We start from the raw sequence: 122,767 nt of genomic DNA, 5'->3' as shown, positions 1-122,767 counted from the left end.
GTCGCGTCCGCGCTTTGTGTTTAGGTCTTAGTGCAGAATCTGTTTGCTGTTTTAGCTGTTTGGTAGTTGTTGAAATAGTTTTGTGAGCTTTAACCTGATATTCTGCTGTTTCTGGCAAAATGCATTTATATTCATTGTGAAACCTTGTTAGTTACTAACAATTCCCACAATCAGACTTTTGTTGCACACACACTAACACAATCAGCATGGCTGCGCAGTGGCACTGCTGCCTCACAGCAGGTGCGAATGCTTGTCTGTCCCTCTGTGTAGCACCCCGCCTCTCGCCTTATGGCAGCTGGAAAAGCATTTGGGCAGAACGTCCTTTCTGTCCAGGGTGGCCATCTGTGGAACAGTCTTCCTCAACCCATCAGAGAATGCTCTACATTCAGTTTGTTTAAGCCACAGGTTAAAAACTGGTTATGGACAAATCAAGTGTGTGATCATGTATAAGTTGTATAGTTTTAATGTTTTATTTGGGAACAGAATGGTATCTATGTGTGAGTTTGGTGATGGAGTTTTTATTATGAATGAATTATGAATTTTCTATGAATTATTATGTCTATTTTTTTATGTTTATGGACAACAGATGGAAATTAGCCCTTGGCTATAATCTGGTATGTTTACATTCATGTAATTTTTTTACATTTATGTTCATTAACATACACTGTCCTAAATAAATAAATTAAATTAAATTAAAAGCAGAGGATGGATGGACACTGAAACACTTTTAAATTACTATTTCTTACTTCAGTTTCATGTGATCAATGCTCAAATAAAGGTTGTTGTATATTGTACTATGTGCTTTAATTCATTTAGTGTAAATGCTTTGTCTTGGTTTAATATAAGAAAATCCTTTAATAAAATTCTTGCTCAGTTTAACTTGAATTTTTCATATTTTCTTTTAATTGTTTTTCTGCTGTTCAGTTTTTGGTCCTGTTGCTGTGTCCATGTATCATCTTGACATAATTGTAGTCGGAGCAGATTTCCATTGAAATTGCTGACTGACAAGATTTTTTTTTATCCGTGCCTGGTTTTTATCTGGAGGAAAAGTGTTCCCTGATTGTTCCTATTTTGCTCTGTCAGCATGACTCAGCCTCCTTCCCTTTCAGTCAGAGGTTAGCCACTTTCAGTGAAATGTGGAAAACACAGATAAAACAGGAAAGACAATAAAATGGAAGAAGGGAAATATTTGTGGTTCTCATCTCCGTCTACAAGGACTAGATTGATTATAATGTAGAGGACAGAGTGTGTACAGTGACACAGTCATAAAGATAAATGGAACGACTTGTTCTGCAAGTCTTTTATATGTCAGCCCTTCATAACTCCTGTTGACTGCAGGCTGTTTACCAGTATAAGTAAAGATATTAGGCATAAAAACACAGAAACCAGCAACACATCATTATTGTGTTATTGTACACAAACAGGAATCCATATACAACACTGAACACAAGCACGAACAACATTGTATTAACCACAAAATTACTGAGATTTTTACTTCTGATTCACAGCTGTAAAGTAACTCTACACAACGCTCCTCTTTCTCTTTTCGTTTCTTCTGCGCAGATATAATTATACAGGCTACAGGTCGTCTAACTACCAGGGTCCAACAAAACAATGGGTACCCATCATATTCGTACTTGTATTCAGAAGTTTTATTTTTCTCTCTTTGTCAGACTTCAGAAACTGTGAAAACTAAAGAAAACAACAGAGGTTAACCACGCACTGACACGTCTGTGTCCGTAAACTCCACTAAAGAATGTCAACCAGGCCACAGCAATTGTTTCTGCTCAGTCAGCATTAACCCCACCCCTGGGTGGGGTTAATGCTGGGGTTAATGAACACACATGTTATGTGTGTTCAACCTAACCTCTGGCGCCGTTGCCCACCTCTTAATTTTAAATACATTAGACACCGAGGGTTCTCATAATGCACCATGAACATAAGAAAACATAATGACAAAAGACATAATAATAAAGACAAGAATAAAGCAAACTATAACAAGGGCGGCAGACAGACATATCAAGTCAACTCTTCAAGTAATTAATTGTAATTAATTAAACCTGGAAATAAATAAATAATTTATTGCATATTTTCAATGAAATTAATCAGCATTTAACTGTCTATCTATTCATCTAATTAATTAATTAATTTCAATTTCAATTAATTATGTCATATTTAATTTTGAAACTCCTGGTCATTTTTTTTTTTTACCTTTCTTAAAACTATTTTCACTTCAGTGAAGAAGTTGAATCCGTACTTAAGCTTTTACTTGAGTATTTTTTTTTTTTACACTAGTATTTCTACTATCTCAGAAGAATGTCTGTACTTTTGCCACCTCTGTTAGTAGTAGTATCTGTATTATTTCTGGTGGTTTTCAGAAACCAGAAAGTTGCTGTGAAGCTAATGTGGACTCACGTCATGTTACAAGAAAGAGCCCCTCTCTTCCTCAGTGTACACACCGATGAAGATGAAGAAGCGATTACGCGACCGATCAGTGAGAAACCCTGAACTCAGATCTATCATTTACAGATCAATGGCTGATCAGTGATCTGTGGAGACGCTCTCAGCTGAGATGCAGAAGCGAAACTTAACGTCCCCTCGTGGTGCCTTCAAAGACCCCTCCTGAGGTCAGGTGAAACAGAAAGCCCAGCCTTCTCGTCGGTACGCTTTCCTCCTGTCTCAATATGTGCCTCCCGTCTCCTAACATACTTTATATTTATGGCCATTAAAATCTCTCTTTTACTTGTTTTCAGCGGGGCCCTGAAGGCACCACGACAACAGATAGGTGTGTGTGTGGTTTGTGTGACAAAGGTGACAGCTTCACAGATCGGTCCACTCACTCTTCGTGTTCAGTCATCAGTTTGCTGTGTCTAAGGAGGAGGTCTCTGTTTGCTCCAACATGAGGTCAGTCTGCAAACCTCTGATCAATAATCGATCATTTATCACAAATTGAACCACCTGAGTGGAGTTTAAATCCAGCAGTAGTTTAGTTCACCTGGCGCTCAGGTGCACGCAGAGGGATACAAAGTAACAGTCCAGAGTCCGTGGACCTGTGCATCTAACAGGTGACTGATATCAGTGGAAGAGGAAAAAGTGGAGATTAAATAATTATAAAACCTTTATGTGAAAATACTTATTTGTGCTACAGTTATCAATTACTTTAGTAATCAAATATTCTATCAGTTATTTAATTGATAAATCAAATAACAAATACTTTTGTATTATTAATGAGTAATACACATTTATAATAAATATTTAAAAGCGAAAAACAAAAATGTGTTTTTATAATGAGCTGCTCTCTTGTTTCATTTTTTAAAATGTTAATGTTTGATTAGTTGAACTGGATACTGGATATGACATCACTGTTTTTACAGCCACAATAATATGGTCTGTTATCACACACACACACACACACACACACACACACACACACACACACACACACACACACAGAGAGAGAGGGAGAGACATTCACATTATATGTGTTGTTTACAGATAATGTTCTGATCAGTATTGATCATAGTTAACTATCAGTAAATTCACACATGAATCAAGCTGCTATTATTGTTCAAAAGTATAATGATGAGTTAGAGACGCCCATCGTTATCTTCTCTACACACACAAAGTCTAAACATTAGAATAAATATTCTCACTACTCAGACTACATGTCTCTGCTAATCTATTGATCAGACTTATATCTTTATCTTTTATTAATATTAAATTTGATCTACTTACCTCTTCTGGTTTACCACTCTGACCATCAACACATTGTTAACACATAAGGCTGAGTGTCTAGCTCAGCTGTGATGGAGCAGTCAGGGGGATTTCAGTTATTCTTTACTCCACGTTACACGACACACAAGAATGTATTCATAGCTTTACACAGATGCCAGAAGATGCCAGATGCCTTTCACTTCATGAGGCTCTCAAAGTTGTTAATTAGAACATTTTCAAAGTCTCTGCATATTGGGCAAAAGAAACCTTAATCATATTTAGAGTCTTTTCTCTGCCTAATTAGCCAAATTTCCTTTATTCTGCTCAACTAAAGAAGTGGACGGTACACTTCTGAGAGGATGAGGTGACTTTTGTTTGTGTTACATGGTCTCATTGGTCCCTTCAGTCCCAGCTGACACTTGTCCCTTCTTACTTGTCACAGGTTGCACTAACACTTTAACCTCAGGACTCTCACCCTTCAGTTCTTGTGCAGTCGACCTTTAATTTGTTGTTTCACAATCATGCATAGAGTCTCTGTACAGTGACTGAACAGTGTCAAGCAAACAAGCTCAGTTCCTGGAGAGCAATGCATGGCACTGCACTGAGGAGTGCACAGAGTGCTGCACACTTAGTGGAAAGCTTGGAATGCACTTCATTCATTCTACTACTGATCCAGCCTAAACTTCCCATCCTTGGGTATCAAAATCCACACAATTTAGCCCTGATTGCTCACAACTACTTTGCATGCATGTTCGAATCCGTGCTCGTGCTTGCCTTCTTCAGTGCTCACCTCTTCAACAATATTAATTCCAGATCATGAACACTGGTAACTGAAAAACGCGGGCAACTGAGGCATCTAACATCAATAACTAGACATTTTAACACTGGCGTGTGATCGAATGAATTAAACAAAAACAAATTGTGTGGTCTCATATCCAAAAATATTTAACAGAACAATATCAAAAATATTCCACAAGTACAAACCTGTGTATCACAACATTAGCTGTCCCCCTGTGTTTGTGTCTCACTCCACATCTAAGGTTTCTTCTGGTTCCTCAGTGTGAGATTCAAACCACAGATCTACTTCACATCATTGATTTCATTGATTGATCACATAAACTGAATTTTTGTCAAGGAGAGGAGCTGGGAGGTCTGACATGTGCTGGTCTTAGAAACAGGATCCTCAGGTGTGTCAGAGCACTGAGTGAGCCTCAGTTCAGCCAGTCCAGGTTTGATGCTCTCCCTCTGATGGTCCTCACAGCTTTTTCTTTGTGACTCTCTTACAGTGAAGATAGCAGCGCTCTGCTCAGCAGGCTGCAGCAGTTGCAGTGTCACTTCACCTGGGATCTGAAGATCGACGTGGACCTGGAAAAACTGAGCACTCGACTACACATTGACATAGATTTTCATCAGAGTCAGTGTGAGGGAGGGAGTTGCTCCTACAGCCTCTTGGCTTATTGCAGGTACAGTTTCTGGAGCTGTCTGATGAAAGAAAAGCTAAAGTGGATTTATTCTGCTCATTCAAATCTCAACACTTTTATTTCTGGGACTCTGCTACAGAAGAGAAGAGCTAACATTAGCCAGAAGAAAGACAGTTTTTCTCACTGAAGTCCGTCTGACCAAAGAGAAATTTGACTGTCAAAGGAAACTGTGGTCAGCATCAGCAGGATTTATATTTGAATGATAGAGAGATTGTCTTGTTGTCAGGATCAGATCCAACTCTGAGCTGTCTTTCTTCTGCTAATGTTACCTACCAGCAGTGTTCCTGCTGCTAACCAGTGTTGGGACTAACGCGTTATTAAGTAACGCGTTACAGTAACTACGTTATTATTGTGGTAACGAGCACGGTAACTAGTTCTTATGCCAAAACCAGGAACGCGTTACTCGTTACTGGGATTTAGATAGGCTCGTTACTCGTTACTTCATGTGGTGGATATGGCGGAGCTTCCACAGATTCAATAACATTAGCAAGTGGTGGAAGCCAGCAGGTGGATGAAGGAAAAGGGAGGCAAGAGGAGAGACCCGAAGCGGCCGCCGGTCCGAGTGTCAGGTGAACTGAACTTCAGGTAAGAAGTTATGACCTGCAGTCTATCGGAGTCAGATATAAACCAAGTTTAGGTGGAGTTTATTTTCGGTATGCTGACATTTTCGTACTGCGTGCTAGCTAGCATGACGGAGTTTCTATACAGCTGGGTGGGTGCTATGTTACTGATGTTGAACTTTATTTTGTTCATACGGTTAATTATTAGAGTTCCCAACCGTCCCGTAAAAAACAGAATCGTCTGGTATTCAGAGAAAATATTACGCGTTTCGTATTGAGGTGAAAAGGAACACAGTTTGTCCCGGACTTCAGCTACAATGAAAAAGACACAAAGCTGAAGCTGCACAGCTGCCTCTTCTTCTCTCATTCTCTCCCGTTTCTACTTCAATCACGAAACTGATCAATGATCAGCTGATCGGCTTTTCTCTCTTGTTTATTTATCGCCCACTTTGCGCCAGAAAGAGGAAACCAGCGGATGTCGCGTTAAACAACAGCAGCACGTTTAAGCTTGATCAGCTGTTGTTAGAATTTATTTAATATTAATTTCTAGTATCAGCTGATGTTTGCTGGAGCCACAGCTGTAAAGCTGCTGGTCATGATATCGGTTTGGTTATCTGGTGAGAGGGAAACATGAAGATGAAACCAGGAGATGTCCTTACTGAATCATCAGAGCTGAACAGCTGATGGAGAAACAGGTTTACCTTTTAGGTGACATGAATGAGTTGAAGGGAAGTTGTGAGCTTCTTTCTGACCGACAAATAACACCAGGATCCTTTTCTAAGTAGCTGACAGCTGGTAACTGTGCAGGGGCGGGTCTAGCAAAGTGTTGCCAGGGGGCCAGGTAGGGCATTAACAGGGAAAGGGGGGGACAAGGAAATACTTTTCTTTATTATTCTCATTTAAAATGTCTCGCTTTTAAAAAAATAATTATCTGAGTCTTACGACAAACAATTGATAGATCGATACATATATACCATCAGAACAGTGTACATCACTGTCACAACAGTGTTTATTTTCATTCAAAGGCTTTATGATTTTTCCTATAATGGTTGGCGGTCTCTAGTCAAAATGCCCGGGGACGATTTTTTTTTGGCCCAGTCCAGCCCTGGATGCAGCTCATCTGCAGTCTGGTGTTACCTACATCTTCCTATTCAGAAGGCAGAATTTCCAAGTTCTGAGTACAATCAAAAGCACCACGACTGCAGTTTTGTGTTGGATGTAAAAAGCAGGCTAGAATCATGGCGGGCGGTCAATGACGGTCCAGGCGTGGGATTTCTCTCGTGGAAATGTGCACATTATTTTTCCTTTCTATTGGTAGGTGGCACAGTGCACTTGTGGCAAGTAAGCAAGCTAGAAGACTGGCAATCTTGCTGGGTATCCAGTTACGGAAGCAACACATTAACAAGAGAATTCTGAGTAAAACCAAAGTTACTTTCCCTAGTAACTAGTTACTCTGAAAGTAACGAGTAACTTGAAGTAACTGAGTTACTTTTTTAGAGAAGTAACTAGTAATGTAACTAAGTTACTAATTTAAAGTAACTTACCCAACACTGCTGCTAACACAGATGAATTTTAAATTATTTCATGTAACAACATTTTGTCTGGAGTAGATAAGGCTGGCTCATTTTCAACTGACTCAGTTAATATTATGAATAAACAATCACCAGATTTATCCAGCATAGCAAAGCTACACCTAGAAGAAAAACTTCAGCTTGCTTTATGTTTACCTCATTATTTTAACCTTAATAGATACACGTGATAGGAAGAGAAAAATTATTTGAGTATTGGACTAAAGTTTCTGATTCTTTACAAAGCTGGTACTATCTTGATATAATCTGCCTCCTGAAGCTTGTTTGGACTCTTATTTTTCTGGTTGAAATGCAGTAATTAACCCTGGAGTCAAGAACCTCAGATAAAAACCTTAATGAATCATCAACAAGTGTTAGTTGAACTCTCAAGTAATTTTCTCATCAGGTGTTGTAAACACCAGATGTGGAACATCTGTTGATGACCTGTTGGTCCTCAGGTATCTTCAGGATCAACGAGAGGAAGCGCTGTCACTTTTAAACCAATCAGAGGAGACCATCAGGGAGAGTTACGGTGATGAGAGTGAGAAGCGGCTGATTGTGACGTATGGAGACATGGCCTGGCTGAAATACCATAATGGAGACTTTGCACAGTCACAAAGCTACTGTCAGAGAGTCGAGGACATACTGGTATGTACACCAATCAGATCAAACATGATGATCACTGCTGTTGAACCTCTGACGCTTCCTTCTCCATCTGCAGGTGAAGTATCCCACTGGTTCATCAGGAAGTTTCCTTCCAGAGGTGTACGGCGATCAAGCCTGGACCTATTTCAAGGTGTCATGGTCTTCTCTCTCCAAAGCCATCGACTGTTTTCATAAAGCACTTGAGGTACAGCGTCATGACGCAGAGTGGAACGCCGGCTACGCCATCGCCCTCTTTCACAGAGAACAGGTCAGTTTTATGTTAAGAATGAAGAGTATTAACTTATATGGATATTTCCCTATAAAGCACCAAATGATGAGAGTAAACCTTAAGGCTCCTTCAGTGTCAGTATGATTCTTAGAAGTTTCACTGGCTAATTCTTTTATTCAAGGGAAATAAACTGCAGACTAACCAGTTTCTCATCTGCAGTGGTTTTTAGGAAATAAACAGGAAGATGAGGAATCCCAAGCCACCACACAGCTTCGCTTTGCGTTAGAGATCAACCCAAATAACGCTGTTCTGCAGTGCATGCTGGCCTTGAAGCTGACGGCTTATAAGAAATACGAAGAGGCTGACGGTTTGGTGAAGAAAGCACTAGAAAATGATCCCGATAACCCTCACGTCATCCGGCACTCCGGAAATTACTTATATAATCGGGTAAGTCTGCAGCCTTGGCCTTATAAATGCTATTTCTTCCTACTGGGTCTTTGGCTTAGTAACAGCAGATCAAAGCAAAAGTGAAGAAATCCATCTGTAGAGACTCTTCGGTTTAATTTTTCATTTTCTTCATAGAAAATATTGTAACAATATTTACAGTATATCAAGGTGCCTGCAGTGTTATACTTAGAAATTCATTCAATGTTAACAACTTGGTGACAGTGAGGAGACGAGAACGCCAACAGACTCCAACGCTAGGAGAATGGCTGCCTGACCTGAGGGTAAAGGTACCAGATAATTGAAGTCCAAGATTGTAGTCTGGAAATCTATCTGGAAACATCCTTTGTGCCATTAGCTTCTGTTTTGACATATAAAAAACAGAGTAACTGAAGGCACATGACCCAGTACTGTGACAGTAGTAAATAAACAAGCTTTCATTGTAGCTGCTCTCTCTGGTAGAACAACAAAACAAGCTGTTACCACAGCAGCAGGAGACATGTTGAGTACATTTCAGATTTGTTCTGTAAACACTGTGTGCAGGAATACCTGCCTTTGCTTCAAGAACAGCAAAAATGGAAAATGAAAAGAGAAGTTTGAATCCATGAGTTAATTTTCTAGTACTGGAATCTGCTGCTCCTATTGGCTCTCGGTTGTTGAGTGGGATACGTGAGTGGTCTTGTATAGTCTTTGTTTGTTGTAATACACAGTACAATCAGACAGAAAGACCTATGACAAAACTTTACTTTCCAGCAATCATATTACGTTAACATTTAGATTTCTGTGCTGGTCAGCCTGATTTTCACTGCACATTGGACCTAGTTACCTTGTCTCTAAATCTCACTCCTTGACACTGCTTTCAGTTTGTTGACTTTCACACCTGGTTCTTTGAGGTGTGCTGCTTGCATTTGTAAGATTTTGCTGTGAACAGACAACATGCAGTGAAAGGAGCTCCCCACGCAGGTGAAGCAAGCCATCCTTAAGACAGTGCTGGAAATTAATCGTACCCACTCAAAAAAATGAGACTTTGGGCACAATTTGGATATTTTCACTTACGGGTAAACTCGCTTTTGTTTCCAACGGTTTAAACATTAATGTCTGTGTGTTGAGTTATGTAGAGCAGAAATCAAATTTATGTTGTTATTAGAGGTGGGACTCGATTAAGAAAATTAATATAATTAATTTGAGGCTTTGTAATTAATTAATTGTGATTAATCGCATTTAATCGCACAAGAAAACACCTTATTCAACCTTGCTTTTCCTTCTAGTTAACATTTCACTTGTGATTTTACATTATGTACTTTTGTGCTTATTTTAGTTCTTTGTTTTATATGTATCTGCTGCTTCTCCTACGTATCAGTGACAGCGATCTGTTTGCATACCTAGTACTTGCTTTGGTCCTATTTCTATTTACCTCTCTTTTATTCTCTATGTTTACTTGTTAAGCACATTGGTATACCCCTGGTTTTTAAGTTTGCTTTATAATTAAAGTTTATTATTATTATAAGAAAATTTGCCCCAAAGTGCAAAAGTATTTTTTAATTTATAGGGTTTTAGTGAGCGACAGAATCAAATAATAGACATGGACATGAATATTGTAAACTCAATCTCTTTTAATTTATGGGGGGAAAAGCATTTAAACTACATTTCAGTTCAAAATAGAGAAGCAAAAATAATACCCCTGGCCAAAATTGGGCAGACTCAAAAATAAAGTGCTATTTTAAGAACTTTAAGCACATTTTCAAAATGGTATTGTCTTTAAATAATAATAAAATAAATTCAACATATTTATGATATCATCTTCTTAAAAAAATAAGGCAGAAACATAGAAGGCAGAAATACAAGAAGGCCTATGACTCAATGCCCCACACCTGGATCCTGGAATGCCTGGAACTATACAAGATCAATAGGACCCTTAGAGCTTTCATCAGGAACTCAATGGGAATGTGCCAAACAACACTAGAGGCCAACCTCAAGCCCATAGAACAAGTCACCATCAAGTGCGGGATCTACCAAGGAGATGCTCTGTCCCCACTGCTGTTCTGCATAGGCCTGAACCCCCTCAGTGAGATCATTGACTACTGAACGGAGCAGTTGTCAGCCACCTCCTGTACATGGATGACATCAAGCTGTATGCCAAGAGTGAACGAGACATTAAATTAACTGATCCACACTACCAGGATATACAGCAATGACATCGGGATGTCATTCGGGCTGGAGAAGTGTATTTGGATGATAACACGAGGGACGATAGTCTGAACTGAGGGGATTGAACTACCAGAAGGCAACATTGCAGACATAGAGGACAGTTACAAGTACCTGGGGATCGCGCAGGCGAATGGGAACCATGAAGAGACCACTAGAAAAGCTGCAACCACCAAGTACCTGCAGAGGGTCAGGCAAGTCCTGAGGAGTCAGCTGAACAGTAAGAACAAGGTCTGGGCCATCAACACCTACAGCCTGCCCGTGATCAGGTACCCTGCTGGCATAATAGGCTGGCCAAAGGAGGAGATAGAAGCCACTGACATCAAGACAAGGAAGCTCCTGACCATGCATGGAGGGTTTCACCCCAAGTCCAGCACCCTGAGGCTAAACGCTAAGCGGAAGGGAGGAGGCCGGGAACTGGTGAGTGTCAGCACCACAGTCCAGGATGAGACAACGAACATCTATGAAAACATTGTGAAGATGGCCCCAACTGACCGCGTGCTCAGTGAATACCTCAGACATGTGGGGTTTTTTTGGTATGGTGAATGTGTTCAAGGTAGACACACGTAATTAATGCCAGGTGTTGTTGTTTGGAAGGAAGCAAACAGTTTGTGATCGCTACACTGTTATGTTAAATGGCTTTGGAATAAGAATTCTAAAAAACAAGATAGGTGCGGCTGGAGTTATTGAACTGTAGCAAGTTTAATAAGTTCATTCATACCAGTCACCCCGCCAACAGACACCTCCGTGGCTTCAAGCGTGGGCGTAGCCTCTCTCTCTACATATATTTGTATCTGATTAGTGTTTTTAAATGTGTTTCAGAAACGACTGGATGAGGCTATTGATGTGATTAAGCGAGGCCTGAAAAGGGGTGATCAATTACCTTCCTTCAACCACCAGCTGGCTATGTGCTACAAGCAGAAGAAAATTGCTGAACAGTGCCGCAGGCCCTTCAGCAACAGAGGTACACAGAAGTATACTGCATGTTATCCTTTAATAAACACCACTCAAAACATATTTTAATGCTCCACAGAAGAGGTGCGTAAGTGGAGGCGTTGCTGTATCAGTCACCTTGAAGATGCTGTGAAGATGAAGCCATCCTTTGACCAGGCGTGGGCTGAACTGGCACTGCTGTATGCAGAAGAAGGGGATATGAGCAGGTACCCGTCTAAACAAAGCAGCAGGGCTTCCTCCTTTCTTTCCTCTGGCTGTAAATTCCTCATCATCTCTTTGTTTCTCAGGGCTGAGGAGACTTTCAAGCAGTGCTTGGAGAAGTTACCAGAGTTGAAGGAGAAAAGGGTTTGTCAGATTATCCATCAGCGCTACGGTGACTTTCATCTTTATCACAAAAAAAATGAGGCTCAAGCCATCGCTCACTATACCAAGGTAAGTTTCTAGGTGCCAGACTCTGATTGGTCCTCACTGACGAAAAAATGAAGGTGACAGGTAGCTGATTCATCAGAGGGCAAATTACACCAAGGTGAGGCAGCTGCATGTACAGTGTTAGACATGCAGCTGCCTCTTAATGTTCCACGGTTCAACTAGGGATGGACGGATCCAAAATACAGTATTGGTATCAGTGCGATGCTGACCTAAATTACTGGACCGGATATTGGGTAGAAATTAAAAATGTAACCCAATCCATTAAATATCACAAACATTGCGACATGGTGTAACCCAGGTGGTCACCTTACCACGTTGGAGCAGTATGTGTCATGTGATAGAGCGGCTGTTGTGTACAAGACCTGTTGGCGGTCTGGAGTCACTTCACGCTGAAAGCATTTGGAGCCTTGTTACGTGCCACCAAACCGGCATTTCATCTCCAAGCAAGCTATCCTAGAAAAGTAAAGCAAGTGTGTAAGTTAATCTCTGAATGTTTGTAAAGCATTCCTACGTTAAGCTTAACAACTGATATATGAAGCTGGGACATCTGTCATTGCTAAGTCTGACCGTACAATGAATAGACTCAAGTTTTAGTTTGAAAAGAACTGTGTTGCAGGCTAAACAGTTCTGTGGTTCGAAAAAAACAAAACCCCCAAAAATAATGAAAAAAACTTTTTTTCATACGTGTTAAGTTTTGTATAGAAATTACACAAAAGTCAATCTCAGGTTAAATGTGATAGAAACAGGTTACACATCATGAAGGATGGATGTGTATTTATGTTCAGCTTTAAGTATAAAAGGGTCCATTCTACAACCTCTTTTTCTTTTTAAGTTGTTGAATATAAACATTATTTTGTGCTGATATTGTACTTCTTTTTTTCAGAACCAAAGAGTTGTTGAAATCTGCATAAAATTGCATTTTAAATTACTTTTCAATATTACTTTAAAGTTCTGCTAAAAGTTTAAGTAAAAAGATCAGTATTGCTGAACTGAAGTATTTTGGGTGCAGTGTTTTTTTGCATCCAAGTAGAATAGAATAGCTTTAGTGTTTTGTCTTTTAAAACTTGAGTAGGAACTTGTGCAAAGTTCGCAGCAAATATTAAAAAAACAACTTTCTTGATTATAAAATAGACAATATCGGATTCATATCGGTTTCAGCAGATTTTCAAATTTATGATATCGGTATCGGACATAAACAAGAGGTATTGTGCCATCTCTAGTTTCAACCCAAGAATAACAATGAAAGAAGATAAACTAACAGGCCTTGTTTGGAGGGTGGAGGTGTCGGGGCAGTAATGTGAAACATTTCACCGCTCACATCTACCACATGACCTTGGTATGGATGGATTTATCTTAATGATAGTTTTCTGCTGTTTTCTCTCTGCAGGTGCTGCTGATACCACTGAAAAAATCTGAGTGGAGACAGTGTGCTAAGGTGAGCACTAGAGACATAACAAAGGTTACATGTTATACAAACAGTGTTGTTACTAACTCATGGGGTGTGAGCAAAACCTCATATCAAAGCTCACTTGATTTAAATGATTTGTTCAATACCACCTACTTGTGCTCCTGAGGACTGTTTTCAACTTCAACTTGAAAACTACTGGTGACTGCCAGTGGTACTGTCTTTCACTAGGTCATGTGAGGAGATGTGGCATCAGTCCCACTTTGGATGGTGCACCTGTAAAAATCTTGTAAAATTGTAAAACATCGTTTTGTTTTTTTTATTAAAGCATAAAGGCCATAATATTTTCTCCCACTGAAAACGTTACGTCCAGATGAACAGAATCTACTTCTTTGGAACAGAAATTAATATTTCATTGTTCCTTTATTTTCTCCTGCAGAAACTGAAGCAGATCGCTGAGAGACGTCGGTCAAGGAATCCAGGTGATGGTGAAGCTCTCGCTCTGCTGGGTCAGGTGGCCAGAGCTGAGGGCAACAACAAGAAAGCTGCTGAGTTTTATGAAGAAGCTCTGAACTATGACAAGGACAATGAAGAGTACCTGTCTGCTCTGTGTGAGCTGCGTCTGGAGCTGCAGGGATCATCCTCTGATTAATCAGGATCAATGCAAAAACTGGCTATAACTAACTCTTAAAATCTTATATCAAGCCAAAAATAATTTGTTATCTTGTTTGGAGAGTGATACACTCAGAGAGAGCAGGATGCAATTAATCTTTTACAATATGTATTTTATCTCTTAGTTTCTTAGTTAGTTCATCTTCTTTTGCAGTTTCATGTGATCAGTGGTTAAATAAAGGTTGTTGTATATATGCTTTAATTCATATAGTGTAAATGCTTTGTCTTGGTTTAATATAAGAAAATCCTTCAATAACATTCTTGCTCAGTTGCTCTTGTTTTAAGATATTTTCCCTTAAAGTGAGAAAGAAGTAGAGACATTTTGAGTTTATTTGACATAATAAAGTACTTGGATCAAGTGTTTCAACACTCATTTCAATTGATTTCTCACTTCATTAAATGCAAGACGTTGGAAGTAATGATGTACAAATACTGTCACAGTGTTTATGCATATTAAACAGTAACATGTGTACTTCCATTCTCTGTCACACAGTTTTCCTCCTACTGATTAAAAAATGTCAGTAATCTGTATTTTCCCATGGTGCAACTTTGATATGTTTATATGATCACAGAACAAAACATTTCTGGGGGGTTTTGGATGATGTGTGGAGCTGTAAAGTTGTGGATTCTGCTGTGATTTTGAGCTACAGATTTAATTAAAAACATGTCAGTATAACAGACAGTGAGTTGTCTGTATGAACCTTATAACTGATGTTAGATTTAAATAAGTAAAAAAAAAGCATGATAGCTAAAACATGATCAGCTGGTGCTCATTCAGTGTGCTGTTAGGGGCTGGTTGAACTTCTCCAACATTTCTACTTCAGACTTTGTTGTTTTTCTGCTCTCCAGTTTGAGCTGAACCACTTTGACCCTGTTGCTGTGTCCATGTATCATCTGGATAAATTTGTAGTTGGCACAGATTTCCATTCAAAGTGCTGACTGCCAAACTTTTATCCGTGCCTGGTTTTTATCTGGAGGAAAAGTGTTCCCAACTCTTCCTACCGTCCTCTGTCAGCATGACTCCTTCACTTTCAGTCAGAGGTTAGCCACTTTCAGTGGAATGTGGAAACACAGATAAGACAGGAAAGACAATAAAATGGAAGAAATCAAATATGGAGTGAAACATTTGTGGCTCTGTTACACCAAACAAAGAATTTCCTCTTTAAGACTTAACGTGTTATGAAGAGGATCAAGGTGAACTCCATATAATGCAGCTGCTGACTGTTTACTGACCAACAGGAACAGTGCCTCACTTCACTTGTGCTTGCCTTCACCTCTATATGCAGTAAAAGGTTATTTTGGTTAAATATCTTGGGTTTTGTTTTTGGTTAAAATACCAAGTGTTGCACAGTTTTTAATAAAACTGTATTTAAAAAACAAAAACGACATGTTCTGATATCACACAGGTAGAACTGGGCACATCAGGGGGTAAAAACAGCTGGTGATAATTTACTGTTAAAGTTCAAAAGGATGCACATAAGAAAAAGGAAAGTTAGGGAAACTCAAATTAAAGTTTAAGTGTAGAAATTAATACACAGCATTTTCTTTTTATATTCTAAACATGTTTTTGCTGTAGAATATAATTAATGTGGATTAATTTATGAGAATAAGAGAATAAAATGTCCACATTTCAACTACAGCCAGGAGGTGGCAGCACATCTCCTTTATCCTCACTTTCTACTACATGTACCACTGCTCTTATCTCAGTCTACAAGGACTGGAGTGATTATAATGTAGAGGACAGAGTGTGTACAGTGACACAGTCATAAAGATAAATGGAACAACTTGTTCTGCAAGTCTTTTATATGTCAGTCCTTCATAACTCCTGTTGACTGCAGGCTATTTACCAATAAAAGTAAAGATATTAGGCTTAAAAACACACAGAAAACTGCAACACATCATTATTGTGCTATTGTACACAAACAGGAATCCATATACAACACTGAACACAAGCAAGAACAACATTCAAATAACCACAAAATTACTGAGACTTTTACTTTTCACTCACAGCTGTAAAGTCACTCTACACAATGCTCCTCTTTCTCTTTTTCTTTTTCTATGCTGATATTATTATACAGGCTATACTAACAAAACAATGGCTACACATCATACTTGTACTTGTATTCAGAAGTTTTATTTTTCTCTCTCTGTCACTCCTCAACACTGTGAAAACTAAAGAAAACACAAAACTTAACAACGTGTGGACATGTTAGTGTCGGTGTCAGGCCACAGCAATGGTTTCTGCTCAAGCAGCATTAACACCGCCCCCTGGGTGGACATTGAGGGGTCGTGCTGACACCCGCTGCTCTCTGGCAGAAAGCACCATGCCCCCTCCCGTGTTCTAAATGCACTCAGAACAGCATGCAGCAACACCACATATGAGTGGGTGGAGAGAGGTATAGGGTATAGTTCTCTTCTCACCATTGGAGTGGGCAGAGAAGGAGTTGGCCTCTGCTGGCCTCTCTGCTACTGCGGGACAGGGGGCAACCTGCTTGTCTCCATTGCGGGGCAAAGGGCAACATCTCCTGGGTCTGGGGCAGATTGTCCCTCTGGGGATGATGGTTCCTGGCCTGGGGGTATATAGTACAGATCCTTCTCAAAAAATTAGCATATTGTGATAAAGTTCATTATTTCCTGTAATGTTCTGATAAACATTAGAATTTTATGTATTTTAGATTCATTACAATTTTTTGAGATAGGAATTTTGGGTTTTCATGAGTTATGTATGCCAAAATCATCAATATTAAAACAATGAAAGGCTTGAACTACTTCAGTTGTGTGTAATGAATCTAAAATATATAAAAGTCTAATGTTTCTCAGTACATTACAGGAAATAATGAACTTTATCACAATATGCTAATTTTTTGAGAAGGACCTGTATGTTTTGGGAGTGTTCGTGTGTGTACAGTGTTTATTTCTGTTTGTCTCCATGTTGGGCAAGTGTAACTGCGTGTGTGTGCATGAGGATGGGAGTGATGGCATCAGCCACACATGGGTAAAATCAGTCCATACCCCCGCCATGCCTCCACTGCTGTCCCGAATGACTGGCAGTTCAGACAGGTGAAACGTTGTGATCTGACCACCATCCATAGAGCTTTGTGGTCTTTGCATACCAGGTTGTGATACAGACACACAGAATAACATCAATAGAAGTGAGTATACCAAACCACCTCAGCTGCTGCAGAAAGAAGAGCTGCTGTCTTGTTGTTTCTGTGATCACATCTCAAATTTACATAGTGGACAAGGGTTAATTTACATTTAAACACTATAACTAAATTACTTGTGAAATCAGTACCTCAGATCTGAGTAAAGAGTCTGTTCTTCCACCTCACTTGACTTTCAAATGTGGATGCAAAGTTTCTGCTCTCTTGTTACTTGTGTACACTTTCCTCTGTGTTTCCTGTTTAATTTACTCTCTGATTCAGGATTCTGTGCCAAGATGAGATCACAGCAAACAAGTACAAAATAAGCTGTTTGGGATTCAGAAGTTTTTATTGGTTATTATAAGTTCTAATGAATTTTTGAAAAAAGAAAAATGCGAGAAATAGAAAGTAAAACATTAAGTTTTGTTTTATAAGAACAAAGTTCATGTGTGTGTGTGTGTGTGTGGGAGGGGGGGTGCTTTCAGTTGGGAAAATATTTGTGATTGTAATCACTGAAGATAATTTAATTACTTATAATGAAGATTTAATGATGATTTAATAATGTAATCCATCTGAACCACACAATGTACACAATGTATGTGTGTATCTGAAGGAATAATAAGAAGCTGCAATCTAACACACATGTGTGTCGTGAGGGTAGATTTCATGGGGGATTCTGCTGCATTTGTTCATGTGACTGGAATGCAGTTCAACCATTTCTTAGAAACCTTTGAGAGTTCATGATTTTTCATAACAAAACATGTTGACAATGACTGACTTGTAGTTTGATTGTCTTGTTTAGATCTAATCTCTCCTTTCACTGCATCTCTCCTCCTCTCTGTATAAATGTATGAGCTTCATTTGTCAGAGCAGATATAGAACAAAAGCTTTAAACATGTTCCTAGATAAATATACAGCAGGAGCTGAAGCTGGGCAAGCTGTTACTGTGGGAGTGTTTAGGTGAAATTCAAATAATTCAAATAATCGCTGCGTTACACACACGTGCTCTAATGCAGTGTCTGCTTTCATTCATCCTGCAGGGAGTTTCCCTTCTACACTGTTGCTCAGTTTATGTTGGAACAACTTGAACATATACAGGACAATTACTTCTGTTGTTCAGTTCATTCACATCTCTATTGTCTCTACAAAGAAAATGTTTCATTTAGTTAATGGATAAGAAATGGAAATCCAGTCTTCATAATAACACAGTTGGTGTGCAAACAGACTCACATTCAAACTGCTGTCACTTTGTTTCTGAATGACATGAAAAAAAATGCTGCATTTGTGTTTATTCTCAGTCATTGCAAAACTACATTTGGCTCGTAATATGACACAACAAACAAACCCATGAACAATTGTACTCTGATCCACTTCATATGCTTCATAAGCAGGTGTGATGCAGCAGTGTCATGAAGGTTTATTTATTTACAGTGTTTGAATGTTGAGTCATCTCTTGCTGAATCACTGAATTTGTAGTATTATTAATTCATATTCGGGATACAGGAGTTATTATAAGTCATTCTGAAAAAGGCTCTAAGAGAGAAAAATAAAGTAAAGCTGTAATGTAGCGGCTAAGCCTGGGTTTGAAGTCAGTGAGGCGTTCGATGGGCTGACGTGATGCTACTGTTGTGAATGAAAGTTGTTGTATGGGGAAAGTCCAATAACTCCATCCATACTGATCTTATGAGCTCAAGCATTTATTGCTTACCATGGATTCCATGTCACAGTTCATGATCCAATATAAATCACTGCAGCAGAGCCGTCACAAACAGGACCAACATCAGCCTAATTTAATGTTCCTACCTTAAATACAATTATTTACAAAGAAAAAAGAAAGAAAGTCACACATAAGTTGATAAACAAAGGACGAAAATGGAGAAAGTAAGTTTCGTTTTACAAGAAATGGGGGAGCGTTGGGCTCCACCTACTCTGTAGCAGTTTGTCAGAACTGATTCACTTTTTTTTCAGTCACAAAAGAAAAAATAAGTAAACAAGTGAGCTCATAACAAACGAAAAAGCTGGAAGCCAGAGGTCAGATTTAAACATTTGGGGACTTTTCTTATCAACAGGAGAAACGGACATTTTGAAAAGATGATGTCATTGTGGTTATTTACCTAGTTATCTATGAGCTCTACTAACTGGAGCACACACTCATGTAGGTCACACCTAAACTTGATGAGCCAGATTTACACTGATGCTGTCAATGAACTTCAAAACTATATCTAGACAGCCTGACGAGGAAACGGTACATATACTGTCAAAGAACATTAAAATAAGACTGTTTGACTCACAGCCCTGATCCCACATTTAGTTTTTTAAACCATCTTATCGAGTTACTGAGTTAATGAGTTAATGAGTTGCTGCTTGTAAAACAAATTACAGGAAAAGAAAAGAACAGGTTCAAACTGATAACACAAACCATTGTTAAAACTGATCTGACCACATTTTAACATCAACAGTTTGCCTTCAGACAGTTAAATGTTCTTTGGATTCTTAAAGACTTGAATAATGAGTTTGTTTTAAAACAGAAAAAAGAAAACGATTACACTTGCAGTGATGTCTGTTCTGTCTTAAAACTGCTTCCTCAAACTGAACAGTGGGTCTGATGAACCTGAACACAAACCACAACACAGGCTTGTTAGCAGTTGTGCAGGATACATTTTAATTGTATAATTTCTTTGTATCGTGGTTAAAGGTAATATTCAGGTTTATTAGCAGGTTTGAACGGATGTAATCATCCTGTGATGCAAAGTTATGGCTTCATGTAGGACAGCGGTCCCCAACCTTTTTTGCGCCACGAACCGGTTTATGCCCGACAATATTTTCACGGACCGGCAATAAGGTGTCGCGGATAAATACAACAAAATAAAACAAGTACCGGTACTGAAAAAAACAAGATTTATTCATAACACACGTGAAAAGACCCAGGAAAACCGAGTTAACGATAAAAATGATAACAAAATAACGCTGAAAACCGATAAAAACCCTGAAAACCACACATTTCACACCTGAACCTCAACTCTCGCGGCCCGGTACCAAACGACCCACGGACCGGTACCGGTCCGTGGCCTGGGAGTTGGGGACCGCTGATGTAGGACACACGTCTAACCTGCGTGAGAGCTGAAATATATTATTAATACATAATTTATTCTCACCAGAAAACTATAATATGACAAAAAGTTATATTTTTCATATTAATAAAATTTTTTGTATAAATATTTTTATATGTGCATTTAGACTATTTGAGGAATATTCTGATTTTCTGTGTCATAATCACAGACTCATTATGTTGATCAATAGTGAGACAGATACTTTATCGTCCTTGCCATTGTTGAGCAAGTTTGAATAGTGTGATCACTGATGCTGTTCCAGGCAGAAATTGTGTGGGCCCAGCTGTCATTTCTGTGTAGTGTGCACACTGAGTACGATCCTCTTTCTCTGTAGAAACCTATACACTTAGCATGTGAGAGATCAGTTATATATGATATCACTTCCCTTATAAAAGACCAGAAAAACATGAAAACAGGCATTTTGTTGGGGATGAGCTGAAATAAAAATTCCGTCTCTTTAAATCAAAAGATCTTTACTTTTTTTTTTAAAGAACATGAAAGTTTTGAAAAGCAGAGCTTACAAAGTTTTAACACCTGGACATTGTTAGTAACACACATGACACACTGAGAATTAACTTTGACATCATTTATTTCCTCATTATTTGAGCATTTCTGATCAATTACAGAATATTAAACATTATGATCTTTTCAGATTTGCTTCTGGCAGCTGAGGATCCCTGAAAAATGTATCATGGTCTGTTTGTATTCTGCTCTTAGGTTTTGGTATAATTACTGAGAATTATGTGTAATAATTTATCAATACAATAAAGAAACAGAAAGAAACTAATGAGAACATTTAATAACAATGAACGTCTAATTTTACTGATCACAGTGTTGCCTCTGTGATGAAGAGGCACCTGTCAGACTATTTGATCTGTTTTCTATTAGTGTGAAGTTTGTTCTTTGACACTCAGCAGGACAACAAGCATAAAAACAATGAAATGACAGTAAATAGATTTTCATGTATCCAGCGCTAAAGCTGAAATAGACTGATTCTATTTTCTACTAAAGCTTCACTAACTGATAGCAGAAGGAACATTAGTTGGACATTTTGTAATGAGGGAAATAAATAGGTTATAAAGCATGAGGTAGATTAAATAGTACTGCAGTAATCTGAAAGCTCAACTGTCAGATTTTACTTATGAAACATTTCATTAGCTTATAATATAAATGTAGTTTAAGACCAGCTTTTGTTCAGTACAAGGAGGAGTTAAAAAATAGTTTCAGGTTAAAAAAAAAAAGACACACCAAAAAACTGACAGACCAGCTTCCAGCCTCTGTGTCTCCTCCTGTCTGACCTGCAGGTGAGAAACAGGTGTGAGGTGTCAGCTGTCAGGTAGGTGATGAGTGAAGAACAGAACAGAATCCATTTCCTCTTCAAACTGCTGTCAGACATTATCTACTGCACTCTGATGTTTCTCTCTGGAAGTAGTCCTACTGTTTCCTGAGGAGGAGGATGAAGTAGTTCATTCTCAAGTGTCAGAGTGACATCAGGGACCCTTGTGGATTGATCGTGGCAGTTGTTTGCTTCCAGGTGATTTCTGTCATTGTATTCAGCAGCAGGAGATTCAGAGTTTAGAAAACTCTCAGACATTTCGATCTGTGGTTCAGCAGGAGGAGGATGTGAGTCCTGATTACATTGTTTATGTTTTCTATAGATCAAAATAAGAACAACAGCAGCAGAAAACACCACAGCAACAATTGAAAGGCCAATGACGAGTCCAACAGATCCATCCTCCTTCCCTCCATCCTCTGTGTGTTCTCCTGTCTGACCTGCAGGTGAGAAACAGGTGTGAGGTGTCAGCTGTCAGGTAGGTGATGAGTGAAGAACAGAACAGAATCCATTTCCTCTTCAAACTGCTGTCAGACATTATCTACTGCACTCTGATCACATCACTCAGACCAGCTGCTTTCTACAAAGTCTCATCAACAACATCTTTAGAAACAAACATCAACAACCAGGAAGCAGCTTCACCTCTGATCACACACACACTCAACTCTACTCACTCACCTGGAGGATCAACTCTCAGGGTGATGATGCTGATGGGGGGAGTCTTCAGATTAGCTCTCTTCCTGCGGTTTGTTCCTCTCCTGAAGACATGACACTCGTATGTTCCAGCGTCATTAATCGTCACATTCTTCAGAATCACAGACACGTTTCCATCCTTCATTTCTTTGTCCTGCAGATCCACCCGGTTCTTAAAAGATGGATGCTGGTGATCTGGATCCAACTGCTTATCCCGGTACATTAGGACACTTTCTTTGCCCAGGTCAGCTCTGCTCCACTCTACCACTATGATGGGGATGTTGTTGTCTCGAGCTCGACACGGCAGAGTGACACTCTGTCCACACTCAGCTGTGATGTTTTTCTGGTCTGAAAGAGAGAAAGTGACACAAAGCAGAGAGGTTAAAGGGATCAAAGTATGATTACTAACTTCTGGAGCTTTGAAATCACAATCATAGAAACAATTAGGTTCAAAACTAAAGTGACCACTTTGCGTTTTTCTTTGGGTGAAAAAAAAACAAACACTTATTCACACTTTTACTAAATAGTAGTTGGTAAGTAAACTAGAAGTAACTACAACACAAATATCACAAAATAGAAGTGTTGTAAACATAGCACAGTCAAACTCCTGCTTTAACAAATGAAGGATGGGCTCCTCTCTGCTTTGCTGTCAGCCTGGGAGATAACTACATCAGTCAGCTATGTGCAAGGTCTGCTGGGTAATGTAGTTCCAATAAGATAACAGGGCCTTTGCTACCCAACACGGTTCGATGGCACAAACCTTCTGCAGCCAAATATGGATAAGACTGAGGTAGTTGTCATTGGCCACTGTGTATGTAGCGCACTCACAAACACACCTGAGCTCCTGATCTATAAAACTGGACCAATAATGTAAAATCCTCACAATCATTTCTGATAACAACCTCGACTTAAGTAAGCATGAACAAATCTAGTAATCTTCTCTAGATTAGATCACTGTAATGGCTGAGTGCATAGCAAAGTCATAGGCCCCAAGTGAGGGGGAAGGTTTGAAGGTATAGTGTCACGGCCAGGAGGATCACCTGAAAGCTGATCAGCGGTTTCTATCTTTCTCTCTCACCTCCTTTCTGTCACCGGGGCAGAACTCATTCTGGGTTCACGCCCTTGGAGAAAGGAAACACCTGAGCCTCATCAAGGTGATCAGCATATAAGCCAGAAGGTGACTGCTGTTCTTCACTGGATCGTTGTCTGCCACGAGTTAGTGAACGTCAAGCCACAGCAAGTTAAGTGGAGTGTTTCTTTGTATTTACCAACGTCTCCCTGTCTACACATTTCCTGGATTCTTCCCTGTGTCATTCCCGAGTGGCGAGTGTTGGAGAGAGAGCCTGCTGTCGTGTGTGTGTGTGTGGATTGTTTGGATAGCGCATGCCTTTCCTCTGGATTTCCCTGGAGCCCCGTCCCCACCCTGTTGTACATAACACTTCACCTGCACCTTCTGTATATACACCTGGTGGACTTGTAAATAAAACTCTCTTGTGTGCATCTGATCCTGGAGTCCTGCGATTGAGTCCTTCATGTCAAAACCGTAACATACTGTATAGGCTCATGTGATGTGTTGAGGAATTTTCTTTGTGAGTTTGGTCAAGGTATAAAAGGATCAGGGCGGTGGCCCATCAGGGAAAGAGACCTTATCTTCCCTCAGCCTGATTTCTATGAATCACTTCCTTTTTCTGTCACCTCTCTTCGTTCGTCTCTCCTCGGCTTTCTGCCCAGAAATTACTTCTAGTCTGTGTGCAACCTGTTGCCTGCCTTTCGCTTTCTCGCTTAAATAAATAAATAAATAAAACCTACACATAAAAGGAACTGATGTGTTTCTGTAACTCATTATTCACATGCCTTTCAACAACAAAGTTCACACAAACTACGGTGCAAGAAAACCATACAGAAACATAAAAGTCCACAGATTACACAACTCCAACTTTGTGTTTCATCGCACCTAGTGTTGTGTGACGTTTCATATCGACACTGCTCTTGATAAGGAAGCCACACAAAACGGCGCCATCTTAAATCACTCGAAATGTGTCACATGACCACCATCTTACAGGTGGTTTAAGATGGCGCCGCTTTGTGAACGATGAACCCTCGATTGTAATATAAAATGTATATCAACATAATAATTTAATCAATTTCAATTAATCAATTTACCTAATTGACCTTTTTTCTACTTGATGTTTTTCCGTTAGATGATGTTGATGTGTTGTTGCTTCTCTGTTTTGTGAAGCATTTTGCTTTTGAACAACGATATCGTTAACAATGATATTATTAATAATATTGTTAACATCATCAACAATAGCAATAATAATAATAGTAATGATAATAATAACAAAAACAATTTAATTTAAAAAGGTAGCCCTAGAAGTATGTATACAGTTACAATCACATTTCATCATCACTGGTTAAACGGCACAAGCAAAGTGCTCAATTTACATAAACCTGAACATTTGCTAAGTTTACCGTTATGGACGGACGCCTGCAGTTCTCCGACAAACAGCAGAGCCCAGAGCAGTTCAATACGAAGAAAATTCATCATACTTTCTCTGCCTCGATAAACCATCAAAGATCTGTGTGTCACGGAGAATGATAATCAGTGTTGTCTGTAAAGCCAAACTTGTCCTTAATGTGCACGCCTCACAAACCACTGTTTACAAACCAAACAGGCCTCGTGTGATATATGTAGCTTTGATCAGGACCAATTGGATTGGCCCATTGTTTTCATGGGACTGCCCATCTGTCGTCAGCTGTGTTGTCATAGAGTGTGAATATGCATTAACCGATCAGGTCTAGTCTGTCCTGTTGTTCCTCTGTAAGCAGCCACGGAGAAGAGGGAAGTTGAAGTGAAGTAACACAGAGCAGTGAAGAAAAAATGAGTCTTAGGAACAATGAAGCGTCCACTGCAGCTGCTGCCTCTGCTTTTCATAAATATTGATCTATGAAGTTGTTTTTTTGTTTTTTCCTGATTGTCTTTAGATGACATAGTAGGTCGGTAGCTACTACCTGTGACTGTCAGGTCCCAGCTAAACTCACAGCAGAGCACAGTTGAAGGTTCAACGTTCAGGTTTACCAGCTTTAACCAGGCGTCCCTGTTTGCCTCACATTAGCTGGGAAGCTCGCACTGTGAACTAAGCAGGTAAAAATAAAAGGAAAAAAGTGACCATGAAAACAATTTAAACACGACCTCACCATTAATCTCCCTCCATCGTCCGTGGAGGGACACAGTTGTTCCACTGTCTCCTTTAGCTCCATTTAAAGATCTTCAGTATATTTCAAATATATAATCTCCAAATCTAAAGGTATGAAAAAGCACTGAGGGTGCTTATTGAGCCACTGCGGAAAGTCCCTAAAGTGAAAGCAACAGCTGTGTTACAGCTTATATGTTCTGGAGGAGTGGTTCTCGCTGCCACACCCAGTCTTCCTGGAACGAAGCATCTAAGCAGAGCACATAAAACAACAACCACAGGTGTAGATCATGAGCTCGATATGACAGATTTGTTGAAATAAACAAGACTTTAAAATAAAACCAAGTTTTCCTTTTCTATGAACATAAAACAAAATATTAACATCACACTGAGGTCACTGAGTGAGTTTCATTTTGAATGTTTTACAAAGGAAGGACAGAGAAGGTCCCACCCAGCAAGCAGTTTGTTGATCAGCGGCAAATTCCAATAGTTATTCTGTGATATTAATTTTTAAATTAAATGCAGAGAAAAGGCTCGAACTTTGGACGAAGGTCAAAGGTCTGTTTTAAAACACTCAAACTGCTCGTATAAACAGGACACGGTGGGTTTAAAAACACACGCGGTGGCGAGTAAGAAGAAACACGCAAACATTTGTTCTTAGTCCTGATACACATACACAGTAAACATATCTGTACTTGACTGGAATGCAGTTCAGCTGCTGGGTGGAGAGAATGATCACAGTCAGTGTTTCATGGAATAGACTGGTTAGAGCTTCACTTCCATTCAACCTACATCAGATCTCTATGTATACGTCCTCCCTCTGTTTGTACAAACACATTCACATATTTTTGCATATAATCTGGATTTTCTGATCCAGAAATCCAGTCTTCATAATGAGACAGCTGCCGTGCGAGCAGACTCACATTGAAACTGCTGTCACTTTGTTACTGAATGATATGAAAAAATGCTGCAATCCACATAGGCATAAAATACAGTATTTGTCTGATACAATTTATCCACAATTTGGGCTGGATTTGATGTGCTGGTTCATTCAGGATAGGGCATTGTTAAAGGTTCAATGTGGGCTGTGGCTTATGAGCAGTCTTAATGTTCCTCTAAAGGATTATAATCTGAGTGGAATATTGACCATGTTGTCATTAAATTTAATTTAACACCCTTCGGAGCTTCCTCCGAAGGGTGGCTGGCCTCTCCCTTAGAGATAGGGTGAGAAGTTCGGCCATCCGGGAGGGGCTCAGAGTAGAGCCGCTGCTCCTCCACATCGAAAGGAGCCAGTTGAGGTGGTTCGGGCATCTGACAAGGATGCCTCCTGGGCGCCTCCTGGGTGAGGTGTTCCGGGCATGTCCCACCGGGAGGAGGCCCCGGGGCAGACCCAGGACACGCTGGAGAGATTATATCTCAAATCTCATTCTATTTCATGTATTTGATTATTTCAGATGTAATTCATATTTTAGGGTAGTAATAGTAAATTACTTCGTGTAATCAAGATGAGAGACCACGGCTATAAAAGCGAAGGTGGATTTGGGAAGTCTGTCGCAGCCATGTCCTGTCCGTTTGTACGCGAGGTGCAAGATTGATAAGGAGAGTTTTCAGAATTCAGCGGATATTGCGGGATAGACAGGATCCTTTAGCTCAGCGCGACAGTGTGCTCATAGAGAGATATCGATTCTCCCGTGAGGGTATTATTTACTTAACACACTCTCTCTCTCTCTCTCTCTCTCTCTCTCTCTCTCTCTCTCTCTCTATATATATATATATATATATATATATATATATATATATATATATATATATACTTACTGTACTGTATATACTTACTCCCAACTTACTGTGCATGCTTCAGTCACCCCTTGCATGGGAACAGGTAAAAGTGATGGAGTGTTATGTCAAACTACACACAAAAAACCCACAATGTCAATAAATGTCACAGTACAAAAGGGGTGTGACGAGGGGTGCAGGACCACCACCTATCTTTATTTGCTCTGCCCTTTTCTTGGTTGCTGTTATAAACAAACAAACAGATTATTTCAGGGTCTCTTGTCATAGACTAAAAGCAATATAAGTGATAAATATTACCATTCTGTAGAATATTCTTATATTTCACTTTTACTTGTTCCCATGTTCTAGTGGGTCCTGTTGTGGCTCTAATGTGAAAGAGGATATGATGTAATATAATATAATGTGGTATAATATAATATCACATGATATAATGTAATATCATGGATCACTTACGAGTTTGATTTGTCAGCAACTTTCTGCCAGCCCTCTCTCCTTGCTTTTGCAGCCTTTGCAGTGTTCCCCTGCATTTTAATTAAACTCTGAAACTCCTGAAATCCCTCAATCAAGAGTTCTTGGTCTGCTGCCGTGAAATACTGTGCGCGCTCCTTCCACATCTTCGCCGACCAATCACAGGGTTGCCGATCAATGTTTCTACTATCGATGCGTAGCCCCTTTTAAGCCACCCAGTGATCTCAGATTACTTCATCCAGCTGTACTAATCGTCAACAACAGGTGTGTTCGGAGAACCGGATTAGCGAGCTCAAAGTTAGCGCGATGATTTGATCTTGGATGTGTCATTTGATCTTGGATGTAGTAAGCGAGGTACGAAGAACGGACCCCTGCTGTTGCCATTACAAAAATAACATATAAATATTATGATCTTAAATACTTGGAGGCTAAGTGTAAGAGGAGAGTGGACTCAGCAGGCAGTGGATCAGCACCACAGATCTCTGAATAAAACAGACCCTGTACTGTGGCCTGATTTGAATTTCAAATGTGCAAACAAAGTTTCTCCTCTGCTGTTATCTCTCATCTTATCTGTGTACTCTCTCCTTTGTGTGATGGCTCAGTCAGAGCAAATAAAGTTTAACTGAGGCTGTTTCAGATTGAGGGGATTGGTGATTGTCAGTTATCTCTAGCTCTTTTTTGAAGAGGAGAGATGTTTATTTATGGACTTCTACTAATTATGTGAGAAACGCTCTTCAATCATATTTAACAAAAGCAGAGTGGTGAATGAGAGGAGGAGCATCTCTCAGCATTCATCAGCACTACCACACACACACACACACACACACACACACACACACACACACACACACACACACACACACACACACAGACTATGTAATCCTGTCTCATCATGTCTGGAATGCAGTTCAACCATTTCTTATAAAACCATGAGAGAGTTTATGATGTTTCAATAACAACACATGTTGGCACTGACTGACTTGTAGTTGGAGTGTCCTGTTTTTTTCTCAGTCATTACAAACATTTTAAACAAAGTTGCTGATAACAAGCACCTCAACTAGTTCTGAGTTTTCAGCATGATGCTGTTTATTTAGAAGCACTGCCAACCATTATTGTTCTCAGATAAATGTCTAACTGCATAACAAATTAAAGAATACTGTTTTATATAAATTACTGTTCATTAAAACAAAAAACAATGTCTTCTTTTTTGTAAATAACCATGTATTTGTATGGTTCTTTGTCACGATCCGCAGTGGCAGACCGAGTGGAGAGTGTGTGGAGGACTCAGGTGCAGACACAGGCGAAGACACGAAACTGAGTTCAAACGAAAAGCAAGCCTTTATTTTGGCTGATGACATGGGGGTCAAACAAGGCAGAAGCACAGTGACAAAACTAAACTATAACTAAACTGGGAAACTGGTACTATGATGCCACAGAAAACTATGAATACAAACATGGTGGGTGAGAACACAGACGACGCAACACAGACTGCCTGAAACACAGAGACTAAATACACATGAGGGATGATCTGGGGAAGTGGCCACACATGGGAGCACAGCTGACACACATGAACCTAAAGACAGGACAGGAGAAGTGAAACTACATATACTGACATTACATGCAGACTTTCAAAGTACACTATTTAACGTTGAAACCAGGTGAAACAGTAGCAAAGGTTAAAATGCTGTAAAATGCAAGAACAGAAATGTCACAGCAACAATAAAACAACATATTTAATTAATAAAAGTAAGACTAAACAAAGAAATCATGGAGGAAACTTCAGAATATGTACTGTGATCAACATCATATGCTTTATAAGCAGGTGTGATGCAGCAGTGTCCTGAAGGTTTATTTATTTAACATGTTTTAATATTCAGTCTCTTTTCTACAAAACTCAACAAAAAGGAATCAAAGCTGAATGTGGAATATGACTCTCTCTCTCTCACTGCAAACCTGCTGCTGCAGTCTCAGAGACACAAACAAACTGCCTGAGCTCAGCTCCAGACACAAAAAGATAAACTGTCAAGGATTAACATTATTTGTTTAAGTATGTAAAGATTTAGAAATCATTTGAACAATGAAAGACCTAAAAGATCTATGACTCGAGGTATAAACAAAATGGAGGAAAGCTGTAATGAGTATTTTTCACAGGCTGCCAGGAAACAGTTTACTTTTTGCTTTTTCTTACTTTAAACACAGTCATGTGTGAAATCTGTATGAGTGTGGACTGTTTATGCTAATGTGGTTTGAAATGGCATTTTTTTCTTTCACTGATCCGTTGTTAGTTCAAACCAGTGCACAGAAAAGGAAACACATAGTTGCTCTTTACCCTCTTAGGCTGTTGTGTAATCCCATTGACTGTGTGTAAGAAAGCAGACGCTCTCACTCTCTCCTCACTCTTTCTGACAGCAACAAATATGTGAAAGCTCTGACACAAAAACATGAGCTTTGCTGCAGGATTTCTTTTTTATTAATACTTGTATAAAAGTGAGTTGATTGAAAAGTGAATGATTGAATCTGCAGACTAACAGAGCAGAAAAAAATAAATGTGTAAATGTGTAACTGAGTAGCTGAGGATCAGAAAGGAAATGTTTGTGCCTGAATGACTTGTCAGCACCTCATTCAAGCTGGAAAGACTTTGTGTTATTGGCGTGACTCTATTTTTATTTTTGTATGATACCTGATTTATATGGAATATGGCTGAAGTAAACTAAAGCCTAAAATACTTAATTTACAAAAATTTAACATTATATAATTCACATATAAAACTGTGAATTGTAATTTTAAATAGTTTAAAAGCATGTAGAATAGCATATGTAGGCAAGTATATTTCTCCTTTTTTTAATCAAGAAGCAAAGACAAAAAGGGGGGGGGACAGGGCAGGGTCCGGTGGTTGAATCATCCATCCCCACCAATGCCAAAACCAAATCTACGTCCTTCCATATAACAAACATTACAGACACTTTAAAAACACAGAAAATATAATCAAACAACATTTCCGTGAACCTGAAAACTAATCTGAGAATTTATGTTACTCTACATATAAAAGTAATAAATCCATTTGATCCGCTTACTCAAGTTTGAACCCTGTTAGATTCATTTTTTCAGAAATGGTTTTCTTTGTAATGATTTTAATTAAGGTCAGGGCAATATGGCCAACAATATTTATCACAATATATATCACCGGTCCCCAACCCCCGGGCCTCGAACCGGTACCGATCCATGAGTCATTTGGTACTGGTCCGAGAGTTGAGGCTCAGGTGTGAAATGTATGGTTTTCAGGGTTTTTATCGGTTTTCAACGTTATTTTGTTATCGTTTTTATCGTTAACTCGGTTTTCCTGGGTCTTTTCACGTGTGTTATGAATAAATCTTCTTTTTTTCGGTACCGGTACTAGTTTTATTTTGTTGTATTTATCCGCGACACCTTTTGCCGGGCATGAACCGGTCCGTGGCGCGAAAAAGGTTGGGGACAGCTGATATATATGACAATATAATTTATGTGAGACAAAATACTTTACTTCACAACTCCACGACTTTACTAGTGCAAAAACAACAACAACACTTAAACAAGCAGCAGTTCTTTATGTGCGTTAAAGCTATATATAATTTTAAAACTGCAAATTCCTGGCTAACAGTTTAACCAAAAGGAATTTCCAGTGGAAGTGGGCAGACATGTCCTGAGCGTAACCATGTATAATATCCACAGAACTTAAAAAAAGGTTATATTCACATGATACGGTAACATTATGTTGAAGCACAGTATGTATTACTACGCGAGGCTCCAGCCGTAATGCTACAACAATCCATCAAGCGGTGTGGCTTTATAGCTTACCAAAGTCGCACCGAAGGATTTTTGAGCTGACTGATTTTAACTACATAAAACCAGTCTGAGCACAACCAGAATTCATACATAAGGCACACCAGATTATAAGGGGCACTGTCGATTTTTCAGAAAATCAAAGGATTTTAAGAGTGCCTTATTTTCCAAAAAAACACGGTAATAACGGTAACGAAAGCCTGCTTGCATGTTATGCTTTGTTGGGTATCTGATGGACAAAAGCCAAACTATTTCCACATCACTGAAGTTGCAGCATGTTTACAGACCAATTCTGGTTCATCTGTTTCATTCAATGATCCGCTTCATCCCTCTCATTCTCCGTTGGCGCCGCGCTTTTTCCGCCATGTGCGAATGAAAACAAAGGCACTGCCCATGCGCGTTTTACCCATATTCTATCGCGATATTTCATTTTCTTATCGTTGCCTAACATTATACCTGTATTACCATGAGCAGAATGATATGGCCCAGCACTAGTCAGAATTAGTCTTCAGCATAAGCGTGACTTTAATTAATGGAATTCACTAAAAACCATTTTTAAACTCAGTTTTTTCGGGTGCTGGTGACAGAGCTCCACCCAGCACCGCACATGCCTGAAACATCCAATAAAAGTGGCCCTGATGTGTGTAATGCTTCGTTGTTTATAATTTAATACCTATCAGAAAGGTGGGAATGAAAGGCTCCATTTGTTAGACTTGTGCAGACCTTGAAGCACATGGATCAAGTCCACATTCAGCGGGCTGAAGTATGATGCAACAGGAGTGCAGTGATTGTGATTAATCAGAGGATGATCACTGCAGCTCCAGGCGCAGCTCACACAGAGCAGACAGGTACTCTTCATTGTCCTTGTCACAGTTCAGAGCTTTCTCATAAAACTCAGCAGCTTCCTTCCTGTTGCCCTCAGCTCTGGCCACCTGACCCACCAGAGCGAGAGCCTCGCCATCACCTGGATGCTTTGCCAGACGTCTCTCAGCAATCTGCTTCAGTTTCTGCAGGAAAGATGGAGGAACAAAGACAGATGAATTTCTGTGGATTTAAAGTAACCGACTTTCATTTTCAGAGACTTTCTCAGACCAGGATTTAAAAAATATTTAATGTCTAACTGAAGACATATGAGTACAGCAGCTCCCAGCCTTAAACCACAGAACAGGACTGATTCATGCTGGTTGGCAGGTGAGAGAAAGGACAGCTGTGGGAACGATCCAGACCCCACTCCCTCAGTACTGTGTTGAGACGATGTGTGGAAACAGTGTACACTGAGTCTGCTTTATCAGATTACAGCCAGGGTCTATATGAAGGTCATGGAGAGCCAGTCCCTGTTCAGCAGGTGGGGGTTTCTGCTCAAGTACTCAAAATACGCGCAACTAGCCGGACCTTGTTTGTGTTAGTGAATTTTGGCCCTACACAGAGATAAAGGAGTAATCCTTTTATGGACAAACCAAAGATCACATACAAAGTTTTCTGCAAAGGAAGGAGTCTAAAATCATCTTCCACCACCTGGACTGCTGAAAGCTTCCACCTGACAGATTAGCCTCCCTCTGACTTCACGTCCTGCTAATGAAAATGGTCCAGAGGTGCAGCAGACAGGAGACTTGGTCTCAGCACATTTTGACCATAAACCACTGATTAGACTTTAATCACATAAACTTTAGTGCTCACCTTAGCACAGACTTTCTTCTCATATTTCTTCAGTGGTATCAGGAGACCCTGCAGACAGGACACAGCAGGAGGCAGATTAATAACACAGATATAACTGATTGGTCATTAATAACATTCAAGTGTGAGGGTGTATGTTCTGATTGTTTACTGCCATGTGACCCTCTGGATTTGGGCTCATTTAGCCTGAATTGTTATTGTACAACAGGGGTGTCAGACTCATTTTACATGGTGGGCGAGATGCAGCCCACTTTAATCGTAAGTGGGCCGGATCAGTGAAACATATTTAACTGTTTTCCTACATTATGAAAGAAAAGGACCTGTGACAAAGAGGCAAATCTGTAATAGGAGATTTCATTGTTTATTACCTAAATGCTTTGTGTGAATGGCCATAAGGGAGGTTTTTATCAGTACTAAAAACTGTAACACTTATGAAAACACAGTTAAAAGTCCAGAATTTCTGCTTGTGCTTGTTTGTGGTGATCAGCAGATCAAACAAGTTAAGAATTATAAATGGCGTCAAGCACACATTCAGGCCTGTGAGACTCATTTAGGCAACGTCCACACTAGCCCGGATAGATTTGAAAATGGTGCTTTCTTCTGAAAACGCTCTGCGTCCACACTAGCGTTTTCAGTCATTTTCACAGATTGTGCGTCCACAATGAAATGGCCAAAAACACTTATGTTCCTGTACTGTACATGCGTGAAACGCAAGACGATTCGACCTGCCTCATTTCTGTCTGCTGTTTATTTACATTCCAGCTCTTTGAAACATCGTGAAAATGTTGAGGCAAAGCACAAAGTCTTTTAAATGGACTAACAATGAGGTGGAGTTGTTGCTGCGAGAAACACAAAAGCACAAACTTGCAAAAATGAGTGAGAATTAAAGAATTTGAAGAAAAGCCATCTGGAAAAAAGAAAAAAAAAGCTTACAGTGAAGACGGATGACCAAAACAGAGAGAAAAAGATGTGTTTTTAAAAGAAAACGTATTAGTGTGGACATGGTCTTAGACACTCAGACACTGAGTTGTGGTCCATGCTTTAAACATGAGATTTAAGGCATGGATTCTTTTCCATGCCTGGCAGCTTCACCTCCATCATCCATTGTCCAGTGCTTCCATTAAGACGAGCTACTGCAGGGACTTACTTGTTTTTACTCATTTAGTTATGTGGATTTCGGATGTCGATTTTTTTCAACTTAGTGCATACATCTACTGCCTTTTAGCAAAAAGACAGCAGACAGATTTTACTATTTCTGAATCAGGAGAATTCAGGAAGGCGATTAGAGAATGGGAAACCCAGCCCAACCAGCACGCCTCATTTAAGAAAAGGCAGCGTTAGTTTTTAACAACGATCACAGATAATCTAAAAACTCTGTGGAAGCTAAAATGTACGGAGCTGCCATCTTTCACAGCCTTCTTTGGAGCTGATTAAGGGTCAGGGTGCATGCTTTACCATTTTTAAATAAAGGATCTTCATGGACCTGTGCACTTACGATTACATGACCCTGGAAGAATCACATTATCTGTGGCTGCATGAGTAGTAAGCATTTACAATATCCTACATTCAGACCTACATGATTACGAAAGTATTTTCCTACGTAGCGGCTGACATGAGGGTTATCAGGATCAGTTTTCAGTGCTTTCTTCAGCAGACCCTCAGCCTCTTCGTATTTCTTATAGGCTCCAAGCTTCACGGCCAGCATGGACTGCAGAACAGCATCATCGGGGTTGAGCTCCAGGGCAGAGTGAAGCTGTTTGATGGATGGAGGCTCCTCATTTTCCTCTAAGTTTTCTAAAACCCACTGCAGATGAGAAACGCGTTAGTCTACTGTGAACTGCTGAGAACCACACCCAAATTAGTTGCTGGATTTTTTTAGACACTGGTGCATCAGCTGTTTTCTAAAACAATATAAACATAATAAATTAATTAACTGATATCAGACTTATTATAAAACTGACCTCTTCTGTGCGAAAGAGGGCGATGGCGTAGCCGGCATTCCACTCAGTGTCATCAGTCTGTATCTCAAGTGCTTTACGAAAACTGTCAACGGCTTTTAAGTAGTAAGATTTTGACAACTTGAGGTAGGTCCAGGCTTGTTCTCCATACACCTCTGGAAGGAGACTTCCTGATGAACCAGTGGGATACTTCACCTGCAGACAGAGAAGGTTCAGCTGCAGTCAGAGGTTCAGAGGCATGTGATCTATAACATTTGATCTGATTGGTGTACATACCAGTATGTCCTCGACTCTCTGACAGTAGCTTTGTGACTGTGCAAAGTCTCCGTCATGATATTTCAGCCAGGCCATGTCTCCATACGTCACAATGAGCCGCCTCTCACTCTCATCACCGTAACTCTCCCTGATGGTCTCCTCTGATTGGTTTAAAAGTGACAGTGCTTCCTCTTGTTGATCCTGAAGATACCTGAGGACCAACAGGTCATCAACACATGCTTATAATTAAATCACATTTTTCTGGAATCATAATTCAGATGTTTACACCTGTCAGGAAATTCAGGAACACCAGCCTAGTACTCAGCTGTTTCTCTGCATATGTTTCTATTAAAGACAACCAAAGTTTGAAATAATGACGTAATTGTAGGCCTGCCACGATTAGTTGACTAGTCACGATTAGGTGGACTATCAAAGTCGTCGACGACTAATTTAACAGTCAGCACGTCATTTGAAGCTTTGTAAGATCCTGAAAGACGCAGGAATAAGTAGTAGGATTTAAGAGTGTAATAACAGACAGAAAAAAAAAAGATGGAAGCAATGCATCTACAAGGATGCCAGCTGCCATTAAACGCCAAAGAACAAGAAGAAGCTGTCTTCGGCTGTGCCCAATTTTGGGGCCACATCGTTCAGAAGCCGCATTTGTAGGCTGGTTATGTTACAGCGACATGACGAAGGCTGTCCAAATTCGAATACTCCTCCAAATGCGTCCTCCTTTTTCCGCAAATTTGAAGGATGGGTCGGGTGTGTCCTTCGTGGCCCAACCTATCCCAGAATTCATAGCACGGCCCAGCCAATTCCAATTATCAACAATGGCGGAAGCTACTTAGTTTTAATATTACTCTTATTACTCTTTCTGGGTCACAAAATAAACTTTTAACATATTTTCAGGCGAGAATGTAGCTGTGTAAACTTCTTAAAACTGCTCGATTTATCAAGACATCACATTTCAGAAACGTCTTTTACCCACCAGCTCGATAGCTACCTGGGGGTTCAAGGCTCACTAGAGCCAGGGGGAACAGCGAACTCCTGGGACATTGTTTTCAAACCCCCGTGGTCTTTCACTACTCAGGTTAAACATGACATATAAGTCACTTAAATCAGTGGTTCTCAAACTTTTCACAATGAGTACCACCTCAAAAAATAGATAGCTCTTGAAATAACAACCTTATGACCAATGTTCCCTCTAAGCTGTGCACGTGCGCAATTGCGCACTGCTGGCACGGTCTCTGCACACAGAAAATCTGCGTTGCGCACAAAGAAAAAATCTAACCTGAATTGAAATTAAAATTAAAACTTTAACAATTCTGTTTTGCAGTGTTAGTCAGTAAGTGACTGGCTGCTCCCGTATGGGATTAGAACGATGCCACCTTATCCTATAGTCCAGCCAATAATGCGATTCACATTTGTATATATGCAGCCAATCAACGTCGTTGACAGGCTATGACAGCGTCCTTATGTGCCTACACCGGTGTTTTAGCTGGCAAAGCGGCGTGGCTGATGTGGAGTGAAGCCACATTAATGACAACGTGTACAACCATTGGAGATGTGAGCAGGAGAGATGGAACAATTGACGGAAAAAGTGTGGACTTTATACCAGTTTTTAAATTGTGTTGATCGGCCACGTAAAACCAGAGTTATGATAAAAATATCTGCAATGTTTGGTTTTCTTCCTGAATACTATCGTTGTTTATATTTACTGCGGGAAGAAACGGTAAAAACGGCGTTTTATAAGGAAAAAGCTCGAAAGCCTGTGAGCAAAGACGAAACCAAAACACCCCCCACCCTTTCCCATTGGTCGAAAAATGTACCATGTCGACCAATCAAAACATGGCATTTAGTTGTTAAGAAACGGGAGGAAGTTTAGGAGTGACGGCGGTGTTTTGAGATGTGAGAGATTTGCGACGTTTAGCGCAAATGTTGTGTAGTTAGTGTGTAGTGTAGTCAATAGTTTTGTTGTGTGTGTCAGAACAATGAGGCGACTGCTGAATGTTACAGGTGTTACAGCAGTGATACATCTCCTGTTGTCAGGCCTGCAGGTATCAGGCTGTTGCTCTCCTTTATCTCATAGCGGACAGAAATTATCTTTTGGAGTGGCACAAATAATTTCTGTGGCATCAGATTTGATGCAGAACAGCTGATTGTTCTGTAAATAGTTTGAAATGTTTGTTTAAAAAAACGCCTTGGCTGCATTTTTAGGTAAACAGCTGCAAAAAACTTTGTTGTTTGCAAAACTCAGTTACTTTTTTGAAGAAGTAACTATATAATTAATTGCCCAACATTGGTCATTATATACTGTATTTGGCAGACAGAGAGTTACAGACTCTCTCCCAGACCACAGACTCATACTCATAATACAAGTCAGAGCTTTATTTAAAAAAAAAAAAAAAAGAAAGTTGTGTTTTCAAAATTGGAGTTCAAGTTATTTTTACTTCCAATAGTGTTAACATACTACACAGGTCAATGACTAGATTTTTTTTTTTTAACTTTCATTGTAACTGGGCTAAAGCAGTTAATTAAAAGTAGTCTAACAGAAATGTAAATGCTGTAATTTTATTTCATTTTTTTTAATTTTAATTTTAATAAACCATGTAACTTGGATGGATTCGATGCTGGCGTGACCACAGTGCACACGTCTGATGTCGCTCACAGTGGTCCAAAGGATCGCTCAGGGAGTTTGTGTGTTCGCTCAGACACGTAAGTAAGTAAGTAAGTAAAATTTTATTTATATAGCACATTTCTAGATAGAAATCACAAAGTGCTTTACAAGATATAACAGATTAAAAAGACAAAATACAAACAAAGTTAGCAAAAAGCAATTTTAAAAGATGTGTTTTCAGCTGTTTTTAAAAGTAATCAATGAATCAGCGGATCGTAAGTCCTGAGGAAAGGAATTCCAGAGTCTGGCGGCCACAGTAGCAAAAGCTCTATCACCCCTAGTTTTCAGTCTCGTATACGGAGTGACAAGTAGGCCCTGACTACTCGACCTCAGAGACCTACTAGGGGCATAGGGCTGTAAAAGCTCAATAATATAAGGTGGCGCTTGTTGTTGAAGAGCCTTAAAAGTTAAAACCAAAATCTTAAAATGGACTCTAAATTCGACGGGAAGCCAATGTAACTGCATAAGCAACGGTGTTATATGTGAATATTTTGAGGCTTTTGTCAAAAGTCTTGCTGCAGCATTCTGAACGATCTGCAGGCGCTCCAAAGAACCTTTGTTTAGACAAGTAAACAGGGAATTGCAATAGTCCAGTCGTGAAGAGATAAAAGCATGAATAACAATCTCCAGTTCGGTATAGGATATTATAGCGCTCAATTTAGAAATATTTCTTAAATGATAAAAGCAAGACCGAACAAGAGATTTAACATGACTATCTAACGTAAAAGCAGGATCAAGGATAATCCCTAAGTTCCTGACAGATGGTTTTACAAACGTTGAAAGAGGACCAAGAGCATTTATTATACTGGGTATATGTCTATCTGGGGCACATAAGAGGACTTGGTTTTATTTTCATTTAGTTGGAGGAAGTTTTCAGCCATCCAGCCTTTAATGGTTTCCAAGCACACATTTAAAAGCTGCAGCTTAGAAGCCTCTTCCGGTTTAAAAGATATATAGAGTTGGATATCGTCTGCATAACAATGGTAACAGATATCCTCAAAAGGGCTCAAAATGTGCTGGAGAGGAAGTAAATAAACTAGAAACAGTAATGGCCCTAGCACAGAGCCTTGTGGCACACCAAAAGACAGGGACGCAGAAGATGATCTATACTTAGAAACTGCCACAGTAGAATATCGTTCAGAGAGATACGAGGAGAACCATTTCAATGCAGTCCCAGAGACACCGACCCAGTATTTCAGCCTGTTAAGCAAAATATAGTGGTCAACAGTATCAAAGGCCGACGAAGATCCAACATTAAGAGAACAGAACATTTACCTGCATCGCTTTGTAACAAAATGTCATTAGAAACTCTAAGAAGGGCTGTTTCAGTGGAATGAACTTTACGAAAGCCAGATTGAAATTTATCAAAAATACTATATTTATCTAAAACTGCTGTAAGTTGCTTAGCCACAATCTTCTCTAGAATCTTAGCAATTAACGGAATTTTTGAGATCGGTCTATAATTGCTAGTGAGAGATGGGTCCAGCATAGGCTTTTTAACAAGGGATGTATAACAGCAGTTTTAAAATAGGCAGGGACTATGCCCGAGGCCAAGGAGGTATCAATTATAGTAAGAATACAGGGACCAGTAGAGTAAAAGACATTTTGAATAATGATGCGGGTAAAAATCAAGAGAGCAAGAGGATAATTTTGTTGCACTAACTATTTTTCCCAGCTCTGGTAGTGAGACAGGTGAAAAACCTTCTAAAACAACAGGCCGAGCTGGCGTGGGAACTGACAGCGCAGACGCTGAAAAAGACAGGTTTTTCCTTATGTTGCTAATTTTTTCTAAAAAGAAAGCAAGAAAAGTTTCACAATCTTCGACGGAAGAAATAATAGCAGCAGGTGGAGCAGGAGTAATAATATTAGTAATAGTATCAAATAAAACTTTAGGATTACCTCTGCTCTTTGCAACCAACTGAGAAAAGTAAGCAGCCCTCGCAACTCTAATAGCATTGTTAAAAGAGGCTAAAAGATCCTTTAAATAAAGGAGATGAACATTTAAGTGGGTTTTCCTCCCACTTAAATGTGAAACATTAGAGGGAACATTGGTCCCCAGATCACACAAAATGGATTAATAGACTCTACAATTAAATATGTTTTTTAAAAAGAGCTTCAAGCATTTGCTGACCTTGTCCAAAAACAAAATTTTCTGTTCCACACAGAAGTATGGTGAAATGAGGCAGAGTCAAACATGAACAAGTGTACAAATATGAACAGTCTGAAGTCAATGAGATATTCATTTTCATCCAGTTGTCCAGTTCAAGTTAGTGAGGGTGATGGAGGAACCTATACAATCCCCCATAACTGGGGCACAATTTTGTTTAACTGCAGCTTTAAAAAGAGTAAAGGGGTGAAAAGGTTCAGCAAAACCTTCAGCAGGCTCCATGGATCAATTATTGTATTGCTATTATTGTGTCACACTACAGTGAAGAATGAAAAAAGAACTGGGCACTTAGAAAGTTGTAGTTCACTTCAACAGCCTTCACTTATTAGGCAAATGTGAACCACAACACTCAAGAGACAGAAGTCCTGTGGGGGTTGTGTCAAAGGGCATCTAGCATGAAAAAAAAGTGGAAGTTTCCACTGTGGTGAAATAGTGAGCAGCTGAAAGTAACTGTGACGGCAGAAGGTTTGTGTTGCTGAGCAGTGAGATAAGAACTAAAGGGAAATAACACTCAGGTTTGAGTTGGAAAAGACATCAGAGGGGCAAATTGGGGTGATCAACCACAGGTGCGTTTGATGCTGATGCAGAACTGTGGAGAGGTAAAGGTGGAAGAGCCAAAGACAAAGAACAAAGGAGGAACACGAAGAAAGGAAAGTGATGAAAACAGACAACAGACAAGTGAAACTGTATAAACGCCCGTCCTCACTTTCCTCCCTCAGGTCTGTTAGGGACACGACCCTGACCTAGAATAGAAAAGAATAGAATAGAATAGAATAGAATAGCATAGAATAGAATAGAATAGAATAGAATAGAATAGAATAGAATAATCCTTTAATTGTCCCACAAGGGGAAATTTGGTTGTAACAGCAGCCAGAAAGACACATATACAACAAACAGTACACAGGACACAGAACAGAAACATACACAATTTTTTTTCTTACATATTCACATCAAGAACAATGGTTACTATAAACAGGGTACTATACCATTATTAAATTAAATAAAATTAACAACAGAAAAGAGGCAAACCAGGTTGTAGTGCGAATCGGTTAATTAACTTATTGCAGTTACAGCGCTGATGTAAACATCTATGATTGTTGGGAGCAGTTCTGATTGTACAGTCTGACAGCTGCAGGGAGGAAGGACCTGCGGAAACGCTCCTTCATGCATCTAGGATGCAGCAGTCTGTCACTGAAGCAGCTCTGCAGTTCAGCAACATTTACATGCATGGGGTGGGAGACTCTGTCCATCAGAGATGTTATTTTGGCCAGAGTCCTTCTGTCTCCCACCACCTGCGCTGGGTCCGGAGTGCATCCCAGAACAGAGCTGGCCTTCCTGATGAGTTTATCCAACCTCTTCCTCTCAGCTGCCGATAAACTGCTGCTCCAACATACAACACTGTAAAAAATGACAGATGCCACCACAGAGTCATAGAAGGTCTTTAAAAGCGCTCCCTGTACTCCAAATGACCTCAGCCGCCTCAGCAGGTAGAGTCTGCTCTGACCCTTCCTGTAAAGAGCCTCAGTGTTGTGGCTCCAGTCCAATTTATTATTCAGGTGAACACCCAGGTACCTATAAGAGTCCACTATCTCAATGTCCACTCCCTGGATGTTCACCGGTGTCAGTGTGGTGGGTCTGCGTCTCCGGAAGTCCACCACCAACTCCTTGGTTTTCCCGGCGTTGATCAGCAGGTGGTTCTGCTGACACCAGTCTACAAAGTCCAGAGTCCACTGTCTGTACTCTGAGTCGTCCTCACCTGTGATGAGGCCGACTATGGCAGAGTCGTCAGAGAACTTCTGTAGGAGGCAGTGTGGGGAGTTGATGGAGAAGTCTGCAGTGTAGAGGGTGAAGAGGAACGGTGCCAGCACAGTTCCCTGTGGGGCCCCCGTACTGCAGACCAGTGTATCAGAGACACAGCCCTGTGACCTCACATACTGTGGACGTTCTGTGAGGTAGTCCAGTATCCACTGGGACATGTGGTGGTCCACTCCCGATAGCTCCAGCTTGTCTCTCAGAAGTCGTGGCTGGATGGTGTTGAAAGCACTGGAGAAATCAAAGAACATGATCCTCACAGTGCTTCCAGGCTTCTCCAGGTGAGTCAGAGCTCGGTGCAGGAGGTAGATGATGGCGTCCTCCACCCCAATGCCAGGCTGGTAAGCAAACTGCAGCGGATCCAATGAAGACCTCACCAGGGGGCGCAGATGGTTTAGAACCAACCTCTCGAGGGTCTTCATCAGATGGGATGTCAGGGCTACTGGCCTGTAGCTGCTGAGGTCCTTGGGATGGGAGGTCTTTGGTACCAGTACCACACAGGAGGTCTTCCACAGCTGTGGTACTTTCCCCAGTGACAGGCTCAGGTTGAACAGATAACCTAGGATGCCACACAGTTCATCTGCGCAGCATCTCAGGAGCCTGGAGCTGATGCCATCTGGACCTGCAGCCTTCCGCACCTTGATCTTGCGAAGCTCATTCCTCACTTGAAGTGCTGAGATAGAAACAATGGATTTTGGGGGAGGGGTGTGTATGTTGGAGTCCACAGAAGCCGGGGGTGGGTGTGATGACTGGGAGCTGGGAGGTGTGAAGCTGAGAGGTGTGAAGTCCTGAGATGAAGGACAGGCAGTCCTTGAAGATGAAGGAGATTGCAGCAGGGGGGACGATGCTGTGGGAGGGGTGGGTGGTTGATCAAACCTATTAAAATATTTATTTAGGTCATTCACCCACCCCAAGTCTCCTGCAGCCTGGGGGGTTGTTTTTGTCCTGAGATTGTCTTCAGGCTGTTCCAAACCCCTCTGATGTTGTCCTGTTGCAGCTGCTCTTCCATCTTCCTCCTGTAGTTTTCCTTTCCCTGCCTTATCTTCCATTTCAGCTTCTTCTGAGCAACTCTCAGCTCCTGTTTGTCTCCAGATCTAAAGACTCTCTTCTTCTCATTGAGGAGAGCCTTAATTTCTGGATTTATCCATGGCTTGTTGTTAGAAAAACACCGTACCTTTTTGATGGGTACGGTGTTGTCCACACAGAACTTCATGTAATCCGTAATGCAGTCTGTGATGCTGTTGAGGTCATCCTCCAGGGGGCTGCAGAGGTTGTCCCACACAGTAGAACAGAAACAGTCCCTCAGGGCCTCTTCAGTCTCTGCCGACCATTTCCTTACTGTGCGTTTCACTACTGGTTCTCTGTGTACTGGGGTTTATACACAGGCTGGAGATGAACCAGGTTGTGATCTGAGCCCCCCAGGGGAGGGAGAGGTGATGAGCTGTATGCCTCCTTGGTGTTGGCATACAATAAGTCCAATGTTTTATTGTCTCTGGTGTAGCAGGTAACATACTGGGTGAAGGTGGGGAAAGCGGAGGACAGGGAGATGTGATTAAAGTCCCCAGAGATCAGGAAAAGGGCCTGAGGGTGCTGTGTTTGGAGTCTGCTGGTTACAGTGTGCAGGACCTCACAGGCTGCTGCAGCATTAGCAGAGGGCGGGACATACACAGCTATCATAATCACGTGTGTAAACTCTCGCGGTAGATAGTACGGTCTCATGCTAACTGCTAGCAGCTCAATGTCCTTACAGCATACCGTCTCTTTGATCGATAAATGCCAAGAGTTACACCATCTATCGTTCACAAACACAGCCAGACCCCCTCCTCTCTTCTTACCACTCTCTGTTGTTCTGTCGGCCCGGATCAGATGAAAACCATCCATGTTTATGTGTGAGTCTGGAGTTAGCGCAGTTAGCCACGACTCTGTGAAGCACATCAGGCTGCACTCCCTGTAGCTCCTCTGATGTCACCTCTCAGTGGCATCACAGCCAAACCGAGAAGGCACCATCAGTTACAAAAGCATCGGCACTGTTCTTCCTCATTTTTAGATAAAGCTACAGGTGGTTAAAAAAAAATAAAACACAACAAGATCCATCATCCTCCTCCTGAGGAATTTCTATTTTTCATATTTTGTGCCATTTTTAAAAATACAGCAAGCCCAACACTGGGAATAAGACCTGAGCCATCAGGACAGCATCCATGAATAATCAGGAAGATGTTACTCCAAGATGAGGTGACAGAGTGACTCTGACAGCTGGAGACAGAAGATGAGACCAAACAGGAGCATCCAAAATCATGCAGTCTACCACTGACACCCAGGCAGAGGACAAAACATGAAGAAATCCTACCAGTGCCTAGAAAAGGGCCATCTTAAAGCACAGCACAGAGGCCCTGAGCAGCAGATCTATAGATGCCAACGTGACCCTGCTGCCTTTGCTCAAAAGCAGCTCGAATTCCTGTAAAAAGCCTGAGATGAGTGACATCATCTAAACTGTATGTCATATTCCTAATGTTTTGCAGTTTTTATATCATATCATGTTCATCACTGTGAGCAGCTTTGTCTTTGTGTTTTTCTTACTATAGAGCATTAAATAAGTGTGATCTCACTTTGGCTTAAACACTACTTTCCTTTGAACCTCCCACACTTTGTGCCCCCTCTGATTCATGTAAAAGCTTAATGCTTCCTATATTCCCTCCACTGTCTACAGCCTCCTGTCAGAGATGAACACTCTCCAAGTCCTCCAGCTCCTCCTAATTTTTCCGTCCACATGTGAATGAAAGAGCATGTTTACATTGTTATTATTTAATGGGTTTTCTGTGGAAAAGGGTTCATGTTTTTTAAATGGTAATGTTACATTTAAAAAACATGCTCAGGTCTAGATCCCAACAACTTTAATAATTTTCGCCCTATCTCCAATCTACCATTCCTTTCAAAAATTCTGGAAAAAATTGTTGCTTCACAAATCCATCTACACCTAACTGATAATAACCTTTACGAACAGTTCCAGTCTGGTTTCCGTCCTCTGCATAGCACCAAAACTGCTCTTATAAAAATAACAAACGATCTTCTTATGGCAGCTGATTCTGGTCTCCTCTCCATACTTATTCTCCTTGATCTGAGTGCAGCCTTTGGCACCATCTCTCACCCCATTCTTCTTAGCAGATTAGCTTCTATTGGCCTCTCTCATACTCCATTAGCCTGGTTTAAATCATACCTGTCTGACCGCACTCAGTTCATTCAGTTAAAATCCTTCACTTCTCAGCCTTCTTCTCTATCTACTGGGGTGCCCCAGGGATCTGTCCTCGGGCCCCTCCTTTTCATCATTTACCTTCTTCCACTCGGACACATTTTTCGTAAATATAACATTCAGTTCCACTGCTATGCCGATGACACCCAGCTTTACCTCTCTACCAAACCCGATTCTACTCTTCCTCCACCCTCCCTCACCCTCTGCTTGGCTGAACTCAATTCCTGGTTCTCCTCCAACTTCCTTAAACTCAACAGCAATAAATCAGAACTTCTCCTGGTCGGCACTAAACGATTACTATCCAGAATTAACGATTTCTCTCTCATTATCAATAACTCATTGGTCCCTATCTCTCCCTCTGTGAAAAGCTTGGGTGTCATTCTCGATAGCACATTATCCTTTAATTCACATATCAATAATGTCACATGTGCAGCATATTTTCAACTCCGTAACATTAATCGCATCCGCCCTTTCCTCACTCCTCATGCCACTGCCATTCTCGTCCATAATCTTGTCATCTCTCGGCTTGATTACTGTAATTCATTATTATTTGGTCTCACACAAAAATCTATTAACAAGCTCCAACGTGTCCAGAACTCTGTTGCTCGTATTATTACTAGGACTTCTTCTACCCACCACATCTCCCCAATCCTGAAGCAGCTACACTGGCTCCCGGTTAAATTTCGCATCCATTTTAAAATAATCCTTTATACATTTAAGGCTATTCATTCTCTCTCTCCACCATACCGCTCCGCTTTAGTACAGATGAACTTCCCATCCCGGTGCCTCAGATATTCATCTTCTCTTTCTCTCTCTGTTCCTTCCGCTCGTCTGATTACAATGGGGGGCAGGGCTTTTAGTTGCTCTGCCCCTCAGCTTTGGAATTCCTTACCCCCTGACCTCAGAAATATTAGTTCATTCCCTCTTTTTAAGTCCACTCTCAAAACTCATCTGTTTAAAATTGCTTATGTCTAAACCTCTGTAACTTTGATCTGTTATTCTTATTTCTGTGTATATTTCCAGTTTTTGTGTTTTTATTCATTGTACAGTGTCCTTGGGTGCTTTGAAAGGCGCTATTTTTTAAATAAAATGTATTATTATTATTATTATTATGATTTGTACATTTCAGTTGGTTACCAGTGGATCCACATGTTTCTGTGCTGCAGAGAAATCGTGCAGTATGTGCTGCTAACATGATAATATGAGACAGTGACTCACAGGCAATCAGAGGAATGTGGGGTTTTTAATTTTAGGCACACTGACTCTTTGATGTTGCCAAGGTTTTTATTTATTTATTTATTTCTACTTTAACTTTCCTTCACTAGAAAATGTTGTTACAATAACCTTCATTTTTATTTGAAGTTTAATTTTTATTGTGTACTTAAAGCAACAGCTTGATAAAGTTAATATTGTTACAAAAAGGCTTTTGTTTGGAATGTTTTACAGCATAGTAACAATGGATTCATTAAAGTGATTTCCTCTGACACAGTGAGGCCCGTGACCTCAAACTATTTAAAGTATTTTTCTCGTCAGTGCTTTGCCACTTTCCTCGAAAAATAACAGCTGTGGGGGGTTTCTTCCCTTTCTAGTCGGCCTACTGTTAATATAGATTCACTCTCTGGTCACAGCTAATGTTATCTGATTTGCATTTGGATTGTGCTCACACATTTGCATTTGTGGGCAGAATTTGAAGATTTCTAAGCAAAGACACACACAAGCTGTGTGTGTGTGTGTGTGTGTGTGTGTGTGTGTGTATTTTCAGCAGCAACAGTTAGCTGATACTATTTTGTTTTTTAATTCTCTACAGCACACATCCAATAATATCATTATAGTCTCCTTTTAGCCACACAGACAAAACCTGATTTAGTGACAGCCCTAAATCACAGATACTCAGTGCTCATGATTGTTTTAGTTTGCATCATCACTTTAACTTTTCCTCAGGTGAGACATTTAAATTTAAGTATTTTTCTCGTCAGTGCTTTGCCAACTTCCCCGAAAAATAACAGCTGTGGGGGGTTTCTTCCCTTTCTAGTCGGCCTACTGTTAATATAGATTCACTCTGTGGTCACAGCTAATGTTATCTGATTTGGATTTGGATTGTGGTCACACATTTGCATTTGTGGGCAGATTTTGGAGATTTCTAAGCAAAGGCACACACAAGCTGTGTGTGTGTGTGTGTGTGTGTGTGTGTGTACTTTCAGCTGCAAGCAGTGCATCAGTGGTAGATGGATAATTAATTTACTAAAAAGAGACAACAGTTAGCTGATACTATTTATGTTTTTAATTCTCTACAGCACACATCCAATAATATCATTATAGTCTCCTTTTAGCCACACAGACAAAACCAGGTTTAGTGACAGCCCTAAATCACACCTGCATGTGAGGTTGCCAGAGTTCCCAGGGGGAACCCGTGCAGGCACAGAGAGGATATGCAAACTGCACATGCAAAGACCTCAGCTAGTGGGTTCAAACCCAGGACCTTCCTTCTGTTTGACAACAGACTAACCACTCCACCACCAAGCCACCTCAAACATCCTTTAAACTTTTCTACTGGCAGATTTCCAAAATCTTCCCAAAGTTTTACTTAAATGAGGTTTGGGATTATTGAAAAACTGGACTGTGCCAGTGTGCTGGTTGTAGGTAGTGAATATGAGCCTGTCCAGAATGATGCACTAACCAACAACACTAATCCAACTTTAATTTGGGGCGTGCAGTATTTCTGGATTCTTTTCTTTTCTTTTTCTTTTAGTCCAAGACGAGAAAGAAGTGGAGGTTGGAGAGGATGCAACTCTTGATTGTCAGGGTCCCCATGAAGGCAACATCTTACGGGTAGCATGGACCAAGAGTGACCTGAAAGCAGACGATTACGTCTTTTTCTTCCGGGAAGATCGTCTTTACAAAACATACCAGCATGAATCTTTCAAAGGTCGAGTGGAGCTGGAAGACCCAAACATGAAAAGTGGAAAAATGTCCATCATTCTGCAGAACACCACCGTTAACGACACTGGAACATATGAGTGCCACATCTCGTATCAAACAGATCACAGCCAGAGATCTGAGATGAAGCAGGAAACCAAGCTGAAAGTTACACCTGCAGGTGAGGTGAAGCCTCGAGTGTGTCCTCTGTATCAGTTTGTCCCTCGATGAGCAAGACTAGTCGGTTAAATCAAGAGTAAGAATTCACCCATCCTGCTTTCATCCATTTTATTAGTCATGTCCTTGCTTCAGGTATATATTGTTATGATTATAAATTTATTGAACTGGTTTATTAGTAAAATATCAATTTCCAACAATGCCAAGATACATGCATCTATCCACTTTCCTCCTGTTCTGCTACTACTGTGTGAATCACAGCTAAGCAGACAGACAGCTCTTTGACCAGTGACAGGTGTGTTGTCTACTTTATTAAGACAGCCCTTCAAAATGCAAGCAGAGTAAAACTAACAGACATCAGCAAACATATACTTCAGTCTCAGGGTCGACGCACTTGTGGTATCAATTTCAATATCCTACGTCACCTGACAGGATTTTTTTTTTTGAAAATGTAACCTCTGACCTTGAGGTTGATATCTCTGAGATTTATACTTGTCTGAGATTTTTAGTAGCTACACCTATGGTATCAGCTATAGTACCGAGGAGACTTCCTTCTCAAGTTAGTGCATTCACAAAGTTGTCAGAAAACTTGACCTCTGACCTTGCCCTTGAGGTCAAGGTCACTGACATTCAAACGTATCATAGATTTTTAGTATCTGCACCTATGGTATTGATTTTTAATTCCACTTCCTTCTCAAGTTATCACATTCACAAACTTGAGTGTCCACAACAATCCCCCATGAACATTTTACAGCTGAGTGATAAAAATTAAACAAGGTGCAATGAGACCTGAAGTTACATAGTAGCCTGTTTCTTAAAATTAACTTCCATAAAAATCACAATTGTTTGTGAAGTACCAAAAAATAATAATTGCTAATACGTCAACTGTTCAAAATACTCACGGGCAGTGTTTTCCACAAAGTCATAAATAAGGATGGAGCTGGGTTCATTCATGACTCTTCAACCATCACGAGCGCACATGTGAGAAGTATTTCCTGCTTCTGACTCTGCTAAGCCCTGATTGGTTATCGCAGTGCAACCTATGAACAGACAAAGCAATAGTGCCACCTGCTGGTGAGATTTAAACCCAGCACACTTCCACTCATCAAATTCAAGGTCAAGGTTGGGGTTGAGTTTATCCCAGAGGGCTAGAGACAGGTACACCCTGGACACAAAACCACCAACACCAGTTTAGACTCACCAGTTAACATAACCTGTACATGTTTTCAACTGTCGGAGGAAGCTGCCAAGAACCCACGGCCCCAGCCGGCTGGCCACCACTGTGTTACCCTGAGTGCTTTAAAACAAGTGTTACACTGAAAGTAATGACAGCGAGAGTGAAAGAGAGAAGCTGACAGAGTCAGGATCGTCAGAGCTTTACAGTCACTTTGTGGTCACTCTGACAATCCGTGTGTGGCAGACTACATACAGAACATCATTAAACCAGTTCAGGCCACAGTAGATTCATTTATTTGAGTGTTGATGAGGTTTTCAGTGAGAATCAGGAAACAGGTTCACAGTGAAGCTGGTTCCTGTTCTGTTCTTCACTCATCAACTACCTGACATACCTGACACCTCACATCTGGGTCAGGGGTGGTATTATCAAGATGTTACGATAGCTAAGGTGGCAAGCAGGTGACACTGCTGAGATGTCAGGTTGTTTCAAACTCGGTACATTTCAGACATACATGCTTCCAACCTTTCACTGTTTCACAAATCCTCGCGTTGCCCATCACCAGTTCTGCTGGTTTTATTAAATTTGATTAAAACTTGCGTCATTAAAAAGTAAAATCTACCCTTCGTGTGGAGGAGGAGAAGGAGGAGAGGGGGGGCATGTGACCCCGCCCCTCCTTCGGCCAACAGAGTTTTGCCGTAAAACAAAATCTGTACTCTGTGGTCGCAGATGGAGTCTCTAGGAGTTGTGTTACTTTTGACCGTAATTCCTGGGCAGACAGGTGAGTGAGAAAGAGCACAATTTACACGAACTAAAAAATAAATAAAAGTTATCAGCAAACGTGTTAAAAACAGTCAGGGTCTTCCGACGCTTAACCGTGGCGTACATGTTTTCGGAAACGCGCATACACAGGAGAGCTGAGGACGGCGACCGTTTTAAGTGCTCGTTAAACTTCTCCGTGTTGTGAGAAAGAGTTTATGTTTAACGATTGTTTCCTGCTAACTCTTTATCGATCATAATGGAGCAAAATAAAAAAAAATTTCCGATGGAAAGAATGAAAATGGGGAGGGACCGAAACTTATCTCTGTAAATGATGTACGCGCTAACATGTCCCACCATTTAGAAAAACAGAGGGGTCTCATTCAACACAGATGCTCTCACAACCCGATTCCCGACGTCGGTTTTGAATAAATGTTTTTTTAGTTAAATTATGTATGCTGTATGCATTTTGTTTGTAACGTGAAAAAACAAAGAGAGGAGGAGGGAAATATCTCACACACACAGAGTCCCAGCACAGAGATCAAAGGTCACTGGCAGAGGCATTACAGAGAGGCAAAGAGTAACCTCACACAGTGGTGAAACTGATGTAACAAAGTGTGAACAACTGAAAAATGTTTGAAATTGAATTTTTTGAATTATACGCATTTGTCTAAATAAATCCATTCTCCTGTGACTTTATTCTGTTATGGTAAATCTTAATGAGATAATTTAACTAGACATGAAATGTAAACAGAGACAGTTTCTTCTCCTCATGGTGAGCCTGGGGAGGTGGATTAACCCTGAGCTGGTTAAGTACTTGCAAAACAGTTTCATAGGATTTATGAGCTGTGATGGTGGCTCGAGGCAGGCCAAATAATGCTAGCTATTAAACTCCTCTGGTGAAGGAATTAAAATCACTATAAATATCACAATTAAAATCACAATAAATAAAGCAAGGTGACATAAAATGTAACAAAACCCCTACCGGAGTACAATATTTTAGTAATCAAGTGGCCTTTTAAATGCATCCCTTTGAGAGGCTAAAAACTACATTTTACTTGGTGGTTGAACACCTCTTTTCTTTCCGTCATGGACCAGTTGCACAATTTTGCTGAACTTGATCTAGACAGGCAGCGAGAGAGCCTGAAGGCAACAAATGAAATCACTGCAAACTGTACAGTGGAGTACCAGGACCATATTAAGAAAAATATATATTCCTTTTCATTCTGAGAATAAAGTGAAATTTAGAGATTAAACTCTACATCCCATTTTGAGAATAAAGTTGAGAGATGAAAGTTGTCATTTCAAATCAAACAACTGCCACTGCTGCTCTGCTCTCTACAAAATGCCTTCTGTAGATGAATTTGTGAAACAAGAGTTGTTTGACTCTAAACAACAACTTTAATCTCCACATTTTTTACTTCATCCTTTAAACAAATAATGTGGCCCTAATACTCCTTTGTAGAACTGCAGTGTGTATATCTGAAGAAAATGCTTTACTGTGACGTCACCAGAAATGTATACAGAAACGTGAAAAAGTCCCAGCACAGAGATCAAAGGTCACTGCCAGAGGCATTACAGAGAGGCAAAGAGTAACCTCACACAGTGGTGAAACTGATGTTTCAATCATTAGCCATGTCGGCTCTTCACCATGTTAATTTGAACGTTATTATTGCTTATTGAATAAGAAATAATTACTCTTCGCCAGTCTTGACCGAGGTGCTTAAATCCTGACTTTTAATACTACTTTAAAGAGATTTAATCCAAAAATCAAAGATGCATGCATTTAATTTCTTTACCACAATAAAGGTAGATAAATAAATATATTTCTTGTGTTCAGTAAAGATATTTATGTTCTAAGACACAGCTCTGGTTGGAAGAAACTGGATTTTTAGTGCCATACAAGTTTTTTTTTTTTTTTTAAGAAGAAGGGCCTCACACAATACTAACATTCTTCATGCTTTCTCTGGATTGTGTTTTCCTCCTTCCTTCAGGTCAAGATGAGGTTCAAGTGGAGGCTGGAGTTGATGCAACTCTTGACTGCCAGGGTCCCACTGAAGGGACTGTCACAGTGTTAGCGTGGAACAAGAGGGGCATGAAATCGGATGATTATGTCTTCTTCTACCGGGAAGATCGTCCTTACAAAGCCTACCAGCATCCCTCTTTCAAAGGTCGAGTGGAGCTGGGAGATCCACAATTGAAAGGTGGAAATATGTCCATCATTCTGCACAACACCACCGATAACGACACTGGGACATATGAGTGCCACATCTCATATCAGAGTGGCTCAGGACGCGACAAGAGAGTGACCCCTGAGATCAAGCACGAGACCAGGCTGACAGTTGTTCCTGCAGGTGACTCTGAAGCCTCGAGTGTGTCCTCTTTACGTTTTTGTATCTTGATGAAGAAGAATTAGTGGGTTAAGTCAGACCTAAGGCCCCAGTCGTCCATCTTTTTCCACTTACTGATATCTTTGCTGCAGGTATATCTGCTAATACAGAGTACTGATCCAGTACCAGGCTTTAATAAGCCTCACTGTGAGCAAGAAGCTTGGAATCTTTCTTTGTGTGAGACATCAGACTGAACTTAACCGCTGCTTTCAAAAGGATGGAAAATAAAATACAGTGGTCCCTCGTTTATCGCGGGAGTTACATTCTAAAAATAACCCACGATAGGTGAAATCCACGAAGTAGCCAACTTTATTTTTTACAATTATTATAGATGTCTCTTGTTTAAACACTCTCAAAGTTCAAATCTTCGTAGAAAAGTAAGTCCAGTATTATAGAATGAAAACAAAGATCAAACCCTGTTTTCAGGTCCAGAACATAGGAATAGAGCAGCTGTGAGAGAATTCAACATTAATGAATCAATGGTACGGAAGTGGAGGAAGCAAGAAGAATGAGTTGAGTAAAGTTTGACTTATCTGTTTTGTTTTGTTTCGCTTAATGCGCCTTATAATCAGAAAAATACGGTAACTTCTACCTTCCTTTAGCATGTCCAGAAGTCCAACTTTTTGTGCGATGGTTAGTATCTTCCTCTGCCTTTTGGGTGCTACCGCAGGTGCCTTTGATGGTGCAAAACGTTTCGTCGATATTGTTGTGTTTGTTGGGGAGAAAACTTACAAACATGCAGTACAGCACTTCAGAGTCACACTGTCAGTGATCGAAGATTTATGTAAATTTGACAAGCTGAACGCATTCTGTACTGTACAGGAGACGTGGCATGGAGGAGATTGGTTGACAACTGACAATGGTCTACAACCTATCAGGACGCAGAACACAATGCGCTGTAAAAATAAATAAATAAAAAAAGCATGCAAACTTGTACAGAAAAAATCTGCTAAACAGCGAGGCAGCGAAAGGTGAACCGCGTTATAGCAAGGGACCACTGTACACCCAATAAACTTCTAGACTTTGTAGAAAGCAGCTGGTCTGAGTGATGTGATCAGAGTGCAGTAGATAATGTCTGACAGCAGCTTGAAGAGGAAATGGATTCTGTTCTGTTCTTCACTCATCACCTACCTGACAGCTGACACCTCACACCTGTTTCTCACCTGCAGGTCAGACAGGAGGACAAAAGAAGAATGAAGACAACAAAGATGGAGGAAAGGAAGACACAGGGAAGGAGGATGGATCTGTTGGACTGATAGTTGGTCTGGTAGTTTCTTCTGTGTTTCTGGTTGCTGCTGCTGCTGGTTTTTTGATCTACATGAAACTTCAAGCTTATCCGTGTTAGAATTCATACCAGCCTTCTGGTGAACTGCAGCAAGTTTAAAACACTGCTATTCCAAGCTTGATGTTTTTCACGCGGCATGGGTCAAGACATTATCTGACGACGTACAGAAATAAATGATACTTCATATTGTTACCATAAAACATTTCTGGAATTTGAGAAGTTGACCAGCAATTGGCTAAAACAAGCTCAAAGCCAGAGTATAATTGTAGCATCATTCACTGCCATGGTCTTTAAAGATTTTGGAGCTTTGAGCTGCTGATAAACAGATTCCCAGCGATGAACCAGACTGAGAACAAAAACCAGAAACCGTTTTCTGTTTGTTCCCATACTGGTTAAAAATTTTTAATCAGATCCATGGATTAAATGGTAAATGGCCTGTATTTATATAGCGCTTTAATAGTCCCTAAGGACCCCAAAGCGCTTTACATATCCAGTCATCCACCCATTCACACACTGGTGATGGTAAGCTACATAGTAGCCATAGCCACCCTGGGGTGCACTGACAGAGGCGAGGCTGCCGGACACTGGCGCCACCGGGCCCTCTGACCACCACCAGTAGGCAACGGGTGAAGTGTCTTGCCCAAGGACACAACGACCGAGACTGTCCAAGCCAGGGCTCAAACCGGCAACCTTCCGATTATAAGGCGAACTCCCAACTCTTGAGCCACGATCGCCCACAATTAAGTTGTACGGAACGTGGGATTTCTTCACTCAGAGGGTGACAAGCTGTTTGACACGACTGGTGTGTTCGTGGATCAAAGGATGTGAACTCTCATACATGACCACATTACCTCAAATAGTCCAATGCAGTCTCACAGCATTTCATGAAACCGTCACAACTTCTAATCGTGGTTCATGTCCCTGAACACTTAATTAATATTTTTCCCTTTTAGAGAGTAAAAAAAGTCCACATCCTGAGGTTGGAGGGGCTGGTGGTGGAACGAATCATTTCACCGCTCACACCAGATAATAAAACAGGTCAGAACTTCTCATACGCACCAGTTTTTAATGTTAAATAAAAAGGTGTTCCTTTAGGCAAGCTGCTGGGTCAGAGTTGGAAGAAGATGCGAGTTGGCACTCTTTCAAAGTCAGGGTTTTACGTCTTTATTCTCGCCAAAGAGTTTGGCAAAAAGATGTGTCACTGAACACAAACACTGTTTTGTGACTGTTTCATATTTCCTATGAGACTGGGCTGACTGTTTAATATGCACCACAGTGTTGTTTAGTGCTAAAGGCAGGATTCGTTTTCTGCTTTAAATCTGTGCCCTGACTTTTATCTGTGAAGTGTTTTTACACAGTGATCAAAGCTTTACATTTTCTAAGCTGATGATTTATTTTGTACATAATAACTGAAGTTAATGTAACACTGGCATCAAAATGACTCTTTCCACAGAATGGGCCATCTCAGAAAAGTTGACTTTAGTTAACTATTTATTTATTTCACTACAAAAGCACCAGCTAATGTTTGTTATTTTCTGTCAGTGATGTGCTGCCAACTCCAAGTCCAAAGGGTCTGATGAAAATGCTAATTTTAAAATTTATATTTGGTTAATTTGTTTGTCACCTCTCCTCCAAACTGCACTGGAACACATTCAAGGAACTGCCAAAACAGTCCAGTTCAGTTTCATGGAGGAAGGTGCCAAGTGTAGTAGGAAGGAGGAGAAGTTTGTCTGATTTTTTTTAAAAGTATGTGTTGATTTTATTTACAGAGCAGGTTCTCTTAAATATTATTTTCTTTGTTAACTTATTTCCATTGTCTTGAATGATACACTGATCACCTCGTCCACGGTGTGTCTTTTATCACATCTTCATCACTTCTTCAACTGGTCATGGCAGATGGCCCCGCCCCTCCCTGAGCCTGGTTCTGCTGGAGGTTTCTTCCTGTTAAAAAGAAGCTTTTCCTTCCCACTGTTGCCAACTGCTTGCTTATAGGGGATGTTTGATTATTGGGGTTTTCTCTGTATTATTGTAAGATATTTACATTACAAAATATTGTAAAACACTTTGAGGCAACGGCTGTTGTGATTTGGTGCTATATAAATAAAACTGAATTGAACTGAATTGCTGCTGTAAGTGCATTTTGTATTTAATTCATGATTAATTGTTATTTCCTGCTTCTGTGGCCACCGTGTCTGAACTCACAGGACTTGACTGAAATGGGGTCAGTGCAGAACTGTTCCCCCATCTGTTAGATTTAGTTTTGGATTGTTATCTGTAAGTTAGTCATGCCTGGTTGTTTTTCTTTTGTTCTTTTGTTTCATTCTTTTTCCTAGTATCATACACTAATCCACTGCTGTGAAAAAAAGAGAATTTAAAAAAGAAGAACTGTTTTAAGAACAACAGGAAAATAAAAAAAAAAAAAAAATCAAAGACTGCTTAACAGCTTTTGATCTGTACCTTCACTGCTCGGCTATTAGATGTGTCTTCTCAGAGTAACCCAGCTGAATCAGTGCCAAAGAGCACACAGCACACCCTCTGAGCTTACACAATGCCCGAATATATACTTATATGGACCATGGTTCTAATCCAGAGGAAGGACCAGACAAGTAACAAGAGGATCTAGAGCAGGGGTGGGCAAACTTTTTGGCTCAGGGGCCACACTGAAGTTTAAAATTTTCAAAACGGGCCAGGTCAGCCCCAGATGCATACATATCAAACAAAAACATTAAGAAGGCATTATAGTGTTAATACTTACATTCACTTTTAGTGGGAACAGTTTTGTTGATCACCCTTTTTTGTCAGTACATCGAAATCTGGTGTTAGATTTGTTGTGGCAATTCTCAGAACAGATCTTAGGTGTTTATCACTCAACTGGGATCTGTGGGATGCTTTGTTGTTGTTCATCACACTGAAAGTCTGTTCACATACATACGTAGAGCCAAACAACACCAGCATCCTCTGTGACATCTTCTGGATCTTTGGAAATTTGGCTGCGTTTAATGCTGCATAAAACTCATCCAGTTTAAGAGAGTTGAACTTCTCCTTTAAGACAGTGTCACACTGGAGATCAATCAGTTCCAACTGCAACTCCTGTGGCGCTGTTTCGAGCCTGCTCGATTGGAGCTGGCAAGCGAAGTGTGCGCCAAGCTTGAGATCGGCATCTGACATCTGCCCACCCGCCTGTGAGCTGGGGCTCACGACTGTGCCAGTGTTGTGCCAAACTAGGTATCCCCGACAGAATTTGTTTCCCCTGCGTCGGGACCTTGGTACAACATAGGACAGGATTATGTCAACAAACCAATGACATTTTGACTGATCATTATTTGTATCTTTCTATCTGTAACTGTACAGAACTGTACTGAGCTACAGCCTCCAAAATTTCAGGAGCAATAAGTCTTTGGACAGGGGAAACAAATTGTGGCGGGATCAGCCTGATATTATTTGTATCCCACTGTAACTTCACTGTATAAAGAGCTTACATCTCCAAAATTTCTGGAGTACTTAGTCATTATAAGAAGTGTTGGTGAACTAAAAATCATGAATGTGGGATACTGTTTGTCCATGATTTCGAAAGGCCAGTGCATGCTCCCGACGCAGGGGAAACAAATTCTGTTGGGGATACCTAGTTTGGCACAGCACCGGCCTCAGTCAGACGATGGGAGTATGTGGCGGGGCGGGGCTTGCGGTGTTGTGCAGGGAAGGCAGACACACCAGCACGGCATTCGGCTGCTCGAGCTGGGAGCGGCAGCGACAGTGACAGAGGAGCCGCACAAGGGGCTGCTCCAGCCGGGAGCGGCGGTGGTGAAGGAGGAGCCGCGCGAGGGGCTGCTCCAGCTGGGAGCAGCGGTGGTGAAGGAGGAGCCACGCGAGGAGACAGAGGTCCCCATGCCAGGGGAGCCTGCTCTATTGGAGCTGCACGACATTCGCAATCATGCCCCGCCAACTTAAATATGGTACTGGGTCCTGCATTGTGGTTGTTGTTGGTTGTGTTGTTATGTTGAGCTGGCAGCAGGAGAGCTGCAGCTCTGTGTGTCCAAATAAAGAGATGCTTAAAAGCATGACTGTGTCATCGGGTCTGTCGTGGTCATTCACAGCGTGCTTAATTAGCGTAACTTCACACTGCGTGCCCCGCGACTTCATGGCTCGAGACATGGATGAGACACACCAATCTTCGGCGGGCCGGAATAAAAAGCCCAATGGGCCGGAGGTGGCCCGCGGGCCGTAGTTTGCCCACCCCTGATCTAGAGTCAAATAAACTGCTTTCATAATCATTTATGCAGAGAACAAATAAACCATGGCTCACACACACAAATCATTACACGCATTTGTGAATTTCAGCTTACTCTTGGGGCTCAAATCATATTATAGCAGAGCCTGTTAATAATCTGGAAAGTTTTAAACATTCCACAGTTTGTGAAACTCAGAGGTGTTACTTTCAAAACTCCTTCACATTATAATGACTTTCTCTTTAAAGCAGTTTGTGGTGTGAATTTAACAAAGATCATGAGCTAAATGAGATAAAATGGTTAAAGTGGAGAGCATAGCAGTGTAACTCCATCGGTTCTCAGCTCTGGTGTTGTTATACTTGTCTAAAGGTTCTCAGTCATCCAGGTCATCATAGTCTACGGAGCTTGAAAAGAAAAGCGTTTGAAGAGTCCCACCAAATCTGGGACTCTCCACCAGTTGCTCTTAGAACTGAAGAAGTTTCTCAGATGAGAGGTGAAACATCTTCAGGAAACAAGTCCAGAAGTGTTTTTGTATTGCGGTAGATATTAAGGTGGATTAGCATGACGAGAAAACATGAGTGTTTATTTTTTAATCTCTGTAATGGCTTTTTTCTTTTAAAAAAAAATTGGAAAAGTTAATATGAGCTGCAGGAAACAACAAGGTAAGAACTCATGGTTTGAATTATCTAAGAGGAGCCTTTCGTGGTCCACCTTCAGATAGTTTGTAGATGTTTTACCGGCATCAACCAACATCCAACAGCACTTCACATCACATAAGCAGACCACTATCAAGTAGATTGATACTCTGCAGTAGGAAAATCCCACATCCTTCCTTCATCTCATGATGTTTTTATTCAAACTCAGAGAAAAACGATTAGCTGAAGTCAGAGGAGAGAATTTATAAACTATTTTGAACATGCAAATTTTCTCATGTCCTGGTCTGTCATGAAATTACTTCTAATCATGCTGTAAGTTTAAACTGTTTAGTTTTTTCCTGTCATTCAGCAGAACAGACTCAAGAAAGGGGGAACCACCTGCTGCTGTTAAAGGAGCATAGTCATATGAGTACCATGTCTGCAGCTACTACGGCTAAAAATCTGAGTGCAAGTCAAATCAGTACTGAAGGACCATCACAGAGCACTGATTAAAACAGGCCCTGTACGTCTGACTGATTTGTATTTTTAAGTGTGGGCACAAATTTTCGTTTTCATTCTAGCTTTAGTGTTACAATTAGGTCATTGTTAGGCTTAGGCATTCATTTCTGATGATTACGGTTAGGGTAAGTGGCTAGGGAAAGCATTATGTAACTTTATTGGCCTCACTAAGATATAAAAAAGTGTGTGTACGTGTGTGTACCGGCTGGCTGATGAAGTGAACCTTTTATCTTGATATTTTGTTACTTTAAAGAAAGATGAAACATCTCAGCCTGGTCTCTTCCTGTAATCTTGCTGGTGTTACCAAGTGACAGTTTATGGTTTGAAGCTTGAAACTCTGCCACACTTCGCTCACTCTGTTCTCTGTTGAAACCACATGCGTGAGCTTGCGTTTTATGAAGACAAAATTTAAAAGTAGTAAGATTTTAATCCTGTGTATGTAGGGAAACAATAAGGGGAAATTCTCATTGTCTGTGTCTGCAGGTCTGGTTGGTATTTTGGTAGGTTTTCTTACTCTTTGTGTACTGAGTGGTAACAGTTGAACATAATTTCTCAGATAGGTTCACATCCACACACTCACAAAGGCAGACGTTTTACAAAACACTTTGCAACAAAGGAGTAAAACCTGTGCGTTTATGTGCAATTTATTCATGTTTACAGCAGAGTTTAGAGGAACACTGAGACATGTCTGTACAGACTGATGCTACAGGAAACTCTGGTTAGTCTGTAGTCACTGAAAACATTGCAAAGTGTTTTGTTTCAGACTGGTTTTTAGTGTTATAAAGATCACCAAAGCGACCATCACACCAAAAACTATCACACCAACTATCAGTCCAGGATGTCCACTACTGACTCCATCCTCCTTCCCTCTATCCTTCTTCCCTCCATCCTCTGTGTGTCCTCCTGTCTGACCTGCAGGTGAGAAACAGGTGTGAGGTGTCAGCTGTCAGGTAGGTGATGAGTGAAGAACAGAACAGAATCCATTTCCTCTTCAAACTGCTGTCAGACATTATCTACTGCACGCTGATCACATCACTCAGACCAGCTGCTTTCTACAAAGTCTCATCAACAACATCTTTAGAAACAAATATCAACAACCAGGAAGCAGCTTCACCTCTGATCACACACACACTCAACTCTACTCACTCACCTGGAGGATCAACAACTCTCAGGTAGATGGTCTTGATGAGCCTCATAGGTTCTCTGACTCTCTGGATGACGCGACACTCGTATGTTCCAGTGTCATTAATCGTCACATCCTTCAGAATCAAAGACACGTCTCCATCCTTCATCTGTCTGTCCTGCAGATCCACCCGGTTCTTAAAAGATGGATGCTGTTCATCTGGCACAAACACTTCATCTCGGTACAAAAAGACATATTCTGATTTCATGTCAGCTCTGGTCCACTTCACAACTATGTTGTTGTTGTTTGGAGCTCGACATGTCAGAGTGACATTCTTCTGTCCAGCCTCAGCTGTGATGATTTTATGATCTGAAAGAGGCAAAAAAAACAGGAGCAGAGAGGTTAAAAAGGTCACCATGCAATTACTAATTTCTACAGCACTGATCAACAGGATTGCACTACAAATAGAGACCACGAGAGAAACTCGTGGTCTTTGCTGAATCAGAGGAAGTGCTTCACACACCGGATGCTGAAATTTGCTAAGATGATTTTTAATGAGTCATGAAGAAAAACAAAAGAATAATAATAAACACGAGTATAGAATATTTATCACTTATTTTATATAATTATCAACTTTTAGGCCTGCTTTGGCCTTGCACTAAAGCAGGGGTTGGGAACTCCAGGCCTCGAGAGCCGGTGTCCTGCAGGTTTTAGATCTCACCCTGGGTCAACACACCTGAATCAAATGATTAGTTCGTTACCAGGCCTCTGGAGAACTTCAAGACATGTTGAGGAGGTAATTTAGCCTTTAAATCAGCTGTGTTGGATCAAGGACACATCTAAAACCTGCAGGGACACCGGCTCTCGAGGCCTGGAGTTCCCTACCCCTGCACTAAAGCATGTCTCAGATCTTCTGACACGTGAACGGAATATATATGAAAAATTAAAAAGTCGTTATCTGTATGTTTAATACATTAAACAACCTGGTATTGTGTAATGGTATTCTTATTTATATTTGGTTTTAATTTTTAAATTTACCTTCCTAACCTAACCTTTCTATATTTAATGTTTTACTGTTTTCACTTCTTAAATGTCTGTTTGTTTGTTTTTTGCCACATGTCTATTTGATTTTAAGAGATGATAGCATTATTAGTATTATTATTATTGTTATTATTGCTACAGGACGTGTTGTGATGAACCAGAATCAGAAATTTGTTTCCTTTTAATCCTTAAATCTACACAGTTATCACCAGGTAACATTATAACTCTTAAAGTGGAACACTGAATCTATCACATATGCAAACATGTGAATATTTTCACAGCTTACCTTCATGGCCAAAAACTAGCAGTAGACAAGCAAACAACAGAGTCCAGAGCAGTTTAATGCTAAACACATTCTTCATGGTCATTCTTTGTCTGCCTTAATAAAACATTAAAGCCCTTTCTGAGCATGGCTGTTAAACCAGAGATTATTCCTTGCTTTGGACAGCTCAAGTACCCACTGCCAGATTATTATAAACGACACACAATAAAAGGCCAGCTGTGAGCGGTGAGGGTGAAGGATGGGAGAAAGGGTGGGTTTTACTTGAGAAACTTATAAATGAGTAATGTGTCGAGCCACGTGTTGGCAGCATAGTGCAATCGAGGTTTCCTCGTTTAGTTTTTAATCAGGTTTCACTTCGTGTGTCTTAAAGCCCCGTGGTCTAAGCAGGTAAACATAAAATATAAAAAATGTGACACTGAAAACAGTTTAAACTCAACATATCTCAAAATTAACCCTCCTCCATCATCCGTGGTGGGACGCAGGTGGTGCACTTGTTCCTTCAGTACATTCCAAATATAACCAAATCTAAAAATATAAAGGAGTGCTTAAACTGCTTGGATCCTGCAAAATTACCAGGGAATTCCCTACTGATAAAAAAGTCTAGTCTGACTGCACTTGGAGGAGTTGGAGTGAGATGGTGCAGTCCAATGACTGTTTAATCGTTTTCTACACTCAATGGGCCTGCTTTTTTTACTCAAACTAGTTTCTGATGTGAAGTGGAAATATGCACGTGGCAGTCAATATGACCTATTACACAGCAGGGTAAGTTAAAAGAACAACAACATGTGTAAACTATGATGTAAATATGATTCATCAGAAATAAACAAGCCTTTAAAATAAAATCCAAGTTGGTAAAGTAGTGCTTTTTTTATTTTCTGTGCATGAAACAAAACATTAGCATGTTTTTAAGTATCTAAGATGATCTTTTTGTAGTCCATCTTGAGGATTTTGCAGTTTGACCACACCAGGCACACATCTACAGCATCCAGCATCACATTATTAAGCAGCTCAGTCAGAGCAGTAAGAAAACCTCTTATCTTTTCTTCACTCCATGATGTTTCTTTTTAAAGTCAGGGAAAATGGCCTGGTGACCTCGGAGGAGGAAGACTCGTGGACTATTTGAATGTGCGGACTGTCTTGATCTGTTTAATGAAATTAAATGACTTCTTATGATACTTTAAGCATGTTTAAGAAAGAAATAATTCCTAAAGGTGGAGGCTAATCAAATCAGTACCACATCTTTCTGAGTAAAACAACCTGTGATCTGAATTTCAAATGTGGATACACAGTGTACTCTCTCCTTTGTGTGGCAGCACTCTTATTTTCTTATTGCCTCAGGATTCATCATAAGCTCAGAGCAAAAAAAACTAAGCATAAATGAAGCTGTAATAGCATGAAAAAGGGAGAAAAACAAAGTAAAGCAATAAGTTTAGTACATCAGAGGTCAGATAGACTCCTCTTATAAACAGGACAGGCATTTATTTATGTGATTCTAACATGCTCTTTAATTGTATTTAATAAACCTTCAGTGCTTTATCACAGGAGGAGTGTCTGAGTAGTTTTCTTTACTCAGAATAAATAAGTTGCCCTAATTTAGCCAACTTAAATAAACGTTACTTTGTTTTTTTTGAGGCAACGAGTTTGTATCATTTTTTTAAGTTCTGGGAACCAATGAGGTTTCACAATGTGAGGAGATTAAACAGAAACATGCAAATATTCACCACACCCACACAGACGCACGCACACAGTAAACTTGGTGAGTCAGCTTCTATGTCCCTGTGCTTCCTTCCTCCTGTTTCTGAACAAATGCGTGTGAAAACTGCACCTTCACCTCACTTCACTTGGCATGGCTCTTAATGACCCTGTGACTGTAAGTATGAACAAGCAGGAAGCTTTTTGCTCAATCATGGTCACAGTCATAAGTCACATTTTAAGAATCCATAGAGCATTAAACTGCATGAGGGCTGACTGTGCATATGAACAATGATCAGATACGTTTTTGTTTATTCTTCAAACTGTTTTCTTCTCTTTTGTTGTTGTTTTGCTTAAATCTGGATCAGCTCACAGAAGCGGAGGCAGTGTAACAAAGAGTATAAGGGCTGCATATGAGGCAAAATGATAAAAATTGTGGCCCCAACACTCCCTCAGGGGAAACAACTGAACTGAAGTGAAAAAAGCAGATATGATTCAGATTGAGTTTTTACATGTCTCTTCTCACTAAAATCCTGCTGAATCAGTGCAAACAAACACACAGCAATCCCTCTCAGTTTTTTCTTCAGGCAACGGCAAGTGGAGAACACAGACACATAGTGATAAAATAATCTAATGTGTTTCTTTGACCTGACTAAAAAAGGCTTATAAGTCCGGTTTTTATTAGTTATGTGGCAACAAAATGAAAGTTAACAAAATGCAGAGTTAAGTGTTTGTGATTGGAAGATATTTGAGCTCTGCTACACTTTCCTATTCAATCAACAGAGAGCAGAGAACTTCTTCTTTATTTGGTGAAAATGAGGTGTTTCGCTTTCACTGCAATGCAGTGTTGGGACGTTCACATTCATAGATCTGTCCGCCGACATTTTAAGTAACAGAGAAATTCGAGAGTTTGGATTTTCAAATGTAACTGCTGACAGCAAAAGGCAATGCTCTCACAGTACAAATCCATGAATGGCTGTCTACCTTCGTGTTGTAAAAGTTAGCAAAGTGTTTTTTCCAATTTTTCATTTTCCCAATTTTGAGAAAAGGGATACATATGTGTATTGTAATAAAACTTGAGCTTTATTAGTTTTTTTTAAATTTGTATTTGTCTTTTGAACAGGTACTGCTGCTACCACCTTTGTTAAACTGGTCTGGTTTGGTATTCCAAAAATAAAGAGATTTTTGAAAATATAAAGACCTGGATGGCCTCTAACTTTCTGTTTCTAAATTCAGATAAAACTGAGGTTATTGTACTCGGCTTTGAAAATCTTAGAAATATGGTATCTAACCAGATTCTTACTCTGGATGGCATCAACTTGGCCTCCAGTAACACTGTGAGGAACCTTGGAGTCATTTCTGACCAGGATATGTCCTTCAATGCACATATTAAACAAATATGTTGGACTTTTGCACAATATCTGTAAAATTAGAAATATCCTGTCTCACAGTGACGCTAAAAACTAAGACGTAAAAGACTACTGTAATTCATTATTATCAGGATGTCCTAAAAACTCCCTGAAAAGTCTTCAGCTAATCCAAAATGCTGCAGCAAGAGTCCTGACAGGGACTAGAAAGAGAGAGCATCCATCCATTCATCCTCTTATCCTTTTCAGCTGTCTTAGGGCGAGAGACAGCGTATACCCTGAACAGGTCGCCAGTCTGTCACAGGGCTAACACATAGACAGAGACAACCACACTTACATTCACACCTATGGGCAATTTAGTGTTTCCAATTAACCTAACCTCACTAACTGCATGTCTTTGGACTGTAGGAGGAAACCACGCAAACACAGGGAGAACATCCAAACTCCACACAGAAAGACCCCGGCCTGATGGCACAGGACCTTCTTGCTGTGAGGCAACAGTGCTAACCACCGTGCTGCCTAGTTCTCCTATATTGGCTTCCCTTCGTTGGCTCCCTGTTAAATCCAGAATACAATTCAAAATCCTGCTCCTCACATACAAGGTCTTAAATAATCAGTCTACATCTAATGACCTTATTGTACCATCTAATGGGGTGATATTAGAGCACTTCGCTCTCACACTGCAGGCTTACTTGTTGTTCCTAGACTATTTAAAAGTAGAATGGGAGGGAGAGCCTTCAGTTTTCAGGCCCCTCTTCTGTGGAACCAGCTTCCAGTTTAGATTCAGGAGAATCCAAACCTTGGAAACAACAGTAAACAAAGAGTCCATGTCATGACCAAAAACATTCAATGAGGGAAGGCCCCTAAACAGAATTTGCTAATGACCCTATATGGCCAGTTTAATTTCACTGAAACAAAATGCAACAGGAATTTAGGCATGAAACAAGAGGAATAACTTAATTGTCCCGACCCTCGACAAGACCCGGTCTCCGGCCTGGATACCGGAACAAAGCACTAATTTCCTGAGAACCGAGGAAACAAGTACCTTTCACTTTAACTTGTTTTGTGATGTCCTGCCTACTTGGAGCTAAAAAAAGCCACCCAAACTCATGAGACATCATTGGAAAGGCAGGATGGGTTCTTTTGAGTACAACAGAACTTATTATGGTAGCTCAAATAAGTCAAAAGATGCAGACCAAAAATAGATGTCCATTAAAGAGGACATAAATTAATAGGCTGGTTCTCAGGAGGTTATGACAAGGGACGGCAATAAGGAGCCCCTCTCTACCCTGACCCTATCCTTAAAGGAGGCACCCAGCCTCTCCTCCTAACACAGCACTCAACTACCTTGCTGTCTTAACTGTCGGCAACACTAAAACAGCTAACAGCACTTTAAAGCTCAGGATGATTCACACCGCTGTAAAGCCACAAGCTTATTTTCTCTGTCAAGAACTTTTTCTTTCACTGCTATGATGTTGATGGTTGCCTGATATTCTCAGCTGGATCAACATTACAAGGTAACCTGTGTGTCTGTGTGGTAAGAGCCCTCTGTAATTTTCAGAATATTCTCAATAAAATGTTATAATAATGTAACACTCATGTATCCTGTGTTAACACATGCTCAGTTGTCCAGGTAAGGTTCAGGTGAACTGCAGCTTTAAGTGTCCTAAATTATGTGATAATGTGTGCGTGTAACCCCTGTGAGAAGGTGGCTCACAAGTTAGCTGCAGAGCCGTGTTCACATAGATGGAACATCTGGAACATGCCAAACACCAGCTGTAGATCCAGAGTCACAGTGACCTCTGCCTGTACACATTTTTTGTTAAAGGTAAAAGATGAAAATATTATTTAAAATACAAAATGACTCTCAGGACCCTGAAATATCAATTTATCTTTTTCTTCCTGTCCTGTTTGGATCTTTAGCCATCAGAGTTGTTGTCTGAAGGCCAAAAAGATGCCTAGTGGATTTACTTTACCAAGTGGATCATCATGGCCTTGCCATATTGGTCCATTTTATTGACCTTTATTATAATTATGTATTTATTTGATTTGATTTTCAGTTGTTACAGATGGGACAGACATGATTGGGGGATAGGACAAGGAGAAAGAATGAATGAAAGAAAGAGAGGGAGAGAAAGACAAAATAGAGGAGAGAAGAGACTGAAATCTAAATTTGTATGATGACATCACATCCCACAGCTGCTTGTGATGCTAGCACTGACCTGTAAGGCCATTACAAGCATATAAAAAACAAAACTCACACGTCAAAAACACAGAAAATATGATCAAACAGCATTTCTGTCAACCTGAAAACTAATCTGAGAATTTACGTGTTGATCTACAAATAAAAGTAATAAATCCATTTTGTCTGCTTACTTGAATTTGAACCCGGTTAGCTTCATTTTTTTTCAGAAATGGTTTGAATTATTATATAAAAAGTGTATCTGAGCAGAGACCTGAACATAAACTGAGTCTTCAGCATGGGCGCGACTTAAGTGGTCAAGAATTCACTAAACACCATTTTTAAACTCAGTTTTTTCAGGTTTTGCTGACAGAGCTCCGCTCAGCACCGCACATGCATGAAACATCCGATAAAAGTGTCCCTGTGATGCTTCCTTGTTTATAATTTAATACCTAACAGAAGGGTATGAATGAAAGGGTGTATTTGTTAGAGTTGTTCAGTTCTGAAAGCACATGGATCAAGTCCACATTCAGCGGGCTGAAGTATGATGTAACAGTGCTGCAGTGATCATGATTAATCAGAGGATGATCACTGCAGCTCCAGGCGCAGCTCACACAGAGCAGACAGGTACTCTTCATTGTCCTTGTCACAGTTCAGAGCTTCCTCATAAAACTCAGCAGCTTCCTTCCTGTTGCCCTCAGCTCTGGCCACCTGACCCAGCAGAGCGAGAGCCTCGCCATCACCTGGATTCCTTGACAGATGTCTCTCAGCGATCTGCTTCAGTTTCTGCAGGAAAGATGGAGGAACAAAGAAAGATGAATATTTGTGGATTTAAAGTGACCAACTTGAATTTAAAGTGACTTTCTCAGACCAGGATTTAAAAAATATTTAATGTCTAACTGAAGACATATGAGTACAGCAGCTTCAAGCCTTAAACCACAGAACAGGACTGATTCATGCTGGTTGGCAGGTGAGAGAAAGGACAGCTGTGGGAACGATCCAGACCCCACTCCCTCAGTACTGTGTTTCGTTGTGTGGAAACAGTGTAAGCTGAAAGTGCTTTATCAGATCAGAGCCAGGGTCTATATGAAGGTGCAGGAGATCAGCAGGTGGGAGGTTTCTGCTCATGTACTCAAAATCTGCAAATAGCCGGACTCTTCTGTGTTTTGACCATAATCCACTGATTAGACTTCAATCATATAAGCTTTGTTATGCCTGTAGTGCTCACCTTAGCACACAGCTTCTTCTCATATTTCTTCAGCGGTATCAGGAGACCCTGCAGACAGGACACAGCAGGAGGCAGATTAATAACACAGATATAACTGATTGGTCATTAATAACATCTTTAATAACATTCAAGTGTGAGTGTGTATGTTCTGATTGTTTACTGCCATATGGACCTCTGAACTCTCAAAGATGCAGCCATGGGATTTGGGCTCATTTAACCTGAATTCTTATTTTAGAGCAGGGGTGTCAAACTCATTTTACATGGCTTATAGGCTCCCACTTTAATCGTAAGTGGGCCGGATCAGTGAAACATATTTAACCGTTTTTCTACATGATGAAAGAAAAGCATCTGTGACAAAGAGGCAAATCTGTAATAGGAGCATTTCATTGTTTATTACCTAAATGCTTTGTGTGAATGGCCATAAGGGAGGTTTTTATCAGTACTAAAAACTGTAACACTTATGAAAACACAGTTAAAAGTCCAGAATTTCTGCTTGTGCTTGTTTGTGGTGATCGGCAGATCAAACAAGTTAAGAATTATAAATGGCGTCAAGTGCACAGGCCTGTGAGACTGAAAACGCTCTGCGTCCACACTATCGTTTTCATTCGTTTTCACAGAGTTGCGCGTCCACATTGAAACGGCTGAAAACGCTTACCTTCAAGTACTGCGCATGTGTGAAACACAAGAAGATTCGACCTGCCTCATTTCTGTCTGCCGTTTATTTACTTTCCGGCTCTTTGAAACGTCACGGCAAAATGTTGAGGAAAAGCACCGAGTTTTTGAAATGGACTAACAATGAGGTGGAGTTGTTGCTGTGAGTAACACAGAAGTACAAAGTCGCAAAAGCAAGAGAGAATTTGAAGAAAAGCTATCAGGAGCATGTACAAACTGATATTAATCTTTAATAGGGCTGTCAAAATTGAGAGCAAACAAAACACCTGCTGTATAATGCGCTCCGCTATCTTAGGTTAAATGGTCACATGACTGCATCATATGACTAAAATGTGCTATCATTTTCGAAAAGGCTCCGGGTTCACTGTCCACACTGCCACGCGAAAACTGCGTTTTCAAACGTATCCGTTTTCGAGAGCGTTTTGAAAACGCGTTTTCCTTGACCAAAATCGCCGTCTCAGTGTGGACAGAAGGCCAAAACGTCGAGAAAACGATGCGTTTTTAAATAAAAACGTATTAGTGTGGACGTAGCCTTACAGGGAGTGCAGAATTATTAGGCAAGTTGTATTTTTGAGGAATAATTTTATTATTGAACAACAACCATGTTCTCAATGAACCCAAAAAACTCATTAATATCAAAGCTGAATGTTTTTGGAAGTAGTTTTAGTTTGTTTTAGTTTTAGCTATTTTAGGGGGATATCTGTGTGCGCAGGTGACTATTACTGTGCATAATTATTAGGCAACTTAACAAAAACAAATATATACCCATTTCAATTATTTATTTTACCAGTGAAACCAATATAACATCTCCACATTCACAAATATACATTTCTGACATTCAAAAACAAAACAAAAACAAATCAGCGACCAATATAGCCACCTTTCTTTGCAAGGACACTCAAAAGCCTGCCATCCATGGATTCTGTCAGTGTTTTGATCTGTTCACCATCAACATTGCGTGCAGCAGCAACCACAGCCTCCCAGACACTGTTCAGAGAGGTGTACTGTTTTCCCTCCTTGTAAATCTCACATTTGATGATGGACCACAGGTTCTCAATGGGGTTCAGATCAGGTGAACAAGGAGGCCATGTCATTAGTTTTTCTTCTTTTATACCCTTTCTTGCCAGCCACGCTGTGGAGTACTTGGACGCGTGTGATGGAGCATTGTCCTGCATGAAAATCATGTTTTTCTTGAAGGATGCAGACTTCTTCCTGTACCACTGCTTGAAGAAGGTGTCTTCCAGAAACTGGCAGTAGGACTGGGAGTTGAGCTTGACTCCATCCTCAACCCGAAAAGGCCCCACAAGCTCATCTTTGATGATACCAGCCCAAACCAGTACTCCACCTCCACCTTGCTGGCGTCTGAGTCGGACTGGAGCTCTCTGCCCTTTACCAATCCAGCCACGGGCCCATCCATCTGGCCCATCAAGACTCACTCTCATTTCATCAGTCCATAAAACCTTAGAAAAATCAGTCTTGAGATATTTCTTGGCCCAGTCTTGACGTTTCAGCTTGTGTGTCTTGTTCAGTGGTGGTCGTCTTTCAGCCTTTCTTACCTTGGCCATGTCTCTGAGTATGGCACACCTTGTGCTTTTGGGCACTCCAGTGATGTTGCAGCTCTGAAATATGGCCAAACTGGTGGCAAGTGGCATCTTGGCAGCTGCACGCTTGACTTTTCTCAGTTCATGGGCAGTTATTTTGCGCCTTGGTTTTTCCACACGCTTCTTGCGACCCTGTTGACTATTTTGAATGAAACGCTTGATTGTTCGATGATCACGCTTCAGAAGCTTTGCAATTTTAAGACTGCTGCATCCCTCTGCAAGATATCTCACTATTTTTGACTTTTCTGAGCCTGTCAAGTCCTTCTTTTGACCCATTTTGCCAAAGGAAAGGAAGTTGCCTAATAATTATGCACACCTGATATAGGGTTTTGATGTCATTAGACCACACCCCTTCTCATTACAGAGATGCACATCACCTAATATGCTTAATTGGTAGTAGGCTTTCGAGCCTATACAGCTTGGAGTAAGACAACATGCATGAAGAGGATGATGTGGACAAAATACTCATTTGCCTAATAATTCTGCACTCCCTGTAGACACTCAGACACTGAGTTGTGGTCCATGCCTTAAACATGAGATTTAAGGCATGTATTATTTTCCATGCCTGGCAGCTCCACCTTCATCATCCATTGTCCAGTGCTTCCATTAAGACGAGCTACTGCAGGGATATAATTGTTTTTACTTATTTAGTAAAATGATACGTGACTTATGTAGATTTCGGGTGTCAACCTGTGTGTTTTGTTTTTGTTTTTTGCTTAGTGCATACATCTACTACCTTTTAGCAAAAAGACAGCAGTTTTCTCCAGATCTCTTTTGATACAACTTTTTTGGAAGGGACACCAAAGATTCCCAAGACAGCTGAGGATTCTAATCTTTCCAGAGTGTGCTGGAAAAATGAGGACATTCTCGTGTAACGCATGCTTCAAACACCTAGGAGACATCCAGGTGAAAGAGTAGCAGCTCTACTCTTAGCTCCTCCTGTATGATAAACTCCTCACCCCACCTCTAAGGCTAAGCCCTGGACACCCTTCAGAGGAGGGTCGTTCCTGCTGCTAGGATCGTTGATCTTATTCTTTCAGTCGCTGCCCGCAACTCGTGGCCATAGGTGAGGGTGGACTGATCAGTAAATAAACAGAGTCAACCTCAAGCTCAGCTCTCTACAACAACAAACCAGTACAGCTGCTGTGTCCACTGCTTTATTCTGGGACATGTTTTGCCCTTCAGGGCTCTGTGCTGGTCATGTGACAGAGTTTTGAGGTCCTGTGATTCACGTTCCAATGAATACTAGTTTTAAATGTATTTCAATCGATTGCTTTGCACCTCTCAACCTACCTTGGTGTAGTGAACGATGGCTTGAGCTTCATTTCTTTTGTGATGGTAATGAAAGTCACCATAGCGCTGATGGATAGCCTGAGAAAGGCTTTCATCACACTCTGGTAACTTCAACAAGCACTGCTGGAAAATCTCCTCTGCCCTGAGAAACAAAGAGATGATCATGATGATGACAAACTTGCACCCAGTAAAAAAACAGGAGTCACTGCTGCTTTCTACAGAGGAGTACCTTCTGAAATTCCTTTCCTCTGCATACAGCAGTGCCAGGTCAGCCCACGCAAGATGAAAGGTCGGCTTTATCTTAACAGCCATTTCAAATTCACGAATACAACAACGCCTCCAGTACCGCACCTCTCCTGTGGAGCCAAAAATCATGGTTTATCTTTGAGTTTGACAATAACTGGACCTTTAGACATGCAGTATGTTTGTGCGTACTTTGGCTGCTGAAGGGCTTGCGGCTCTGCTCAGCAATCTTCTTCCTCTTGTAGCACAGCGCCAGCTGGTGGTGGATGAAAGATGACTGGGTGGTCCTCTTCAACGCTCGCTCCAACATATCAATAGACTCTTCCAGTTGATGCTGAAACAACATTTAATGGCAATTTTTACAAAATTAATAAAAACTAAAGAAGAATGCCTCAATGGAAACATTAACTTCCTACATGTTGACTGAGGGAAAAAATTAAGAACCACTAAATTAAGCCTAAAAAACTGGAGTAATCTGTAATTTCAGTCTCAAGCATGATTCAGGTCACTGGTCAGAATAAACTAATACAGATTTTACTATTTCTGAATCAGGAGAATTCAGGAAGGTGAAAGTACAGATAAAAGGACAGAAACACAGATCAGAATTAGAGAATGGGAAACCCAGCCCAACCAGCATGGCTCATTTCAGAAAAGGCAGCGTTAGTCTTTAACAACGATCACAGATAATCTAAAAACTCTGTGGAAGCTAAAATGTACAGAGCTGCCATCTTTCACAGCCTTCTTTGGAGCTGATTAAGGGTCAGGGTGCATGTTTTACCATTTTTAAATAAAGGATCTTCATGGATCTGTGCACTTACGATTACATGATCCTGGAAGAATCACATTATCTGTGGCTGCATGAGTAGTAAGCATTTACAATATCTTACATTCAGACCTACATGATTACGTAAGTATTTTCCTACGTAGCGGCTGACATGAGGGTTATCAGGATCAGTTTTCAGTGCTTTCTTCAGCAGACCCTCAGCCTCTTCGTATTTCTTATAGGCTCCAAGCTTCACAGCCAGCATCGACTGCAGAACCGCATCATCGGGGTTGAGCTCCAGGGCAGAGTGAAGCTGTTTGATGGATGGAGGCTCCTCATTTTCCTCTAAGTTTTCTAAAACCCACTGCAGATGAGAAACGCGTTAGTCTACTGTGAACTGCTGAGAACCACACCCAAATTAGTTGCTGGATTTTTTTAGACACTGATGCATTGGCTGTTTTCTAAAACAATATAAACATAATAAATTAATTAACTGATATCAGACTTATTATAAAACTGACCTCTTCTGTGCGAAAGAGGGCGATGGCGTAGCCGGCATTCCACTCAGTGTCATCAGTCTGTATCTCAAGTGCTTTACGAAAACTGTCAACGGCTTTTAAGTAGTAAGATTTTGACAACTTGAGGTAGGTCCAGGCTTGTTCTCCGTACACCTCTGGAAGGAGACTTCCTGATGAACCAGTGGGATACTTCACCTGCAGACAGAGAAGGTTCAGCTGCAGTCAGAGGTTCAGAGGCATGTGATCTATAACATTTGATCTGATTGGTGTACATACCAGTATGTCCTCGACTCTCTGACAGTAGCTTTGTGACTGTGCAAAGTTTCCAACATGATATTTCAGCCAGGCCATGTCTCCATACGTCACAATGAGCCGCCTCTCACTCTCATCACCGTAACTCTCCCTGATGGTCTCCTCTGATTGGTTTAAAAGTGACAGCGCTTCCTCTTGTTGATCCTGAAGATACCTGAGGACCAACAGGTCATCAACACATGCGTATAATTGAATCACGTTTTTCTGGAATCATAATTCAGATGTTTACACCTGTCATGAAATTCAGGAACACCAGCCTAGTACTCAGCTGTTTCTCTGCATATGTTTCTATTAAAGACAACCAAAGTTTGAAATAATGACGTAATTGTAGGCCTGCCACGATTAGTCGACTAGTCATGATTAGGTCGACTATCAAAATCGTTGACGACTAATTTAACAGTCAGCACGTCATTTGAAGCTTTGTAAGATCCGAAAAGATGCAGGAATAAGTAGTAGGATTTAAGAGTGTAATAACAGACAGAAAAAAAAAGATGGAAGCAATGCATCTACAAGGATGCCAGCTGCCGTTAAACACCAAAGAACAAGAAGAAGCTGTCTTCGGCTGTGCCCAATTTTGGGGCCGCATCGTTCAGAAGCCGCATTTGTAGGCTGGTTATGTTACAGCGACATGACGAAGGCTGTCCAAATTCGAAGACTCCTCCAAATGCGTCCTCCTTTTCCCCAAATTTAAAGGATGGGTCAGGTGTGTCCTTCGTGGCCCAACCTATCCCAGAATTCATAGCGCGGCCCAGCCAATTCCAATTATCAAGAATCGCGGCAGCTACTTCGTTTTCATATTAATCTTATTACTCTTTCTGGGTCACAAAATAAACTTTTAACATATTTCCAGGTAAGAATGTAGCTGTGTAAACTTCTTAAAACTGCTCGATTTATCAAGACATCACATATTTCCAAAAGTGCTCCAAAGTTTTCAGAAACGTCCTTTACCCACCAGCTCGATTGCTAGCTGGGGGTTCAAGGCTCACTAGAGCCAGGGGGAACAGCGAACTCCTGGACATTGTTTTCAAACAATGTATATTAATGACTAACTTTATATTGCAGTTATTCTCCTCACTGAAGTTTACAGCCCGTTTAGCCCATTTACAGCATCCTGCCATGCAATTACATTTGTCCCTAACCAGGAACCCCTAGGTTAACTTTTATCAAGTGGAAAAGTGTTCATCCTCCAGCTTCACCGTGTTTATATTATGCTAACCATAACTGTGTCACTAGCCAGTAACTTCAGTAAGCCTACAAACACCACTGCTGTTTAGTTTTCTGTCTTCATTTATGTCGGAAGTGATAGCAGAGCTGTACGCTTTAACTTTTGCTGTGGCGGTTAAGCTGCCAGATTTTTTGCTTCATGACCCTCCTTCATGGTTCACGTTGAAGCTCAGTTTGCTCTTCGTGGTGTTTCACAGATGACACGAAATACCATCATGTGGTGGCCTCACTGGATCTGCTGTCCATCCACCATGTGATGACCCTCCTCCAGGATCCCAAGGGGAATACACCGCTCTCAAGGTGCTACTGCTGCAGCCGAGAAACTCCTCTCTCTCTCTCTCTCTCGGGCTGGGTGATGGTACCGCTCTCGAGCTCACTAAGAGCACACTGTCCTTAGGAACAGATGACGGTGGATTTCTCCTCACTCACGTCACTGACAGTTGCCGGTGCAAACTGGCCTCGCCAACTCCCCGCTGCTGGCTGTGAGATAAGTTCATGTCATGGATCACCACTTCTACTGTCTCCTGGAGTGCTGACTATCTGTCAGAGAGGTCTCAGTTTGTCTGTTGTGGTGGTTAGTAATACTGGGGCATCAGAGGGGGCGGTCCTATCTCCATTCCTGTTTACCTTGTACACCTCAGATGTCCAGTATAACAGTTAAACATGCCACCTGCAGAAGTTCTCTGATGACACTACAGTGGTTGGGTGTATTAAGGATGGGCAGGATATGGAGTACAGGAAGTTTGTGAGAAACTTTGTGAAGTGGTCCAGGATAAATCACCTCCCTTTGAATGTGAGCAAGACAAAACAGATGGTGGTTGACCTCCAGAGGAAAAATAAACTGTGACTAGGTTCATCAACATGATGGATGAAGAGGCGGAAACAGTGGACAGCTACAGGTACCTGAGTGTTCACCTGAATGACAGACTGGACTTGAGGACTATCGGTGCCATCATTGGTCAGAATTTGGAGGTGTTTGAGTCAGTGAGGGTCACAGGTAACTGAATAAACTGCTCTCCATCATGGACAGCCCATCCAGCCAGCCAGCCAGCCAGCCTCAGTATTTTGGATGTTACTGGCATTAGCATTCTGGTCAGTAGTTAAATTAGTTCAAATTGCCCAGCAGTAATGTGGCTCACTGCTGTGGAAACTGTACCTGACATAAGCCAAGAAGCTGTATGATCGAGCCACTGCCCCGCGCTGGCCGAGCTGCAGTTTTATGTGGTCCTGTAGTCGGGTGCTCAGGTTCTTCAGGTCCACGTCCTTCTTCAGATCCCAGGTGAAGTGACACTGCAGCTGCTGCAGCCTGCTGAGCAGAGCGCTGCTGCCTTCACTTTAAGAGAGTCACAAAGAAAAACAAAGTAAGTTACTTTTGCATAAAAATATGCGATACAAACGTCCTACAAAGAGCTACTGTTTACTTTCGTACTTTGAGTACATTTCAGACCCTGCCCTTTTTTGTTTTTAACTTTATTCACTATTTCAGCTTTTACTGGAGCATTTTTAACACTAGTATCTGTACTTCTACGTAATTAAAGAATGCTTGTACTTTTGCCACCTCTGCTAATAGTAGTACAGGTATTTGTAGTGTTTGGGGTGGTTTTCGGAAGTCGGAAAGCAGCTGTGAAGCTAATGCCGGGCTCACACTGTGCGATTTTTTCAGTCGCGCGATTCCGCTCCTGCTCAAACTGTACGATTGACTCGCAGGGGTTAGAAGTTCGTAGGTCACGATGCAGGGTCTCACACTATACGGCCCGATGCTCTGATGCGACCTGAGTGCTCAAACTGTGCGTCCATAAAATGAAGGTTATAACAGAAATTCTGTCGCTCGCTCTCCCTCTCTGTCTTTCACTCACACAGACACGAACACCACCACCATCAACTTTATGAAAAACATTGATCAGGCAGCTGTGATTGAGCAGCAGTGTAGATCCAACTATTTTCACGGTTGTTGTGGTCGTGATAATTTTGTGAGGCCACATCAAAAAGGCTCGGATGAGCTTTCCAAAGTTCTACAAGTTGTGCCTCCATCGCTTGTGTCCAGATCACACGCTGCACTGCCGTGCTGCGCCGTCTTTTTCGCTGACATTTGTGTTTGCGCATGCGCAGTGTGAGAAACTGCGGTGACACCCTGTTTGAAATCCTCCCGACCAAGCGATTGATGATCGGGAGCTGGTCGTGAGGTGTTAATCGCTTCTCGTTACCCCACGTACACTACACGATGCACGATGAAGGACAAACTCGGGCCGATCGCCAAAACGGTCGCACGACTCAAAAATCGGCTCAAAATGGGCCAAAAATCGCACAGTGTGAGCCCGGCATAATGGGGACTCACGTCATGTTGCAGGAAACAGTCCTTCTCTTCCTCAGTGTACACACCGATGAAGATGAAGATTAAGACGAAGAAGCGATCATGCGCCGACTGATCGATCACTGAATGGTCGATCAGTAAGAAACCCTGAACTTAGATCTATTATTTACAGATCAATGGCTGATCAGTGATCTTTGGTGACTCTCAGCTGAGATGCAGAAACGAAACTTAACGTCCCCTCGTGGTGCCTTCAAAGACCCCTCCTGAGGTCATGTAAAACAGAAAGCCCAGCCTTCTCGTCGGAAGGCTTTCCTCCTGTCTCAAATGTGTGCCTCCCGTCTCCCTACATAGTTTATATTTATGGCCATTAAATCCACGACAGGAGAGGAGAGGATGGGCGACCTGAGACATGAGCAGACATGAGGCCCTGAAGGCAGCACGAGAAGGGGCGTGTGTGGTTTGTGTGACTAGGGTGACAGCTTTACAGATCGGTCCACGCACTCTTCGTGTTCAGTCATCAGTTTGCTGTGTCTGAGGAGGAGGTCTCTGTTTGCTCCAACATGAGGTAAGTCTACCAAACCTTTGATCAATAATCGATCGTTTATCATAAAGTGAACCATCTGAGTGGACTTTAAATCCAGCAGCAGTTTAGTTTAACTGGCGCCCAGATGTGCGCAGAGGGATACAGCAGTCCAAGAGTCTGTGGACCTGTGCATGTAACAGGTTTAAGTAGATATTAAGTACATCATTAAGTAGATATTTTATCACTAGCATGTGATTAATATGTGTCATTAAATGAAAACAAACAAATGAAACGAAAACAAATTGTGTGGTCTCATATCCAAAAATATTTAACAGAACAATATCAAAAATATTCCACAAGGACAAACCTGTGTATCACAACATTAGCTGTCCCCCTGTGTTTGTGTCTCACTCCACATCTAAGGTTTCTTCTGGTTCCTCAGTGTGAGATTAAAACCACAGGTCTACTTCACATCACTGATTTCATTGATTGATTGATCACACAAACTGAATTTTCTCAAGGAGAGGAGCTGGGAAGTGTGGATGAACTGGCATGAGAGTTTCTGAGTGAGGTTGTTTGATCATGTGCTGGTCGTAGAAACAGGATCCTCATGACTCTCTTACAGTGAAGATAGCAGCGCTCTGCTCAGCAGGCTGCAGCAGTTGCAGTGTCACTTCACCTGGGATCTGAGGCCGGACGTGGACCTGGAAACCCTGAGCACCCGAATAGAGATTGACATAGAGTTTCATCGTAAAGGAGCAGGTTGCTTCTACAGCCTCTTGGCTTATGTCAGGTACAGTTTCTGTAGCTGTCTGATGAAAGAAAAGCTAAAGTGGATTTATTCTGCTCATTCAAATCTCAACACTTTTATTTCTGGGACTCTGCTAGATAAGAGCAGAGCTAACATTAGCCAGAAGAAAGACAGTTTTTCTCACTAAAGTCCGTCTGACCAAAGAGAAATTTGACCGCCAAAGGAAACTGTGGTCAGCATCAGCAGGATTTATATTTGAATGATAGAGAGATAGTTTTGTTTTCAGGATCAGATCCAACCCTGAGCTGTCTGTCTTCTGCTAATGTTACCTACCAGCAGTGTTCCTGCTGCTAACACAGATGAATTTAATTTCATGTAACAACATTTTGTCTGGAGTAGATATGGCTGCTCATGTTCAACTCACTTCATAAGTTAACATTAAGAATGAGTAATTACCAGATTGATAGCATAGCAAAGCTACAGCTAGAAGAAAAACTTTAGCTTGCTTTACATTTACTTCATTATTTCAACCTTAATAGATACACGTGATAGGAAGAGAAACATTATATGAGTATTGGACTAGGGTTTCTGATTCTATAAGAATCTTGATATAAATCTGTTTCCTGAAGCTTGTTTGGACTCTTGTTTTTCTGGTGGAAATGCAGTAATTATCTAACCCTGGAGTCATGAACCTCAGATAAAAACCTTAATTGAGTCAAACTACCAACAAGGTGTAGTTGAACCCTCAAGGCAGTTTCTTGTCAGGTGTTGTAAACACCAGTTGTGGAACAGCTGTTGATGACCTGTTGGTCCTCAGGTATCTTCAGGATCAACGAGAGAAAGCGCTGTCACTTTTAAACCAATCAGAGGAGACCATCAGGGAGAGTTACGGTGATGAGAGTGAGAGGCGGCTGATTGTGACGTATGGAGACATGGCCTGGCTGAAATACCATGATAGAGACTTTGCACAGTCACAAAGCTACTGTCAGAGAGTCGAGGACATACTGGTATGTACACCAATCAGATCAAACATGATGATCACTGCTGTTGAACCTCTGACGCTTCCTTCTCCCTCTGCAGGTGAAGTATCCCACTGGTTCATCAGGAAGTCTCCTTCCAGAGGTGTACGGGGAACAAGGCTGGGCTTATTTTAAGGTGTCGAGGTCTTCTCTCTCAGACGGCATCGACTGTTTTCGTAAAGCACTTGAGGTACAGCGTCATGACACAGAGTGGAACACCTGCTACGCCATCACCCTCTTTTGCAGAGAACACGTCAGTTTTGTGATAAAAATAAAGAGAATTTGGATATTTCTCTAGACAACACCAAATGATAAACTTAAGGCTCCTTCAGTGGCCTCGGTTACTTCAGTGTCAGTATGATTCTTAGAAGTTTCACTGACTGATTTTTTTTGATTCAAGGGAAATAAACTGCAGACTAACCAGTTTCTCATCTGCAGTGGTTTTTAGAAAATATACAGGAAGATGAGGAATCCCAGGCCACCACACAGCTTCGCTTTGCATTGGAGATTAACCCAGATAATGCTGCTCTGCAGTCTATGCTGGCCATGAAGCTGACGGCTTATAAGAAATACGAAGAGGCCGATGGTTTGGTGAAGAAAGCACTAGAAAATGATCCCGACAACCCTCATGTCATCCGCCAATCAGGAAATTACTTACTTAATCGGGTAAGTCTGCAACCTTGGTCTTATAAATTCTTACTTCTGCTTACTGGGTCTTGGGCCCAGTAGCAGTAGACTAAACCAAAGTCAAGAAATCCATCTGTAGAGACTTCTCAGTTGTCTTCCATTTTCTTTGTTAAAGCTATCTTACAATATTTATAGTATGTCAAGGCACCTGCAGTGTTATATTTTGAAATCCATTCAATGTTAACCACTTGGTGACAGTGGGGAGACGAGACCTTCAACAGACTCCAACTCTGCCTGACCTGAGGGTAAAGGTACCAGATGATAGAGGTCCAAGATTCTAGTCTGGAAATCTTCCTGGGCCCACCATTCATGCCATTAGCCGCTGTCTTTATGTATCACAAACATTAAATGAAGGCACATTCAGCACCCTCTTTAAGGCATCCTCAACCAGCAACAGGACTTCAGCCAGCATTAATACAAACACTGGCATCCCACAGGGTTGCGTCCTCAGTCCCATCCCCTACACCCTGTGCACCCATGACTGTGTCGCCTCCAACAAAGATAACATCATATTGAAGTTCGCGGATGACACTGAAGTGATCGGTCGCATCACTGGAGGGATGAAGCGGCTTATAGGAGAGAGGTGGCCAGTCTGGTGTCATGGTGTGAGGACAACAACCTCACCCTCAACACTGATAAGACAAATGAAATGATAGTGGACACGAGGAAGAAGAAGAGCCCTTACAAGCCGCCGTTTATCCGGGGGTTTGAAGTGGATTAGCAGCAGCCTCAGTGAGGACCTCACCTGGACACTGAACACCACACAGCTGATCAAGAAGGCTCAGCAGCGGCTGTATTTCCTGAGGAGGTTGAGGAAATTTGGTATGTCGGCCAAGATCCTCAGCAGGTTCTACATCTGCACTGTGGAGAGCACACCGACCAGCTGCATCACTGCATGGTACGGCAGCACTACTGCTATGGACTGCAAACACCTGCAGAGAGTGATAACAACTGTGGAGAAGATCATCAGAACTCCGCTGCCCTCTCTGCAGAACATCGACCATCACAGAGTCCAGAGAGGAGCTGCCTCCATCCTCATAGACCCCACACACCCCCAACATGGACTATTCACACTTCTGCCCTCGAGACAAAGGTTCAGAAGTGTGTAATCCAGACTCAACAACTCCTTCTTCCCCACTGCTATCAGACTCTTGAGCCAATCTATTTTAACAGTAATAATAACTTTTGCACATCAGGCCATCTTGCATATTAAGCTGATAGCTCTTTTTTCTATTTCACACTTAGATTTTGTCTTCATTTATTTATACTATTTGTGTTTTATCTGATCTATTTCTATTTGCATATATTCGCCGGCATCTGTGGACAGCAAAGAAAGAATTTCATTGCACAGAGAAATGCTTTTCTTTGTACATATGACAATAATAATCTCTATTGAATCTTGGAAGATTCTAATAGAGCATCAACAACAGCAGCCAGTCAACAAAGACACTTTTTTTAAAGGTTATAAAACCCTGTCCTTGGTTTCAATATGACCCCCAAAGTTTGGTGTTACTTCATTTTGGGCTCCTGGGAATTTTTAAAATGCCAACCAGCGTGCCATCTCTAGGCATGCTCACTCGTGAACAAGACCCTGAGATGCTTCAATTCCTCCACTTGGGGCAGTAATTTGTCCCTGAATCAGAGTGGGCACTACACCCTTTTCTGGCTGAGTATAATGGCTTCAGACTTGCAGCCACTTAACAATTGGCTGCAAACCGCTCCAGTGCGAGCTGGAGGCCACCACCTGATGAACCATATAGAACCATATCACCTACAAAAAGCAGAGCGGAAATACTGATCCAGCCCTAACTATATGCTTTAGCAAAAAGGAAAGTTTTAAGCCTAATCTTGAAAGTAGAGATAGTGTCTGTCTCCCGAATCCAAACTGGAAACTCTAGGAACAACAAGTAAGCCTGCAGTGTGAGAGCGAAGTGCTCTAATAGGGTGATATGGTACTACAAGGTCATTAAGATAAGATGGGGCCTGATTATTTAAGACCTTGTATGTGAGGAGCAGGATTTTGAATTCAATTCTGGATTTAACAGGAAGCCAATGAAGAAAAGCCAAAACAGGAGAAATATGCTCTCTCTTTCTAGTCCCTGTCAGGACTCTTGCTGCAGCATTTTGGATTAGCTGAAGACTTTTCAGGGACTTTTAGGACTTCCTGATAATAATGAATTACAGTAGTCCAGCCTGGAAGTAATAAATGCATGAAGCAGTTTTTCACCATCACTCTGAGACAGGATATTTCAAATTTTAGAGATGTTGAGCAAATATCTATATATTTGTTTAATATGTGCATTGAAGGACATGTCCTGGTCAAAATGACTCCAGGGTTCCTCACAGCGTTACTGGAGGCCAAGGTAATGCCATCCAGAGTAAGAATCTAGTTAGAACCATATTTCTTAAAATTAGCCGAGTATAATAACCTCAGCCTTATCTAAATTAAGAAGCAGAAAGTTAAGAGGTCTTTATATCTTTAAGAGATTCCTGCAGTTTAACTAATTGGTGTGTGTTATCTGCCTTGATGGATAAATAAAGTTGGGTGTCAGCTGCCTAGCAGTGAAAGGGAAGCATGTATGATGTAAACAGAATTGGTCATAACACGGAACCCTCTATTGTTCCAACTTCCATCAACAAATAAAGCTGCTGCCGGCTGAGTTTTTGTACTATGACACATCTCCAATGAGTGACACTGAGTCCCACTTGAATTTCACATATTTATTTTCAAAACCAAAACTTCTGTTTTCAATCACAACAAATAGCCCATGTTACATGTGAGTAGGACTGAAAGATGATGTGAAATGACGTGCTAACCAGTGTCAGGTGAATAACATGCAATCACCTGATGTGCAGGAAACAAACCACTGCAGTGCAGTACCTGTAATACCTACAGCGTGCTTTAATCGCTGTAATAGGATATTATGGTCAACAGTATCGAACACTGTACTGAGGTCTAGCAGGACAAGCACAGAGATGAGTCCACTGTCAGAGGCCATAAGAAGCTCATTGCACCACCTGGTTAATCTTTGCCTGTTTGAAAGGACTGTGACCTCTGAGCTAGGAGTCTGGGTTTGTCTGAGGGATTCCATTCGTCTTTTTTTTCCCTTTCCCTCCTTGTTCCCGGACATGTTTTTTTCTTTTTTGTGGACTTTCATGTATTGATATAAGTTCCTGGTGTGCACAGGAGAGAATTTCCTTCCAATATTCATCACTTTTCCAGTGTTTGCATTTATAGCTGTTAAGAGAGTTTGAACCATTCTTCTGTTTTTATTCTTTTTTTAACCTCTGTCACAGGAGAATATTGTATAATGTGATCAGCTATATGAAATGTATCTTTTTATTTTATCATTAAGCACATGTCTATGAGACTTTTCACCTAATAACTTGTGTGCAGCTACTAACCGCTCCTGTCTTCAGAGAACATTTACAGGGAGTGCAGAATTATTAGGCAAGTTGTATTTTTGAGGAATAATTTTATTATTGAACAACAACCATGTTCTCAATGAACCCAAAAAACTCTTTAATATCAAAGCTGAATGTTTTTGGAAGTAGGTTTTAGTTTGTTTTAGTTTTAGCTATTTTAGGGGATATCTGTGTGTGCAGGTGACTATTACTGTGCATAATTATTAGGCAACTTAACAAAAACAAATATATACCCATTTCAATTACTTATTTTTACCAGTGAAACCAATATAACATCTCCACATTCACAAATATACATTTCTGACATTCAAAACAAAACAAAAACAAATCAGCGACCAATATAGCCACCTTTCTTTGCAAGGACACTCAAAAGCCTGCCATCCATGGATTCTGTCAGTGTTTTGATCGGTTCACCATCAACATTGCGTGCAGCAGCAACCACAGCCTCCCAGACACTGTTCAGAGAGGTGTACTGTTTTCCCTCCTTGTAAATCTCACATTTGATGATGGACCACAGGTTCTCAATGGGGTTCAGATCAGGTGAACAAGGAGGCCATGTCATTAGTTTTTCTTCTTTTATACCCTTTCTTGCCAGCCACGCTGTGGAGTACTTGGACGCGTGTGATGGAGCATTGTCCTGCATGAAAATCATGTTTTTCTTGAAGGATGCAGACTTCTTCCTGTACCACTACTTGAAGAAGGTGTCTTCCAGAAACTGGCAGTAGGACTGGGAGTTGAGCTTGACTCCATCCTCAACCCGAAAAAGGCCCCACAAGCTCATCTTTGATGATACCAGCCCAAACCAGTACTCCACCTCCACCTTGCTGGCGTCTGAGTGGGACTGGAGCTCTCTGCCCTTACCAATCCAGCCACGGGCCCATCCATCTGGCCCATCAAGACTCACTCTCATTTCATCAGTCCATAAAACCTTAGAAAAATCAGTCTTGAGATATTTCTTGGCCCAGTCTTGACGTTTCAGCTTGTGTGTCTTGTTCAGTGGTGGTCGTCTTTCAGCCTTTCTTACCTTGGCCATGTCTCTGAGTATTGCACACCTTGTGCTTTTGGGCACTCCAGTGATGTTGCAGCTCTGAAATATGGCCAAACTGGTGGCAAGTGGCATCTTGGCAGCTGCACGCTTGACTTTTCTCAGTTCATGGGCAGTTATTTTGCACCTTGGTTTTTCCACACGCTTCTTGCGACCCTGTTGACTATTTTGAATGAAACGCTTGATTGTTCGATGATCACGCTTCAGAAGCTTTGCAATTTTAAGACTGCTGCATCCCTCTGCAAGATATCTCACTATTTTTGACTTTTCTGAGCCTGTCAAGTCCTTCTTTTGACCCATTTTGCCAAAGGAAAGGAAGTTGCCTAATAATTATGCACACCTGATATAGGGTGTTGATGTCATTAGACCACACCCCTTCTCATTACAGAGATGCACATCACCTAATATGCTTAATTGGTAGTAGGCTTTCGAGCCTATACAGCTTGGAGTAAGTCAACATGCATGAAGAGGATGATGTGGACAAAATACTCATTTGCCTAATAATTCTGCACTCCCTGTAGATATAGAGAAGTGAAACCTCAGCTCTTTTACAAGAACATACAGATGTAGAAAAGGGGAAAAACCCGCTGCTCTGAATGACGTTGTTATCTTTGCACACACACACACACACACACACACACACACACACACACAGAAACATCTTGTATAAATAAAGGACGCAGATCCTGTGTTTCATGACTGCCCTCGCGAGTTAAAGAAAATCTGCAGTGTTTGTGTGTTTTCTAACTCAGGTGTCTCAGCTGAACAAAGAACGGCAGGGTGATTTAAAGAAATCCCCTGTCAACCTCAAAGTTTTCTGAATATATTTGTATCTGATTGGTGTTTTTTAATGTGTTTCAGAGTCGACTGGATGAGGCTATTGATGTGTTTAAACGAGGCCTAAGAAGAGGCAAACAATTATCTTCCTTCACCTACCAGCTGGCTCTGTGCTACAAGCAGAAGAAAATTGCTGAACAGTGTCGCAGGCCCTTCAGCAACACAGGTACACGGAAATATACTGCATGTTATCCTTTAATAAACACCACTCAAATCACCCTTTAATGCTCCACAGAAGAGGTGGGTAGATGGAGGCGTTGTTGTATCAGTCACCTTGAAGATGCTGTGAAGATGAAGCCATCCTTTCTCCGGGTGTGGGCTGAACTGGCACTGCTGTATGCAGAGGAAGGGGATATGAGCAGGTACCCGTCTAAACAAAGCTGCAGGGCTTCCTTCTTTCTTTCCTCTGGCTGTAAATTCCTCATCATCTCTTTGTTTCTCAGGGCTGAGGAGACTTTCAAGCACTGCTTGGAGAAGTTACCAGAGGTGGAGGAGGAAAAGGTTTGTCAGATTATCCATCAGTGCTACGGTGACTTTCATCATTACCACACAAAAAATGAGGCTCAAGCCATCGCTCACTATACCAAGGTAAGTTTCTAGGTGCTAGACTCTGATTGGTCCTCACTGAAGAGAAAATGAAGGTGACATTTAGCTGATTCATCAGAGGGCAAATTACACCAAGGTGAGGCAGCTGATGTCCAGTGTTAGACATGCAGCTGCCCCTAATGTTCCATGTTTCAACCCAAGAAGAACAATGAAAGAAGAAAACTAAAATGTTTGGAGGGTGGAGGTGTCGGGGCAGTAATGTGAAACATGTTACCGCTCACATCTACCACATGAACTTAGTATGGATGGATTTATCTTCATGATAGTTTTCTGCTGTTTTCTCTCTGCAGGGGCTGCTGATACCACTGAAAAAATATGAGTGGCGACAGTGTGCTAAGGTGAGCACTAGAGACATAACAAAGGTTACATATACACTGCCTGTCCAAAAAAAAGTCACCACCTCCCAAAAAAATAAATAAAGGTCACACTAATATTTTGTTGGGCCGCCTTTAGCTTTGATTACAGTACGCATTCGCTGTGGCATTGTTTCGATAAGCTTCTGCAGTGTCACAAGATTTATTTTCATCCAGTGTTGTATTAATTTGTCACCAGTAACTTGCATTGATGATGGTAGAGTCTGACTGCTGCGCAAAGCCTTCGCCAGCACATCCCAAAGATTCTCAGTGGGGTTGAGGTCTGGACTCTGTGGTGGCCAATCCACGTGTAAAAATGATGCCTCATAGTGCCAGAACCACTCTTTCACAATTTGAGCCTGATGAATCCTGGCATTGTCATCTTGAAATATGCCCAACCCATTGATGGAATAACCTGGTCATTATAGATGTCATCTGTCCCACTTTGGATGGAGCACCTGCCATACCAAACCAAAACATGACAATCCAGAGTTCCAGTCTTACATGCCTCTTACACCCTTCTCTCCTCCTGTTGTCCCCCAAAACCCCATCCCCCTTTTTAAGCTGGTAATCAGGCCCCATCTTATCTGAAAAACATTATAATACCATATCACCCCATTAGACATTAGAGCACTTCGATCTCAGACTGTGGGCTTAGTTGTGGTACTTACAGTATTTAAAAGTAGAATGGGAGGTAGAGCCTTTAGCTTTAGAGTTAACATTTTAAAATGTTGCCTTTTCATTAACGCGTAATGGCCATCACTTTTTCTCCCACTGAAAACGTTACGTCCAGATGAACAGAATCTACTTCTTTGGAACATAAATGAATATTTCATTGTTCCTCTTTTTTTTCCTGCAGAAACTGAAGCAGATCGCTGACAGACGTCTGGCAAAGAATCGGGGTGATGGTGAAGCTCTCGCTCTGCTGGGTCAGGTGGCCAGAGCTGAGGGCGACAGCAAGAAAGCTGCTTTTTTTTATGAGAAAGCTCTGAACTGTGACAAGGACAATGAAGAGTACCTGTCTGCTCTGTGTGAGCTGCGCCTGGAGCTGCAGGGATCATCCTCTGATTAATCATTATCACTGCAAAAACTGGCTATAACTAATTTTTCCAATCTTATATCAAGCCAAAAGTATTTTTGATCTTATATGTGGAGTTGATACACTCAGAAAGAGCAAAATATAATTAATCTTGCGTCTTGTATGTTATCTTAAAAATAATTATTTTATCTCTTAGTTTTTAAATTTAGTCATTTATAGCGCTTGTTATCGTCACTGATTTCTAGAATCAATTTAATTCTGATTAACCAGGTCCTGATTTGATTTGATTTGATTCAGTTTTGCCTCAGACAGTCAGAAATATTATATTTCTGATCATTTATCAGTACTGACATTTGTGAAACTTCATTAGAGGTGTGATCATCACAGCAGATACTTTCGTGTCAAAGTAACTGAGAATATAACACAGAAAAACATGAAGGAGAGTTTCCAGGCCTGGCTTTTTATAGCAGATAACCTTAAAAATATTCAGCAGAAGAACTGAAGAAAATCAACATATGAACATTACCTGGTGCTACTCAAGATGTTACAGAGGTTTTATTAGAGACACGGCTAAGCGTTTTGCAATTTGGCATTGTTTTAAAAAGTTTACATTTCTTCGGTATTGAACAGCAGAAATTAGGCTTTCTTGTCTGAGGTCATTTAAAAAAAAACAGCGGCCGACAGCACTGCACACAAGGGTGGCCTGGTGCATAATAAGCAAGCAAATAATGCAGAAAACAGAGATTTGAGATGGGAAACTGTTCTTGAAGTCCACTGAGAGAGAGAGAGAGATGTGCAGATTTTATCATGATGGAAGCAAAACAGCAAAAGTCAGAGGGAATTCATGACAATGTTTATCAAACGTGAAGCGTAGTTTCGATCTTCTTTTGCTGCTGGTTCAGTCAGTTTTGGTTGAGAGAGAAAAAACCTGAAGCTTCAGAGTCTGTGAGCTGTCAGCTTCAGCACCAATGGCGTGTCCGTGTACGTGCCGTCGGGTGAGAAAGCCGACATGTCTCAGATTCTGATGCGTCGCGTCCGCGCTTTGTGTTTAGGTCTTTGTGCAGAATCTGTTTGCTGTTTTAGCTGTTTGGTGGTTGTTGAAATAGTTTTGTGAGCTTTAACCTGATATTCTGCTGTTTCTGGCAAAATGCATTTATATTCATTGTGAAACCTTGTTAGTTACTAACAATTCCCACAATCAGACTTCTGTTGCACACACACTAACACGATCAGCATGGCTCTTTGTCAGACTTCAGAAACTGTGAAAACTAAAGAAAACACAAAAGTTAACCACGCACTGACACGTCGGTGTCCGTAAACTCCACTAAAGAATGTCAACCAGGCCACAGCAATTGTTTCTGCTCAGTCAGCATTAACCCCACCCCTGGGTGGGCACGCTACACGGCGCCCAAAGGATGTTATGTGTGTTCAACCTAACCTCTGGCGCCGTTGCCCACCTCTTAATTTTAAATACATTAGACACCGAGGGTTCTCATAATGCACCATGAACATAAGATAAAATAATGACAAAAGACATAATAATAAAGACAAGAATAAAGCAAACTATAACAAGGGCGGCAAACAGACATATCAAGTTAACTCTTCAAGCCGTCAAGTCCACAGTGTGTTGCAGTTCTACAAAAAGTTGTAGAATTTTGACCACACGGCCCAAAAGTTGTCCAGTTTGTTTCTTAATGCATGAGTTATTTTCTCCAGAGTTAGTATAGACCTCAGACCATTGAGCCACTGAGATAGTTCACATATTTTTGTAACTTTCCAGCACTTAGCAGTACATCGCTTGGCCTTCAAAAGTCCGATCGTTAACAGAGCTCTAATGTTCACAGCAGGTACAAAATTGTTCGGGTATACATTTAAAATACATAGTGTGGGATCAAGGGGAATCACATCACCAATGATTTGGCTTAACAGATTTATTACCTTTTCCCAAAAGACTTTCACATGTGGGCACTCTCTTATACAATGATACAAAGAGGCCCTGTCCACTCCACATTAGATACAGGTGTCTGGGATGTTTGGGTTAAAATGATGCAATTCTGAGGGGGTAATATAATGTCTTGTTAACCATTTATATTGAAGTAGTTTAGACTGTATATAGATTGTCTGACTCTGAGCCAAGGAGCATGATTTATACCACTCATCATCAGATATCCATTTGCATATCATTCCTCCCTGCCTCTAAAATAGACTGTGCTGATTCTTTGGTGTTTTCCATAAACATTTTGTACAATACAGAAACTTGACCTCTCCCATTTACATGTTTTATAACTTTGCACTCTAGAGAAGAGTGTGCAGGGAGTTCTAAGCTCTTACCTTGTGTGGTTAAAATAAAATTTCTCAATTGAAGAAATTTGAAAAAGTGTTTTGCAGGAATAGAAAAGGTACTTCTAAGTTTTTCAAAAGACATGAGAGAATTACTCCTAAATAGATCAGACACTTTTCATATACCTTGACCGAACCAGAATCTGTAGCCTCCATCTGCCCTACCAGGAGGAAAGCTGTAATTTCCAAATATTGGAGTAAACCTAGACAGTTGTAATGTTTCTCCCAAGTAGTTATGGATTTCAAACCAGATCATTATAGTGTTTTTCAGAAAGGGATTCTTAGTTTGTTTAATTACTGTCGTCCTGTCAGCTGAGCAAAGATATAAGTTAGGGGGAATTTTGATTTCTGTAGACTCCATAGAAACCCACGCTGGAGTTTACTCATTAACAAAGTAAAACATTGCCGCTCTGATTTGGGCAGCCCAAAAGTACCACATTGAATTTGGTAGTTGTTAACCCCCTCTTTCACATGGAAGGTAGAGTAAGGAGAGTCTGAGCCGTGGTCTTTTGTTATTCCAAATACATTTTCTGAATAGTTTTTGCAGATCTGAAAAGAAAGAGTTTGGTGGAGAGAGAGGAATTGATTTAAAAAGATAAAGATATTTAGGCAAAATTGACACTTTTAGTATGTTAATACGGCCAATTAAAGATATGGGTAATTTCATCCACCTATTAGAGTAACTGATGTTGTTAAAGAGTTATAGTGTGATGGCAAGGTGTAAGCCATCGGTGCACTGGTGACTGGGCGCTCAGGTATGTACTGGCTTACTCCTGGCTGCTTGGTGGGGCCTGGTGCCCGTGGCTCGGTCAGGCCCCTTCTGGAGGATGGGGGCCTGGGTCTGCCCCGGGGCCTCCTCCCGGTGGGACATGCCCAGAACACCTCACCCAGGAGGCGCCCAGGAGGCATCCTTGTCAGATGCCCGAACCTCAGCTGGCTCCTTTCGATGTGGAGGAGCAGCGGCTCTACTCTGAGCCCCTCCCGGATGGCTGAACTTCTCACCCTATCTCTAAGGAAGAGGCCAGCCACCCTTCGGAGGAAGCTCATTTCCGCCGCTTGTAACCGCGATCTCGTTCTTTCGGTCACTACCCACAGCTCGTGGCCATAGGTGAGGGTAGGGACGTAGATCGACTGGTAAATTGAGAGCTTCGCTTCTACGCTCAACTCTCTCTTCACCACGACGGATTGGTGCAGCGTCCGCACCACTCCGCCTGTTGATCTCCGGCTCCCTTCTCCCATCAGTCGCGAGCAAGACCCCGAGATACTTGAACTCCTCCACTTGGGGCAGGAACTCATCCCCGACCCGGAGTGGTCACTCCACCCTTTTCCGGCTTAGAAAGGAAAAATAATTAATTAAATATATAATTAATTGATCAAATGTCTATGTAATTAATTAAACCTGGAAATAAATAAATAATTTATTGCATATTTTCAATGAAATTAATCAGCATTTAACTGTCTATCTATTCATCTAATTAATTAATTAATTTCAATTTCAATTAATTATGTCATATTTAATTTTGAAACTCCTGGCCATTTTTTTTTTACCTTTCTTAAAACTATTTTCACTTCAGTGAAGAAGTTGAAGCTTAAGCTTTTACTTGAGTATTTTTTTTTTACACTAGTATTTCTACTATCTCAGAATGTCTGTACTTTTGCCACCTCTGTTAGTAGTATATCTGTATTATTTCTGGTGGTTTTCAGAAACCAGAAAGTTGCTGTGAAGCTAATGTGGACTCACGTCATGTTACAAGAAAGAGCCCCTCTCTTCCTCAGTGTACACACCGATGAAGATGAAGAAGCGATTACGCGACCGATCAGTGAGAAACCCTGAACTCAGATCTATCATTTACAGATCAATGGCTGATCAGTGATCTGTGGAGACGCTCTCAGCTGAGATGCAGAAGCGAAACTTAACGTCCCTTCATGGTGCCTTCAAAGACCCCTCCTGAGGTCAGGTGAAACAGAAAGCCCAGCCTTCTCGTCGGTACGCTTTCCTCCTGTCTCAATATGTGCCTCCCGTCTCCTAACATACTTTATATTTATGGCCATTAAAATCTCTCTTTTACTTGTTTTCAGCGGGGCCCTGAAGGCACCACGACAACAGATAGGTGTGTGTGTGGTTTGTGTGACAAAGGTGACAGCTTCACAGATCGGTCCACTCACTCTTCGTGTTCAGTCATCAGTTTGCTGTGTCTAAGGAGGAGGGGGTCTCTGTTTGCTCCAACATGAGGTCAGTCTGCAAACCTCTGATCAATAATCGATCATTTATCACAAATTGAACCACCTGAGTGGAGTTTAAATCCAGCAGTAGTTTAGTTTACCTGGCGCTCAGGTGCACGCAGAGGGATACAAAGTAACAGTCCAGAGTCCGTGGACCTGTGCATCTAACAGGTGACTGATATCAGTGGAAGAGGAAAAAGTGGAGATTAAATAATTATAAAACCTTTATGTGAAAATACTTATTTGTGCTGCAGTTATCAATTACTTTAGTAATCAAATATTCTATCAGTTATTTAATTGATAAATCAAATAACAAATACTTTTGTATTATTAATGAGTAATACACATTTATAATAAATATTTAAAAGCGAAAAACAAAAATGTGTTTTTATAATGAGCCGCTCTCTGGTTTCATTTTTTAAAATGTTAATGTTTGATTAGTTGAACTGGATACTGGATATGACATCACTGTTTTTACAGCCACAATAATATGGTCTGTTATCACACACACACACACACACACACACACACACACACAGAGAGAGAGGGAGAGACATTCACATTATATGTGCTGTTTACAGATAATGTTCTGATCAGTATTGATCATAGTTAACTATCAGTAAATTCACACATGAATCAAGCTGCTATTATTGTTCAAAAGTATAATGACGAGTTAGAGACACCCATCGTTATCTTCTCAAACTCGGACATGAATAAAAAGGTTGATGATGGATCATATCTACACACACAAAGTCTAAACATTAGAATAAATATTCTCACTACTCAGACTATATGTCTCTGCTAATCTATTGATCAGACTTATATCTTTATCTTTTATTAATATTAAATTTGATCTACTTACCTCTTCTGGTTTACCACTCTGACCATCAACACATTGTTAACACATAAGGCTGAGTGTCTAGCTCAGCTGTGATGGAGCAGTCAGGGGGATTTCAGTTATTCTTTACTCCACGTTACACGACACACAAGAATGTATTCATAGCCAGCTTTACACAGATGCCAGAAGATGCCTTTCACTTCATGAGGCTCTCAAAGTTGTTAATTAGAACATTTTCAAAGTCTCTGCATATTGGGCAAAAGAAACCTTAATCATATTTAGAGTCTTTTCTCTGCCTAATTAGCCAAATTTCCTTTATTCTGCTCAACTAAAGAAGTGGACGGTACACTTCTGAGAGGATGAGGTGACTTTTTGTTTGTGTTACATGGTCTCATTGGTCCCTTCAGTCCCAGCTGACACTTGTCCCTTCTTACTTGTCACAGGTTGCACTAACACTTTAACCTCAGGACTCTCACCCTTCAGTTCTTGTGCAGTCGACCTTTAATTTGTTGTTTCACAATCATGCATAGAGTCTCTGTACAGTGACTGAACAGTGTCAAGCAAACAAGCTCAGTTCCTGGAGAGCAATGCATGGCACTGCACTGAGGAGTGCACAGAGTGCTGCACACTTAGTGGAAAGCTTGGAATGCACTTCATTCATTCTACTACTGATCCAGCCTAAACTTCCCATCCTTGGGTATCAAAATCCACACAATTTAGCCCTGATTGCTCACAACTACTTTGCATGCATGTTCGAATCCGTGCTCGTGCTTGCCTTCTTCAGTGCTCACCTCTTCAACAATATTAATTCCAGATCATGAACACTGGTAACTGAAAAACGCGGGCAACTGAGGCATCTAACATCAATAACTAGACATTTTAACACTGGCGTGTGATCGAATGAATTAAACAAAAACAAATTGTGTGGTCTCATATCCAAAAATATTTAACAGAACAATATCAAAAATATTCCACAAGTACTATAGTATAGTACTTAGCTGTCCCCCTGTGTTTGTGTCTCTCTCCACATCTAAGGTTTCTTCTGGTTCCTCAGTGTGAGGTTCAAACCACAGATCTACTTCACATCACTGATTTCATTGATTGATCACATAAACTGGATTTTTCTCAAGGAGAGGAGCTGGGAAGTGTGGGCGAACTGTCATGAGAGTTTCTAAGTGAGGTTGTTTGATCATGTGCTGGTCGTAGAAACAGGATCCTCAGGTGTGTCAGAGCACTGAGTGAGCCTCGGTTCAGCCAGTCCAGGTTTGATGCTCTCCCTCTGATGGTCCTCACAGCTTTTTCTTTGTGACTCTCTTACAGTGAAGATAGCAGCGCTCTGCTCAGCAGGCTGCAGCAGTTGCAGTGTCACTTCACCTGGGATCTGAAGATCGATGTGGACCTGGAAAAACTGAGCACTCGACTACACATTGACATAGATTTCCATCAGAGTCAGTGTGAGGGAGGGAGTTGCTCCTACAGCCTCTTGGCTTATGTCAGGTACAGTTTCTGGAGCTGTCTGATGAAAGGAAAGCTAAAGTGGATTTATTCTGCTCATTCAAATCTCAACACTTTTATTTCTGGGACTCTGCTACAGAAGAGAGGAGCTAACATTAGCCAGAAGAAAGACAGTTTTTCTCACTGAAGTCCGTCTGACCAAAGAGAAATTTGACTGTCAAAGGAAACTGTGGTCAGCACCAGCAGGATTTATATTTAAATGATAGAGAGATTGTCCTGTTGTCAGGATCAGATCCAACCCTGAGCTGTCTTTCTTCTGCTAATGTTACCTATCAGCAGTGTTCCTGCTGCTAACACAGATGAATTTTATTTTATGTAACAACATTTTGTCTGGAGTAGATAAGGCTGCTCATTTTCAACTGACTCAGTTAATATTATGAATAAACAATCACCAGATTTATCCAGCATAGCAAAGCTACAGCTAGAAGAAAAACTTCAGCTTGCTTTATGTTTACCTCATTATTTCAACCTTAATAGACACACGTGATAGGAAGAGAAAAATTATTTGAGTATTGGACTAAAGTTTCTGATTCTTTACAAAGCTGGTACTATCTTGATATAATCTGCCTCCTGAAGCTTGTTTGGACTCTTGTTTTTCTGGTGGGTCGCTCCTTCACAAGGCTCAGTATTTGAACTGAACTGCAATAACCAATCGGATTTGACCTAACAGTACACCGACAGACTCAGCTGGAGTCAAGAACCTCAGTTAAAAACCTTAATGAATCATCAACAAGTGTTAGTTGAACTCTCAGGTCAGTTTCTTGTCAGGTGTTGTAAACACCAGATGTGGAACATCTGTTGATGACCTGTTGGTCCTCAGGTATCTTCAGGATCAACGAGAGGAAGCGCTGTCACTTTTAAACCAATCAGAGAAGACCATCAGGGAGAGTTACGGTGATGAGAGTGAGAGGAGGCTGATTGTGACGTATGGAGACATGGCCTGGCTGAAATACCATGATGGAGACTTTGCACAGTCACAAAGCTACTGTCAGAGAGTCGAGGACATACTGGTATGTACACCAATCAGATCAAACATGATGATCACTGCTGTTGAACCTCTGATGCTTCCTTCTCCCTCTGCAGGTGAAGTATCCCACTGGTTCATCAGCAAGTCTCCTTCCAGAGGTGTATGGCGATCAAGCCTGGACCTATTTTAAGGTGTCATGGTCTTCTCTCTCCAAAGCCATCGAGTGTTTTTGTAAAGCACTTGAGGTACAGCGTCATGACGCAGAGTGGAACGCCGGCTACGCCATCGCCCTCTTTCACAGAGAACAGGTCAGTTTTATGTTAAGAATGAAGAGTATTAACTTATATGGATATTTCCCTATAAAGCACCAAATGATGAGAGTAAACCTTAAGGCTCCTTCAGTGTCAGTATGATTCTTAGAAGTTTCACTGGCTAATTCTTTTATTCAAGGGAAATAAACTGCAGACTAACCAGTTTCTCATCTGCAGTGGTTTTTAGGAAATAAACAGGAAGATGAGGAATCCCAGGCCACCAAACAGCTTCGCTTTGCATTGGAAATCAACCCAAATAACGCTGTTCTGCAGTGCATGCTGGCCTTGAAGCTGATGGCTTATAAGAAATACGAAGAGGCTGACGGTTTGGTGAAGAAAGCACTAGAAAATGATCCCGATAACCCTCATGTCATCCGGCACTCCGGAAATTACTTACATAATCGGGTGAGTCTGCAACCTTGACCTTATAAATGCTATTTCTTCCTACTGGGTCTTTGGCTTAGTAACAGCAGATCAAAGCAAAAGTGAAGAAATCCATCTGTAGAGACTCTTCGGTTTAATTTTTCATTTTCTTCATAGAAAATATTGTAACAATATTTACAGTATATAAAGGTACCTGCAGTGTTATACTTAGAAATTCATTCAATGTTAACAACTTGGTGACAGTGGGGAGACGAGAACGCCAACAGACTCCAACTCAAGGAGAATGGCTGCCTGACCTGAGGGTAAAGGTACCAAATAATTGAAGTCCAAGATTGTAGTCTGGAAATCTATCTGGAAACATCCTTTGTGCCATTAGCTTCTGTTTTTACATATAAAAAACAGAGTAACTGAAGGCACATGACCCAGTACTGTGACAGTAGTAAATAAACAAGCTTTCATTGTAGCTGCTCTCTCTGGTAGAACAACAAAACAAGCTGTTACCACAGCAGCAGGAGACATGTTGAGTACATTTCAGATTGGTTCTGTAAACACTGTGTGCAGGAATACCTGCCTTTGCTTCAAGAACAGCAAAAATGGAAAATGAAAAGAGAAGTTTGAATCCATGAGTTAATTTTCTAGTACTGGAATCTGCTGCTCCTATTGGCTCTCGGTTGTTGAGTGGGATACGTGAGTGGTCTTGTATAGTCTTTGTTTGTTGTAATACACAGTACAATCAGACAGAAAGACCTATGACAAAACTTTACTTTCCAGCAATCATATTACGTTAACATTTAGATTTCTGTGCTGGTCAGCCTGATTTTCACTGCACATTGGACCTAGTTACCTTGTCTCTAAATCTCACTCCTTGACACTGCTTTCAGTTTGTTGACTTTCACACCTGGTTCTTTGAGGTGTGCTGCTTGCATTTGTAAGATTTTGCTGTGAACAGACAACATGCAGTGAAAGGAGCTCCCCACGCAGGTGAAGCAAGCCATCCTTAAGACAGTGCCGGAAATTAATCGTACCCACTCAAAATAATGAGACTTTGGGCACAATTTAGATATTTTCACTTACGGGTATACTCACTTTTGTTTCCAACGGTTTAAACATTAATGTCTGTGTGTTGAGTTATTTTGAGTGGAAAGCAAATTTATGTTGTTATTAGAGGTGGGACTCGATTAAGAAAATTAATTTAATTAATTCGAGGCTTTGTAATGAATTAATCGTGATTAATCGCATTTAATCACACAAGAAAACACACCCTATTCAATCTTGCTTTTCCTTCTAGTTAACATTTCACTTGTGATTTTACATTATGTACTTTTGTGCTTATTTTAGTTCTTTGTTTTATATGTTTCTGCTGCTTCTCCTATGTATCAGCAGTGGCGGTCCTAGCCTGTTTGGTGCCCTGGGCGAACACTCCGCCTGCCCCCCCCCCCCCCCCCGACAACGCACACGCACACACACACACACACAAAACATATTAGGGATTGTATATTAACATAAAACTGTTGTCGGAACCATACTGAATTTCACCAGAGAAACTTACACACACACACACATATGAAGAGAGAGAGAGAGAGTATGCATAGTATGCAAACGGCTACCGGACAGCCATCATAATTCGTCATACAATGAGAACAGGACAAATCAACAATTGACAATGACTAATTAATATTAAAATCTGTAACATAATGTATTGTTTGGAGTTTAGTCTGTTACTGTTACTATTTTTACCATTTCTTCTTGGAGCAACTGTAACCCACATAATTTCCTTAGGGATTAATAAAGTATTCTGACTCTGATTGTTTCAGGATGACCTGCCATTATCCAATCACACATCTGCTTACCTGTATCTTTTGCTTGTTTCTCCTCCTCTTCTTTTCTCTTTTTTCTAAACTGAGCACCTGATGGCTTTGAACTTTTCTTGTCCATCTTGGTTTTAATTTTGCACTCCAGTATGAACACCCATCCCACAACCCGAGAATCATAACCTAATAGACCTACACCTTAGTTCACAGATTCACTTTGTCTAGGGTGTATTTCTGGGATTTCACACAACCCAGGATTCAAATCATGAATACATAATGGGCTTGGATTTACAACATTATCAATGAAATGTGCTCTATTTGGAAGCAGCAGGTCTCCCTCCCCTTTCGACAGGTTGTGTGTGAGACTTTAAATCATCAAACTGTAAATTATAAATTTTTAATTGTCATTGATCCCTTTACCTCGAGTCCTAAAGTGTATATTTATTTTCTTACTCTTCTTATATTTATTGTTTGTTTACTTGCACTGCTGTAACTGGAGCCTCGTCGTCTCGTCTCTCTATATACTGGACTGTATGTAGCAGAGATGACAATAAAGTTTACTTTGACTTCAGCAGCGAGCAGGCGCACCGAGGGCTCTCGCGCTCACTTTTCGCGTATAGAATTTCAAAAAAACATCGGTGCAAATTATAACTCTGTATCATGATGTCTGGTGTTTTCGTGTTTGTTGTTTTGTTTTTATTTTGTTTTATTTTGCGAGTTGGTTAGTAAATGCTGCTTCAGCCAGCCAGAGAATCCCCCGCCGCCCCGCCCTCTCCTCCCTGTGCCGCAAGCAGCAGGCACACCTCGCAAACGGAGGGCGCCCTTACTCCCAGCAAATGGGCGATGGAAAACCAATCGGTGCCTACGACATTCCCAAAATGCGCATGATGTCGGCGCAGCATGAGTACGAGCAATTTTTTTTTTTTTTTTTGCCGATGCCCGTGATGCCGCCCCCCATATGCCGCCCCGGGCAACCGCCCGTGTCACCCGTATCAAAAACCGCTGCTGTGTATCAGTGACAGCGATCTGTTTGCATACCTATACTTGCTTTGGTCCTATTTCTATTTACCTCTCTTTTATTCTCTATGTTTACTTGTTAAGCATCTTGGTATACCCCTGGTTTTTAAGTTTGCTTTATAAAGTTTATTATTATTATTATTATAAGAAAATTTGCCCCAAGTTGCAAAAGTATTTTTTAATTTATAGCGTTTTAGTGAGCGACAGAATCAAATAATGGACATGGGCATGAATATTGTAAACTCAAACTCTTTTAATTTATGGGGGGAAAAGCATTTAAACTACATTTCAGTTCAAAACAGAGAAGCAAAAATAACACCCCTGGCCGAAAATGGGCAGACGTAAAAATAAAGTGCTGTTTTAAGAACTTTAAGCACATTTTCAAAATGGTATTGTCTTTAAATAATAATAAAATAAATTCAACATATTTATGATATCATCTTCTTAAAAAATAAGGCAGAAACATAGAAGGCAGAAATACAAGAAGGTCTATGACTCAATGCCCCACACCTGGATCCTGGAATGCCTGGAACTATACAAGATCAACAGGACCCTGAGAGCTTTCATCAGGAACTCAATGGGGATGTGGCGTACAACACTAGAGGCCAACCTCAAGCCCATAGCACAAGTCACCATCAAGTGCGGGATCTACCAAGGAGATGCTCTGTCCCCACTGCTGTTCTGCATAGGCCTGAACCCCCTCAGTGAGATCATTAACAAGACTGGCTACGGATACCGACTACGGAACGGAGCGGTCGTCAGCCACCTCCTGTACATGGATGACATCAAGCTGTATGCCAAGAGTGAACGAGACATCGATTCACTGATACACACTACCAGGATATACAGCAATGACATTGGAATGTCGTTCGGACTGGAGAAGTGTAGTCGGATGGTAACACGAGGGAAGGTAGTCAGAACTGAGGGGATTGAACTACCAGAAGGCAACATTGCAGACATAGAGGACAGTTACAAGTACCTGGGGATCCCGCAGGCGAATGGTAACCATGAAGAGACCACTAGGAAAGCTGCAACCACCGAGTACCTGCAGAGGGTCAGGCAAGTCCTGAGGAGTCAGCTGAACGGTAAGAACAAGATCTGGCCTATCAACATCTACAGCCTGCCTGTGATCAGGTACCCTGCTGGCATAATAAGCTGGCCAAAGGAGGAGATAGAAGCCACTAACATCAAGACAAGGAAGCTCCTGACCATGCATGGAGAGTTTCACCCCAAGTCCAGCACCCTGAGGCTAAACACTAAGCGGAAGGGAGGAGGCCGGGGACTATGAAAACATCGTGAAGATGGCCCCAACTGACCACGTGCTCAGTGAATACCTCAGGCATGTGGGGTTTTTTGGTATGGTGAATGTGTTCAAGGTAGACACACGTAATTAATGCCAGGTGTTGTTGTTCGGAAGAAAGCAAACAGTTTGTGATCGCTACACTGTTATGTTAAATGGCTTTGGAATAAAAATTCTAAAAAACAAGATAGGTACGGCTGGAGTTATTGAACTGTAGCAAGTTTAATAAGTTCATTCATACCAGTCACCCCGCCAACAGACACCTCAGTGGCTTCAAGCGTGGGCTTAGCCTCTCTCTCTACATATATTTATATTTGATTAGTGTTTTTAAATGTGTTTCAGAATCGACTGGATGAGGCTATTGATGTGATTAAGCGAGGCCTGAGAAGGGGCGATCAATTACCTTCCTTCACCCGCCAGCTGGCTCTGTGCTACAAGAAGAAGAAAATTGCTGAGCAGTGCCGCGGGCCCTTCAGCAACAGAGGTACACAGAAATATACTGCATGTTATCCTTTAATAAACACCACTCAAATCACCCTTTAATGCTCCACAGAAGAGGTGCGTAAGTGGAGGCGTATTTGTATCAGTCACCTTGAAGATGCTGTGAAGATGAAGCCATCCTTGCTCCGGGTGTGGGCTGAACTGGCACTGCTGTATGCAGAGGAAGGGGATATGAGCAGGTACCCGTCTAAACAAAGCTGCAGGGTTTCCTTCTTTCTTTCCTCTGGCTGTAAATTCCTCATCATCTCGTTGTTTCTCAGGGCTGAGGAGACTTTCAAGCACTGCTTGGAGAAGTTACCAGAGTTGAAGGAGAAAAGAGATTGTCTGATTATCCATCAGCACTACGGTGACTTTCATCTTTATCACACAAAAAATGAGGCTCAAGCCATCGCTCACTATACCAAGGTAAGTTTCTAGGTGCCAGACTCTGATTGGTCCTCACTGACGAAAAAATGAAGGTGACAGGTAGCTGATTCATCAGAGGGCAAATTACACCAAGGTGAGGCAGCTGATGTCCAGTGTTAGACATGCAGCTGCCTCTTAATGTTTCACGGTTCAACTAGGGATGGACGGATCTAAAATACAGTATTGGTATCAGTGTGATCCTGACCTAAATTACTGGATCGGATATTGGGTAGAAATTAAAAATGTAACCCAATCCATCAAATATCACAAAACTTGCGACATGGTGTAACCCAGGTGGTCCCCTTATCATGTTGGAGCAGTATGTGTCATGTGATAGAGCGGCTGTTGTGTACAAGACCTGTCGGCGGTCACACGGAAAGCATTTGGAGCCTTGTTACATGCCACCAAACTGGTATTTCATCTCCAAGCAAGCTATCCTAGAAAAGTAAAGCAAGTGTGTAAGTTCATCTCTGAATGTTTGTAAAGCATTCCTACGTTAAGCTTATCAACCTAAATATGAAGCTGGGACATCTGTCATTGCTAAGTCTGACCGTACAATGAATAGACTCAAGTTTTAGTTTGAAAAGAACTGTGTTGCAGGCTAAACAGTTCTGTGGTTCGAAAAAAAAAACAAAACCCCCCAAAATAATGAACAAACTTTTTTTCATACGTGTTAAGTTTTGTATAGAAATTACACAAAAGTCAATCTCAGGTTAAATGTGATAGAAACAGGTTACACTGACATCCATCTTGATAAAAGATGGGTGTCATGAAGGATGGATGTGTATTTATGTTCAGCTTTAAGTATAAAAGGGTCCATTCTACAACCTCTTTTTCTTTTTAAGTTGTTGAATATAAACATTATTTTGTGCTGATATTGCACTTTTTTTTCAGAACCAAAGAGTTGTTGAAATCTGCATAAAATTGCATTTTAAATTACTTTTCAATATTACTTTAAAGTTCTGCTAAAAGTTTAAGTAAAAAGATCAGTATTGCTGAACTGAAGTATTTTGGGTGCAGTGTTTTTTTGCATCCAAGTATAATAGAATAGCTTTAGTGTTTTGTCTTTTAAAACTTGAGTAGGAACTTGTGCAAAGTTCGCAGCAAATATTAAAAAAACAACTTTCTTGATTATAAAATAGACAATATCGGATTCATATCGGTTTCAGCAGATTTTCAAATTTATGATATCGGTATCAGACTTAAAACAAGAGGTATCGTGCCATCTCTAGTTTCAACCCAAGAAGAACAATGAAAGAAGAAAAACTAACAGGCCTTGTTTGGAGGGTGGAGGTGTCGGGGCAGTAATGTGAAACATTTCACCGCTCACATCTACCACATGACCTTGGTTTGGATGGATTTATCTTAATGATAGTTTTCTGCTGTTTTCTCTCTGCAGGGGCTGCTGATACCACTGAAAAAATATGAGTGGAGACAGTGTGCTAAGGTGAGCACTAGAGACATAACAAAGGTTACATGTTATACAAACTCAGTGTTGTTACTAACTCATGCGGTGTGAGCTAAACCTCATATCAAAGCTCCCTTGATTTAAATGTTTTGTTCAATACCACCTACTTGTGCTCCTGAGGACTGTTTTCAACTTCAACTTGAAAACTACTGGTGACTGCCAGTTGTTCTCTCTTTCACTAGGTCATGTGAGGAGATGTGGCATCAGTCCCACTTTGGATGGTGCACCTGTAAAAATCTTGTAAAATTGTAAAACATCATTTTGGGTTTTTTTATTAAAGCATAAAGGCTGTAATGTTTTCTCCCACTGAAAATGTTACGTCCAGATGAACAGAATCTACTTCTTTGGAACAGAAATTAATATTTCGTTGTTCCTTTATTTTTCCTGCAGAGACTGAAGCAGATCGCTGAGAGACGTCGGTCAAGGAATCCAGGTGATGGTGAAGCTCTCGCTCTGCTGGGTCAGGTGGCCAGAGCTGAGGGCAACAACATGGAAGCTGCTTTGTTTTATGAAGAAGCTCTGAACTATGACAAGGACAATGCAGAGTACCTGTCTGCTCTGTGTGAGCTGCGCCTGGAGCTGCAGGGATCATCCTCTGATTAATCAGGATCAATGCAAAAACTGGCTATAACTAATTCTTAAAATCGTATATCAAGCCAAAAATAATTTGTTATCTTGTTTGGAGAGTGATACACTCAGAGAGAGCAGGATGCAATTAATCTTTTACAATATGTATTTTATCTCTTAGTTTCTTAGTTAGTTCATCTTCTTTTGCAGTTTCATGTGATCAGTGCTTAAATAAAGGTTGTTGTATATATGCTTTAATTCATGTAATGTAATTGCTTTGTCTTGGTTTAATATAAGAAAATCCTTCAATAACATTCTTGCTCAGTTGCTCTAGTTTTAAGATATTTTCCCTTAAAGTGAGAAAGAAGTAGAGACATTTTGAGTTTATTTGACATAATAAAGTACTTGGATCAAGTGTTTCAACACTTATTTCAATTGATTTCTCACTTCATTAAATGCAAGACGTTGGAAGTAATGATGTACAAATACTTAGTGTCACAGTGTTTATGCATGTTAAACAGTAACATGTGTACTTCCATCCTCTGTCTCACAGTTTTCCTCCTACTGATTAAAAAATGCAGTAATCTGTATTTTCCCATGGTGCAACTTTGATATGTTTATATGATCACAGAACAAATTTCTGGGGGGTTTTGGATGATGTGTGGAGCTGTAAAGTTGTGGATTCTGCTGTGATTTTGAGCTCCAGATTTAATTAAAAACATGTCAGTATAACAGACAGTGAGTTGTCTGTATGAACCTTATAACTGATGTTAGATTTAAATAATTGAAAATAAAGTTCATGATAGCTAAAACATGATCAGCTGGTGCTCATTGAGTGTGCTGTTAGGGGCGGGTTGAACTTCTCCAACATTTCTACTTCAGACTTTGTTGTTTTTCTGCTCTTCAGTTTGAGCTGAACCACTTTGACCCTGTTGCTGTGTCCATGTATCATCTGGATAAATTTGTAGTTGGCACAGATTTCCATTCAAAGTGCTGACTGCCAAATTTTTATCCGTGCCTGGTTTTTATCCAGAGAAAAAGTGTTCCCAACTGTTCCTACCTTCCTCTGTCAGCATGACTTCCTCACTTTCAGTCAGAGGTTAGCAGTGTTGGGAAGGTTACTTTTAAAATGTATTCCACTACAGAATACTGAATACATGCCCCAAAATGTATTCTGTAACGTATTCCGTTACGTTACTCAATGAGAGTAACGTATTCTGAATACTTTGGATTACTTAATATATTATCATGCTGTTTACAACTACGTGAATGTACTATTGCTGTGATTTATTACTGTTACTGAAGGTCCGCGGCTCCGAACCGTAGTAAAGGGACCTCTGGCTAATACTTCGGGTTCCGTGTTGGGCTGGTAGCCGAAAACTAGCTTTACTTTGTTGTCTGGGTCAACTTTGCTTGCGGGAGACAGAGAGAGGCGTTGAAAGGCTGCTCCAACGGAACTTATTTTTTCCGGAGGAAAACACGAACACAGTGTACAGTTGAGTCTTAATAGCTTACTTACAAATGGGCTCGTCAGGCACTCTTCTTGGCTGCTGTGGTTATTATTATATTTACATGCTTCCAGCTCCCGTTTTTGCTCCGTGACAGCTCGGACTTCCTTTCTCTCCCTCCCTCGCTCACAGACACATAACGGGTACGGTAGTCCATTCTCCCTGCAGCACGGACTACACTGCCTATGAAGCTACATTCTTTAGAGCAGCGGTCCCCAACCTTTTTTGCGCCACGGACCGGTTTATGCCCGACAATATTTTCACGGACCGGCCTTTAAGGTGTCGCGGATAAATACAACAAAATAAAACTAGTACCGGTACCGAAGAAAAGAAGGTTTATTCATAACACACGTGAAAAGACCCAGGAAAACCGCGTTAACGATAAAAACGATAACAAAATAACGCTGAAAACCGATAAAAACCCTGAAAACCATACATTTCACACCTGAGCCTCAACTCTCGCGGCCCGGTACCAAGCGACTCACGGACCGGTACCTGTCCGAGGCCCGGGGGTTGGGGACCGCTGCTTTAGAGCTATGCCTGTAGCATTCTGCCTATTAGCTAACAACAAAAAGGCGCTCTCTCACCCAGGAAACACGCAGAGAGCGAGCGCGTCACCCTGTAACCATGGCAACCGTAACGCTGCCGCCTGGAACAACAGAACATAGCTGTCAAACAAACCCAAACAGTCCTGACCCGCCACAATATGAAACAGGGAAGTACCGCAGTGTATTCCATTTATTTCAACAAAGTAACTGTATTCTGAATACCACCTTTTTAAACGGTAACAGTAACGGAATACAGTTACTCATATTTTGTATTCTAAATACGTAACGGCGGTACATGTATTCCGTTACTCCCCAACACTGGAGGTTAGCCACTTTCAGTGTGATAAGACAGGAAAGACAATAAAATGGAAGAAGTTAAATATGGAGTGAAACATTTGTGGTTCTGTTACACCAAACAAAGAATTTCCTCTTTAAGAAGACTTAACGTGTTATGAAGAGAATCAAGGTGAACTCCATATAATGCAGCTGCTGACTGTTTACTGACCAACAGGAACAGTGCCTCACTTCACTTGTGCTTGCCTTCACCTCTATATGCAGTAAAAGATAATGCACATGTAACTTTTATTTATTTTTTTGGTTATATATCTTGGAGGAAAAAAGTCAAGTGTTGCACAGTTTTTAAGAGAACGGTATTTAAAAAAATAAGAATGGCATGTTCTGATATCACAGGTTTAGGACTGGAGGGCACATCAGAGGGTAAAAACAGCTGGTGATAATTTACTGTTAAAGTTCAAGAGGATGTGCATAAGAAAACTAACCTTTATGATAAAAGGAAAGTTAGGAAAACTCAAATTAAAGTTGAAGTGTAGAAATTAATACACAGCATTTTCTTTTTATATTCTAAACATGTTTTTTGTTTCTGTATAACATAAATAATGTTGATTAATTTATGAGAATAAGAGAATAAAATGTCCACATTTCAACTACAGCCAGGAGGTGGCAGCACATCTCCTTTATCCTCACTTTCTACTACAAGTACCACTGCTCTTATCTCACTCTACAAGGACTGGAGTGATTATAATGTAGAGGACAGTGTCAGATTTGTATTGTGATTGTCATTTATGCTTAGAAATATCTACTTATATATGCTTAGAGTTTTATAATTAGGTGTAGAGTGATAGGAGGTTTGATCCTTAATAGTCTGCAAGCTTTGTGTGCATTCCAGGGTGTTCTGGTATTCAAACCCACATCCTGGGAGCATGGGAGAGGTCGTACCTTGTTTTATTGTTTTATGGTAGGATAAACGTATCTATGTCTTTTTTAGGCTAAGTGCATTTTGTTTAGATGAACCGCTGGACTTCCAGGCCAGCAGGTTTAGGAAGTCATTAATGGGTTCACACACACACACACACACACACACACACACACACACACACACACACACAAGGTATGTTATATGTTAATGAACCTATGCATATTCATGTAACCACAATAAACGAGCAGTGTTACGGGAGAGCGGACGAGAGCAACTGAGGTCAAGCGAAGGAACGGCGCCTGTCCAGTTCTCTCCCGTGCACGTGAAACATAAAGAACTTTGCCTACTTCGTGTCTTGCTTGCTGTGTAATTACATTGCCTTCAACGTTCCAGCGAATAGGTTTAAGCTACAAACCTATCAGACAGAGTGTGTACAGTGACACAGTCATAAAGATAAATGGAGCGACTTGTTCTGCAAGTATTTTATATGTCAGCCCTTCATAACTCCTGTTGACTGCAGACTGTTTACTGATATAAGTAAAGATATTAGGCTTAAAAACACAGAAAACTGCAACACATCATTATTGTGTTATTGTACACAAACAGAAATCCATATACAACACTGAACACAAGCAAGAACAACATTCAAATAACCACAAAATTACTGAGACTTTTACTTTTCACTCACAGCTGTAAAGTAACTCTACACAATGCTCCTCTTTCTATTTTTGTGTTTCTGTGCTAATATCATTATACACTAACAAAACAATGGCTACGCATCATACTTGTACTTCTATTCAGAAGTTTTATTTTTCTCTCTTTGTCACTCTTCAACACTGTGAAAACTAAACAACGTGTGGACATGTTAGTGTCGGTGCCAGGCCACAGCAATGGTTTCTGCTCAAGTAGCATTGACCCCGCCCCCTGGGTGGACATTGAGGGGTCGTGCTGACACCCGCTGCTCTCTGGCAGAAAGCACCATGCCCCTCCCGTGTTCTAAATGCACTTAGAACGGCACGCAGCAACACCACATGGGCGGAGAGAGGTATAGGGTATAGGTTCTCTGCTCGCCATTGGTGTGGGCAGAGAAGGAGTTGGCCTCTGCTGGCCTCTCTGCTACTGCGGGACAGGGGGCAACCGGCTTGTCTCCATTGCGGGGCAAAGGGCAACATCTCCTGGGTCTGGGGCAGATTGCCCCTGTGGGGATGATGGTTCCTGGCCTTGGGGTATACAGTACAGGTCCCTCTCAAAAAATTAGAATATTGTGATAAAATTCATTATTTCCTGTAATGTTCTGATAAACATTAGAATTTCATGTATTTTAGATTCAATACAATTTTTTGAGATAGGAATTTTGGGTTTTCATGAGTTATGTATGCCAAAATCATCAATATTAAAACAATGAAAGGCTTGAACTACTTCAGTTGTGTGTAATGAATCTAAAATATATAAAAGTCTGTTTATCAGTACATTACAGGAAATAATGAACTTTGTCACAATATGCTATTTTTTTTGAGAAGGACCTGTATGTTTTGGGAGTGTTAGTGTGTGTACAGTGTTTATTTCTGTTTGTCTCCATGTTGGGCAAGTGTAACTGCATATGTTTGCATGAGGATGGGTGTGATGGCATCAGCCACACATGGGTAAAATCAGTCCATACCCCCGCCATGCCTCCACTGCTGTCCCGAATGACTGGCAGTTCAGACAGGTGATACGTTGTGATCTGACCACCATCCATAGAGCTTTGTGGTCTTTGCATACCAGGTTGTGATACAGACACACAGAATAACATCAATAGAAGTGAGTATACCAAACCACCTCAGCTGCTGCAGAAAGAGAAGCTGCTGTCTTGTTGTTTCTGTGATCACATCTCAAATTTACATAGTGGACAAGGGTTAATTTACATTTAAACACTATAACTAAATTACTTGTGAAATCAGTACCTCAGATCTGAGCAAAGAGTCTGTTCTTCCACCTCACTTGACTTTCAAATGTGGATGCAAAGTTTCTGCTCTCTTGTTACTTGTGTACATTTTCCTCTGTGTTTCCTGTTTAATTTACTCTCTGATTCAGGATTCTGTGCCAAGATGAGACCACAGCAAACAAGTATAAATTAAGCTGTTTGGGATTCAGAAGTTTTTATTGGTTATTATAAGTTATAATGAATTTTTGAAAAATGAAAATTGCGAGAAATAGAAAGTAAAACATTAAGTTTTGTTTTATAAGAACAAAGTTCATGTGTGTGTGTGTGTGTGTGTGCGCGCAGGGCGTGCTTTCAGTTGGGAAAATATTTGTGATTGTAATCACTGAAGATAATTTAATTACTCATAATGAAGATTTAATGATGATTTAATAATGTAATCCATCTGAACCACACAATGTACTCAATGTATGTGTGTATCTGAAGGAATAATAAGAAGTTGTAACGTAACACACACGTGTGTCGTGAGGGTAGATTTCATGGGGGAATCTGCTGCATTTGTTCATGTGACTGGAATGCTGTTGAACCATTTCTTAGAAACCTTTGAGAGTTCATGATGTTTCATAACAAAACATGATGACAATGACTGACTTGTAGTTTGATTGTCTTGTTTAGATCTAATCTCTCCTTTCACTGCATCTCTCCTCCTCTCTGTATAAATGTATGAGCTTCATTTGTCAGAGCAGATATAGAACAAAAGCTTTAAACATGTTCCTAGATTAATATACAGCAGGAGCTGAAGCTGGGCAAGCTGTTACTGTGGGAGTGTTTAGGTGAAATTCAAATAATTCAAATAATCGCTGCGTTACACACACGTGCTCTAATGCAGTGTCTGCTTTCATTCATCCTGCAGGGAGTTTCCCTTCTACACTGTTGCTCAGTTTATGTTGGAACAACTTGAACATATACAGGACAATTACTTCTGTTGTTGAGTTCATTCACATCTCTATTGTCTCTACAAAGAAAATGCTTCATTTAGTTAATGGATAAGAAATGGAAATCCAGTCTTCATAATAACACAGCTGCCGTGCAAACAGACTCACATTCAAATGGCTGTCACTTTGTTTCTGAATGACATGAAAAAAAATGCTGCATTTGTGTTTATTCTCAGTCATTGCAAAAATACATTTGGCTCGTAATATGACACAACAAACAAACCCATGAACAATTGTACTCTGATCCACTTCATATGCTTCATAAGCAGGTGTGATGCAGCAGTGTCATGAAGGTTTATTTATTTACAGTGTTTGAATGTTGAGTCATCTCTTGCTGAATCACTGAATTTGTAGTACTATTAATTCATATTCGGGATACAGGAGTTATTATAAGTCATTCTGAAAAAGGCTCTAAGAGAGAAAAATAAAGTAGAGCTGTAATGTAGAAGTCAGTGAGGTGTTTGATGGGCTGACGTGATGTTATTGTTGTGAATGAAAGTTGTTGTACGGGGAAAGTCCAATAACTCCATCCATACTGATCTTATGAGCTCAAGCATTTATTGCTTACCGTGATTTCCATGTCACAGTTCATCATCCAATATAAATCACTGCAGCAGAGCCGTCACAAACAGGACCAACAACATCTGAGCCTCATTAAATGTTCCTACTTCTAAACAATTATTTACAAAAAAAAAAGAAAGTCACAGATGAGGTAATAAACAAAGCACAAAAATGGAGAAAGTAAGTTTCCTTTTACAAGAAATGGGGGAGGGTTGGGCTCCACCGACTCTGTAGCAGTTTGTCAGAACTGATTCACTTTTTTTTCAGTTCACGAAAGAAACAATAAGTAAACAAGTGAGCTCATAATGAACGAAAAAGCTGGAAGCCAGAGGTTAGATTTAAACATTAGGAGACTTTTCTTATAAACAGGACAAACTAACATTTTGAGAAGATGATGTCATTGTTGTTGTTTACCTAGTTATCTATGAGCTCTACTAACTGGAGCACACACTCATGTAGGTCACACCAAAACTTGATGAGCCAGATTTACTCACCCTGATGCTGTCAATGAACGTCAAAACTATATCTAGTCAGCCTGATGTGGAAAGGGTACATATACTGTCAAAGAACATGCAAATAAGACTGATTGACTCACAGCCCTGATCCCACATTTAGTTTTTTAAACCATTTTATCAAGTTACTGAGTTCTTGAGTTGCTGCTTGTAAAACAATTTAAAGTTTTAAATTTTGTAAATGAAAGTTGTTGTATGGGGAAAGTCCAATAACTCCAGCCATACTGATCTTATGAGCTCAAGCATTTATTGCTTACCATGATTTCCATGTCACAGTTCATCATCCAATATAAATCACTGCAGCAGAGCCGTCACAAACAGGACCAACAACAGCCTAATTTAATGTTCCTACCTTAAATACAATTATTTACAAAGAAAAAAAAAGAAAGAAAGTCACACATAAGTTGATAAACAAAGGACAAAAATGGAGAAAGTAAGTTTTAGTTTAGTCCAGATTTAGTTTTTTAAACCATCTTATCAAGTTACTGAGTTCATGAGTTGCTGCTTGTAAAACAAATTACAGGAAAAGAAAAGAACAGGTTCAAACTGATAACACAAACCATTGTTAAAACTGATCTGACCACATTTTAACATCCACAGTTTTCCTTCAGACAGTTAAATGTTCTTTGGATTCTTAAAGACTTGAATAATGAGCTTGTTTTAAAAAAAAAAAAGAAGAAGAAAAGAAAACGATTACACTTGCAGGTATGTCTGTTGTGTCTTAAAACTGCCTCCTCAAACTGAACAGTGGGTCTGATGAACCTAAACACAAACCACAACACAGGCTTGTTAGGAGCTGTGCAGGTTACATTTTAAATGTATAATTTCTTTGTATCATGGTTAAAGGTAATATTCAGGTTTATTAGCAGGTTTGAATGGACAAAATCATCCTGTGATGTAAAGTTATGGCTTCACGTAGGACACATGTCTAACCTGCATGAGATCTCAAATATATTATTAATAGACAATTTATTCTCACTAGATAGTTATAATGTAACAGTCTGAAAAAGTTATATTCATCATATTAACAAAATTTTAGTAAAAATATTTTTATATGTGCATTTAGACTATTTGAGGAATATTCTGATTTTCCATGTCATAATCATGGACTTAATATTCTGAGCAATAGTGAGACAGATAATTTATTGTCCTTGCCATTGTTGAGCAAGTTTGACTAGTGTGATCACTGATGCTGTTCCAGGTAGAAATTAAACTGTGTGGGCCCAGCTGTCATTTCTGTGTAGTGTGCACACTGAGTACGATCCTCTTTCTCTGTAGAAACCTATACACTTAGCATGTGAGAGATCAGTTATATATGATATCACTTCCCTTATAAAAGACCAGAAAAACATGAAAACAGACATTTTGTTGGGGATGAGCTGAAATAAAAATGACGTCTCTTTAAATCAAAAGATCTTTACTTTTTTTTTTAAAGAACATGAAAGATTTGAAAAGCAGAGCTTACAAAGTTTTAACACCCGGACATTGTTAATAACACACATGACACACTGAGAATTAACTTTGACATCATTTATTTCCTCATTATTTGAGCATTTCTGATCAATTACAGAATATTAAACATTATGATCTTTTCTGATCTGCTTCTGGCAGCTGAGGATCCCTGAAAAATGTGTCATGGTCTGTTTGTATTCTACTCTTAGGTTTTGGTATAATTACTGAGAATTATGTGTAATAATTTATCAATACAATAAAGAAACAGAAAGAAACTAATGAGAACATTTAATAACAATGACCGTCTAATTTTACTGATCACAGTGTTGCCTCTGTGATGAAGAGGCACCTGTCAGACTATTTGATCTGTTTTCTATTAGTGTGAAGTTTGTTCTTTGACACTCAGCAGGACAACAAGCATAAAAACAATGAAATGACAGTAAATAGATTTTCATGTATCCAGCGCTAAAGCTGAAATAGACTGATTCTATTTTCTACTAAAGCTTCACTAACTGATAGCAGAAGGAACATTAGTTGGACATTTTGTAATGAGGGAAATAAATAGGTTATAAAGCATGAGGTAGATTAAATAGTACTGCAGTAATCTGAAAGCTCAACCGTCAGATTTTACTTATGAAACATTTCATTAGCTTATAATATAAATGTAGTTTAAGACCAGCTTTTGTTCAGTACAAGGAGGAGGTGAAAAATAGTTTCAGGAAAAAAAAAAGACACACCAAAAACTGACAGACCAGCTTCCAGCCCAGGGTCTCCTCCTGTCTGACCTGCAGGTGAGAAACAGGTGTGAGGTGTCAGCTGTCAGGTAGGTGATGAGTGAAGAACAGAACAGAATCCATTTCCTCTTCAAACTGCTGTCAGACATTATCTACTGCACTCTGATGTTTCTCTCTGGAAGCAGTCCTGCTGTTTCCTGAGGAGGACAAACTAGTTCATTCTCAAGTGTCAGAGTGACATCAGGGATCCTTGTGGAGTGTTGGTGACAGTTTCTTGTTTCTGAGTCCCTTCTGTCTCCATGTTCATCAGCAAGAGATTCAGAATTCAGAGAGCTCTCAGACATTTCAAAATGTAGTTTAGCAGGAAGATGATGTGAAACCTGACTCTTTTGTGGTTTATGTTTTCTGTAGGCCAAAAAGCCAATACCAGCAGAAACAAGAATCACAGCAGAAACTATCAGACCAGCTATTAGTCCAACAGATCCACTCTTCTCTCCTCCATCCTCCTTCCCTGCCTCCTTCCCTCCATCCTCTGTGTGTCCTCCTGGCTGACCTGCAGGTGAGAAACAGGTGTGAGGTGTCAGCTGTCAGGTAGGTGATGAGTGAAGAACAGAACAGAATCCATTTCCTCTTCAAACTGCTGTCAGACATTATCTACTGCACTCTGATCACATCACTCAGACCAGCTGCTTTCTACAAAGTCTCATCAACAACATCTTTAGAAACAAACATCAACAACCAGGAAGCAGCTTCACCTCTGATCACACACACACTCAACTCTACTCACTCACCTGGAGGATCAACTCTCAGGGTGATGATGCTGATAGGGGGAGTCTTCAGATTAGCTCTCTTCCTGCGGTTTGTTCCTCTCCTGAAGACACGACACTCGTATGTTCCAGCGTCATTAATCGTCACATTCTTCAGAATCACAGACACGTTTCCATCCTTCATTTCTTTGTCCTGCAGATCCACCCGGTTCTTAAAAGATGGATGCTGGTGATCTGGATCCAACTGCTTATCCCGGTACATTAGGACACTTTCTTTGCCCAGGTCAGCTCTGCTCCACTCTACAACTATGATGGGGATGTTGTTGTCTCGAGCTCGACACGGCAGAGTGACGTTCTGTCCAGCTGTGATGTTTTTCTGGTCTGAAAGAGAGAAAGTGACACAAAGCAGAGAGGTTAAAGGGATCAAAGTACGATTACTAACTTCTGGAGCTTTGAAATCACAATCATAGAAACAATTAGGTTCAAAACTAAAGTGACCACTTTGCGTTTTTCTTTGGGTGAAAAAAAAACAAACACTTGTTCACACTTTTACTAAATAGTAGTTGGTAAGTAAACTAGAAGTAACTACAACACAAATATCACAAAATAGAAGTGTTGTAAACATAGCACAGTCAAACTCCTGCTTTAACAAATAAAGGATGGGCTCCTCTCTGCTTTGCTGTCAGCCTGGGAGATAACTACATCAGTCAGCTATGTGCAAGGTCTGCTGGGTAATGTAGTTCCAATAAGATAACAGGGCCTTTGCTACCCAACACGGTTCGATGGCACAAACCTTCTGCAGCCAAATATGGATAAGACTGAGGTAGTTGTCATTGGCCACTGTAGCGCACTCACAAACACACCTGAGCTCCTGATCTATAAAACTGGACCAATAATGTAAAATCCTCACAATCATTTCTGATAACAACCTCGACTTAAGTAAGCATGAACAAATCTAGTAATCTTCTCTAGATTAGATCACTGTAATGGCTGAGTGCATAGCAAAGTCATAGGCCCCAAGTGAGGGGGAAGGTTTGAAGGTATAGTGTCACGGCCAGGAGGATCACCTGAAAGCTGATCAGCGGTTTCTATCTTTCTCTCTCACCTACTTTCTGTCACCGGGGCAGAACTCATTCTGGGTTCACGCCCTTGGAGAAAAGAAACACCTGAGCCTCATCAAGGTGATCAGCATATAAGCCAGAAGGTGACTGCTGTTCTTTGCTGGATCGTTGTCTACCACGCGTTAGTGAACGTCAAGCCACAGCAAGTTAAGTGGAGTGTTTCTTTGTGCTTTGTATTTACCAACGTCTCCCTGTCTACAGACTTCCTGGATTCTTCCCCGTGTCATTCCTGAGTGGCGAGTGTTGGAGAGAGAGCCTGCTGTCGTGTGTGTGTGGGTTGTTTGGATAGCGCATGCCTTCCCCCTGGATTTCCCTGGAGCCTCGTCCCCACCCTGTTGTACATAACACTTCACCTGCACCTTCTGTATATACACCTGGTGGACTTGTAAATAAAACTCTCTTGTGTGCATCTGATCCTGGAGTCCTGCGATTGAGTCCTCCATGTCAAAAGCGTAACATACTGTATAGGCTCATGTGATGTGTTGAGGAATTTTCTTTGTGAGTTTGGTCAAGGTATAAAAGGATCAGGGCGGTGGCCCATCAGGGAAAGAGACCTTATCTTCCCTCAGCCTGATTTCTATGAATCACTTCCTTTTTCTGTCACCTCTCTTCGTTCGTCTCTCCTCGGCTTTCTGCCCAGAAATTACTTCTAGTCTGTGTGCAACCTGTTGCCTGCCTCTCGCTTTCTCGCTTAAATAAATAAAACCTACACATAAAAGGAACTGATGTGTTTCTGTAACTCATTATTCACATGCCTTTCAACAACAAAGTTCACACAAACTACGGTGCAAGAAAACCATACAGAAACATAAAAGTCCACAGATTACACAACTCCAACTTTGTGTTTCATCGCACCTAGTGTTGTGTGACGTTTCATATCGACACTGCTCTTGATAAGGAAGCCACACAAAACGGCGCCATCTTAAATCACTCAAAATGTGTCACATGACCACCATCTTACAGGTGGTTTAAGATGGCGCCGCTTTGTGAACGATGAACCCTCGATTGTAATATAAAATGTATATCAACATAATAATTTAATCAATTTCAATTAATCAATTTACCTAATTGACCTTTTTTCTACTTGATGTTTTTCCGTTAGATGATGTTGATGTGTTGTTGCTTCTCTGTTTTGTGAAGCATTTTGCTTTTGAACGACGATATCGTTAACAATGATATTATTAATAATATTGTTAACATCATCAACAATAGCAATAATAATAATAGTAATGATAATAATAACAAAAACAATTTAATTTAAAAAGGTAGCCCCAGAAGTATGTATACAGTTACGGCCACATTTCATCATCACTGGTTAAACGGCACAAGCAAAGTGCTCAATTTACATAAACCTGAACATTTGCTCAGTTTACCGTTATGGACGGACGCCTGCAGTTCTCCGACAAACAGCAGAGCCCAGAGCAGTTCAATACGAAGAAAATTCATCATACTACTTTCTCTGCCTCGATAAACCATCAAAGATCTGTGTATCACGGAGAGTGATAACCAGTGTTGTCTGTAAAGCCAAACTTGTCCTTAATGAGGACGCCTCACAAACCACTGTTTACAAACCAAATGGGCCTCGTGTGATATATGTAGCTTTGATCAGGACCAATTGGATTGGCCCATTGTTTTCATGGGACTGCCCATCTGTCGTCAGCTGTGTTGTCATAGAGTGTGAATATGCATTAACCGATCAGGTCGAGTTTGTCCTGTTGTTCCTCTGTAAGCAGCCACGGAGAAGAGGGAAGTTGAAGTGAAGTAACACAGAGCAGTGAAGAGAAACTGAGTCTTAGACACAATGAAGCGTCCACTGCAGCTGCTGCCTCTGCTTTTCATAAATATTGATCTATGAAGTTGTTTTTTTGTTTTTTCCTGATTGTCTTTAGATGACATAGTAGGTCAGTAGCTACTACCTGTGACTGTCAGGTCCCAGCTAAACTCACAGCAGAGCACAGTTGAAGGTTCAACGTTCAGGTTTACCAGCTTTAACCAGGCGTCCCTGTTTGCCTCACATTAGCTGGGAAGCTCGCACTGTGAACTAAGCAGGTAAAAATAAAAGGAAAAAAGTGACAATGAAAACAATTTAAACACGACCTCACCATTAATCTCCCTCCATCGTCCGTGGAGGGACGCAGTTGTTCCACTGTCTCCTTTAGCTCCATTTAAAGATCTTCAGTATATTTCAAATATATAATCTCCAAATCTAAAGGTATGAAAAAGCACTGAGGGTGCTTATTGAGCCACTGCGGAAATTCCTAAATGAAAGCAACAGCTGTGTTACAGCTTATATGTTCTGGAGGAGTGGTTCTCGCTGCCACACCCAGTCTTCCTGGAACGAAGCGTCTAAGCAGAGCACATAAAACAACAACCACAGGTGTAGATCATGAGCTCGATATGACAGATTTGTTGAAATAAACAAGACTTTAAAATAAAACCAAGTTTTCCTTTTCTATGAGCATAAAACAAAATATTAACATCACACTGAGGTTACTGAGTGAGTTTCATTTTGAATGTTTTACAAAGGAAGGACAGAGATGGTCCCACCCAGCAAGCAGTTTGTTGATCAGTGGCAAATTCCAACAGTTATTCTGTGATATTAATGCTTAAATTAAATGCAGAGAAAAGGATCGAACTTTGGACGAAGGTCAAAGTTCTGTTTAAAACCCTCAAACTGCTCGTATAAACAGGACACGGTGGGTTTAAAAACAAACGCAGTGGAGAATAAGGAGAAACACGCAAACATTTGTTCATAGTCCTGATACATACACACAGTAAACATATCTGTACTTGACTGGAATGCAGTTCAGCTGCTGGGTGAAGAGAATTATCACAGTCAGTGTTTCATGGAATAGACTGGTTAGAGCTTCACTTCCATTCAACCTACATCAGATCTCTATGTATACGTCCTCCCTCTGTTTGTACAAACACATTCACATATTTTTGCTTATAATCTGGATTTTCTGATCCAGAAATCCAGTCTTCATAATGACACAGCTGCCGTGCGAGCAGACTCACATGAAACTGCTGTCACTTTGTTAAGATAAGATAAGATAAGATAAGATGGCCTTTATTAGTCCCACAGGTGGGAAATTTGTTTTTGTTACAGCAAAAGTGCAAAGTTATGTAGCAGAAATTAGAAAACACTGGAATGCAATAAAATAAAATACTATATACAATAGAATAAAATAGAAATACAAATACTATATACAACTGAGTAGGAAAATACAAAAACACAACTTCGTCAGAGGAAGAATTGCACGTATAGCAGTCTTATTGCACATGTGTGGGTTTGTGTGTTTGATCAGCTGCAAAAGTCTTTATTGTGGAGTCTGACAGCAGTGGGGAGGAAAGACCTGCGAAATCTGTCCGTCCCACACTGTGGGTGCCGCAGTCTCCCACTGAAGGAGCTGCTCAGTGCTGTCACAGTCTCCTGCATGGGGTGGGAAATGTTGTCCAGCAGTGATGACAGCTTAGCCACCATTCTCCTGTCACTCACCACCTCCACTGGGTCCAGAGGGCATCCTAGAACAGAGCTGGCCCTTCGGATCAGCCTGTTCAGTCTCTTCCTGTCCCCAGCAGAGATGTTGCCCCCCCAGCAGGCCACACCATAAAAGATGGCTGAGGCCACCACAGAGTCATAGAAGGTCTTCAGGAGTGGGTCCTCCACTCCAAACGACCTGAGTCTCTGCAGCAGGTACAGTCTGCTCTGCCCTTTCCTGTAGAGGGCGTCTGAGTTATGAGTCCAGTCCAGTTTGTTGTTCAGATGAACACCAAGGTACCTGTAGCTGTCCACAGCCTCGATGTCCATACCTTGGATGTTCAGTGGTTGCAGTGGAGGATGCTTGTGCCTGCGGAAGTCTACCACCAGCTCCTTGGTTTTGAAAAAATGCTGCAATCCACATAGGCATAAAATACAGTATCTGTCTGATAACATTTTAAACAACACTGGTTGTTATCTTCAACTTTGTTTATTCATCAGATGAACACCACTGAGGAGTTCTTACCTTTAAATCTAACGTTTCTTCTTCCTCCATCTCTCTGAAATCAGTTTGATGTTTGGCAGCTGAAATAATAACTCGACCCACACGAGTGAAAGCAAAACTAATGAGCCTGTTTGAGTGGAGAGAACAGATATTGGTTTAAAAATGTAGGAGGAAAAGTAAAAATCAAGTCACGTCAATCAATCAATCAATCAAGTCAAATTCACTTGACTAGTTTTTTTTTTGTTCTGCTTGCTTTTTATACAGTGGCTGTAGCTCGAGAAGTAGAGCAGATCATCGACTGATTGCAAGGTTGGCGGTTCGATTCCCGATGCATCCATCTGTGTGTGAAGGTTAGATAGGCACTAACAGCTTAGAAAGAGTGCTTGGGTGAATGAATCGGTTATAGTGCTTTGAGTGCTCAGAAAGAGTAGAAACGTGCAATATAATGTATCATCATTTACCATACTTGAAATTCTACTTAAGTACAGTAATGAAGTATTTGTATCTCATTACTTCCCACATCTGGTCTCCTTGTCAGGGTCCAGGGTCTTTGATGCAGTTCTTGAGTTTAGTTTAGTCTGAGTTTGTTATTTCTAGTTCCTGTTTTTTGTTTTATTATGTTTGTTTTGTGTCCAGTCTTTTCTTACTCTGGGGCCCGTTCTTCGTACCTCGCTAAGTAAGTTAGCCGGATTTGAATGTTGACGATTTCGCGTGATCTTGGATCGTTCGGTTCTCCGAAGCTCATCCGGGACTTGCTGTCATAGCAACAGATCCGTAAGCATAAACCTGCTCGGGAGCAGGTTTACTTTATGTAAACAGGATTAGATCGCGGCCACTCAGGTATGTCCGCTTCATGTATACGAAAGCAAGAGCGATATTTCTCCACTGTTTTTCCATAAATAAATATTATCAATGTAACTAAAGATAATGTATTTGATTCTTTTATTGATGTCATACAGATACATACAGGTCATTTCCTTAAAAAAGGGAAATGTACTATTAATCATTCTATTTCATGTATTTGATTATTTCAGATGTAATTCATATTTTAGAGTAGTAATAGTAAAACACTTCGTGTAATCAAGATGAGAGACCACGGCTATAAAAGCGAAGGTGGATTTGGGAAGTCTGTCGCAGCCAGAAGTAATCTGAGATCACTGGGTGGCTTAAAAGGGGCTACGCATCGATAGTAGAAACATTGATCGGCAACCCTTTGATTGGTCGGCGAAAATGTCGAAGGAGCGCGCTCAGTATTTTTCGGCAGCAGAGCAAGAACTCTTGATTGAGGGATTTCAGGAGTTTCAGAGTTTAATTAAAACGCAGGGGAACACTGCAAAGGCAGTGTAAGAGTGTAAGAGGAGAGTGGACTCAGCAGGCAGTGGATCAGCACCACAGGTCTCTGAATAAAACTCACCCTGTACTGTGGCCTGATTTGAATTTCAAATGTGCAAACAAGGTTTCTCCTCTGCTGTTATCTCTCATCTTATCTGTGTACTCTCTCTTTTGTGTGATGGCTCAGTCAGAGCAAATAAACCAAAGAAGTTTAACTGAGGCTGTTTCAGATTGAGGAGATTGGTGATTGTCAGTTATCTCTAGCTCTCTTTAGAAGAGGAGAGATGTTTATTTATGGACTTCTATTTATGTGAGAAACGCTCTTCAATCATATTTAATAAAAACAGAGTGGTGAATCAGAGGAAGAGTGTCTCTCAGCATTCATCAGCACTGCCACACACACACACACACACACACACACACACACACACACACACACACACACACACGCACACACACACACACACACAGAGAGAGACTATGTAATCCGGTCTCATCATGTCTGGAATGCAGTTCAACCATTTCTTAGAAAACCATGAGAGAGTTTATGATGTTTCATAACAACACATGTTGGCACTGACTGACTTGTAGTTGGAGTGTCCTGTTTTTTTCTCAGTCATTACAAACATTTTAAACAAAGCTGCTGATAATGAGCAGCTCAACTAGTTCTGAGGTTTCAGCATGATGCTGTTTATTTAGAAGCACTGCTAACCATTACTGTTCTCAGATAAATGTCTAACTGCATAACAAATTAAAGAATACTGTTTTATAAAAATTACTGTTTATTAAAAAAAAACCCAATGTCTTCTTTTTTGTAAATAACCATGTATTTGTATGGTTCTTATGGGCAGATTTTCATTTATTTATTTATTTCAGGTTCAAAATGTATAAAATGATATTATTGACTGACAGTACACCCATGCAGATTTAGTTCCGTAAAGAAAAGCAAACAAATAATTTCAACACACTGTAAAAACCAAACATGTGTTTCGTTGCCTGAAGGCAGTACCATGCTACAGACACCACTGTGAACACAACATAAACCTAATAAAATGAGATTTATAATTCCAAATAATGTTTCCAACAATGTTTTTAAGATGTAAAGATGTAGAAATGGACTACATCATGTTAGCTAGTAGACTCTGTTTAACTCTATTTAACATTGAAACCAGGTGAAACAGTAGCAAAGGTTAAAATGCTGTAAAATGCAAGAACAGAAACGTCACGGCAACAATAAAACAACATGTTTAATTAATAAAAGTAAGACTAAACAAAGAAATCATGGAGGAAACTTCAGAATATGTACTGTGATCAACATCATATGCTTCATAAGCAGGTGTGATGCAGCAGTGTCCTGAAGGTTTATTTATTTAACATGTTTGAATGTTCAGTCTCTTTTCTACAAAACTCAACAAAAAGGAATCAAAGCTGAATGTGGAATATGATTGTCTCTCTCTCTCTCTCTCTCTCACTGCAAACCTGCTGCTGCAGTCTCAGAGACACAAACAAACCACCTGAGCTCAGCTCCAGACACAAAAAGATAAACTGCAAAGGATTAACATTATTTGTTTAAGTATGTAAATATTTAGAAATCATTTGAACAATAAAGACTTAAAAGATCTATGACTCGAGGTATAAACAAAATGAATGAAAGCTGTAATAATGAGTATTTTTCACAGGCTGCCAGGAAACAGTTTAGTTTTTGCTTTTTCTTCTTTAAACACAGTCATGTGTGTCAAATCTGTATGAGTGTGGACTGTTTATGAAATTTTTTCTTTCACTGATCCGTTGTTAGTTCAAACCAGTGCACAGAAAAGGAAACACATAATTCCTCTTTACCCTCTTAGGCTGTTGTGTAATCCCATTGACTGTGTGTAAGAAAGCAGACGCTCTCACTCTCTCCTCACTCTTTCTGACAGCAACAAATATGTGAAAGCTCTGACGTAAAAACATGAGCTTTGCTGCAGGAGTTATGTTTTATTAATACTTGTATAAAAGTGAGTTGATTGAAAAGTGAATGATTGAATCTGCAGACTAACAGAGCAGGAAAAAATAAATGTGTACATTTGTAACTGAGTAACTGAGGATCAGAAAGGAAATGTTTGTGCCTGAATGACTTGTCAGCACCTCCTTCAAGCTGGAAAGACTTTCTTCTTTCACAAGACTGCACAAACCCAGAGCTGAAACCTTTCTCACAGTCCTTTCAGGGTTTACACAGAAATAAAGGTTTCTTTAATTTCATACTCTAAGCATGGACAGGACTAACTGATTCATCTTCAGGTTAGATGAATCAGTTAGTCAAATCAGTACCACATATCTCTGAGTATGAATTTAAAATCTGAATACACAGTTTGCACTCTGTGTGTCAGAACTGTTTTATTTGCTTAATACTTCAGGATCCAAGATACGTATAAGTGAAGGTTTTTAGTGTATAGTGGATTTCAATAGTTCTTATGATTCATTAGGAAAAAAAATATAAAGGCTCTCGGGCAAAACAAAGTAAAGCAGTAAGTTTTGTTTTACAAAAAATGAGAGAGGGGAGGGCTACAACTGTAGCAGCCTCAGAACTGATTCACTGTGTCTGCAAGTATAAA

The 122,767-nt window shown here is 40.7% G+C and overlaps 8 protein-coding genes and 1 long non-coding RNA gene across 16 annotated transcripts; 4 read left to right on the top strand and 5 right to left on the bottom strand.

Annotated features, from left to right (window-relative positions):
* Nucleotides 1–2,610: 2,610 nt before the first annotated feature.
* LOC116328936 (interferon-induced protein with tetratricopeptide repeats 1-like) lies at nt 2,611–14,971 on the top strand. 2 transcript variants are annotated; one of them, XM_039607245.1, is made up of 11 exons: nt 2,611–2,661; nt 2,754–2,904; nt 5,001–5,177; nt 7,782–7,971; nt 8,045–8,236; nt 8,417–8,644; nt 11,669–11,810; nt 11,883–12,006; nt 12,088–12,232; nt 13,617–13,664; nt 14,074–14,971. In XM_039607245.1, exons 2-11 carry the CDS (start codon nt 2,900–2,902, stop codon nt 14,284–14,286), a joined length of 1,464 nt encoding a protein of 487 aa, XP_039463179.1. In that variant the 5' UTR covers nt 2,611–2,661; nt 2,754–2,899; the 3' UTR covers nt 14,287–14,971. The 2 variants fall into 2 exon arrangements, with proteins under 2 accessions (XP_039463179.1, XP_039463178.1); XM_039607244.1 differs by having other exon boundaries at nt 11,880–12,006.
* A 6,159-nt stretch (nt 14,972–21,130) lies between these two features.
* On the bottom strand, nt 21,131–25,758 carry LOC120436359 (sodium channel subunit beta-3-like). The gene is made up of 3 exons (XM_039607282.1): nt 25,058–25,758; nt 22,571–22,933; nt 21,131–22,332 (listed from the first exon to the last, which is right to left on the bottom strand). The coding sequence occupies exons 1-3, from the start codon at nt 25,155–25,157 to the stop codon at nt 21,959–21,961; spliced, it is 837 nt and encodes a 278-aa protein (XP_039463216.1). The 5' UTR covers nt 25,158–25,758; the 3' UTR covers nt 21,131–21,958.
* Nucleotides 25,759–30,852: 5,094 nt separating this feature from the next.
* On the bottom strand, nt 30,853–49,732 carry LOC120436361 (interferon-induced protein with tetratricopeptide repeats 5-like). The gene is made up of 6 exons (XM_039607289.1): nt 49,649–49,732; nt 35,772–35,961; nt 35,499–35,690; nt 35,114–35,341; nt 33,541–33,588; nt 30,853–32,870 (listed from the first exon to the last, which is right to left on the bottom strand). Exons 2-6 carry the CDS (start codon nt 35,844–35,846, stop codon nt 32,673–32,675), a joined length of 741 nt encoding a protein of 246 aa, XP_039463223.1. The 5' UTR covers nt 35,847–35,961; nt 49,649–49,732; the 3' UTR covers nt 30,853–32,672.
* Nucleotides 49,733–50,577: 845 nt separating this feature from the next.
* LOC120436363 (programmed cell death 1 ligand 1-like) lies at nt 50,578–54,453 on the top strand. Of its 2 annotated transcripts, none has more exons than XM_039607294.1 (3): nt 50,578–50,701; nt 52,674–53,033; nt 54,239–54,453. In XM_039607294.1, the coding sequence occupies exons 1-3, from the start codon at nt 50,650–50,652 to the stop codon at nt 54,412–54,414; spliced, it is 588 nt and encodes a 195-aa protein (XP_039463228.1). In that variant the 5' UTR covers nt 50,578–50,649; the 3' UTR covers nt 54,415–54,453. The 2 variants fall into 2 exon arrangements, with proteins under 2 accessions (XP_039463228.1, XP_039463226.1); XM_039607292.1 differs by having other exon boundaries at nt 52,674–53,051.
* Nucleotides 54,454–67,272: 12,819 nt separating this feature from the next.
* LOC116328935 (interferon-induced protein with tetratricopeptide repeats 5-like) lies at nt 67,273–77,808 on the bottom strand. Its single transcript, XM_039607255.1, has 10 exons — nt 77,612–77,808; nt 76,433–76,609; nt 74,017–74,206; nt 73,744–73,935; nt 73,359–73,586; nt 72,652–72,793; nt 72,446–72,572; nt 72,217–72,358; nt 68,651–68,698; nt 67,273–68,208 (listed from the first exon to the last, which is right to left on the bottom strand). The coding sequence occupies exons 1-10, from the start codon at nt 77,614–77,616 to the stop codon at nt 68,011–68,013; spliced, it is 1,449 nt and encodes a 482-aa protein (XP_039463189.1). The 5' UTR covers nt 77,617–77,808; the 3' UTR covers nt 67,273–68,010.
* A 152-nt stretch (nt 77,809–77,960) lies between these two features.
* Nucleotides 77,961–92,425, top strand: LOC116332750 (interferon-induced protein with tetratricopeptide repeats 5-like). Of its 4 annotated transcripts, XR_005610351.1 has the most exons (12): nt 77,961–78,152; nt 78,736–78,903; nt 79,679–79,868; nt 79,942–80,070; nt 80,319–80,546; nt 85,900–86,041; nt 86,111–86,237; nt 86,319–86,463; nt 86,772–86,819; nt 87,694–87,736; nt 92,069–92,200; nt 92,293–92,425. XR_005610351.1 is itself a non-coding variant. In XM_039607277.1 (11 exons), exons 1-11 carry the CDS (start codon nt 78,148–78,150, stop codon nt 91,935–91,937), a joined length of 1,245 nt encoding a protein of 414 aa, XP_039463211.1. In that variant the 5' UTR covers nt 77,963–78,147; the 3' UTR covers nt 91,938–92,194. The 4 variants fall into 4 exon arrangements, 3 of the variants coding, with proteins under 3 accessions (XP_039463211.1, XP_039463206.1, XP_039463201.1); XM_039607277.1 differs by lacking the exon at nt 92,293–92,425 and having other exon boundaries at nt 77,963–78,152; nt 91,918–92,194; XM_039607272.1 differs by lacking the exons at nt 92,069–92,200; nt 92,293–92,425 and having other exon boundaries at nt 77,968–78,152; nt 86,114–86,237; nt 87,694–88,349.
* Nucleotides 92,309–104,332, top strand: LOC120436352 (interferon-induced protein with tetratricopeptide repeats 1-like). 3 transcript variants are annotated; one of them, XM_039607242.1, is made up of 10 exons: nt 92,309–92,446; nt 94,595–94,771; nt 95,610–95,799; nt 95,879–96,064; nt 96,245–96,472; nt 100,922–101,063; nt 101,133–101,259; nt 101,341–101,485; nt 102,885–102,932; nt 103,344–104,332. In XM_039607242.1, exons 1-10 carry the CDS (start codon nt 92,442–92,444, stop codon nt 103,554–103,556), a joined length of 1,461 nt encoding a protein of 486 aa, XP_039463176.1. In that variant the 5' UTR covers nt 92,309–92,441; the 3' UTR covers nt 103,557–104,332. The 3 variants fall into 3 exon arrangements, with proteins under 3 accessions (XP_039463176.1, XP_039463172.1, XP_039463168.1); XM_039607238.1 differs by having other exon boundaries at nt 95,873–96,064; nt 101,136–101,259; XM_039607234.1 differs by having other exon boundaries at nt 95,873–96,064.
* Nucleotides 101,496–103,320, bottom strand: LOC120436372. Its single transcript, XR_005610362.1, has 3 exons — nt 103,061–103,320; nt 102,757–102,899; nt 101,496–101,922 (listed from the first exon to the last, which is right to left on the bottom strand). It is a non-coding gene; the product is annotated as an uncharacterized LOC120436372 (long non-coding RNA).
* Nucleotides 104,333–112,296: 7,964 nt separating the features above from the next.
* Nucleotides 112,297–117,101, bottom strand: LOC120436351 (coxsackievirus and adenovirus receptor-like). The gene is made up of 3 exons (XM_039607230.1): nt 116,958–117,101; nt 113,759–114,115; nt 112,297–113,520 (listed from the first exon to the last, which is right to left on the bottom strand). The coding sequence occupies exons 2-3, from the start codon at nt 113,994–113,996 to the stop codon at nt 113,120–113,122; spliced, it is 639 nt and encodes a 212-aa protein (XP_039463164.1). The 5' UTR covers nt 113,997–114,115; nt 116,958–117,101; the 3' UTR covers nt 112,297–113,119.
* Nucleotides 117,102–122,767: the final 5,666 nt, after the last annotated feature.

The sequence above is a fragment of the Oreochromis aureus genome, linkage group 3 (genome assembly GCF_013358895.1).
Source record: "Oreochromis aureus strain Israel breed Guangdong linkage group 3, ZZ_aureus, whole genome shotgun sequence".
Lineage (NCBI taxonomy): Eukaryota > Metazoa > Chordata > Actinopteri > Cichliformes > Cichlidae > Oreochromis > Oreochromis aureus.
This window is presented reverse-complemented; position numbering and strand designations above follow the sequence as displayed.

Bases quoted from the DNA above. Each gene is read 5' to 3' on its own strand.
- LOC116328936 (XM_039607244.1), top strand. The intron at 11,811-11,879 runs GTACACAGAAGT...AATGCTCCACAG, and splicing joins CAGGCCCTTCAGCAACAGAG to AAGAGGTGCGTAAGTGGAGG. The intron at 13,665-14,073 runs GTGAGCACTAGA...TTTCTCCTGCAG, and splicing joins AGTGGAGACAGTGTGCTAAG to AAACTGAAGCAGATCGCTGA.
- LOC120436359 (XM_039607282.1), bottom strand. From the start codon at position 25,157: ATGGTTTATCGAGGCAGAGAAAGTATGATGAATTTTCTTCGTATTGAA. The intron at 22,934-25,057 runs GTAAACTTAGCA...TCTCTCTTTCAG, and splicing joins GCAGGCGTCCGTCCATAACG to ACCAGAAAAACATCACAGCT. The intron at 22,333-22,570 runs GTGAGTGAGTAG...TCTCACCTGCAG, and splicing joins CCTGAGAGTTGATCCTCCAG to GTCAGACAGGAGAACACACA.
- LOC120436361 (XM_039607289.1), bottom strand. From the start codon at position 35,846: ATGGCCTGGCTGAAATATCATGACGGAGACTTTGCACAGTCACAAAGC. The intron at 35,691-35,771 runs GTATGTACACCA...CTCTGTCTGCAG, and splicing joins AGAGAGTCGAGGACATACTG to GTGAAGTATCCCACTGGTTC. The intron at 32,871-33,540 runs GTGAGCACTAAA...TCTTTCCTGCAG, and splicing joins AGAAGAAAGTCTGTGCTAAG to AAACTGAAGCAGATTGCTGA.
- LOC120436363 (XM_039607292.1), top strand. From the start codon at position 50,650: ATGGAGTCTCTAGGAGTTGTGTTACTTTTGACCGTAATTCCTGGGCAG. The intron at 50,702-52,673 runs GTGAGTGAGAAA...TCCTTCCTTCAG, and splicing joins CGTAATTCCTGGGCAGACAG to GTCAAGATGAGGTTCAAGTG. The intron at 53,052-54,238 runs GTGTGTCCTCTT...TCTCACCTGCAG, and splicing joins AGGTGACTCTGAAGCCTCGA to GTCAGACAGGAGGACAAAAG.
- LOC116328935 (XM_039607255.1), bottom strand. The intron at 73,936-74,016 runs GTATGTACACCA...CTCTGTCTGCAG, and splicing joins AGAGAGTCGAGGACATACTG to GTGAAGTATCCCACTGGTTC. The intron at 68,209-68,650 runs GTGAGCACTACA...TCTTTCCTGCAG, and splicing joins AGAAGAAGCTGTGTGCTAAG to AAACTGAAGCAGATCGCTGA.
- LOC116332750 (XM_039607267.1), top strand. The intron at 86,042-86,110 runs GTACACGGAAAT...AATGCTCCACAG, and splicing joins CAGGCCCTTCAGCAACACAG to AAGAGGTGGGTAGATGGAGG. The intron at 86,820-87,693 runs GTGAGCACTAGA...TTTTTCCTGCAG, and splicing joins AGTGGCGACAGTGTGCTAAG to AAACTGAAGCAGATCGCTGA.
- LOC120436352 (XM_039607234.1), top strand. The intron at 94,772-95,609 runs GTACAGTTTCTG...GTTGGTCCTCAG, and splicing joins AGCCTCTTGGCTTATGTCAG to GTATCTTCAGGATCAACGAG. The intron at 96,065-96,244 runs GTCAGTTTTATG...TCTCATCTGCAG, and splicing joins CCCTCTTTCACAGAGAACAG to TGGTTTTTAGGAAATAAACA.
- LOC120436351 (XM_039607230.1), bottom strand. From the start codon at position 113,996: ATGTACCGGGATAAGCAGTTGGATCCAGATCACCAGCATCCATCTTTT. The intron at 113,521-113,758 runs GTGAGTGAGTAG...TCTCACCTGCAG, and splicing joins CCTGAGAGTTGATCCTCCAG to GTCAGCCAGGAGGACACACA.